Source organism: Pelobates fuscus, chromosome 1 (assembly GCF_036172605.1).
Source record: "Pelobates fuscus isolate aPelFus1 chromosome 1, aPelFus1.pri, whole genome shotgun sequence".
NCBI classification, from domain to species: Eukaryota; Metazoa; Chordata; class Amphibia; order Anura; family Pelobatidae; genus Pelobates; species Pelobates fuscus.
The window spans coordinates 257695883-257840061 of NC_086317.1; the positions used below are offsets into that span (position 1 = coordinate 257695883).

General features: G+C 42.2%; 2 protein-coding genes across 2 annotated transcripts; both read left to right on the forward strand.

The window, feature by feature from the left end:
* Nucleotides 1-11698: 11698 nt before the first annotated feature.
* MDH2 (malate dehydrogenase 2) lies at nt 11699-27039 on the forward strand. The gene is made up of 9 exons (XM_063456721.1): nt 11699-11872; nt 19810-19978; nt 20286-20369; nt 22521-22630; nt 23187-23312; nt 24358-24435; nt 24974-25073; nt 25831-25982; nt 26643-27039. The coding sequence occupies exons 1-9, from the start codon at nt 11807-11809 to the stop codon at nt 26772-26774; spliced, it is 1017 nt and encodes a 338-aa protein (XP_063312791.1). The 5' UTR covers nt 11699-11806; the 3' UTR covers nt 26775-27039.
* A 21023-nt stretch (nt 27040-48062) lies between these two features.
* ACY3 (aminoacylase 3) lies at nt 48063-109622 on the forward strand. The gene is made up of 8 exons (XM_063444573.1): nt 48063-48151; nt 82979-83049; nt 86892-87132; nt 91889-92075; nt 93682-93781; nt 101545-101652; nt 104939-105048; nt 109284-109622. The coding sequence occupies exons 3-8, from the start codon at nt 86900-86902 to the stop codon at nt 109476-109478; spliced, it is 933 nt and encodes a 310-aa protein (XP_063300643.1). The 5' UTR covers nt 48063-48151; nt 82979-83049; nt 86892-86899; the 3' UTR covers nt 109479-109622.
* The last annotated feature ends 34557 nt before the right edge of the window (nt 109623-144179 follow it).

Genomic DNA, 144179 nt, shown 5'->3' on the forward strand with positions numbered 1-144179 from the left:
ATGCTCAGTAGATCACGCCATGCGGCGGAATAAGTCTTTTGAATTTGAACTATCCCTCGGTAGAAGGGCATAGGCTGTTTTTCTGGGTCAGGGAGTGATTTCATTAGAGCACTAGCTTGAGTGGGATTGAAAGCAACATATTTAGGAGGGGCCTGTTCTCCCCGACCCTTGTGGCCAAAGGGGTCATCGATAGAACGATGAGTTGGGGCTCCCGCGGCAAGCTCCGATGAGACATGGGACACCCTGTCCATCTCGTCATCATCGAATTCTATGATATTGGCTCTTTTGCGCGGTGCAGGGCCCGCATGAGGTGAAAGGATCGGTGGTTGGGAACGAGCCCCAGATGCAGGGGTGGCTAGCGAGTCATAACCTGGGGATAGGTAGTCACCGGGGATTACCGGCATCAGGGCCGAACTGGGGGCCGCCATATTGGTGGCCGGAAAAGGTACTATATTAGGGTTAAGGGAAGAAGTGGCGGCCATGTTAGATGTGGGCACACCCGGAGCAACCTGTGCCGGACTGGGCATAACCGGAACCTGGGGAGTGGCTTGGGGAAGGGGTAGTGGATATCCGGGATAGGGCAGGGCCATGGGATATGGGAAGGGGTAGGGCCAGGCTGGGGAGGGAAAGGAGGTGGGGTATTGGACTGGGGCGGAGATGGGAGGGGACGGAGAGGGATTGGTAGGGGTGGGCGTAGAGGGAGGAGCCGGGGTGAGGGTGGAAGAGGTGGTTAGCTGGGCGGATGAAGAGGGGAGGGGATCATTAATGGAGAGGGAGTGTAGGGAAGGAATGGCAGATGAAATGTCAGGGGGAGGTACTGCAGGTAGTGTAGGGATGGATGAGGATGATGGGAATGTTAAAGACGGGGAAGGGGAAAAGAAAGATCCATCAGAATTCAGGACCGGGCAGACAGGGGAGGTGATGGGATGGGTGTTAAGAGGGTTGGGAGTAGGGAACATAGTCAGCTGGCTATCACCTACTGCTGACTGAACCTTGGGGATAGATGTCCCCTGGGCGCCACTTTGGGGCGCTGGCTGAGGGTAGACCCCAGCAACACAATTCTGATGATACACAAACAATTTCACACCTTTGTGATTAATCTCTTCCTCAACCCAACCTTCTAACTGAATAGCCTTCGCTACTCTATACCATGCTTCAGCAGTCTTTAATAAACCATTATCTGTAAGCTTGCCTTTCTTTTCTGTCAGTAACCTACGCCAACTTTCTGGTTGCAATCTTCCACATGTCGGTACAGCAATTCTACATACTTTCGCAATCTTTTCAACACCTTTAACCATTTCCTCACCCTCTCTGTCTTCAACTAAATCACATGCTAACCAGCCCTTACTGGGCTTGCTTAAATCCTGTCCCATAATCCCTTTACCCCTATACCAGCGTCCTAGATATAGGGAGAGAGAAGGAAAAACTGAACAGGAACGTCTACAATGCTCGACTGCCACCCGAGAACCGTGGGACTTTCTCAGGTGCGTCTTCCCAAAACGTAGACCAGTCACTGAATCCGCCTACCCGGGGTGGTAGACACGGATTGGAGCGAGGTGAGAAGTGTGTGACCAATCACTTCTCTTTCAAGAGAAATGGGAGTGGATAGTATAATAATATAGGAAGTTTAGAAAAGATGAAAGGCAAGGAAAAATCCTTAGAGACAGACACAGGAGTTCATGAGACTCCTAATTAAACAGACAAGACAACAATACAATTGAAATACAGTGCATGCATTACAGCTCAAAATAAAATCAACAATAATCCCTTTCCTTCTACATGTGCTTACTCCAAAGTCACCTTTCTCAACCTCGTAGTGTCCCCGCTCGGAGAATGACTTCCTCAAGTCTCACTACCAGCGGCCAAGGATAACAGCTAACACCGGTCCGAAATCCTTTCCAGCCTCCCTCGTTACAGCAGTCCACAAGAATGTGGCCACCTCTATCCTCACTCCCGTAGTGCCCCTATAAAACCCACTTATAAGTCTCACTACCGCGTGATGCGGAAAACAAGCAATACCTGCCTGAATCCCCCCCGGAAACTGAGTCCCCTGCCACAAGGCTTAGTCTCCTACCACAATTAAATAACCAGTGGATCTTCAGCTCAACTAGAGCCGAAGGGTCCGGGCCAGGACGTCCCCAACTCAACTAGAGCTGGATGGTCCGAAAGTGCACAGTGAAGCTAGCTAGGCTATCAAAGTGACACACCATTGGATCACAGGAAAATATGATTCTACACAGATCCCACAGTTCCACCAACTTCTTTTTCCTTACAGCCACAGCCACGAGGCTCCTAAAAGAAGTAAACAGGCAACAGAAGACCCCCAGGAACACATCCACAGGTCAACCCCCCTTTTTCCTTACAACCACAGCACCGTGGTTCCTAAAAGAGGTAAAACAGGCAACAGAAGACCCCCAGGAACGAATCCACAGGTCCACCCCCCTTTATCTCAAAAGGGGTAAAATACAAACAGATAGACAGACACACTGAAGACCCAGGCAAATCCCCTCAGGTCCACCCCCCTTTATCCCAAAAAGGGGAAAACAAGCAAGACAGAACCCCAGGCAAATCCCCTGCAGGTCCACCCCCCCTTTATCTCAAAATGGGGAAACAAGCAAACAATTCAAACACAATTCAAACACACCCAGGCAACAGATAGACTAAAATGCAGGTAAACAAGTGAGTAACGAGACACCGGGCAAGATATTACCTGTCTTTGATGTCCTCCCGGGAAGCAGTCACAGACACGTGGACGGGTCAATCAAAGGGGCCGGAACATACCGGTGGCTCTGCAGAAGTCTCTACCGTGTACCTGGAGGTGATCAATCTCCTTTCCTTCCCCCCGGATTCCTCCGTCCACCCTTGTCTTCCTTAGGACGGCTCACCGGCCGGACATAGCCCGATGCCCCACGTTGGGCGCCAAGTTGTTATGGTACTTTTTGAAAGTAAACCAAAATGTTCAAATGTCTATCTGTTCCTGTCCAAATCAATAAAATTAAATTGCGTATATACGCTGAAGTAATTAAGTCTGACACACAAGGTTCAGGTTAAAATAACTTCGAGAAAGTTTATTGGCAAGTGCAGTAAAGCGGGCGCGCAGGCCCTTTTAAGAGGCATTTTGCGTCATCATTGATTATTAGAATATCAGCAAATAAACATCATCAATTGGATTAATTGTTAAGTGACGGGGTTAGTGTCTTACCTATTGGTTCGTAAAATTAAGAGGTTAGTCCCGTGCCCACCCATCAGAGGTGGGATTATTCTGGACACGGGTGGGGATGAGGGGGTCCTGAGCGTCATTTTACACGGTCAATGATATCAGGCTTCATGTCCAGGTGCAAGGTCTCTTATGAATAGAACATTTCATTACTACTGTGTTCTCGTGGCCTTCAAACTATACTATCTTACAAGTCCTAAGGAGTAGCCGACAAGTCTTAAGGAGTAGCCAGCCCCTCCTGGTACTTGTCCTTGCAGGAAAACACAGTCTTTGTCTACTGTACTAATTGGGTTGAGAAGTTCAGTCACGTAATGTAGTTTTAAAATGAACAAGTTAAGTCATGAGGACAAGATGGAGGATTGAAGAAGTCAGGTTAGGAGGACAAAATGGAGGAAGAAGTCACAGTATAAAGTTAAAATGGAGTTAGTACAATAATTCAATACAAGTACAATAATAATTTTTAATAATTCCACATCACATGCTCCCCGTCTCCGCAGGGCGTTTCACTCTCGATTTCCTTCTCGCCCTGGTGTATTCCGCCCGGTGGGCGTATCTGAGAGGGGGGGTACTGTCAGGGTACCTGTGGTCTCTACCTCCGAAAGAGGTAGAGACTTAGCTGTTCCTTCATCCAGACAGCCTGATGGCTCCCTTCCCCACGGTCTATCCGGTCATGCAAGGCCGGCCGCGAGGGAGTGACTGCCTTTTACAGCATCTAGGCAGGAAGTTGTCATCAGGACACTCCTCCGGAACGACCTGTCACTCAATTGCTGCAGGACCAATCAGGACGCCTCGGAGGCGTGGTTACTGCTGTGAACAGGGTATTTAACAGAGCTTCTTTCATTAGCTCATTGCCCTGTCGTGGTTCTAGCTTGTTCTAGTCACTCAGTGCTTGTGTATTCTATTATCCCTTTTGGTTTTGACCCGGCTTGTTTACCTTACTCTGCTTATCTCTGTTACCCTTGATTCGGCTTGTCTCTCGCTTACCTGTCTTCTGTTACCCTCGACCTCGGCTTGTCTTTGACCATTCTATACTGTACTACTTACGTTAGTCCGGCCATTCTAAGGTCCGGTATACGTATCTGGCTGCTGTTTGTACTCTACGTGTTGGATCCCTGTCCCGATCCTGACACTGAAAACTTCAAAATAAAAACAAGAAATTGAACAACCCATGAGAAGGCACATGTTGAAGAAAAATCACCCTGAAACTGACACCCCAACAGATGAAAACAATCTGGGTGAACTGGCAGCAACCGAAAAGCCGACTGGATATCAGACGTCGCCAATAGGGCCCCGGGTCCTGCTCCGTGAACCAAGTCCAAAGCCTGATCGAAAGAAGCGTATCGCAATGGACAGTCCTCCTTTGAAATCTCATTGTGAACCGAGGACCCTGACGGGTAAGACGCCCCAGCTCCACCTGCTTCCCTAGCTCGGCTGCCAGAACCCCCTCGTTACCCCAAACCGAGTATAGGTTAGGCGCAATGCACCTCCCCCGATGGAGTAAACAGGAACACTTGAGATAGAGTGCGAGCCACGGCACCAGTCTTTACACCCCCACTGGCATCCTCTCCCCGAGTAACGTAATTCTTGGATGCCGAGGAGGGGTTTTCACCTCTAAAACCAATGGATGGCTGGGTGAGCCCTACCACAGTAGGAGCACTCATGCTTAAACCTACACTTGCTGTACTCTCTGCAGTGTAGAGTGTAGTAGAGTAGGTCCACATGCTCACCCTTAAGTATCTTTTCTCCTAGCTCCAAAGACACATGTAACCCCAGGGGGGCAATGTCACAGACAGGTCCCCCTGAAGTACTCACCTCACCTGTACCTGAAGGCGGAGCCCCAACGGTCCCAGCAGGCGCCAACCGGCCAAGCACTAAACGTACACACCACCCGAGTTCCGGCGAGCGGCGCTGTGCCTTTTCCTGCGTGCTGCCGCATGTGCCGACGTCACTTCCACAGCCACCGGAAGAGAAGGGTGAGGACTTCAGGACCTCACCTCGCCTCCGGAGCCATCTTGGGGACCACCATCTTGCCGCCCAAGCCCAGCCCGGCCACCTCGACTTCTGCAGCACTTGCTGCCATTCCTCCACCTCGCGTTGCCCGCATCCTGCCGCCTGGAGCCAGCCTCACTCGGCCCCGGACCCTCTGGGGATACTCCGACCCTGTACCTCCGCACCAGACTGGGGGACAGTCTGAAATGCAGTCTGGAATCGTGGGCCCGATGTCCACTTCTTGTCTGTACCTCCTGCACCGGCCCCTCCTAAGCAGCCTGCTTACTCTGGACACTGTGGAGCAGCGAGTTGAAGGATTCAGCCCCATGGGTCCTCTGGAAGGCCTGCAGGGATGTGGGCCATCCTGTACTCTCAGTAGAAGGTAAAAGTAATTTCTGTCTTTATTTATTTTTAGGAGAAACAGCACTGCCAGGGAGTGAAACTCAATGTAATAAAGGAATTTTTACAGGGACTACCAGAGGAAAGACACTGACAGGCTCCCTCAGCATTGTTCACCAGTAGTCTGGCAATTTTTCCCAGAATTCCATGCTTTCAACTGTAAAACCAACTGTATCCTTTTGGTTGCTATGCCAACCCCTCAGGGCAGCAGTTATGCTCCCCCCTCCCTATTCGCTCCGGGTTTTGGCCTTCACTGCTAAACATTAGAAAGCCAGTTCTTTACAACCCTCTCCAATGCTACTCACTACTACATTACTTGCTTTCAACTTCATGAAACTTTGTGGAGTTGGCGCACAAATTTCACGACTCAAGCTCCCACTTACAACAAGTTTGGGCATCTTGGGATGATTACAGCCAAGCATCTCCACAGGCATCACACCATCTGTGGGCCTCACCACCTCAAACAATCCCCCTCTCCCCTTCCCACCTACTCTCCTAGTTTGTTTTGTCCTTCGAAATACATATAATGCTACAAATGGTATGTGCACTTTAAACTTATCCTATGATGATAAGGTTTGGTTGCCAACTGCCCCTTCTGGGCTCCATAAGGAATAACAAAAAAACTGGATGAATTTCTCAACAACCTAGTCCTTTGCAAATAAATTGAGAGGCACCATACCACATCCATATTATAACATCGTGCTTGTTCTTCTATTTGTTGGTTTGGGTAAAAGGTAGATAAGACAATCTCCTGATTCATATGAAAATTTGATTCATATGAAAATCTAAGACAACTTTAGGTTTGGAGTCATGACTTTATCTTGATAAAAGAGAGTGTACTGCTCTAGGCTCGAGAGAGACTGATATTCAGGGCCGGTGCTAGGATTTTTAGTTACACAGGCGAAGATGCATTTTGGCGCCCCCAACCCTCATTTAAAAAAAAAAAAAAAAATGCATCTTCACCTGTGTGTCTTTCCTCCTAAGCCACAGGCACACAGGCATCATTTTTCAGTCACACAGTCAAAGTCATACAGGTACACTGTCATACAAAGACAGCAATAATCATACATGGACATACAGACACATACAGTCAGAGACATACATGCATACATGCATACCGTCATACAGACACATACATACAGACAGGCATACAGAAATATACATACAAAGACATTCAGGCACATGCATACAGACATACAGGCATAAAGAAACATACATACAGAGACATACAGGCATGCAGACACATACATACATACATACATACAGGCATACAAAGACATACACACATACAGATACATGCATGCATACAGAGACATAACGTCATACAGACACATTCATATAGACAGGCATACAGACACATACATACATACATACATACATACATACAGAGGCATACCGTCATACAGACACATACATACATACAGAGGCATACCGTCATACAGACACATACATACATACAGAGGCATACCGTCATACAGACACATACATACATACAGAGGCATACCGTCATACAGACACATACATACATACAGAGGCATACCGTCATACAGACACATACATACATACAGAAACATGCATACAAAGACATACAGGCATACAGAGACACACAGACACACACATACGTACATACAGAGACATAAAGGCATACAGTTACATACATGCATACAGAGACATATATACAGACATTCAGAGACAAACATACATCCGGTTACATACATGCATACAGAGACATACAGAAACATACGTACAAGACATACAGGCATACAGACACATACATACATACAGAGGCATACCATCATACAGATACATACATACATACAGACAGGCATACAGAAAAATACATACTCACACACACACACACACAAACTCACAGACACATACTCACATGCGCACACACACACCAACAGACACACTCACTCACACACAAACTCATAGACACACTTACACACACACTGACAGACACACATACTGACAGACACACACACACACAATCTCACAGACACACATACACACTGACATACACACTCACACACACCGACAGACACACTCACACACAAACTCATAGACACACTTACACACACTGACAGACACACACACACTGACAGACACACACACACTCACTCACACACATACACACTGACATACACACTCACACACAAACTCATAGACACACTTACACACACACTGACAGACACTCACACTCACATGCACACACACAGTAATTAATAAAGTAATTACTAATAAATTACATTTAAATGTCCCACCCAGCCTCCCTACCTGGAGTGCTGGCGTGGGTCTCTCATTGGTGGTCCAGTGAGGCTGCTGCGCGGCGTGCGGCTGAAGTTGATTAGGAGGCAGCGAGGGAGCTCTCTGATCTCTCTGACCGGCTCCCTCGCAGGCTGTTTTCTGATGCCGCGGGAGCCGGAATATGACGTCATATTCCGGCTCCCGCGGCATCAGAAAACAGCCTGCGAGGGAGCCGGTCAGAGAGATCAGAGAGCTCCCTCGCTGCCTCCTAATCAACTTCAGCCGCACGCCGCGCATCAGCTCCGGGGATCCAGGAGGTGACCAGGCAGGAGGGAGCACTTCCCTCCTGCCGGTCACTGGAATTTTGCGCCCCCAGAGCCGGTGCGCCCTAAGGCGGCCGCCTGTGCCGCCTTATGGACGCGCCGGCCCTGCTGATATTCTAAAACCCTTCTGGCTGAGGTATGATCAACCAATAAAATTGTTTTCAATGTAAGCAAATAATAAAATATGTCTTGAATGGGCTCAAATGGCGATGATGATGATGATGATAAGGCCCTTAGGACTAAAGGAAGCTCCCATGGAGGTGAGCAAGCCCTTGATGGAGGCCTAACTTTCATGAGTACAGTCATAAATCATGCAACTAGAGGTTCAAAAGCCCTGTAATGGGATACCTGTAATGGTGGACACAGCTGAAATCTGTAAACAAAGTGGTGTAAGACACAAACCCTTATCTAAGCCACTCTGGAGAAATTCCAAAATATCAGAACGAGAAAAGGCTAGGACTTGACAATTTCTGTATTGGACCTATCTGCAACTTTGATAAGTAGCTGATGCAGATTTCTTCTGAATTTTAAGACCAATAGATCTTACTGCCTTTGAAAGTGTCACGACACGCCTCACTCGTTCACCGGTTGCCACCAGTGTTAATTTTGGCAGCAAATTTCAATTTAGCTTTAGTCATAGTCGTTTGACTAAAAAGCCATTTTAGTTTTAGTCATATTTTAGTTATTTGAATTGTTTTAGTTTTAGTCAACTAAGTCTCAAAAATTTTAGTCGACTTGAGTCTCGGCATCCCAGGGGTGGAGGAATCTCCAAGTACTCTCCCCGGCAAGTTCCACTATTCTTTAGCGAAATGCCACAAGTACAAGGCTTGCCACACTTGTTCCTCACCAGCCAGCCCCTGCCACCACTCTAGCCCATTTGCCCTCCCGCAGGCATTCTATGGAGTTTTTCTTGGCGCATACCCCATGCTTCTCTAGAATCCCCTCGGGGGGAGGGTGGGACCCATCCTAATATATCTAGGAGCATTGTGGGGAACAACTGGATGAATGGACAAATCAATATAGCGTTCCACCCACAATGGGGGCATGGATGCATACTCACCTAAAGGGGGCCATCTATTTATATGGAAGGGCTTCAATTCCCTTTTACCTATTAAAAGGGACACTGTAGGCAGCCAGACCACTTCAGCTAATTGAAGTGGTCTGGGTGCTGTGTCCCTTTTGCACATAGTGCTGCAATGTTAAACATTGCAGTTCCAGACAACAGCCAATGGGGGCGCTTCCGGAATCGAAGCTGACTTTTGGTCTATCTGATGCTGGATGTCCCAACGCTCTGCATGAGGACCTCCAGCGTCAGATTTTTCCCCATAGGAAAGCATTTGCTGCGCATATGCATTAGACCCCGCTTGCCGGACGTCGGCGCTGGGATAAGATAAGTAAATAAAGGTTTTCTAACACTTTATTTACCAGGTAGGGGGGGCGCGAGGGAGGAGGCAAAGGAATTGGTAGTGCCAAGAATTCAGCTTTGTATTCCTGGCACTACAGTATCCCTTTAAACAGACCACCCTGACTTCTCAATTGTCTTGTGAACTTCAAGAGGTTACAAGCCTTTTTTAGCCTGGTTACCTGAATTAACCCTTGCTGCCTTGGTTAATCCTTGCCTGCCTTATCCTGCCTTGGTTAACCTCTACCTGCCTGATCCTATCCTAGATTGCATGGTTAACCTTTGCCTGCCTGATCCTGTCTTTGATTAACTTGCTAAATACTATATGTGTACTGGTCCTGTTTGAGTAATCCTGTTAAAAGACTTTCCCTTTGCCTCCTGGCCCTGTGCTGCATGGCTTTTTCCTGGACTTAGCAACTTGCAGTGACTTATTTTTAAGAGACTTTCTATGAAGTGACTTTGCTTTGTTCACCCTAAACCATTACAGAAAGCCCTAAATCTCTGGAAGATTGCTGTTCAACTTCCATACCATCAAACGAAGCCTGCTTGTAGATTGGTGCAATATTGGACCCTGTGACAGAAAAGACTAGCTTTTGGGAAGTTCCCAATGAGATTCCTTCTCACCTGCAGAAGCAACATCAAATTTGACGATCTAAGCCAATCCAATGCATTCCCATAGGAAAGTATTGGGAAGCTATTGCACATGCATGGCCAAACAGCATCTCCTCATAGAGATGCACTGAATCAACGCACCTCTATGAGGACTGTTCAGGGCCTCTATGCAGAGTGCAGATCTAGTGGCTGTCTGAATGACTGTAACTAGACCCAGGAAGCACCTCTAGTGACTGTCTGAATGACTGTAACTAGAAGTGTTATTAGGCAAAAATGTAAACACTTTTATCTGAAATGGCAGTGTTTACATTGAAAAGCCTGCAGGGCAGGTTCCATTATACACATGTACCTTATTGGAGGAACGTTGCATCTATCATTGCAAATTTTTCAGATAATCTGCCACCTTTTCTGCTGGCCCCATATCTTCTTCTTCATACCACTTTACCTATTCATAGATATAAGTGCTTCCTGACAATACGCACTTGAACGTAGGTAAATAATTGATCTCCCTATATTGGAAATGGGACGTGGCCACACCAATATTACTCTGATTTACCAAGATGAGAAGCTGAAGGTCCTTGAGAAGTTGTGGCAATTTCCAGAGGGGAGGGTATAGGCACACACTGATAACTGGGCCCTGTGTCTACTGACAGCATTCTCTATTGCATTTCAAAGCCACTATCTTGGGGATATGGACATGTTTAGGGTGGGATCAGGGGAGCCTTGCCCGCGTTGGCTGGGAGGGGCAGCTCAGTTCTTCACCCTCCTCTGCTTGTGTTTTTTTTCTCCTCTTTCTCTCTGGCTTCTCTACCTTCGTCCTCCTAATTTTGATTATCTCTCTTTCTTCCACATCATTAGTTACCGAAACCGGTCTCTCGGTACTAATGTAAAGATCCATCCCCAATATTCAGGAGAGCATAGATAACCTGCTGCATGGCGAGAGACCTTAACCTTGGTCCAATGGTTATTGTTATTATCTCTAAAGCTCTACTGCAGATTTAGGTTTCCATGTTTTGAGGGAAACACAATGTCAACTATCAGATTTTGGGACCTGCACATCCACTATTGTGAATACTTATGTATTGACAATAAACATCGATAATAATAAAAACATATTAAAAAACAAAAAACAAAGGCCTGCTGGGACAGGCTATTGCCACCAGAATAATTACATTCATCTGTAGTTGTACTGGTGATTATAGTGGCCCTTTAAGCATAGCTGACTAAGAAAATGTTTCAATCTGAACTATTTCGACATATATTTGAAATGTCATACTTTAGTAAACTACCGAGCGTGTAAATCAATAATATACAGGTATCGATTGGCCAATTAACTGATACCTAGCCCTGCTGGCTGCACTCTGACCCTATCCTGGATCCCTGGCCGTGTTCCATTTATAGACAATAGAACGCGTCCATCATTTCTCAATGTCAAAGTGAAAGGCTTCGCTAGCCACGCCCACCCCTGTCATTAGTACCCGACGTGACAGGTGGGCGGTTCCTACTGACGTCAGACGCAGCAGGTAGTGACGTTCTCCCGTTCCGCCGCTCACTCCTGCTGCTGGAGGTCGTTGGAGTCACTCGAGGCTGCCCGTCTAGCGTGTTATCCCCGCCGTCATGTTGTCCCGTATTGCCAGACCCACAGCCCGCGGGCTCATCCGGGGCCTCGCCACCACCGCGCAGGTACACCCCTGGGGGCGAGCGGCCAGCGGCAATGGGCTACTAACCGGCAGCCTGTCTGTGAGCTGGGTGCACTGATTGTAATGGGCTCCTTCATAACCCCTTCCTGTCCACGGAGTTTATGTACTCATAGCATGGGGCTAGCATGGGCACTGTTACATGGAGCCTGGGGGATTATAATCCATCTTCTACCATGGGCACTGTGACATGGAGACTGGGGGTTATCATCTCCTACCATGGGCACTGTGACATGGGGGGGGGAGGGATTCTATAATCCATCTCATAGCATGGGCACTGTTACATGGAGTCTGGGGGAGTGTTATAATTCTGTATTTAGTCATTGACCGCAGCTTCATGATAAACACGGTGATCCCATCAGATAAGTGTGCTGGGATCTGTGTGTGACATTGAATTTATGGAGAGCAAGGCCATAATTTGACACTGCAGTTCCTGTACTCAGGCCTCCTGAATTGGAGGTGAGGCAAGGAACTTGCATTCTGTTGCCTTCTAGCTGCTGTGGTTTGACAAAATTACTGCACTTTTATACCATTTGTAAAAATTATTTCAGATATTCACACCTTGCAGGTCGTAAGTCACTAGCAAGGGCATGTGTAATGAAATAATTAATTAAGTCATCTTGTTATCTTTACCACTATATCCATCTCCACTTTTATTTTTATTGGCTATTTTTTTGTTTATAAAAAATAAATAAAAATAGGGTCATCTGTCATGTAAATTTCCTCTGGTTGGCCTAATGATTATTGCTAATTCTCAAGGTTAGGTGACTTGACTTCTAAACAATGTAATGCACAAACTTTAAAATTTAAACATGTTCAAAAACCAAAATACTGTCTTAAACATTTAGTGTAGTTGCACTAGCTGAACTTAAAATGGAGACTTATAAAGGTAAAAAGGTGACTATTCTGAGGCAACATGTTACAAGAAACAATCCTGATAGAAACAAATAGTATGTTTCTCAGCATCTGTTTTGCTTTGATACATCCATTCCTTGGTTTCCTATTTCCATTGTCCCTTTTTGTATGGAAGCAATAATTACTTTTTTTAAATAGATTATCTGTGTGCAACACTGGAAACTGCCTCTGACCCCAATACGAGTTATTGCATCTATTGCGTGAGCAATTGATTTAAACTTATCACATGAGCAAAGGGTAATTGTGTTTTTTTTTTTTTTTTTGCCATGACATAATTTACAACCGATCATCTTGCTGTGCCACAACAGCATAAGCAAGCATGAAGAAAGTATGTATCATGGCATCAGAGGAAAAAAAGGCAACTTTTTTTATTTTTATATATGCAAATTCAGGCTAGGCATGCATGAATGAGTTTCTTTGAGGTGAACAAGCTAGAAATACATGAGTAAACTGAGTTTTTAGGCTAATCAACATGAAGAAAACACTAGGATGATATACAACCCCAGGGACGTCCAGGGCCATAACATTTAGGCTATTTTAACTTGGCAAGAGGGCTTCAGACATGGGAGCACTAAATAAATAGATATACTATAAAGACGGGATGGCTTCTAGAGCAATATCTATGCTGTGTATAAACATGCTAGTCTCAGCCATGCTATCAGCCAACTCCCGTCATGGGTACGTTACAATGCCAGTCTCTTCTATTCCCTGCGTCCTCCCCACTCGGTACAGGTATGTGTAGGCCTGGAGCATTTGTGGTCCTGCGGTTCTGCCCAACCGGCAGTACATGAGAGGACTCCTGGATGCGCCTGGTAGTGCTGAGGTTGAGGCGGCCAGGTGCTCCGCATTCGCGGCGAACAGTGGCTCATGCGTGGGTGTATTAGATGGAGTCCAGCTAACCTCCGCTTTGGCTTCTTGTGCCTTTTTCCTCCTAATGCCGTTCTGGGCTTCTTGGTGCGTTGAAGCTGCTGCTTGGGTAAGTGGTAGGGTAATTGTTTTAATGTTCAATTACATATAGCATGAGTGAATCGGCTTTAAAGTCAGCCATCACCTTACAAACATGAAACAATGGAGAATTCTTAATTCCACTTTTACACTCATTAGTATACATGCTACATGAGAAATTTAAAAGGAACAAGAAACACATTTCCTACCCACCTCCATATGTCCTTCTTGGCTGCCCATATGACTGAGTGGCTAGCACTCAATGTTGCACTTTTCCCTTCTGATCATCCTCAGCGCCCAGAGAAACTGGCCACAGTATCACTGTACAGGAATTTCTTGTTATGTCTGGCCCCCTACTCACAGAATGGCTTCCAGTTGCGTAGTGCTGAGAGTGAGCAGGAGGGGAAGAAACCGCATTGAGCTCTAGCAACTCAACCATGTCACTGGAAGTTAGAGGAATGGAAGGCAATTTAATTAAAGCACCAGTATAGGCACCCAGACCACTTCAGTTCAATGAAGTGGTCTGGGTGCCAAGTCTCCCATGTTTTAACCCTGCAGCTGAAAACATAGCAGTTTCAGAGTTTTACACTGCAGGGTTAATCCATCCTCTAGTGGCTGTCTCCCTGACACGGAGTAAATCACTTATTTGATACTGGATGTCCTCACGGAGTCCCATAGGAAAGCATTGAGTAATGCTTTCCTATGGGCAGGTTTGAATGCAAGCTGATGTCAATGGAGGAGAGGTCACTAGTGCCAAGGAAGCCCGGCACTGGATTAATGTAACCAAATAAATGGTTAACCATTTATTTCATGCGGAACGGGGCCCTAGTCACCTAAACGGTGACTAGGGCTCTATAGCTTTGGGCATACATATTTGTATTCCTAACACTATAGTGTTCCTTTTAAGAGTTGGGGTGATAGCCAAACATTTTGACTGGCCCTGCAGACATCATTATGACTAAAAGCGGGATGATATGAGTTGCATAGTGTCACCTTCTGGAACTTTGCATAGTTTGGGTGCAGAATGTGAGTTATACTTGCCTAATGTTTTGCTTCTGGCACTTCACCTGCCAGATCCCATCTCACTGCTATAAATATTATGCATGAGCAAGATTATAACGATTTATGGAGGTCGCTCCATAGACATTTTCTTGTGATGTGCAGATAATGCATTATTCCCACAACCTTGGTAACGGCTGAGTTAATTCAGAGAACTTGGTGGCAGCTCTGCCTTTTTTTTTTTTTTTTTTCTCTGTCCTAGTTTTGTCACCTTGACAATGTGAGGCGTTTACCATAAAACAGTTTGGATATTGTTTCTGCTACATTAAAAAAATAAAAATGTATATCTATGTTCAAGTTAAAGAACATTTTTGTCTTTTTCCAGTGACCTCTTGCTGTCTTTTCATGAGTCTTGACTTATGCGTGACCTCTTGTAGTCTTTACTACTGTGGCATGAGGCATAATGGTAAAGAATGTGCAGTGGGTTAAAGTGCAGGCATCTTGGTTCTGCTTATGCTAGTAATTTGGCTAACATGATGTATAGATGACATTTTATACAATAATAATTAATAATACACTGTAGTTGCTCAGACCACTTCAGCTGATTGAAGTTGTCTGGGTGCAATGACCCTTAGCCCTACAGTTGTAATTTATTGCAGTTTCTGAGAAACTGCATTAACTACATCTGACTGGGTTAACTCCACTTCTAGTGGTTGTCTACTAGACAGCCAATAGAGGGACTTCCTAAATTGAAACAGATCTTTGGTCCAATATCTGACACTGGACGTCCTCGCACTCTGCATGAGGACTTCCAGCGTCAGATTTGTCCCTATAGGAAAGCATTGAATAATTACCTATGGGGAAATCCTAATGCGAGTTCCGCCATTACCTCGCATGCGGTTTCCCTGCCGGCTGATAGAATATAACCCCTCACCAGGACACACTATGCGCGCAAATTATACAGTCAGCACACAATACACGCACAAATTACATACAGCCAGCACACTGTGGAGGACAACGACCAAGGGTTAGACCCTAAAATACAATTGGTTTTGCAAATCCAAATGACAAAGCTGATGCAAAATGAGCCTAACACAGTGAGGGAGTTAAGGCATGCGTGGGATAGGCATAAGGCTATCCTAGACGTAAGATAAGGCCAGGGACTAATGAAAGTATCTTGAAATATTGGGCAGACTAAATGGGCCAAATGGTTCTTATCTGCCGTCACATTCTAATTTTCTATGTTGTGAACATAGTTGGAGAATCCGAATCCACTTTTTTTTTTTTTTTGCCTCAGTTTTTCCATTCGGAGCTAATTTTGGAAAACTCCGCGTGTAGTAAATAAACCCTGGCAATGCTCAGGTCTAAGCAGGGTACCCAAGGGCACATAGATTGACATTGAAATTAATGTGGTGGGGGTGAGGGGGGGGAATCTTCAACACCCCTTTTTAGATATTTGCTGTCTTGACACTGTTATAATTGAACATCCACTCCAATTGCAGAATGATTCTAAGACTTGAAGGCTAGAAGGGAAAGAGCTGCTTTATACATGCTTGCTTTGATTTCTATTTAGGTTTTTCTTTTGTGTAAATTTTTTTTATTAACCTGCATATTTGTATATCAAAAACAAATGTCACCTTGCAGGAGGTCCTGTCTTGTCAGGCGAGATTTTATAAATAGCTTTGCCCTTTAGGCTACAAGTTATGCACTCTTGTTATAGATCCTAAATCAGCCATGGTTGGGCCTATCTGCAACTAGTTGACATATGATCAAATAGCCTTTTTTTTTTTTTTTTATATATCTCTTTCCCCAACAGCTTGACCACATTTTTTTCACGATACACCAATATTGTGTAGTTACTAACCATATATTCCATGCTCCCATAAGTAGTGCTTAATGGGCATAGTACTGTTTTGTGGGAGTTGTAGTGTTGAGTTTCGTGATACTATACTCCTACCTAACTAAAGTCATGGCTTCTCATAAACCTGTTTTTATGGGAGCAGAAAATGAAACATTGGAGGATGAGTGGGAAGAGCCAAATGCATATTTTTTATTGCTAATGCATAGATCTCTCCGCTCCCCCATCAGTAGGCTATATAGATGGGCACATTGGTTAAAACAAGAATTTAAGAAAACATGTTTTGTAGAATCTAAGGTAAAATATTGAAATTATGCATGATGTGGCAGAGGTGGTTGTACATGTACTTCTCAGGATAAATCCTATAACCATCCTACTTTCCTCAACGGGCCAAGTTATTGGGTTTACCTGTACTTGTTCAACTTGTAGCTATTGTTCTGACTTCAGTTCTTTGTATAATTATTATAGTACAGCAAAAGTTCCAGCACATGTATAACTAACTGTACCTTTCAATACTCTTCCCACTGCTGGGTTGGATCTTGCGATGTTATTGTGCCAAGCTTTGTATTGTAACTGGAAGAAACATTCAGTGGTAGTATACATATGTCAGAGTGTAGGTCTTAGGGGGGAAGTTTTATTAAAAGTTTAGAAAACTGAGCTATAACCTTATCTTTGCATTACACTGAAAGCATTTGGAGCTCGATCGACTAATTTATTTTTAACTTTTGTAGTGTCTGCTTCTGGGTTTATCAGAATAACATTTGGAAGCATAACTATTACATCTTTGTTAAAAGCAGCAGTTTCAGAAAATATCTCACACAAAATGTTAGCTCTGAAACTGGTTTAGCTAAACTTGCCTGTCTCTTGCTATCATTCATAGTAGGGCTGTGCAAAAGAGAGAAGATCCTGCACTTTATAGCTGGATCCTCTTTATTCATTTAAAATAAGTAAAATACAGCAACAGAAAAAATGAGCATTTTTCATAAATGGACTGTTTCTCAGCAGCCTTTATATTTATTTAATGTCCTCTTATTGAAGGAACACTATAGTGTCAGGGAAAAACATGTTTTTGTGACACTATAGTTCTAACAGCGATATTTAGGTGGCCAGCCCTCTGTCAAAAGAGTAAAAGGTGATTTTATTCACGTTTCTTGCAGTGCCGTGTGGGTTTTGTTGCGGCTGGCCCTGCCCTTTGCCGCTTCTCCATGGCTGACTTTAAACTTGATGACCCTGGCCAATCTAATGATTTCCTCATAGAGATGCATTGAATAAGTGCATCTCTGAGGAACCTTTAGCACCTCCATGTAGTAATAGCGTGTAGACGCTGAACGTCTGTGCTGTACATTGTACAGCACTCACCAAGGAAGCACCTCTACTGGCCATCTGAGTGATTGCCACTAGTGGAGTTAATGGGCAGCAATGTGAACACAGCACAGCATATTCAATATGTGGTCTTACCAGTGATTTATAAAGGGGCAAAATGATATTCTCATCCTGAGAATGAATGCCCTTTCTCATGCATGACAATACCTTACTGGCCTTAGCCACTGCTGATTGACATTGCACATTGTTGCATAGTTTGTTGTCTATAACAATTCCCAAGTCCTTTTCGTGTGTTATCCCTAATTCACTTCCATTAAGGTTATACATTGCTTGTGCATAACTTTGCATTTTTCAACATTAAATTTAATCTGCCATTTGAGTGCCCAGTCTATCTAAATCCCTCTGCAGCAAAGTAATATCTTACTCACATTGTATTATTTTAGAGTTCTGTTTAATCTGAAAACACTGAAACATGACTTTCAATGTTTTGTTTTTTTCATTAAGCTGTAGTTCTGGTGACTTGTGTCCCTTTAAACAATTTTCTAAGCTCCACAGTCAGGTCCTCTTACACTGGAAGTGAAACTAGTGCAAAGCTTCAACCAACTGCTCATGCCATGTGATAAACATTAATGCAAATGAGACTAAATGGGGATAATGTGGATGACGACAACCAGTTGGATAGTGCAGCTGTAGGCAATGAAAACAATTCTGATCAAAAAACGATCTGTAACTTACCAAGCCTTATAAGAAACAGCACCATCATGTGGACTAAAGACAAAACATGCTGCTCCCGTGTCCTCTCAAAATAGCGGAAAAGAAAGTTTTAAAAAAAAAAACAAAAAAACTTTGATCCAGCTCAAAGGCCATGTTCTCTCTGCAGCCTGCAAGCCGCCAGCATGTTTTGTGTCCTGACAAAATGCCAAATTAACACAGGTTTAATATTTACCTGCCCAGAACTCTCAAGGCTGGTAAATGACCCCCTCCAGCAGCTATGTGCTTTACCTCTTTATGTGCAGTATTTAAAACTGAATTGCTTCATGACAACTTCAAATTACTGAAGTGATCCTGATGCTTGCAGGAATCCTTTAAATATCCTTTAAATTTGATGGAAACTTGCATTACAAATACTCTTCCTTATAGTGTATCATGGGAACAGGGTAGACTAGTCCTCAGCTTGTGATCCGATCCTGTCCTGCTACGTCGTTCATCCCATCAATTTCGCTAAGACTCTCTCTGCCACTCTTCTTGTAGACCGGAATCAGTCCCTCTGCCTTGCGCTCCTCCTTCCAGGCAGATATTGAACCCTCTGCTTCTGTTGCCTCCAAATACTGCCTTTAAAAAGGCATGTGTGGCTTGCAGGCCTTGCTCTGTTTACAGGTCTCATAGTGCAGCCACAAAGCCGGTCCTAAAAAGAACCGGACACGATACAGTTTCTAAGCGAACGATCATACAGTGCTTGCATGACGCTCTGTTAAATTTTCAACCTCTAGAATATACCTACATAAAAGTGTTACTAACTATTTTGTTAATTACATACTATACTGATTATTATATTGATGAAAACTCAATAAAAAAGATAAATAATAAAAAGTTACTAGAGTAATTTTATATTGCTCTGTAACATTAATGACAGAACGATATTAACGGTCTGAGAAACAAAATGCACATTGCCATCTGGTTAGCAGATTAATTATGGTAATTCAAGGCGGTGTACAATGGAGAGATTTTAACCCTTTTCTGTGTACATAATGAATTTACTACATGTGGGCCTTTTGGAAATGAATCATGTTGTACCTAATCCTAAATCCTGTTCTAAAACCTCTTTCATTTATTATGAAAATTGGTTGTTTCTATTCCTGTAACTAATGTTCTTCTTTCTTCAGAACAATTCCAGTGTATCTGTCCTTGGAGCATCGGGAGGCATTGGGCAGCCACTATCCCTCCTGCTAAAAAATAGTCCTCTGATAAGCGAACTTGCTCTATATGATATTGCTCACACACCGGGTGTAGCTGCAGATCTCAGTCACATCGAAACCAGAGCAAAAGTCACAGGTAAATTGTCCTAAAATGTATTCAAGTTTTGTGAACTTAACAATAATATCTGCAAGGTATTGTGGAAATGTGTATTACATTCTATCAGCGGTACATGGAAAAACTAGTAAGAAAACCGAATGGCCAGCTTTTAGCTTCTCTCAAGAAGGATGACTCACTCTGCATATAAAATTAAGAATGTGTATTTATTAATTTGGAAAAAAAAATCATAAACGGGGGCGAAATTCCATTGTGTTTCATGTTTGGATTAGGGTTTCATCAGAGACAAATAGTCAATGTAATATTTATTTTTTTTTCTCTCCTTTAGGTTACCTTGGACCAGATCAGCTTGCAGATTGCCTTAAAGGCTCTGATGTTGTTGTCATCCCTGCTGGTGTACCTAGAAAACCTGGTATGACTTCAGCTATGATTTGAATTGTGCATTTCTTTACTGTCACACAGCTTTTTGTTAAATCTAAAGTTTAAAGGACCACAAGGGATAGATAGATATAATCTCTGTGGCAGTTGGTCATTGTTATGGCCAAGGATTAATGATTCAAACATAATGAGTCCCCAGGCTGTTCTAGAGCCTGCAGCAGCTTCCTGTTTGTGATCTAAAGTTCACTTAACAAGTAAGGAAAGAAGACATTCTAAAGAAAACCTGGTGTGCTGTAAAACCAGATTTTAAAATAATACTCCCTCCCACACCCCTCCATCAGGGGAGGTGTAACTAGGGCTGCTTAAACGCAAACAATATTGATTTTTTTTTTTTTTACAATTCTTTATTTTTGGTATCGTAGTAGGCGGTATCATAAACAATGAAAACAGTAAGGCTTACGCAGAAGCCGTCTTGGAAGGCATAACATGTCCTTTGGGTGCCTGGCTTGTGCAAAAGCCACCTTAGTCATTGAGTCTATGGGTGAGAAAGAAACCTGGCTTGCGCAGAAGCCTTCTTAGATGTTACTATCCGTAAGCGACAAACAGGGCCTGTGCCGAGGCCAACTTAAGAGACATAATAATACATTTTAAACGGTGCTTGTGCAATCGTTGTCCTAAGAGGCTTGGTCTGATTGTAGTTTGTAGTGTGTATGAGATGCATCATTGATTGGGTCATTGCATGCTGTGTGTTTGTGGGAAGTGTGGAGTCTCGTGGTAGTCTGTCCTGGTTTCCCACTTCTAGGTGGTGTTGGTGCTGGGAATGGGGATTGTTATGGTGTCATTGTGGTGATGCTGGTGTTCCAGTGGGTGTTCCGGTCGGGATCCCAGTCCTGCAAACCCAATGTAGGTGAGGTGGTCGAGGGGAGGGAGGGGGGTCGGGGAGAAAGGAAGAAGGGAGGAAAGAAAAAAGAAAAACTTAAATAAATAAATAAATACATTTTACAGAGCCCCCTTGCTCTCCCCTGCTCACCCTTAAGAAAGGGGGTGGGCTGGGTTGGTGGGGAGGTGTGAGGGTGTGTGGCTTGGGAGGAGGGGGAAATGCTTTGGGGAGGTCTTCCGAGACTGGGGCAAGTTGGTTTCTTTTGAGTTTATGGTGCCATTGCCGATCTGATGAGCCACGGGTCCCATATCTTGTGAAAAGACTTGGAGGTGTCATGGATCAGAGCGGATAGTTTGTCCATTTCGATTGTTTCGTCTATTTTCTGTAGCACTTCTGTTGGGGTGGGGGTAGTGTTGCTGCCCCAATGCCTGGCTATTGTTCTCTGGGTGGCTAGTGCCACTCGGGCTGTGAGTTTATTTTGGGCCCTAGTTAAGGATTCGTGTGATTTGGAGAGGAGCCAGATCCACGGATCTAATGGAAGATCACTGTGTAGAGTCCTGTTGACTGTTTGGGCCATTTCACGCCACAGTGGGGTGATGTGCGGGCATTCCCACCATAGGTGGATGTACGTGCCTTGGCAAACAATATTGATTTAACTCCTAAATGATAGAGAATTGAGCGGAGAGACTGCATGATGTATACACCAAAACCACTTAAGCTAAAGTTATTTTGACGCTTGGTTTCCTTTTACTGGTTTATGACTTCTTGTATCAGTGGTCCTTAATGGATTAATTTAAAAAAAAGTGTAAAACTGTCCGCTTCTGTACACATGCTACTTAAATTGATGCACATGTTGCACCCATATATGAAGCCCCACTGTGGTTACTAGCTCTGTTTAAAAAGTTGCATACCTCTTTTGCTGGCAGAAATTTTAGTCACGTTGCAAAACATGACAGTCCTTGAAGAGATAGCAGCCACAGTTCAGGCATTCTTCTTGTCTGAACAGTACTATTGCCAAGTACGGTCTTTCATATCCCTTAAATCCCAGCCTGGCAGTTATAGGATATGCTTGGCAATCCCATAGTCAATTCGCTGATTTTCTAATAGTCAGGAAAGGGGCACTTAATGCTAATTTTAAGATCCTCTATTTTTTTTTCCACATTCAATACCCAATAATAAAACCTTCTGAACAGTGCTGTTGGAAACTAGACCTATTCATTATTTTTGTAAATTAACTGCATTGGCTCACATTTATATTTATACACTTTGGATTATAATTTCATTCTTTTCCTTCCCACATATTAGGTATGACACGTGACGATCTATTTAACACAAATGCCTCCATTGTGGCCACCCTTGCTGAAGCATGTGCAAAACATTGCCCTGAAGCCATGATCTGTATCATTGCCAACCCGGTGAGTGGGCCTAGACATATTCTGTTGGGACATTAAAGTGACACTATAGTCATCAATTATCTTTGATTTAGAAGTTAAATCACTTTGTTTATGTGGCCTTTTGCACACCTCCCTGCATGTGACTTTTACAGATTTCGTAAATACTTCCTGTAAAGTGTCATCTAATGTTTACACTTCCTTTACTGCAAATTCTGTGTAATTTAAAAATTCTTATCTCCTGCTATATTAATAGTTTGCTAGACCCTAAAGGAGCCTATTGTATGTAATTACAGAGCAGGAGATAAAAACTTTTAAAGTAAGTCACATCTGATGGAAAATAAAACAATGCTTTCATGCAGGCTGTGTCTCACAGCCAGGGGATGTATGGCTTGGGCGGCATAAACAGCAGTAGATAGGTTTGAAGTGTTGTTTTTTTTTTTTTTTAGTTTTTTTTTTATTTGACATTTTAAAATCCATGCCCCTTACATCCTCAAACACCCCAGAAGGGGCCATATTGCTATAATAATGTGGGTGTGTGGTTATCTCCTCTTTAACTTGTGTGTGTATATATTTGCAGGTAAATTCAACAATTCCCATCACATCTGAAATATTCAAGAAGCATGGAGTTTACAACCCCAACAGAATTTTTGGTGTAACTACACTGGATATTGTACGAGCAAACACGTTTGTTGCTGAACTGAAGGTATGTAATGCATTACTGGTGGTGTATATTTTATATTAAAGCATAGATTGTGACAGCAGATAAGAACAGTTTGGCCCCTATAGTCTGCTTAATTTTCTAAATACTTCCATTAGTCCCTGGCCTTGTCTTAAGTCTAGGATAGCCTTATGCCTATCCCAAGCATTCTTAAACTCCCTTACTGTGTTAACCTCTACCACTTCAGCTGGAAGGCCATTCCATGCGTCCACTACCCACTCTGTAAAGTAATACTTCCTGATATTATTTTTAAACCTTTGCCCTTTTAATTTGAGACTGTCCCCTTGTGGTAGTTTTTCATAGAAACCTATATGACCAGTTTATCCTACTGGGTTAACTTAAATTCTGAACTACAAGTGTTTGTAGTTTGGGACTGAGGTTTTGGCTAACACTAATTTTGTAAATGTGAATGTAGTTTATAAAAAAAAAACACTTCTGAGACATAAATACCAGATGGGGGGTCATTTAATGCATACTATTTCAGTAGAAATTGGTTCCCTACATTTGTGTTTGTTAACCCCTGGTTTTCCTCTGTAAACGAATCCCCAGGATGTTTCTTTTGTGTTCTAAAACGGATTTCATGTCTTGCTTTTTTTTTGTGCCAGTTAAATTGTCACTTATGGATATATTGTAAATGGTGAATATATTCATGCAAAAAAAAACTCACTGAAAATTCTACCTTCACCCTCTTTCACATGGAATATAAACCTGTCACCTTTAAGGAATATTTGCAATAATTAAGGAGTCTCCGCAAATGGCATTTCTACTTAATTTGTTCTTATGTTTGGTCTATTATACAGTTTCACTTGTAAAAGTATTGAGACAAAAATGTTGTGAAATGTTACTTTTTATATAGCTTTGTTATATGGCTGAACATAGCTTTCGATAAAAACTTTGTAAAAGTATTTAGGAAGCGGATAACGTGTGTTCTTCCACCTCTTCTGTTGAACTGCTGGTTATATTCAATCTGGAGTTCAGGCATTTGAATTTGGGCATAGTGTGATTTAATTATTTATCCATCTGTTTGTAGGGGCTGGATCCAGCACGTGTTAACATCCCTGTGATTGGTGGTCATGCTGGCAAAACCATCATCCCTCTGATTTCACAGGCAAGTTCTAAAATTATGAACTGTATGGATTTTCTTTCAAGGGACTAAAATACCAGTTAGGAAAGTTCCCCTTGTATTCTAAACACAAACGGCAAACTCTGCTGTGAAAACTTAAATTTGTATTGCTTGGATTACAGCATACTGATAGAGGTCCACATATTTATATACACAGATGACCGGAGCAGCGCCTAGGAGGATCCTCAAGTGTGTTGAATATGCACAAGGAGACTTTATTGTGTAATATATAATATGTATGGAGAATCTCAGGCTTTCACTTGAACCTTTATTTTAATATATATATAATTATTTATTTTTTCCCCCCAAGACACCATGTCCACGTCAAATCTAGTGTCTTCATTTCGTCTGTCTCAAGGATACCTTCACCAGTATGTGTCCCTCTACTTTGCCCAATACACAGTGCACTTCTAGTAGCCAAAAAGCCATCTGAGAATGACCTCAAAAAATGGTTTCAGTGTTCAGGGGAGAGAAGACATCTCCTCATACGTTGTTTTTAAATGCAGATGTAACTTCTTTACAGAGCACCCCAAAAGTAGAGTTTCCCCAAGATCAGCTGGAAGCTCTCGTTGGAAGAATTCAAGAGGCTGGTACTGAAGTTGTCAAAGCTAAGGCAGGATCAGGTTTGTCATTTTACAGTGGATTTATGTTTTTCATATGTGGGACACCACTGTTTCACAATGGGGCGTTGTCCTAAACCACCAGTCTATTGTGCTTAATAGAACAACATAGAACATAAAATGCATTATATTGGTAAAAAAAAAAAATTGTGTGGTTAGATATTCATTAAGCATCTACTGTCTGGCTTAAAAGCTGTGCTTTTACTTCTGAATTCTATACAAAATATAGGATTCAGAACTTTTGTTAAGCACCTGTTTTAATTAAATTCAGGACTAATGCATCTGGCAGGTTGTGAATTCGCAAATTCATTAATTTGCCAATGGACTGCTAACTAGTATTGAGTAGTGCTGGAGTGACATCACATATTGGGCCAATGCCTATATCTGTTATGTTGATTAGATCCAGTCCGTTGTAGGCATACATATTTCCTGCTAAATTCTATTTTTATAGGACTATCATTTTATATTTTCTGAAGTCCTTACATTTGGGTTAAGCCCACTTTAGGTATTGAGGACATGGTAATTTTCTCCTTCACAAAACCCCTCCTTGATCTTAGGAGAAGGGATTACTGAAATTTGTTTTTGCACTTTAGTGAATAACCCAATCAGTTAACTACTTGTATATGTTTTTCAGGGTTTTTTTTTTTCTTATTATTTTCAGATTTTACTTTACTTCTCTTCTCGATATAACCTTGCATTATAGAGCTTTAAATCAATGGGCAGGAAAGTGACACTAACTTGTACAAATGTCATTATGCAGGTTCCGCCACTCTGTCAATGGCCTATGCTGGTGCTCGCTTCGTCTTCTCTCTTCTGGATGCTATAAATGGAAAGGAGGGTGTTATTGAATGCGCTTTTGTCAGGTCTGAAGAAACTGAGAGCCCATATTTCTCCACTCCTCTTCTGTTGGGGGTAAGTTCAACATCTGGCTCCTAACTGTACTTTTATCTCTTTGTAAATCAATTAAGATAGGTGCATGCATAAGACTAAACGCGTTGTTCCCAAGCAACAAACGTGGGCTACAAAGTAAACTTGATAGATCCGCGTTGAGCTGGGGTGGTAGCAATCTTTCCTAGTGTAAGGAACGGTGTGCTTATTTATGGGTTTTAATATCCATTATACACCCTTACTTGCAGACTTTTACACGAAGTCCTCACTTTCCAGCAGATTTGACAGGTATTACAATGTAGTGTAATTTATACACTTCTGAAAAATTGTATGCTTAGAAAAGCGATGTTGAAATCCTTATTGGAAATACAATAGAAATACTTTCATCAGTCTTTAGAACATTAAAAGTTCAAAGTGTCCTGCCAGTTGCTCCATTGTTCCAGAAACATTCTGCCATGCTTAGACCTTATTTCCATGTATATTTTAAGAGTTACGTGTAGTGCTTTATATATTGCAGGGGGAAATATGAAACAATTTGCTTTTTACTTAGTCTTATTTTAACCTCTCGAAGGAAAGCAGGATATTGGATTTATTTTCCAAATGTGTATCTACAGTAGGTCCAATGAGTGCTAATGTTTGCTTTGAATGCTCCACTGTACCAATTTTCACTTGAATTTGTTTTAGAAAAGTGGCATTGAGAAGAACCTCGGCTTGGGGAAGCTTTCTCCTTTTGAGGAGAAGTTGATTAGTGAGGCCATGTCAGAACTGAAGGGATCCATTAAGAAGGGTGAAGAATTTGTCAAGAGCCGCAAGTGAGCGAAATTCCATCCAGAGCTGGCTTCCTTAATTTATTGAAGCATCTTGACACTTTAGGAAACGCAAACCATGGTCAATATTTTGCCCAGATGTCTGCCCGGTGTTGAAGATGAGAGCAGATTTGCTTTAATTACTGAACTTTCTCCATCATAGGGGGGACTTCCTATGTGCATACATCATGGAAACCTGAAGCTGCATTTCCATCTAATGTTGCAACCATGTGAGATTTAGTTGAAAAATTAAAACTATTTTTCTTTCTAATGTCTTCAGGCCTATTTTCAGTTTTTTCTTTTAGATGTCTTGGTTGTGTTAATATTACTGCTGATGTAATTGATATATAAAAAAAAAAAAAACCTGTAACCTTCCAGTCCCCACCCCTCACTACCAATATGTAATGTTTGTGATGGTTATTGAGGGAGCAGGACTTTTGGAGTGATGATAGGAAGAGATGGGTAGAACTGATGGATGGGACGATGGGTTCCATCAAGTGGAGTAAATCACTTGTTAAATCAGTGAAGAACTTACTGATGCAGGAGGATGACCTTCCATGAGCAGATATTAGTTTAAGGTTGTTGAAACCTTCTCTAGAAATAAAATCTCAGGCTTTCAATTGAACTTTTATTTTATTACTCATATACATTTATTTTGTTCCAAGACACAATGCCCACGTCAAATCTAGTGTTTTAATTTCGTCTGGATACCTTTCCCAGTATGTGTCACTCTAATTTGCCCAATACAGTGCACTTCTAGTAGCGAACACTACTTAATGTATTTAAACTTTGTCCTGTATGAAATCATAACCGTAACATCCAATATAACTATTTAAATCCCCAAAGCAAAATAATTTTGTTCAAACTGTCATGTGGTGTGAATGTTCTGATGTGCTGTGCTTAAGGGATAGGAAGAGATTTTCAGGAAAGACTACTGAGCACCATTGTACGATCTGTAAGTCAATCTGAGTGCACTGAAGAAGCTGAGAGAAGGTAAGGAACACACCATGGAATTGATGTGGCTGCAAGCCAGACATGTTAGTGTATTTTTTATTTATTTTTTTTTGCCTCTAAAAAAAATTCAACCGTACACATTCCCAATATGTCACCTGTAGTTTATCTATGTAATTCAGTCACAAGATATGAATATTCCCATCAAAGCTGTCGGACAGCTGGGATTCTTAGTTCTGTACAGCTTGTGTCAATTGTCACTAGTTAATGTGTTGTGCACATGCACAGTAGGGATGGCAGGACTGTGCATGCATGAAAGCCTGTTACTTTTCTGATTGTAAAACAGTTTGCATAAAGTGATGGTAGCATGGCTAAAATTGTATTATAATATAGTTCTAATACTATGATTTACTGAAACTTTCATTTGCACTACTTATCCATTAAACTCTTGCTGAGCAGCGGTTTATGGGATAAAATTCAGTCCCCATAGACTAGAATGAAACATTCCTGATTAAATTGTGTTCTGGAACTCTGAACAGATGTAAGAAGTGCACCAAGAAATGTTTGAAAGGTAATTAACTTTTTTTTTCTCTATTTTTTTTCCTTGCAATTTTATCCTGGTACAGCAAGGAAACGCAAGCTGTAAAAAAATTTTCATTTTATTACTCCTATCGTACAGCTGACAATAACGGTGTCAAAGTGGGAGAGTACTCAATAGATGAGAAGTTTTACAGGATTTACTAAAGTGTGATTTTATTTTTTTTATTTTATTTTTTTTTGTGGAATGCAAGTGGTTTTTAAAGTTTAAGGCCAAGGTAGCCAAAAAAGTAGAACATTCTCCAAATCGACTATTCTTCCAGTTTGGCTACTTATTTACAATTAATACTTTAGTAAATAAAATCCAAATAAAACTTCTCTTAATCTATACTGGGGGGGGAATAATACAGTTCCAAATGGAACTCACCTGTAGACTCTACATGTCAAACTGCTAGTTAACCAATGTGTCCAAATTTCCTCGTAATCTAACAAAGTGCTTGAAACAAACTTTTGAACATGTCTGCTAAAAAAAAAATCAAACATCAAAGGTGACAGTTTGAGGTACAATAATAAATAGTAATATCACTACTATGAGTGGATGGTGAGAGTGGTAGTGGTAAAATGTTTGAGAATGGAAATACATCTGGCCTGGGTAGACAGATCAGACATGCAATGCAGGTATTGGGTGCTTGGGAATATCGCCAAGGCATTAGATATAACTTACCACTTTCATTATTCTCAGCATCATCAGAGTGCAGGTTAAAGAGCAAATGGTACATTAAAAAAAATAGCTGCATGGTGCTGAAGCTCCTCCGGGATATTTGTTTATAGCAACAAACTGGAATTTGCTGTTCTTTTAGTTGGATTAATCTGGTTCACACACCAGTGGTGTATACTTCTGATGTTTCAACACCGCTAAGCATGTAGTTTGTAGACACAGTCCAAAGTGTTGCATCTTCTTGCAGTCTGCTGCTTTGGTCGAGGCTGGTTAGGTGGCTTATCCTCAGACTTGTCTAGGACCCTGCAAATAGTCTGCCCTCTGGGCTGGTGGACAAAAGCCCGGTCCCCAGTGGGGCACTGAAGTGGCCACCCCACTACATCCTCCTGATAAGTGATGTGTAGAGTATGGGCCTACCATACTAAATGGCCACACACTAAGTCATGCAGCTGCAGGCACCTTACCTCAAGCCTATATATGCGAAGATCCACCACTGAAGGCATTTGTTGTGAGAATCTATGATCAAAGACTTCACTCCTCTTGGCCGTGTTGTGGTTCCACAGAGCCGATTTGTTCAGTGACCTCTCATATAGATCTCTTTTACCCCAGAATGGAGATGAGAAGACATAGGAAACTGTTACAAAGGACAGCTGGCCTCATTGCTCGGGCTCACATGACTGCCACAACTAACCATGCATATGGAGAGATAAAAAAAATAGGAATAAGGGCTGCGCCTAGTAAAAACTAGATAAAATAGTCCAAATAAAATAAATGGGTAAAAAGGTAAAGTCTTATCTAGAGACGTCTGCAGTGGTCGTATGGCAGTGTTCAGTCGGGAGCAATTATCCTTATTATGTTCTTCCTTGTCGGTCAGCTCATATGTAAGAGACAAAAAATATCGGAAGCCAAATAGTGTAGTATGTTGGTAATAGTTGAGATAAATATATAAAGAATCTTGAATGCAAACTCACATTTTTAAGAGCTAAGACCCGCTCTGGTGTGAAGGGCGTACAGCGGTTTGATCCCCGCTTATGGGATATAAGGTGAGTTTCCTTCGTCTGCGTTTCTTCCGTCCGTGGTATTATAAACACTCAGATAGAAACAGCCAATAGTGTTCACTGTGTAAAAACTATTAAATAAAATAATAAAATAGAATGGATACTCACAAGAAAGGAGCAGAACAACTGCTCCTTGTTTATAGCGCTGGTGGTATAATCCCCACCTAGGATTGCTTGGAGTCCGACGTAATAAAACAATGCCAGGTAAGAAGTAGGTAAATGTGTATTAAAAGATAAATAGTACAATTAAAAGTAACCAAATATACTTTAATATTAAAAATACACAATTGTAAAACCATAAACGCGTTTCGCCACAAGGCGTTATCAATATGGGGAAAGAACCTGATACCTGGCAAGAAAATTAATAAATAGCAAACCCAAAAAAAAAAATTAAGTAACAATCACAAAACGGGTTGGTATTAATATAATAAAAACTGTATAGAAACGGAGAAAGTACTGAGTGATAAAATAGAGGTGCTAAATAACAATTAGAATTTATAAATATACATTTAAAACGAGCAAAATATAAATATAATTAGTTAAAATATAGCATGGTCACATGACCGGCATGAACACAGCGGGGGTTGATGGGAAGTGTAGTTGGACGCCGGCGAGCACTGCGCAGCCGCCGGCGTCTGTGTGGTAGCTTTGAAGGGCGTCAGCACGCACAGGAGGTGCGGCTAACGCCTGAAGGGGGGGCGTGCACACAAGGAGAGACGAGGGCTCGCACTGGGCTGCGGCCGTCATCAGACTAGGGGCGTGGAGAGTATGACGCGGCGGCTCGCACAAGGCTGCAGCAGTCGTCATGGAGATCTCACAGCAAAAATGTCGGCTTGCACAGAGCTGCAGCCGACTATAGGGAGAAAAAATGAATGGACATAGACATCATGTCTGATACACTGAATCAGTGTAATCAGGCATGATGGCTAAAAAATAATAAACAACAGCAAATATAAATATGGTGAATGTAAACAACTAATATAAGACATTAATACATGTATATGCAAACAACCTATATAAGACACAAATACATGTATATACAGCATATATAAACAGCATATAAAAACATCAATGGGAATTTAAAATACAAAGACGAAGAAAAAATCTAATTAAAATGAAATTAACCCCTTAAGGACCGGCCTGTTTTTGCGATGTTTGTACGTTAAGGACCAGAGCAGTTTTAACACTTTTGTGGTGTTTGTGTTTAGCTGTAATTTTCCGCTCTCTCATTTACGGTTCCCATACAAGTTATATATTGTTTTTTTCACGACAAGAAGGGCTTTCTTTACATACCAGTATTTATATTATGTCATATATTGTATTTAAAAAAAATAATAAAATATGGTGAAAAATAAAAAAAAAACATGTTTTTGGACTTTTACTTGAAAAATCTTTTACTTATCTACAAAAGCTAATGAAAAAAACTGCTAAATAGATTAAAAATGTTGTCCCGAGTTTAAAAACACCCAGTGTTTACATGCTTTATTGCTTTTTTTTTGCAAGTTATAGGCCTATAAATACAAGTAGGAAATTGCGGTTTCAATATATATATATATTTTAAATGTATCAATAGTGACATTGTTACACCGTTATCTGTCATAAATCCCCGAAACACGCCTAACATGTACATATTTTTTAAAGTAGACAACCCAGGGTATTCAAAATGGGGTATGTCCAGTCTTTTTTAGTAGCCACCTAGTCACAAACACTGGCCAAAGTTAGCATTTATATTTGTTTGTGTGTTAAAACTTTGGCCGGTGTTTGTGACTAAGTGGCTACTAAAAAAGGCTGAACATACCCCATTTGCAATACCTTGGGTTGTCTTCTTTTGCAAATGGTATGTCATCATGGGGCTAATTCTCATTCCTTGGCTACCATACGCTCTCAAAGGCAACCTAACCAATCTGATAAATTTCAATAAAAAAAAAAGTAAAATCAAGCCTTATATTTGACCCTGTAACTTTCACAAACACTATAAAACCTCTACATGTGGGGTACTGTTATACTCAGGAGACTTCGCTGAACACAAATATTAGTGTATCAGAACAGTAAAATATATCACAGCAATAATATCCTCAGTGAAAGAGCTGTTTGTGTGTGAAAAATGCAAAAAACTTCACTTTCACTGACAAGATCATCGCTGTGATATGTTTCACTGTTTTGAAACACTAATATTTGTGTTCAGCGATGTCTCCCGAGTAAAACAGTACCCCCATGTACAGGATTTAGGGTGTCATAGAAAGTTACAGGGTTAAACACAGTGCTAGCAAATTAAATTATCTGGACTTTTGGCCTGGGTTGGCAGGCAGGTCCCTCAAATTGCAATCATTAAAATTACTTAATTAGGTAAAAATATTACATAAATATGCACGTAGAATTTTAATATATATACATATTTATATATTTGACGTCTACGTGTATATTTATGAAATTATTTATGTAATTATGTATGTGGACATATGTATATTTCGTATTATTTTTATTTATTTATACATAGATATATATATATCATTACATTCTAAGTGTATTTTGATATAAATATATACACATAAGAAAAGAGTGCACTCCAGAGGACTTCTTTGAAAAAATACATTTCTTTTATTCACATCTGTGTGAAGATACAGTCAAGTCGACGTTTCAGTCCCAGAAGGACTTTTTTCAAGACCTTGAAAAAAGTCCTTCTGGGACTGAAACGTCGACTTGACTGTATCTTCACACAGATGTGAATAAAAGAAATATATTTTTTCAAAGAAGTCCTCTGGAGTGCACTCTTTTCTTATGTGTATATTATTCGGCTGAGGCAGCACCGAGGCAGGCACAAGACCGGCAAATTGAGTGCGGGAGTATCAAGACTACATTGATATAAATATATATATATATATCAATATCAAAATACTGTTAGAATAAAATTGCATATATATATATATAATTTTTTTTTAATTATTAAAAATTATTTTTATTTTTTGTTATTTATTTTTATTAACATATTTGTATTTTATAATAATATATATACCATATATATATAGTTATTATATATATTGTATATATTCGTGTGTAATTTAAATATAAGTGTATTTTTATATTAATATACGTGTATATATAAATATAAAAATACTTAGTATGACATTATATATATGATATTATATATATATATATATATATATATATATATATATATATATATATATATATATATACAAATAGAAAAACCCTTGCACTCCAACTTTTACTAATAATACTGCCAGGTGCCAAGTCCCAAATTCATAAAAAATCAAAAAATTACCGGCACTCATGGGCTTCTTTCATCCAGTTTATTTATAGGTGAAGATAGTCAGGTCAACGTTTCAGCTCCCGATCGGAGCTTTCATCAGGACACCAAAGGCATATTACATGGTATAAGACAAACATATATAGGACAAATAAATCACATTAACCAATAAACACTGACCTTATCAGCTGTGCTCCATTAGCTCAGATGCTCGGCGTTCACTCAATCCCATTGCGCATGTCTAGCGTCGGTGTGGACTTCCGCATCACATGATCGGGAGGCCGGATCTCTGATCCGATAGCGTCATAGTAACCAAGCAACCGCTGGTTTAACCAGCAAGGATGCTACTATGTTTCCAGCTATCGTGAGGAATATTCTCCCTACTAATACAGAGCCAGTCTCTCGGTGATTACGGACAATTTAAATCCAACCTTGGTGCTCGCCGAGCATCCCAATGGGTTCACACTGTCATTATTACTGTTCATCTTTAAATGTTCACTATTCGTCTTCAAGGGGTGAATTATGTTACTCACTAATAACTACTAATTAAAACTAAAACAGAAGAAAATATGTGTATGCTCAAAAAAGAAAATTATCTATACAAGTGATAAACATGTGTCAATTCATTTATATGTAAATCCAGGACAAGAGGCCACGTTTTTCAACCTACCTGGGGACACTCCGTTAACCACTCACAAAGTTGAAACCCTAGACCAGACCCCCCTTCGCCAAACCGCCTATCGCATACCCGAAGCAGTTAAAGATAATATGCGGAAAGAAATTGAGGAAATTATGCAGTTAGGGGTGATAGAACACTCTGACAGCCCCTGGGCCTCCCCGGTAGTACTAGTACCGAAACGGGATGGCACGACCCGTTTCTGTGTAGACTACCGGAGGCTAAACGATAAAACAACCTCAGACGCCTACCCTATGCCCCGGATAGACAAGCTCCTAGACAAAATGGTCAGAGGCCAGTACCTCACCACAATAGATCTGTGCAAGGGGTACTGGCAAATTCCATTAGCCGAGGACGCCATCCACAAGTCGGCATTTGTCACCCTGTTTGGCCTGTATCAGTTTAAGGTCATGCCATTCGGGATGAAGAATGCCCCAGCTAACTTTCAGAGGATGGTAGATCGGCTACTGGATGGGTTTCAGGAGTATGCCTGCGCCTACTTGGATGATATAGCCATTTTTAGCTGCTCCTGGCCTGAACACCTGACCCACTAGACCGGATTAGGGAGGTCGAACTGACCCTAAAGCCCAGTAAGTGCCATATTGGAATGGCAGAAGTTCAATACTTAGGGCACAGAGTCGGGAGCCTGCTACAGAAACCAGAACCCGCTAAAATAGAGCCAAGTGGCCAACCCCCCGCACTAAAACCCAGGTCCTCGCATTCCTGGGTACCGCAGGGTACTACAGGAAATTCGTAGCTAATTACAGCACCCTAGCTAAACCTCTCACGGATCTAACACATAAAAACCTCCCCAAGATAGTAGTATGGGCCCCAGAGTGTGAACAGGCCTTCCAATAGCTCAAGACGGTGCTCATTAAATCACCTGTACTTTCTGCTCCTGATCCAACTAAACGCTTTCTCGTCCATACAGACGCTTCTATGTTTGGATTGGGAGCAGTACTGAGCCAAGTCGGAGCACATGGCGGCGAGCAACCCGGGGCTTATCTAAGCCGGAAACTTTTGCCCAGGGAAGTAGATACACTGTCATTGAAAAGGAGTGCCTGGCGGTGGTGTGGGCCCTCAAAAAGCTGCAACTTTACTTGTATGGACAACCGTTTACCTTACTCACAGATCACAACCCGTTGGTGTGGCTGAACAGGGTGTCAGGAGACAATGCCAGGCTGTTGCGCTAGAGTTTGGCGCTACAGCCTTTTGACTTTACAATTCACTATCGCCCTGGGAAGCAAAATGGCAATGCTGACGGGTTATCCAGACAAACAGACCTTGAACAGTGATCTGTGAGTACTCCTCCGGACATCCCCAAGCCGATCCTGGCCTGCTTCAGGACGTCCTGTAAGCCTGGGTACTTATGCACAAAGCATTGTACGATCAGATTACACACATGTGCCATGCATGGCACATGTGTCAACTTGCCCAAATTCAATGCTGTCAACAAATTTCTTACATTGTCACAAACCACTTTGCCGATCTCCAGTTGGTGCGGAGTCAGCCACTTTTCCACCTGTGCGTTCAGGGCGGACAGGAGTGCTGGTCCGGTGTGACTCTGCTTTCAAGCAAGTCAAACCCAAGATGGCGTGACACTGCCGTATCCGGGATGTGGAATAGTACCTGGGGAGCTGGGGGGGTGCCGTTGATGTGGAGCAAGATGCAGCAGCAGAAGAGGACTCAGCCGAGGAGGTTATGGAAGAGGATGGAGTAGGAGGAGTAGAGGAGGTGGCAGCAGGCCTGCCTGCAAGTCGTGGCGGTGCCACCAACTCCTCTGCAGAGCCACGCATTCCATGCTTGGCAGCCGTCAGCAGGTTTATCCAATGCGCAGTGTAGGTGATATACCTGCCCTGACCATGCTTTGCAGACCAGGTATCAGTTGTCAGATGGACCCTTGCCCCAACACTGTGTGCCAGACATGCCATTACTTCCTTTTGCACAATCGAGTACAGGTTGGGGATTGCCTTTTGTGCAAAGAAATTTCGTCCGGGTACCTTCCACTGCGGTGTCTGTGGGGATATTTATGGGATAATAATAGTAAACAGATGAGAATTGCCCACGATTTTCAATTCTCAGATCCCAAAGATCGTTATCGTTATAAGTGAAATGTATATCATATAATAAATCACAAATTGTTATAAAAATAGATAATTTATTTTTAACAACTTAAATAATAATGATGAGTAACATGCATGATAATAATCAATGGAAATTCAGTATAACATGAATATGCAATACAAAGTGGCAATACATTTCCTGGTTAATACAGTCTTATCTATAGCATTAGCTGTCAAGAGATTTATGACCCTTTCACAGAGAGATGAAGTGAAACTCACACACAGAGCATAGAGCAATAAAAACTTTCAGCTGGCAGTTAGAAATAACCCTTGCAATGCTGGCTAGACCTCTTATAGGGATTTAAGATCTACTCCTATGTAATTTTAAATAAAATAATATTTAAACAGTCAGTAATCACTTCCTTGATCCATCCAATGAGAAATCTTACTATGTTATATAAGCTGATATTTTAATTAATTTGTCTAACAGATATTTTATCTTATTTTAGAGCAAATCAATACAGCTGGATAAATGTCACGATATGCTAATGTGATATTAATCACATAAATACAATGTTATCGTTTTTACCTGCAGAGTAAAAAGTTTAAAATGTATTCCTTATTACTAAGATTTCTAAATATGAAATCTAATCATGATTTATCCAGTCATATATCATGCTATTAATTTTAATTAATTTTAATTAATTAATTAAATGCCAGTATATTTACCAGTTAAGTAGATATTTTCTCATCAGATATTCTCAGGTAGCTAAGTGTCAAGGAATGTTTCTCTCTTGCTCTGCATGGAGTGTCTTGCCCCCGACTGCTTCAATCTTTGAATCCTCCTCTTAGCATTTTTTTTTTTATTACTCTGATCGCCCGATTCTGCCTCTCTCTTCCCTTGTCTTAACTTTTTAAAGGGAAAATTCCTTAGGTGATAACCAATAGCAACCCTGTGGGTGTGGTTCCTTTCTAGGTAACCATTTTAGTATTTGGACTCTAGATGGCAGTCTTGTCCCACTAAACATACCTATCCAGGAAAGAGTTAACTTTTCCTGGTGGCTATTTTGACGTCATTTTGGCTTATCTTTACAGTGCCATAATTTTAAGTATCCTTTCAGATCAAAGGGTCTTTCTCAGACTATGTGACTGCATTTTCTGTAGTAATTCCTAATATGACATTTTGTAATACTACAAATACAATGGGATCTTGTACAAGATCCCAATACAATGGGATCTTGTACATATAGAAAGTAAAAATAAGATTATTTAATCTTCTCTGTCACCTATGTCCGGGTTTAGAATTTATTCTATTCCATTAGCATTTTAGACAGTCTGTCCATCCCCCGTTCTCAATGTCTTATCTCTTTGTTGTTTATACTACACATTCCATTCAGCTCGGGCAAAGCGGTCAGTTTTAGAGAAAGGATAGAAATTCTGTGTCTCTTTTGTTAGCTTGAAACTAACAAAATGGAGTCTGGTATGTTCAGATTACTTCAGAATATAAACTTTGTATTTCTATCATAGCACAAAATGTCTGCTGATATAAATACCATGACGTGTCCCAATAGCTACAAATTTTTTGAAAGCCTCATACTCCACCAGCTTGTATGGTAAAAGCTGGCGGGCTAATAGTTCAGACAAGCCAGCTGTCAGACGCTGGGCAAGGGGGTGACTTTCTGACATTGGCTTCTTACGCTCAAACATGTCCTTGACAGACACCTGACTGTGGGCAGATGAGCGGGAACTGCTCAAGGCGAGAGACGGAGTGGCGGATGGTTGAGAGGGGGCAAGGAGGACAGCAGTGGTTGACGTGGCTGAAGATGCTGGACCAGGAGGAGGATGGCGGCTTTGAGTTTGTGTGCTGCTTGTACTCATGTGTTGATCCCATAGGCGTTTGTGATGTGCAATCATGTGCCTACGCAAAGCAGTTGTACCTATGTGGGTGTTGGACTTCCCACGACTAAGTTTCTTTTGGCACAGGTTGCAAATGGCATCGCTGTTGTCAGAGGCAGACACACCAAAAAAATGCCACACTGCTGAGCTCTGCAATGACGGCATTCTGGTGGTGGACACAGCATGCATTGATTGGCGTGCTGTCGGGCTGACCCCGGGTGCCGATGCATGCTGTCTGACTGTGCCACTAGCTCCTTGCGACGACCTCCCCCTGCTTCCAACTCGTCTCCTCCTCCTCCTCCTCCTATCTGTCTCCCCATCTGAACTTTCGCCCTGTTCTTCTTGCCGAGCGGGCACCCACGTGACATCCATGGATGCATCGTCATCATCAACCGCTTCACTTGTATCTGACAACTCAGCAAAGGAAGCAGCAGCGGGTACAACATCATCATCATCACACCGTACGTCCATGTGTGTAATGCTGCCTGCCTGAGACATATCCCTGTTATCTACATCCTCTGGCAATAATGGTTGGGCATCACTCATTTCTTCAAACGGATGTGTAAATAACTCCTCTGACATACCAAGTGAAGCGGCTGTGGTGCTAGTGTTGGTGGTGGCGGCAGGCGGGTGAGTGGTATCTTGAGAGGTGCCTGAAGCTAAGCTGGAGGAGGATGGTGCGTCAAGGTTCCGAGCGGAAGCTGTAGAAGATTGGGTGTCCTGTGTTAACCAGTCAACTATGTCCTCAGAACTTTTCAAGTTCATGGTACGTGGCCTCTGAAAACTGGGCATTATTATAGGGCAAAAGGGAATCACAGCACCACGACCACGATGGCCCCTGCGGGGTGGCCTGCCTCTGCCTGTCATTTTTTGGGGGGATTAGTGGTACTATGCATGCAAGCTACTGTGAGACCAGATATGAGTGGCAATGTGCACTGGCAGAGGTTGGCAGAGTACACGCTGAAGGCCTGACACCCGCTTTAAGGACACTGACTGCTATTAGCTTACAGTGAAAAACTTTTTTCTTTTTAAAGGCACGCTATAGAGACACCAGATATGAGTGGCAAAGTACACTGACAGAGGTTGGCAGAGTATACGCTGAAGGCCTGACACCCAGACGCTTGCAGACAACTAACTGCTATTCAATCTATTACAGTGAAAAAAATGTTTTTGTTTTTAAATGCAAGCTTAAGCTATTATGACACCAGATATGAGTGGCACTGGGCAGGTGGGCACAGTATCCACTGTGAGCCTGACACAGAAGCTGGCAGGCAGGCAACTGCAATTACATTACACAGAAAAAAAAAGCAGACTGATGTTCTAGCACTAAAAAGTTTTTTTTGGGGTGCTGCCTTACAGCAGAGATCAGATGAGTCCTTCAGGACTGTAGTGAACACTGAATACCCTAACCTAGCTATCAATTTCCCTATCAAATGAGCAGCAGCTACACTTTCCCTCCTCTATCTAAGAATGCAGCTTCAGAATTAATCTAAAATGGATGCTGTACAGGAGGTGGGAGGGTCTGGAAGGGAGGGTCTGCTGCTAATTTGCTGGAATGTGTCTGCTGACCGTGAGGCACAGGGTCAAAGTTTACTCAATGATGACGAATAGGGGGCGGATCGAACTGCGCATGTGTTCGCCCGTCGCGGCGAACGCGAACACGCTATGTTCGCCAGGAACTATTCGCCAGCGAACAGTTCGGTACATCACTAATTATATGCACCCCATGCACTTAAAAAATAAAGAATGTCAAATCCTTTTTTTTTTTTTTTCGCAAGAATCTGTTTTAAAACTGGATTCAAATGGCCAAATGCTCTTCTCTGCCTCCCACGTCTATTATTATTATTGTTATTTATATAGCGCCATCAAATTCCGCAGCGCTTTACAGTGGTTGTCTATGAGAAGCACCCATGCCAGAAAACGTTACTTGTCCCGCTGTGAAATTGTGATGGGTAGCTCAATAACTACAGGAATCTTTTCAGAATTATTAGTGAAAGATCATGTGATACGGGATGAAACTGAATCCAAATATGTTATGTCCCTAACAAGATTACTTCAGTCTCGTCACTCACAGGTTAAAGCTGCACAGCCAACAGAGAACAACAAAAAGATGCACCACTTGGAACCTGGGGCCTGTGTGATGACAAGGTTTTTTTTTTAATAAAGAAAGAAATGTCTAATGCCAAGGTGGAAGGATCCTCACCAGATTTTGCACTGCACTAACAGTGCTGTTAAAGTACCTAACATTTCATTGTGGATTCACATATACATTGCAAGCTGATTCCACCTCCTGCTGAGCACTTATCAAGTTAATACCAGGGCAGTAAAACTCAAATAATTAAAAATGGTAGTGTTTATTAGTATATTTTTCACGCTTTATGTCTGTAATTAAGCTGAGAAACATTCTGTAGTATTATCCGCTCACCAGGCTGCTCCGCTATATACAAATGGCTCCTGTTATGTTTGTATTAATACGCCACAAAGTGCTTTTAATGGTATAAATTTTAAATCTATTTCTGCCATTCGCTTGGATCACATGAACCTTTGGTGTACTACATCTAAATATAAAAAAGATGTAATGCATTTGGGTACATATTCTATTTCAAGCAGCCCATTTGTGTTTAGTGAAATTCATCATTCATCATTTCTTAAAGGTGGTGGTGATTTTGGGTATCCTGAGTTTGCCAGGGTCTCCACTTTCCATGTGCTTAGCAGTGGTTAATTCATACCGACTCATAATAACAGCAAAGTAATACATAACATAGTAAGGCACAGAAATATAATAATAAAAACACAGACTCAGTTTACAAATTATTACAAATGTAACTTATTTACTTTAAAACATGTAATTTGTAACCAAACATCTCATGTCTTTAACCCTTTAAGGACTGAGCCAAATGTACACTTTGTGATCAAAACTAAAAAATGTTTTGTTCTACGTGACATTCTAACTGTGAGTGTCATGATATGGTTACTTTTACTCCAATAAAATACACATATTTGTATTCAGCGATGTCTCACGTGAAAAACAGTACCCCCTATGTACAGGTTTTATGGTGTTTTGGGAAGTTACAGGGTCAAATATAGCATGTTACATTTTTCAGTTTTTTTCATATTGAAATTCACCAGATTGGTTACGTTGCCATTGAGACCGTATGGTAGCCCAGGAATAAGAATTACCCCCATGATGGCATACCATTTGCAAAAGTAGACAACCCAAGGTATTGCCAATGAGGTATATCCAGTCTTTTGTAGTAGCCACTTGGTCACAAACACTGGCTATAGTTAGTTTTAATATTTTGTGTGAAAAATGCAAAAAACTTATTTGAACTCCAATTTTGGCCCGTGTTTGTGACTAAGTGTAAGAAATTATGACCCTCTTACAAGGATATTCTTTTAGGGAATGTGTGACAAATAAGACACAAACACAAGTGTATAATAAAATGTATTGTTAATATTAATTTAAGGATACTGTTATATTTTAAAAGGATATACACTTTACACATTATAACCATAGTCAGTCCAAAACCAAAAGATACATAATAAAAGGGCAATACTTAAACATTTCAATGGAGGTCTTCCCCTTGCGCCTTCATCTTGGGTAATCTGGGACAGACTATCAGTTCACCATGGCCCTGCTTGCTGTGCTGTCCTCTCCAAAGAGACAAAGAAAAAGAGCCTTCCTTGGATGTTGTCCTTTTAAAGACTGATTCTTGGAGTAATAAACTACAAGTCCCAGAATTCCTTTTCCCTCCCAAAAGTGGTTTATCCCGCCCTCTTTCTCCAGAGAGTTCCTTCTTTACACAAGTCTTTCCCTTTGATCTCTTCCCTCCAGCCATAGTGTAACATTGTGAAAGAAGTAACCAGTTAGGGTTGGTTTCTGGGTAGGTTAGACAGCTTGGGAAAAACACACACAACTCCATTGTTACACCTAGATGTCAATTACTCTGATCTCCTGATAACATACATGGAATACTGGAGGGATGTAAGCTTTTGTTTTAGCTGGATGTTGTAAAATGCAACTGAAAGCCTTGATCCCTATCACACTGTCATCAAGGACATGACCCCAACTTGTGAAACCAGTCACACACACAGAAAGTTAGATACAATATTGCAGTTTGGCATATCAATTTCTTACATAAGTGGCTACTAAAAAAAAGACTGAACATACCCCATTTGCAATACCTTTGGTTGTCTACTATTGCAAATGGTATGCCATCATGGGGATAATTTTTATTCCTGGGCTACCATATGGTCTCAAAGGCAACATAACCAACCTGGCGAATTTCAATGTGAAAAAACTGAAATGCAACCCTTATATTTGACTCTGTAACTTTTAAAAACACCATAAAACCTGTACATGAGGGGTACCGTAGTACCTGGGAGACTTCGCTGAACACAAATATTAGTGTTTCAAAACAGTAAAACGTATCACAACAATTATATCGTCAGTGTAAGTGCCATTTGTGTGTGAAAAATGCAAAAAAATTCACTTTCACTGACCACATCATCGTTGTAATACATTTTACTGTTTTGAAACACTAATATTTGTGTTCAGCGAAGTCTTCCGAGTAAAACATTACCCCCCATTTACAGGTTTTATGGTGTCTTTGAAAGTTACAGGGTTAAATATAGTGTTAGCAAATTAAATTTCCTGGACTTTTGGCCTTGGTTGTCTTACAGGTCCCGCAAATTGTAATTAATAAAATGACCTAATTATGTAAAATCATTACATAAATACATACGTAGAATTATTTATATATATGTGTGTGTGTGTGTGTATATATCACTATATACCTATATATAAATAATAACTTTTTAAAAATTATATATATATGTGTGTGTGTATATATGTATATAATTTTTTTCAATTATTGTTATTTATATATAGGTATATAGTGATATATACGTATATACTTATGTATATAGATATATATTTAATTCTACATGTATTTTGATATCAATATATATATATATTAATTTTAAAATACAATTAGAACGAATTTACGCATATATATTTATTTATTTTTTAACGTATTTACATATTTATTTATTATATATATATATATAATGAAAATTACATTTATATTTAATTTAATATAATTGTACGTGTATTTTGATATTAATATATTTATAATTATATATTAAAACACACTTAGACAGTGTATGTGTATGTGCGTGGCAGCAGGGGGAGTACCTGTCATTACAGGCACTCCCCCTGCTGGCACTGACATAGACGCAAGGACCTTGTGATCACATGGTCCAGGGGGGGCGAAGAGGAAGGAGGGGGGCTCCCAGGTAAGTCCCCATACTGCGATCGCCGGCGACTGGGTAAGTAGAAAAGACGGCTTGGGCGTTCTATGCCGCCCGCCGGTGTTAGAGCCGGTTCCCTAAGGACAGCATAGAGCGCCCACCATCCTTAAGGAGTTAAACCCCCAGAGATTTAAGACATAACTCACCAGAGTTCTGCCCTATTAGCCAGAACTGAACCAAAATGATAATGAAGGGAGGAGGGTGGGGAAAAACAGCTCTCCAGTTAACTTATTTTCTTTCTTCTGGTGCCAAACATAACCTCTGGGCACCTTATATATCGCGTTTTTCCCTGCTCCAGAGCGCCTTCTCTGTCACCCTCTATGAAAAAAAATAGTATTTCATGATAGAATCTTATGAAATACTCATTTGGTCTGTGATGGAATTTCACTAAAATCTAACCCAGCCAAGAGATACATTGAGACAAAGCAGGGGTTACTGAAGTGCCAGGAGCTAAAGAGGATCTGCCGAAGGAAGATGACTGCGTCTGCGAGGGACAGGTTCCGGTAAGGACCACCCTCAGTGGCGATGTCACTTCTGCAAAGTCCCAGACAGTAACCGTGCCGCTTTGAGATTGGTGGCACTACAGAACCTCATGGCATTAGATTATCTTCCTGCTGGAATAGGGGTTACTTGTGTGATTTTAAATGAACAGTGCTGCATTTATGTATCAGATGTCAAAGGTCGGGTAACATTTTCAATAAATAAGGTTAAAGGAATTGCGAGATCCTGTGATTATTGCTCATGAGGCCTGGGATTTTGGACTAAGTAACTGATTTGGCTCCATTGGGTCAAAATCATTGCATGGACTGGGGTTGACCTTTAGGTCACTCCTCACTCAATGCCTTACTGCCATCCCGCCTTCCCCAACATGATACAGCAAGAAACCAATGCTATTGAGCTACAAAGTTTATATACTAATTTTTACAGACCTGAATCTGAGACTTTGGAAGAAGAATTGGCAAGATTTCATTTAATTCTTTAAGACTAAGGCTAAGAGTCAGGTCTGGTTGTACTTTCTCCCCTGTGCTACAAAGTACAAAACTGGGGAGGTGTGAGCAACATTTTGACTCCATCTTGTTTCATCCAATGCAGGTAAACTTGTGAACTGTACCAAGAGAAACACTAAGCTTTCTGCATTCCAGGGAGGTGGCTTCGAGGATTGGCTATGAGTGAGCAAAGGGCCTTGGGGTATGGTAGTAGTGTGGAATAGTGATGTCCCGAACGGTTCGCTGGCGAATAGTTCCTGGCGAACATAGCTTGTTCGCGTTCGCCACGGATGGCGAACACATGTGATGTTCGGTCCGCCCCTATGTGTCATCATTGAGTAAACTTTGACCCTGTACCTCACAGTCAGCAGACACATTCCAGCCAATCAGCAGCAGACCCTCCCTCCCTCCCAGACCCTCCCACCTCCTGGACAGCATCCATTTTAGATTCATTCTGAAGCTGCATTCTTTTTTTTTTTTTTAGACAGAAGTGTGTTATATTTGAGCATGCTAGGCTGAATGTGCGTATATCATGGCTAGTTGCACTGAGGGTATGAGTATATAGCAATACATTGTTGTGAAAGATGGCTGTCATGTTTAGGGTGTAGCTTGCACGTTATCAACTGTGTATTGCAGCTCCACCACTAGTTATAAATCAAGTGTGAGTCGCCCCATGAGATGAGACTAGTGAATAACATAATACATGAACGGTTAAGGTAAAGGCATGTAAGGAACTACAACAATAAACTCTTTAGGAGGTGAAATAATGACATCTTTAAACGCTTGCTACTTTACGATTAGTTAATGTGCAGAGAGCAGTTCATGTGATCAAAGGCATGGTGTGGTGGATCGGCTATAGTGGGACATGCTTGGCAGGCTGCTGTTTACTGCTTGTGTTCATCCGATCCCTTCTGGGCACCAGGTGCAGACCCTGGGAGTCCCTGATACCTGGAACAACAAAGGCAAGTCTCTGGCTGAGTGCCGGGTTCGCGGCTTGAGGTGGTGGAAGCTTGTTTTGTCGGGTGGTCGGATCTGTCCAGGTGGTGCTTCATGTCCGGTGCGGGATTGTGGTGGCTTAAGGTGGAGGTGAGTGCTTGACGTGGGGTAGGCTCTGCATTTCTGTTTGTGACTCCGGTCCCGTCTTTGACGCCTTTTGCGTTGGTGGATTTTAATGGGGACTGCTTCGCTTAGCTGTGGTGGAGCTTGTTCGGGCTTCCTGCTTGTTATTTGATTCCAAAATTGTCCAGCTTAGACTCAATATCCTGCCATGCTTTGCTGGTACCAGGAGGACACGCGGCTGCCGCCATATTGGGAGAGTCGCAGATGGTATGTCAGCCTGGGCGGCTGTGCTCTGTGCTTCCATTAGCTCCAGACAGCCTCTCAGGGGTGGACCGGGATAACCCCCACCGGTCCGAGGGGGGTAACGGAGCTCCTGCCGGGAAGTAGCTTCTCCTGGGCATCCCAGGATCGGGAGATCGGCCGCCTCTCCCACCCGGTCAGCAACAGGCCACACTTGCCACGCGGAGATATGTAAGACTCTGTCGAGTTGCTGACCGCTATTAAGCATGTCGGGTTGCTCAGGTAGGAGCAACATTGCTGGGTCATCCTCTTCTGGGGTGAAATTCGCTTGTTGATAGCTGCTTAAAGTGAGATATTGAAGGAGCTCACACGAAGTGCGTCTTTCCTCCATGACAGCTAGGCCCCGCCCCCCGGAAGCTGCATTCTTAGTGAGAGGAGGGACAGTGTAGCTGCTGCTGATTTAATAGGGAAATCGATAGCTAGGCTAGTGTATTCAGTGTCCACTACAGTCCTGAAGGACTCATCTGATCTCTGCTGTAAGGACAGCACCCCAAAAAGCCCTTTTTAGGGCTAGAACATCAGTCTGCTTTTGTTTTGTTTTTTTCTGTGTAATCTAATTGCAGTTGCCTGCCTGCCAGCGTGTGTGTCAGGCTCACAGCGTATACTGTGCCCACTTGCCCAGTGCCACCACTCATATCTGGTGTCACAATAGCTTGCATTTAAAAAAAAACAAAAAACTTTTTTGACTGTAATATAATAGCAGTCAGTTTCCTTCACACGTGTGCATTTCAGGGCCTGCCAGGGCACAGTGTCACACCAGTGCAACTCATATCTGGTGTAATAGTAGTGTACATTAAAAGAAAAACTAGAGATTTGACTGTGAAATAATAGCAGTCAGTTTCCTTCACACCTGTGCGTTTCAGGGCCTGCCAGGGCCCAGTGTCACACCAGTGCAACTCATATCTGGTGTAATAGTAGTGCACATTTAAAAAAACGAAATACAGGGGGCTTGTTGTCACCTTTCGGGGACCCTAGGTGTTGTACATGGCTGGGTGGAGGAAGAGACCTTCAATGACATCAGTGAGGACAAGGAACGGGACATGGCTAGCTTGGTATCCAACCTTGTGCAAATGGGAAGTTTGCGGTTGTGCAAATGGACTGTTTGCGGTGCGTTAAACTGGGAGTTTGGTCTGTCACTGTGAAGCGGGCGTAACCCTTACACTACCTGATCGATACAACATCATACCTGATGTTTTAAAGCACGTTATTCCAAACAATTTAGGGATGTTAGGTGATTTATGCCCTTTATGGATTAAAACCAGACTCTGCATCAACTATGTAATTTTCCATGGGAGTTTTGCCATGGATCCCCCTCCGGCATGCCACAGTCCAGGTGTTAGTCCCCTTGAAACAACTTTTCCATCACTATTGTGGCCAGAAAGAGTCCCTGTGGGTTCTAAAATTTGCCTGCCTATTGAAGTCTATGGCGGTTCGCCCGTTCGCAAACATTTGCGGAAGTTCGCGTTCGCCTTTCGCGAACGGAAAATTTTATGTTCGCGACATCACTAGTGTGGAATAGTGGAAGTCTTGTTTCTCTCGTACACCTTGTTGTGTATGTTGCTAAAGGGTATGTCCTGCTGGGGTTTTGTCCAAAACAATGTCTACCTTGCCTTAAGTATGACTTTACCTTGTTAGAGAGGAAAATTTGTGGTTTCAAAATACTAATTTAAGACACACAAGCACATGTTATTAATTAGAAACCTCCAAGACCTTAGTTAAGACATAAATAAAACTTTCCTCTAGCCTTGTAGACTGTTGAACACTATACATTGTATGTGTAAGACGAATTCAATAGAGAAACTGTGTATCTCTCCAATATTGCTATATGGTTAAAAATAAATAAATAAATCTATTAATCAACAGAACTCCGGGTCATTTCCAGGGTCAACAACCACATGTCCTTACTCCACATGTTGTGAGTGCTAGCATATCGACTAAGCAATATACTGTATAATAAACCCATCCCCTGCCTATGCTCCCCTTATTGTTAGTAAGCAGAGCACATATATCATTCTTCTCTGTCAATCAATGCTATAAAATAAAAGCCTTTGCACCAGTCAGGAGACAGAAAAAAAAATACTTGTTCTCCTCCAGTGCAGTGTGTCCTGGATGGGATGCACTGATCTCGATTATAAGTGCATTTGTTAAAGAAAAACAGCATTACATGAAAAAAGAAACAGTTATCACAAGTTCCGGATGATTGTCAATGTTGGATCCAGTGATTTTATTTTCCAATTTGCCTTATACTAGAGACTCCAATATATGTATCCAGCTTTATGTACTTGTCCCCCCTGCATATATGGAGCCCTGGTATAGTAAAACCTCTGCACATTGTGTGAATGAGCACTGACCTCTGTTAGCTATTACATTAGGCAGGCTACAGGCTATAGGGTAACTGATTCAGCACTTTCCAAGCTGATGTGAAACTACTTGAGGATTCAAGTGGAAGGGAGGGGCAGAGAGCTGTACTAGGAAGCTATCCCATTCCTAGTACTCCAAGCACACAAACACAGGAAGATCATTTAGCTCCCATCCTGACTGAGCGCCGGACACAAGCTGAATGTGAGTATGGTGTATGAGAACATTGCCAAGTGACTAACGACACATGGGCAGAACATGGGGACATAGTACTTACATGTCATGTATCCAGTCTGTGTGCTCATCAGTCATCCTAAATAATAGAGCTATATTAATACTGCTACAGTTTGTTTATGGACTTGTGTTAACCCTTGAATGGCCTTGTGCTCTATACTAATATATTGTGTTATGAAAGGTTCCATGCCCTCATGTCCTGCCTAGTATATATATATATATTCTGTTTATGAATAAAGGTTAAACCTTTGCATATCTTATGCTAGATATATATGTGAACAGTATATGCTATATGTATGATATAGATGACGGGTCATATATAAAGGCTGTATATGATACTGTATCTCTGATAAATATAAGGCCATATATAATGCAATTGTGACATGTATGAAGGTTGTATATGACATATTTTCATTGTGACATGTATACAGGTTCTATATGATATATTGTATATGTGACAGATATAAGGCTACATATATACTATATATACTATAGCTGTCACAGGTATAAAGCTGGATATAATATTATGTAATATATCAGTGGCAGGTACAATGGTTGTATATTTAATTTATTCAGGCCAACATGCTACTCTGTTAATTTTAGAAAAAGCCGTATTGACCTACTGTAAAACTAGCATTGAATGTCCCTCTAACTATAAGGGTGTTCATTAATTTTTACAGGAGAAATGGTTGAAAATCTGATGTTAACCTTTGCAACTCGGTTACTTTTAAATGTAAACCCAAAGTTAACATCAAGTTGAATATTTCTTTAGCTTAGTCGGTCTGTTAAACTGAGCATGCATTTTGAACTTTGTACCTTAGCACATTATTCTATAGCTGATATTAACCATTTCATCTGCAGTGATGTAACAGGCAGGTATATGGTTGCCAGATCTACCACATCTTCTGGCTACAAATCACTTCTTGCTTTGGGTCAGAACATTAAAAGTGATGTTGAATCACTTACTGATACCGGAGAAACTGACGGAAGCCAAGCACAGAGAAGTGGACACAGGTTTCTTCAGGAAGGAAGAGATTCTTTATTCGATTCACCGACCGGGGCTCAGAGGGACTTATGTCACCAAAATACAACAAGATCTGAGCCCAGAACTGACTGTGTAAATGCATGATATAGACATATAGCTCCTCCTATAGTTAACTCTACCCACATATACTCTTTACACAATCAGCTGAACAAAGCCTAACTTCCCTTACCTGTTAGACCACATGGCTCACCCAGAACAATGGAGGAGGGGAAGTGTTTTCAGTTTCTGCATTCCTGCATTTGCTCAATACGGTGTTGATTGTATCTTAGCTACGTGTAACTAACTAACTGATACAACATTTACACATATGCCACATCGCAATCTTGTCCTAGTAAATTTATTTTTACTGAGATTCCACCACATTCCCCCCTTTGATGCTTCTGATATTTCACAATTCCAGATGCATCACTTAACCATAGTTTGCTTACACCTCAGGTTGCCATGAATCAGAACAGACCTCGTAAGCATCTTAGCATCATTACAAATTCCTTCAGCACTCCTCATTCTGAATATATTCTCTCTGGGCTAAGGGTTCATACTTGCAAACAGCCATTACATGCGCAGCTGGTTTCCTTTCTGTCGTGCTCTCTATGACACTCTGTATGGACCTAATTACCAATGGAACCAAACATGGTAGAAAGAGACACACTATAATCAACATGACTCCTCCTACCAATGTCTTGATCCCTCCAAGCTGCTCGTACCTACTTCCAAACCAACTACTAGAATTGTACCCGTTCCAGGCTTAAGTCGGTACATGCGTCAGTTTAGCCATGTGGCTTGTGAGATCAGCCACTGCCTGCCCTTCATCATCTATGTGCAGACAACAGTTGCTGAGATTGAACTTTCCACATACACCTCCTTCTATTTGCACTGGAAGTGAATGGAGGACTTTATCAACAGCCCAACTGGTTTACCTGGTAAGAAGGCTATGTGCTTTACAGAGGAATCCATAATTGCCTAATGGTAGAATGAGGCTTGAATCCCTGTATTAGAATACAATAACACTTCATGGGCATACAGTTTGGCTGTTAACCAGTTCCCTCACATATTACATCCCTCCTATTGGCAATGAAGCGCGCTAAGGTAGCCAGTGCCACTCATTATCTTCCCAGCTACCTACATTCAAGGATGCTATCTTCTTTTTATGATTCACATCATAAACTTTAACTCTCAAGGTCTCTCCTGTTTCAATTGGCAACAAGAAGAAGGATGGTTTGAGCATACCTAACACACATGCCCCTTCCCAGTCCTGTGGCAACTCCGAATAGGCTTTCTTACCACAGATCCAGTACAAATTTGCTGGGGCTTTCCAACTAGATGTAGCAGATAGGTCAAACCACACATCCTTTAAATTGGCATAACTTGCAAACGGGTTAGATGGTTCTGAGACATTTGAAGCTGACCACCAGGTTTGTATTCTTTTGTACTATCATTATAAGCTTTTTGCCCTAGACAAGTTAGTTCTCCTACAGATGTGTTAAACATTATTCCTTATCTTGCTATGCAAACATAACCTATAATGGAGGTCTTTAATCGCCACTCAGATTTACCTCTAACACTCATTTGATAATCGGCTTGAGAAGATATTAACTGTTCAACTGTCTCAGAACCAGAATACATTACCTCCTTTGCTTCCCATGGCCATTGGTCTCCCATGTTAGTACCTCCACACACATAGCAGTTGGTTACATTAAGACTACCAGCAATACTCTCAGCTAAATCTATAAACAAGTTCTTAGCATTATGGGGGGATCTTATTTTCTACACTCATCTCTTCATAAAAAGAATGGAAAACCTGCTGAGTTTGGGATGCTACGGTATCGGTCTCTATTCATATAAATAATATTGTCCCAGGATCCAAACCTGTTCCATATATCTGGAACCCAAATAAGTTCCCAAACCTATCTATGAATCGTTCTAGGTCATTGATAAGTATATGGACTGGGTTACACTCCCTAGACTTACAATATGGCTTGGTAGGCAACTTAGTAACAATCATATCCTTATCTGCTGTCTGTCCCCAAGTTGCCCACCCCACACAAGACCAATATGGACAATAATTATAATCCCTATCTGGGCATTTTGGACTTACGTACTTATTTTTACTACTGGGACAAATATACTTATCGTTAGACCCATACGTTCTCTCCCACTTAAGATCCCCGCATACATTCCACGGTTTTCTACCACTTGATATCGCCTTACATGCATCAAATAGCAGAACACCTGAAGAATGTACTGAGGGTCAACCAAATTGTACGGGGTTGATACTCCGGATTGAAGCACTTAGGTTCTCCTACTCCTAAATGGCATACACTATATTCTAGACCTAGGTATCTACACCTAGACACATATCCCTTACACTCATATTGTGAATGCCAAATTAGGGTCTGGGAAATATGATTACCTGTTATAGTAGTCTTAATGCAAACCTCACAGCTAGGTGTGTCGGTACCTCTACCTTCCTGAATATAAAAAGACACAAAAATATACATTATCAAAAGCACTTCGACGTCTTCATCCTCAGTCTTCGTCCGTGCGATGGCACCTCAGCTTCCAGGATGTAAGGGCTGCAGGGAATGGAGTTCTGCTCTTCTTCACAGAGGTCCCTTCGAGACACCCTGGCTATAATACGTGGGTGAGTGGTCAGGCTTTATTATGGCCGTCAAAAACACTCACTTGTAGATCTTTGTTGATGTTCCCTTTTAACAATATTATCTTCGCAAAAACCACTTTTAATCCAACTCGGTCACACGCTTCAACTGGATCTTGCAAGGATTCTCTGGATCTATGGTAGCTTGTCAGGAATCTGCCGCTGGTTTTTTACCCTAGAGTGATGAATCCACGGAGTCACTTCTACAACCTTTACAACTGTTGGGGTAGATAAAAGAACAACATAGGGACCTCTCCACTTGGAACCTAATGGAACAGTGTTCCATTTTTTTATCCACACTTGATCCCCTGGATGGTAAGAATGAACAGGTGGATAAATATTCACAGGTAATCTATCTTGTACCCATTTCTGTACCTCTTCCATAGTTTTACCCAACTCTACAACCTGCTGCCGGGTAATTCCTTCTCCCAACTGACTCAAATCCCCCGTTAAGTTACCAAGTATGGAAGGTGGATGCCCATACATAATTTTTCATCAGTACCCCAGAAACAAAAGAAAGCATCTTTGAGGTCTAGGAAGGTATAGTAGGTTGCCCCACCTGGTATTAAAGCAAGCAGATTATAGGGGATGGGTACCACTGGGTGTATATTGACTACTGCATTATTAACTGCGTTTAGATCTTGTACAGGATGATACTCATCTGATCCCGGCTTCTGAACAGGTAATAATGGAGTGTTCCAAGGGGAGGTACAGAATTTTAGGATGTCATACTTTACACACTTATCCACATAGGTTTGTATATTTTCCTTAGCCCTCTATAATATATGGTACTAACTAAGGCTAACAGGATACGCTCCAAGCTTTGATTCAATGTGTATTGGTGGAATATTGCGAGCAAGTCCTGGAGGATTATTCTCTGTCCATATTCTTGAAATGTCAAATAAGGATTCATCACTCTTAGGGTCTGTATTTGTTATTATAGAGTAGAAGTTCCATTTTTCTTCCCTTTGCACCGATACTGATATTATGCCTGGTGATCTATTAAACTTCAGAGACGTTGATCCGTTGGGTTTAAAAGTTATCTGGGCTTGAAGCTTTGATAATAGATCTCGTCCTAGAAGCTGAACTGGACACTCCAGCATATATAGGAACTGGTGCTTAACAAAATGGCCTCCTAGAATACAAGTATGACTCCTGAGAATTGGTCTAGCAGCGCTTTTCCCAGTAGCTCCTATCATAATTATAGTCTTCCTGAAGGAGGAGCAACTAGGTTAGTTACCACAGAGTACTCAGCACCAGTGTCAATCATGAAAAAGCTCCTCTTTCCCTCTATTGATACATCGACCATAGGCTGCACTCGGCTAAAGGGGGATGGAGCCCAGTCGGTATCAATAGTCGTCCATGACAGCGTCAGCCAGACCGACAAAATCTCTATCTTCTCTATCCCTTAATCTCTGGGTAGGGGAATAGTATCTACTTCCCTGAACACCTCCTCTGTTACTACTGTCATTCCCTCCAAGACTTTCTCTATAGCCACCTCTGTAACCATCTCGTAACCTTCTCTCTTGTCTTATCTATAACTTGCTTTATATTCCCTCTGTGGGCAGTCACTTTTCCAATATCCTTCCTCTCTACAATACGCACAGTGATTCCTACTTCCTCCCTTACTCAGGCTATTCTCAACTCCTCTATTCACCTCCCTTCCCTGTCTCTCTACACTTATGATAGCTACAGCTAGCATATCTGCCTTCATCCTCATTTTACGTTCTTCCTCCTCCTTTGTTTCAATCTCCCTGTTCATATACACCTGACTTGCAATTTCCATTAACTGTGATATGGACATTCCTACAAATCCCTTTAACTTTAGCAATTTTCTTTTGATATCACCTTGGGTCTGGCTGACAAATGCTGAGTTGTTCATTCGAGAGTTCTCAGGGGCCTCTGGATTAAAAGGAGTATATAATCTATATGACTCCAGCAATCTCTCATAGAAAGCACTAGGTGACTCGTCTGCTTTCGTAAAGGAATTATGGGTCTTCCAATTAAACAGATCAGTCATGGTGAACGGGACATAAACAAATACACGGTCTGCCAACTGTAATTGACCATTAATATCAATGTGTGGGGGACCAGGGGTAAGATGCAGTGGCATTTGTAAATGTCAAAGTTGGAGGGCACCGGTCATTTGTCAGGTTAGGGTGGGACTTAGATAGGGTTGTTTAGTCATAGGTTCCGGTCGGGGAGTGGTGAGGTAGGTGGAAATGGATAAATTAATTTTACTGGTCAGTAACTTGGTTAACAAAATGTTTCGGACAGGGTTAGGAGGAGCCTGACCAGTAACCAAAAATGGTAAAAGTGTATTCCAGCGTCCTATACCATTGACCATTTCATCCAGTTGTATTTCAAAACTAATTTACTGTTACTAAAGGCACACAAGGCTCAGTAATTATAGTGTTATGTCAGTGGTTATGGTGTTTTCAGTGATTATGGTATTATCAGTGGTTATGGTGTTTTCAGTGGTTATGGTATTATCAGTGGTTATGGTATTATCAGTGGTTATGGTGTTTTCAGTAGTTATGGTGTTTTCAGTGGTTATGGTGTTTTCAGTGGTTATGGTATTATCAGTGGTTATGGTATTATCAGTGGTTATGGTGTTTTCAGTGATTATGGTATTATCAGTGGTTATGGTGTTTTCAGTGGTTATGGTATTATCAGTGGTTATGGTGTTTTCAGTGGTTATGGTATTATCAGTGGTTATGGTATTATCAGTGGTTATGGTATTTTCAGTGGTTATGGTGTTTTCAGTGGTTATGGTGTTTTCAGTGGTTATGGTATTATCAGTGGTTATGGTGTTTTCAGTGGTTATGGTATTATCAGTGGTTATGGTGTTTTCAGTGGTTATGGTGTTTTCAGTGGTTATGGTATTATCAGTGGTTATGGTGTTTTCAGTGATTATGGTATTATCAGTGGTTATGGTATTATCAGTGGTTATGGTGTTTTCAGTGGTTATGGTATTATCAGTGGTTATGGTGTTTTCAGTGGTTATGGTGTTTTCAGTGGTTATGGTGTTTTCAGTGGTTATGGTGTTTTCAGTGATTATGGTATTATCAGTGGTTATGGTGTTTTGTAATTGCTGAGAATTATCTGATTTCAGTGGATTCAGTTACTGTTATTAAGAATTCTCCTCACAATTTTGACTGCTAATAATAAAACTGAATACAAAGAACCAGTTGGGGGGTAGGTAGGCACAGAAAAAGGAGGGGACAGGCATCTGAGAGCCAGAGACAATTAGAGCACAGGGGGACATACCAGCTGCACCAGTTTTTGCTAAAGAATTTAGTTGAGGGATGGTCAGATGGGTCAGATTCCATTGGGGATGGACAGACCAGTTTTGATAACCATCTAGTAACACAAACTGTGTTAACAGTCAAAAACTGGTCATTCTCTACTACATAAGGTAGTCCCCAAAATCACACACATTATATCCCTTTTTAAAGTTATTTAGCATACATTCTAAGGGATCAACAATCTTTAAATCGGCGCTGCCATACTTAGCAACGGAGCGTCTAATTCAAAGAAACACAACAAACACACCTACAACAGTCACATTTGTTTCCCTGGCAACAGCACCACGTGGCACAGTTACTAGGTCAAACTCATACAACAAAACATACAGGGAATTCCCGTACACACACAGCTGTTACACCAGTCACTAAGTAACTAATACTGTGCCCTTTGGCGAAACTATACAGTCACCGACGCTATAATTCCCTATATCTGAATTACCCGTCTATAACATACCCCAGTAACATCGTCTTTACAAACAGTAGTTATAGTACGGTTAGCATTGGTTAGAGTACAATTTAAAGTCACAGTTCAATTAGTAGTGGTTATGGTGTTAAACATACAACATAGACAACAGTTATTAGTAGTTATTTACAATATCAGTAGTTATTATACATGGTTATGGTACCGTGCGCTATAATACAGTTACACACTATTCACACTCTCGCTAGACGGCAGAGCTCACGCTATCTGGCAAGATATACACTCTACTACAACAATCTTTAACACATTTACAATTCCCAACTAATCTATTGGCCAGTACCTTGATGGACTACCTAAAACTATATACACCCATTTTGGTTAGCCACACTGCCCAAGCACCACATATAGCGAACTAGAGGACCGAATTTAGACAGACGCCTCTTAGTCTATTACTCTATCAAAAATCTAGTGGGTTCCAAATTTACACGCCTTCCCACTTAGCCAAGATAGGTTGAGAGCTAGCGAACCGAATTTACACAGGCGCCGCTTAGTCTCCCGGTCCCTCCGACCTAGCGAACGTAATATACACCCTAGAACGCTAGTCTAGACAAGACACCGGTGTCCGGCTAGGGCTATTTACACAGGACCCCGCCTGACTCCAAACCAAATCAAACGGTCTTACTAAAGAGCGTTCGATTGAGCGGTGCGCCTTCGCTCCTTCCCTCCGACAGAGGGGGCAGACTCCACACACAGATTTAAACCCCTTTTGGGCCTACCGCACAATCGGTATACCCCTAGTGGGTCTGCCGTCTAAAACAGCAGTCGTCTTACCTCATCGTTCCTGAACCTGGGTTCACACTCATCGACGGGGACACCCCAGCACTTACTACGTAGAGGCCGATGATCTCCTGGATAAAAGACCAGTGGCGCCGAGACGAAGGGAGGTCCACGCAGAAGTTCAGGGGTGCAGCCGTAGAGAACGTGGGCAAAGATAGACCGTCTCACGCCTCTGCTTCTCAGCTACCGTTGAACGATGAGCTTCCCGGCCCAATGCACCAAATGATACCGGAGAAACTGACGGAAGCCAAGCACAGAGAAGTGGACACAGGTTTCTTCAGGAAGGAAGAGATTCTTTATTCGATTCACCGACCGGGGCTCAAGGGACTTATGTCACCAAAATACAACAAGATCTGAGCCCAGAACTGACTGTGTAAATGCATGATATAGACATATAGCTCCTCCTATAGTTAACTCTACCCACATATACTCTTTACACAATCAGCTGAACAAAGCCTAACTTCCCTTACCTGTTAGACCACATGGCTCACCCAGAACAATGGAGGAGGGGAAGTGTTTTCAGTTTCTGCATTCCTGCATTTGCTCAATACGGTGTTGATTGTATCTTAGCTACGTGTAACTAACTAACTGATACAACATTTACACATATGCCACATCGCAATCTTGTCCTAGTAAATTTATTTTTACTGAGATTCCACCACATTACAATATGTAGAATTCATTTGGTGCAGGAAAGAAAATAATCAAATATGGAGGGACCCTCAATGAGCTGCCTACATTAATTGGTCGCCGACCATAAACACTACAGCAGTGAACAGCATCCGATGGATGTCGAGTTAAGTTGTCAAACAGTCCGCTCACATACACTGTAGCAAGCATGTCAAACTCAAAGGCTAGCACGGCCAAATAAACAAGGTTTAAGTTTACGTGAGACCCTACCCCACCCTCCCCCCCTCCCACCCACAGATTTTCATAGAAACGTATGTTTATTTTGAAAAGCACAGTATAAAAAAAATAAAAACAGCATCCCCCTCTTCTAAACCCCAACACCCTCTGCTACTAAACCCCGGCCCCTGTTTTGAAAAAAAAAAACCAAACAATATTAGCCAACAAGCAGACTCCACTCACATTAATGCTGCTATTATGCGACTCCGGAGTCCAGCCTCTGGTATACCCCCAATGGCGCCGTCTGCACCCTGTGCCAAAGCAGATGCTCCCACTACTCCTTGAAACCCTGTGAAGGTGGAGCACGTTGACGTCACGTCTGAATGTGACGTGGCATTGCGTGCCTCAGTGCACCTCCAGGTCTTCCACTGTCTAGATGCGGCCATGGCAATACTGACCAACACACACTCACTAACAGACACAAAATCACTGACAGACACACAAACTGACTGACAGGCACACACACACACATTGACAGACACACACACACACACACACACACACTCACAGACAGACAGACACACACTCACTCACTGACACACACACAACTGACAGACACACAGACTCACTCACTGACAAACATACACACACTGACAGACACACACTCATTGACTCACACACACACTCACTGACTGACAGCCACACACTCACTGACAGACACACACTCACTGACAGACACACACTCACTGACAGACACAAACACACACACACCCACACATTTAGACATTCTTGCACACACTCACAAATCATTTGATGTATTGCTCCCTACCTTTGGGAGCTGGTATGGGGCCTCTCCCTGGGGTCTCTCTTCCTGCTCCTCACAGCTCCCTCATGCGCGCAGTGAATGACATCATATTCTGGCACCCGGCAGCACTACAGAGGGCGCGCACGAACAGACTGAACTCCCTTGCTGCCGCCAGCATACTCTCCTCCTGGCTGGATACATTTTAGTACAGTAGGCACCTGAGTAGAGTAGGTACCTAGTCTGCCTTAACATGTCAAACTCGCGGCTCACTAGGCCGCAAAGATATTCATAGTGTGCCGCGAGTTTGAGATGCTTGATCTAGAGCCAGGACAATTGACGGTATTTTTTCTTTACATTTTTTTTATTTATTTAAGGTGTTTTTTTTTACATTTTCACACAAAATGGATGCGTATACAAGATAAAGTGTTAACATTATAGGAATTAACAGTACCCGATATTACATTAAATTTTGAGGCCGATCCATAGCAGGATTAGCTATTTGGGCCATGCATTATTATACATTATGCATTAGTATCATAACATGTAAACAATACTGAGCCCAACAGTATCTTAGGACGTTGGTGTAAGAAAAGAGACAAGAGAGTAACCAAAGAAGAAAGAAAAAAAAAAATTACAAACAAAGTCGGGTACATGAGTATAGTATAATTTTGAGTAGCGTATATGCTCGTCTATAAGTCGAATGCAGTTTTTTGACCCACAATTGTGAAATATGCTATTCACAGTCGACATTGCCCCCATGAGGGTCCCCCATGTTGCTTCTTAGCCATTTGAGCTTATTGCCTTTGTAAAAGGTCGTCTAGTGGGGCAGGCATGCTTAATGGTGTCAGGCATATTTTCTGGATGCACTGGGTGAGTCACTTGGCAGGGGAGCAAACTGGGGTAGATTCCCTCTAAAGGTGTATAGGTCTCTGTGAGGGCAAAATGTGAGTCAGAATTGAGTTCCATCATCGTACATTGAGGTTCAGGCTAAAGGTGAGACAGTGTCTTCTGTAAAGGAATTGGTATGAATGTTGTGTCTTAGCATGGCCTTGGGTTAGAGAAGATGTGCTTATTAGCCTGGCGGGGAAAGGAAGTGTTGGCTGGTGTTTGCTCAGTGGATGGCCGGAGTTGTAGTAAACAGGAGCAATGTAAGAGAATGGGGGAGAGGTAGATGGAGAGATAGGAGGAAGAAGAAGAGAGAAGGGGTGTTAAGAGAGTGAGAGAAAAGAGAGAGAAATTGAAAGGAAAAAGAGGATAGAGAAAGAAAGAAAGTAGAAAAAGAGGGGTGGGGGAAGGTATGGGGGCAGGAAGGGTTTGTAAGGGTGTGTGGGAGAGGATCATGTCATGTCATGAATTAGGGCGGAGAGTTTATTCTTTTTTTTGCTTCTTGCATTTTGCGGATCACATTCCCCATTGTTGGTACTTTCGAGGCACCCAAACATTCTGCTATCGCTCTCCTGGTTGCAAGCGCAATTTTGGCTATTAGTTGTTTTGTGCCCTGGGAACCTCATGATATGCTTTGGAGAGCAACCATATCCAGGGGTCCTTTGGAATCTCCATGTGTAGTATCTTAGAGGTCAGCTGTGTGGTTTTTGTCCATAATTGGGTAACTTGAAGCCATTCCCACCATACATTGTAGTAAGTATCCCTGTTTCCACATCCCTTCCAGCAAAGGTCAGAGTCAGAGCTGCCCGTCTGTTTTAACCTGAGAGAAGCAAGATACCATCCCATGAACATTTTGTAGGCCTGTTCCTTGTGGTTCACGCATATCGTGACCGTGGCGGTGGCCTCCCGGTACTTTTGTAAAATAAGTAAGACTCCAGGTCCAGGAACAGCCCCCTCTGGACCTGGTGGGATACAGGGACAATACAAACAGTTGACCAATGGCATTACAATGTATCATTTGAAATTGTTTAACATGTAAAACAGTATAAAAATATATAACTGGATAATTTGCCAATAACACCTCCGCTGGCAAATTATCCATGATTCCCACGTTCACAGTCCCTTTTCCCGCTCCCCAATCAAGATGTATCTTGGCGGTAGGTATTTTGTATACATCCCCTCCATCCACTCGAACTGCCACAGTCTGTCCTGAACGCTTGTGCTCCGGGACAAGTGGCTTTGGACCAAGGTTATTGTAGCTCCAGTATCCCGCAGCCCCTCGGTGGGGTGACCCTCGAGCCATACCTTCTGCCTGTGGTGTTGGCGGTTGTCGGAGGCGACATATACCGGGTCTGCCTCATGGAGGGGTCCCAAGTATTCCTCCATGGGACCCTCCTGGTTAACACACAGGGCTCTAGCGGGCCGGGAAGGTCCCACTGTTGATGTAAGCCGTTATAAAAATGTTCCAAAAGAAATAATTGTAACACCTCCTCACCCGTTACTGCTTAGCACCCTTTCATCCAGTGGTCGGTTTCCCTCCGCATCCTATGAGCCCATTCGGTATGCATATCGTTCGGCTTTTTCTTAGTGTTCCTGAATTGCCTGCGATAAGTATCTGGAGTTACTGCAAAGTGTCTTTAACCCATATTGAGTCACCTCCTCGGAAGATAGTGTCCGGAATGCATCCAGGGCTTGGCCAGACAGTTTCCCAGATAATATGGTGGGCCAGTCCTCGCTGGGTATTTGATGGTGCGCACACTGCCGCTCAAAGTCAGCCAGATATTCGTTGATCCCCATCTCATTCTCTAGGAATGATCGGAAAGCTGCATGAGGAATCTTCCGTTTCCCAGTCATTTCTGCAGGGGTAGTTGTCGGCACTGTAGCGGGGCTTTGCTGGGCGGTGACCAGGTTGAGCTTGTGTGCTCTGGCTTCTCGTATCTCCACTTCCACTTGTGCCATGCTTTGTTGAATTAATTCCACAGACGGGTTCGGGCCGAACAAGGAGAGCCTTTCCCGGACAATCCTGTTCTTTTCGTCGCTAGCGGTCATCGGAGCCTCCGTCATTGTCAGGCTTTGATCCAGTTCCATCAGCGCTGCGATCAGCTCCCTCCTCGGTCGGTTGCTAGCGATCCCACCTCGGCTTTCTAGCAGGTCCTTTAACGTGGTGCACTTCAGCTTGTCATAAGCGCTCTCCATCTGCTCTGTACCTCTCCTAGGACTTCTAGGACGATCCCGCCGCTGCCACCAATTGTTACGGTTACCTTCAAGCTAGATGAATGCTGGACCGCTTGGATATCCTGGTTCCCAAGTGTGGAGAGAGAGAAGAGCCATTCCGATCAGCATACTACGAGAATCCTGTGATTATAAAGCAATCCCACTAGCTATGGTACAGCTAGGATACCCTGTTCCCCACAAAACAAGTCGAAGCTGCGATTTGAGGGTCAAAACGAGTTTAATGCCACACAGGCATGGCAATTTATGCAAGACCCCAGGTCCAGGGACAGCCCCCTCTGGACCTGATGGGACACAGGGACAATACAAACAGTTGACCAATGGCATTACAATGTATCATTTGAAATTGTTACCGCCCAGCTTGGAGATAATGAATCCAACGGTTATGACAATTTAATTATCTCCAAGCGCCCAAAATCCCACGTTTTATTTTAACATGTAAAACAGTATAAAAATATATAACTTTGGGGGGCGGGGCCTGACAGCCGAGCTAGCAAGACGTGTATACAGTGAGCTCTGACACAAACAAGCTCAATATTGGCTATTACTGGCCAAAATCTGGAATTTAGCAGTCCTGCTCACAGATAACTCACTGCTGGATCGCTTGGGGGCATGTGGAAACCTGTTTTGTGAACCTCAGCCGAGAAACACCACGTTCCATAAATGCGGCCTAGCAAGGAACGCGGCCTAGAGATTGGGAGAGGCGGCCGATCTCCCGCCCTAGGGTCCGCTACAAGCAGCAGCTCTTCTGGTATCCCGCGTCCCCCCCCTCTGGACCGGTGGGGGTCATCCCGATCCCCACTGGGGAATTCCACAAACTCACCACAAAAGGATGGTCTGTCGAAGTGGAGGCTGCAGTTTGGGCCCAAAATGGCTGCCGAGCAACAACTACTACAGCCTCATGCATGCCCCACGGCCCAGATCTGGAGAGAGCACGAATATGCCAGGAATTCTGGCAGCGTATGGAGCACAAAGCCACCCACCCTGATCTACCTGCTATGAAGGGGAAGGAGGCCAAAACGGCAACTTACCGACCCAGCACCCACAAGGAGTCGCGCCCATCTTGTTGACGAGCCCGCCGGCGGACTCTCCCGACGCCAAGCCGTACAGCTGCACGCCAACACCGACCACCCACATCACAACCTTGCCGCAGCCTTTCTGCACATCGCTCAGTTGGGAGCAAATCACCAACGCGCAAACCACTCAGTTGGAGAAAGGACACATGGCAACGCAAACCCAGAGCACTGAGGGGGCCCAGAGGACAAGACACGGTTACAAGGCTGGATGGCATGTCAGACAGCGCAGAACAAGAGCACAAGGGCGCTTGGAACCGATGCGGACCTCACTTGCATAGTGGTGGATTTACGCTCCCTGGGGGTAACAACCTGCCATCAGCAGGCATCGGTTAAGCAGTCCCAGGCAGTGTCATCTAACCCCCCAATGTTAAGCTTACCCCCAATTGCTGCATGGGGACAGGCAATAATCCCCAATGGCTCATTCTTTCTCTATATGCTCCCTGATGGACATGTTACCCCAGGGTTATTTTTCTGGTAGTATTTTTATTCTTGTTTAACTTTCAGCTTGCAGCAGCCACACCGTTAATGCAACCAGCTCAGGACTGCATCTAGTGGCAGTGGACACTGTGCTTTAATTATTATTTTATTTTCATATTGTATTTAACTACAATATGCGTACACGCCAGTCAACTAAATTAGCATGTCACCTACTGCTCATAACCAGCTAACACCATGCCTAGCATTTACTCCTGTGTGAAAATATGTTACCTCGACATAGTATGAAAATAAGTACCCAGTGGCTCCCACACGCAAACGTTAATCAGAGTTTAGCATGTTATACCATTTGTTTTCATATGACAAAGTTAATGTCAGCCTACACTACTGTTCATCAAGCCTAAAGCCATACCATTCTCTGACACAACCTGTATTAATCTGTTAGTTACATAAAAATGTGCAGTTCCTTTGTATGCCACAGTATAATGCCATGTGAAAAGCCTGTACTTGTTGCCATGGCAAAATGTGCATGTCTGTCAAGCTTTTGCACAATAAAAATAAAGAATTAAAAAAAACAAATATATAACTTTAATATTTTAATAGACACATCTTCCATTCAACCATTCGTTAGGTAGCCCAAATCTGAGCACAACAGATAGGCGAATAGTGCTCAGATCTCACGAACGGTATAGCCAGTTTCTTCATTACAAGTTCCGTTCGTGCCTTTTGTCCTGGACACGAGATGTCGGCCATGTTTTCAGGTAGGCAGATAGAGAGCGGGACCTGGACTTAAAACCCATGGAGCAAGTAGAGGCTGAGCAGTTGTGCGAACCCCGCTCAGAGGATGGTGTAACGTTTACATAGGTTGATATGGAGCACAACTGCAGATTTCTTAGGACTTAGATTGTTGATTAGGATACTTAGAGAATAGAATAGGAACTGTGTATTCAATAATGGAAAATACAGGTACTGTATCTTTAATTACTTCGCTGTTGGTTTAATTGGAGTAAGCAGCTTCCGATATACATGCAATCTAGCACATTGGTGTTTGCAAGTTTTAAGGAAATGGAGGAAGTTAGAAATAAAGTTGTAACAGTAGTGATTCGTTTTGGAGTTAGAGATAGCAGGCCTGGGAGCAGCTGTAGCCTGAATGCTTAACGGACTTGAGAGCAGGCTGTAGCAGAAATGCTTAGCGGTTTTGAGAGAAGGTAAGCTCTTATCACAGATAGAACAAAGGGTGAAAAATCAGGTTCCCGGTGTTCTCCTCCGGGGAGGGTTGTTTCTCGGGCAGGATGAGGAAAGTCCAGATACTAGCCGTGGTCGAGGAGAGGAGAAGGGGGGTAAGTAGAATTCCGGTTCGGTACACAAGTAGAGGTCGCAGAGAAACTTTTAGCCGGGTTGATATCGCGGTAACGCTGTTCAATAATCCAGCGTCTTGTATCTGGCGCGGTCGCATTATGTAGCGTGGGAAGACCGCGTCAGAGAAGGGGTGTGGCTAAACTCAAGGAATTACCGGTAGTTGAGGCATGACAGATGGTTGTCTCTGCTTAACTTGCGGTTAACCGCAGACCCAACGTTCTAATTGGGGCCACACGCCAGGATGCAGGTGGTCCTCGTTCGGGAGTCTTTCGTGAGTTCCACTTCGGTGAATTGTCACACGAACGAGGCTGCCCTGAGACAGTCAATTAGGCTGCAGTTAACCGCAGACCGCAGCTTCCCGGTGGTCAATTAGAGGCACACTCCGCTCGTTGGGTGGTCGGTTGTTTGGTTATTTCAGGGGTGACAAAGGTTAAGTGGCGGCACACGCCAAGAGCCGGGTGGTCCGTCGTTCGTATGTATGAATGCATAGTCCTGACGGTTCGTGAAATGGGTTTACACAGTCTAAATACTGAAACAGGGTATATGGTGAAACAAGCAAGGGTAATTCCATAACAGTCTGTAAAGCTCCTGTAACATCTACGTTCCAGCCAGCGTGCCAAGAGAGAATCAGCTTTGTTTGATTTCCTATGTAATAATTGTTTAGACCATTAGAGTGCCCATGCTGAGTCCTGTGCCATAAATTATTTTGTTGATTTTTTTCACATTCAGCGATTTGTGTTTGCAGTGCAGAGGAAGGACCAATCTTATAGCGTGCTTCTATTGTTCGTTGTTCAGGAAGTGTCTGCGCAAGTGAGGCCAATCGTTGCTTTTTGTGTGCCGAAGCTATGAGGATTATTTTCACCTTGACGACCGTCTTATGCGCCACCCACAAGGTGCTTTGGAGGTCACAGAGTTTTTGTTTAATGTGAAATATTATTTAATCTCTTTGTGGATATCTCTTTGTGTCTTTAAGGAGAGGGCTAGGCAGAAGTGTCGGGTTGTGGCGCCATGTCCATGAACGTGTAGTTTGGTTATGCTCATGGTGATCTCTGCATGGTCCAACCATGATATAGAGCTGATGGTAGTGGACCTTACCATTGGCATAAGGGAGGGTGAGATTAGAAAGAGATCAATTCATGAATAAGAGTGGTGTGGGTGGGAATAGAATGTATAAACCCTCGTTGTTGGGTGTTGTGCTCTCCATATGTCTATCAACTTTAGATTAGTAGAGAAGGCGGAGAGAAGTCTGTCTGATCTTGCAGTTGGAAGTTGGTTGCGTGTCGAGGTTTTTATGCGATGTCTGTCCACCACGGGTGACATGGTCTCGTTATAATCACCCCCTATTATCATGTGATTAAAAGGGAAGAGGGCGAGGTGCGCCTTGAATACGTCGCAGAACGAGGTGTCCAGTGGTATTCGGTGCATAAATAGAGATGAAGGCGTATTTGTCGATTTGGCCTGTGATCATGATGTACCTGCCTTGCAGGTCTGGAACTCTCTGTTTAATGGTTAGAGGAGATGTTCTGCAGACTATAATAGCCACGCCATTTTGTTTGCCCGAGGGTGAATTCTTTAGGTAGCAGTCTCGATAGTGTTGACTCAGGAAAGGGAACGGTTTAGACTAGGTGAAATGGGTTTCCTGTAATAGTAACATGTCAGCTCCAGTTCTATTTTCCCATCTCATGAACTGGTGTCATTTGGACGGGACCTTTACCATTAAATGAGACACATGGGAAATTGGAAGGCATGACCTTTGGCTCGAGGAGGCTGGTATGGTGTGGAAGATGCTGTGAGTGTGCAGTTATGGTCTTTGTTGGCTGTTGTCACTTTCTGGAGCTGTGAAGGGGTGGTTGCTTGGACAGGGTGTAGGGAGAAGTGAGGAAGGAGTCTCAAGTGAGTTGAAGTTGGAGGGGTGTAAGAGGGAAGCAGATGGGAGAGACAGGAGAGGAATATAGGAGGGTGTATGGGAGTTACGGAGAGTGTGGAGAAAGTGAGTGAGAGAGGTGTGTGATGCCTGGTCTTATACTGTGGATGCCACAGGAGTCGTGTGGGTGGAGGAGTGTTGAACTGGCACGTGTAGAGAAAGTGAGGTCCAGTCCTGCAGTACGGTTTTGTGTGCGAATGATATCGTGGTTTGTGTTTTTTGTGGTGAGAGTTCAAGAGGAATGTCAGTGGGTGTGAAACCTAGATATCTCCTGTGTCCATCTCCCTGAGCGTTTATAATTTTACAGTTTGCTCGGCACCAACCCGACCCATGTGGTCCACCATTGGATCGTTCCGGCTCACTTTGTGTGATACAAAGTTGCGTGTATGAAGGAGTTGCCTATACAAATGTGATTCACATCTTTGGTATGTACATTGTTTACCTAATATACTGCTAAGGGAGAGAGAAAAAAGACCCCTAGTTTGGGAAGATAAAGGGGCAAGCAGATTAATGCAACATTTTGAAAGTTATGCTTTCATCCTGACCTCTGTTTAGGTGGAGTGCCAATACGTTCTCAATACATGTACAATTTATCAACTTTACATCCCTCATAGCTTAGTATAAGTAACTTGGGCATGAACGCATTCTACTCCTTAGCAAATTACATTTAGATGCAGAACAGACAAATGCAATATTTGCATAATCATGTACGTTTGTGAATTGCCAAAAATACAGCCCCTGAGCCTCATTGTAGACGGCACGAGCGATAGTATGGAAGTATGTCCCGTTCATTGGCAGATAACAGAGATAAAAGGGAAACAGAACAAAAAAGGGGGGGGGGGCCCAAGGCCTGGGCGGAAAAGGGGAAGACAGATTAATGTGAATGGTCCCCATGTTCCTGTTTAGGAGGGGCGCCATTGCATTTATAGTACATGCACAATTTAATACAACACCCCAAACTCAATATAGCTGAGGTGTGTACTCGTTCCACTCATTAGCAAATTGCAGTTAGCTGGAACACCTATGATTCCGGTCGTTCCACAGATTTGCATTAATCTGGTTGTCTCATACATTTATACACATACAAAATGGTGCATTTATTACATTGTTTTCCTTTCATCCTACCTGTGTCCTTGATTAGATGTAGTTAAGCGGCATTTACAGTACATGTACAGTTCTACAATTTTATCACCTCCAAGCCCCAACACAATGACATGACCATGTTCTGCTCATTAGCAGTCAGCAAGTTAGCATAGGGTTCCAGTCTTATCACATATATAATATATAATGCCAGCTGTATGACATATATCTGTATAAATAGATAGATACATGAACACACACAAAGATGCACACAAACAACAATAAGAAAACAAACAACATGTATGTTTGGGAGGAAAAAGGTAAGATTCATGCAATATTTCCAAAGTTAATCTATCATACTGAAATCTTCCCTTGTTTAGGTTGTGTTCCATTGCATCAACCTTACATGAACATTTTATCAAGTTTACAATCCTCTAACTTTAGTATGGGTAGCTTAGACGTGGACATGTTCTACTCATCAGTGTATTGTATGTGGATGGAGAGCAGACAAACAATATTTGGTATAATTATCCCCCCACCCTGTTATTTCCCCACCAGAGTTGTGCAATATTTTTACGATGTGCCAAATTTACAACCCCTAAACCTCGGCATAGCTAGTTAGGATGGTAGCCTATCCTGTAAACTAGCTTGTAACAAGGAGGAAAAAAATAAAATGAAAAAATTATAGATAGTTTTGGGCATAGTCAACCAGTGGGGTCACGTGTGCGTTGATGTGTCCGAGTCGTTGTGGGGTTACAAAGATGAAAAATTGGAAAAAAATGAAAAGAATGGTACAGAGTCCGTGTAGTTAGTGTCTGTTAGAGCAGTGAAAGCTATAAACTATAGATAATGGTGATTAACATGGAGAGTATAGAAAGTGAAATATAACCTGGGTTCACTGGAAGAGGCCTCTCAAGTCGATGTCTGGGGCAATCCCTTGTTAGTCGGTGGGGGTCATTTGCGCTGTTGTTGTCTAGGTGGTAGAGGAGTGTTGGCCCGCTTGTTGTCAGCACCTAGTCGACTATCTGTCTGTGTGGGAGCTGGAAGGCTTTGTAAAGTGAGGCCTAGGGTGGAAGCCAGGCCCTTTATCTTGGACATGTTGTGAAAAACGTGGGTTTGGTTGTCGTGAAGAATGATCAATTTGAAGGGGTGTCCCCACATATAGCTGATCCCTTGTTGCGATAGGACAGTGGTGAGGGGTTTTAGATCCCTAAGGTTTTGCAAGGTGATTGGTGCTAAATTTTGATAGAATGAGAGGGCATGTCCGTTGACATACAGTGGTGTTTCCCTGGCGAGCCGCATGAGTTTTTTCTTGATAGGGTAATGTAGGAGTTTTACAATAGTGTCCCTGGGGGCTGTGAGATTAAAGGGCAAAGGCGCTGGGCCCGATGGGCTCTCTATATGGACCTGTCTTTGTCTGAAGACTCTAGTAGCATGGAGCACAATAATTCTTGGAGGGTAGGAAGGATAGCTTCATTGCTTACCGATTCCGGTAGCACTGGATGCGGACGTTGTTCCTGCTGGAACATTTGTTCAAATCTCCCATGCCGTCCTCCAGAAAGTGGAGCCTGTCCCTCATGTGAGTTAGGTCCTTGTCCTGCTGCTTGCTTCCGTTTGGCTTGTGCGAGCTGTTAGGGCCTCCAGACCTTCTTTAAAGCCTGAAATATGTTTTTCGTGCTCTCTCGCAGTGTGCGTTTTGATTTCTACTGTTGCCTCTTGCAGCAACCGTTGGAGGTCTCTTTTGGTAAGGGGGTCTCGGGTTCCTTCCAAGGCCTCGCTGCAGTCGAATTCAGAGCTGGACTCGAGCAGGCCCTGGCTCAAAGATGGCGACTCATGCTCCTTAGGGGTCTGGAACATTGAGGCAACTCATGGGGTTGTGTCCCTCTTTTTCTTATTGCCCCCCATGTGTTATCCTATCCGTGGTCATTCCAGGTATTTATTTGGGTGGATGGTTTGTTATTTTTGCTGATGAAGGCAGATTTTATGCTCAGGGAGAGGGAGCTTCAGATTCATGCATCCGTCTGCATTGGTGGTCAGGCTCCGCACCCCAATTGATGGAGTTTTATAGATCTATCACTTTGGAGTTATTCCCACCTGCTTGCCTTCCTTTAATGAAACCCGTCTGATCTTGGTGTATGATGAAGGAGATTGCAGACTTCATTCTTTATGCAAATACAGAAGAGTATATTTTATCGTCTATATTAATTAGAGAGATCAGTCAGTGGTTTGGAACCCTGGACTTATCCTTATCCTGCTTAAGGATTGGTGCTATTGCTGCCTGCAGCATCCCTGCTGGAAAACTTCTGCTAGATTTAATTATATTGAATGTGTTTGTTAGGTGGGGAATTATCAAATGTTTACATTTTTTTATAAAACAAATTTGAATATCCATCTGGACCTGGGGCCTTTTTAGACTGGAATCTATCTATATGACCTTCCTAATTTCATTTCCCTCATAGGGGCATCCAGCATCTCCCTTTGTTCCTTCGAAATTTGGGTGAGTTTAGACTGCCTTATATAATCCTTCGTTTCAAAGTTGTCTGGCCCTTTAGGTAAGTTGTAAATAGTTGAATAAAACCTCTTAAAAGTTTTCCCGATGTCTAAAGGGCTTATATGGGTTCCAACTTCATCAATGATCTTAAAATTCTAGATTTCAAGTTTTTCTTTTAAGTTGGTTGGAAATAAACTTATCTGCTCGGTTACCCAGATAATACCATTTTTGTCTCATTGTAGTAAAAATTATATTGGCTTTCAAAATTGAAAGCTCTCAATTAAAGGACCACTCTAGTGCCAGGAAAACATACTCGTTTTCCTGGCACTAGAGTACCCTGAGGGTGCCCCCACCCTCAGGGACCCCCTCCCGCCGGGCTCTGGAGAGAGGAAGGGGTTAAACTTACCTCTTTTTCCAGCGCCGGGCGGGGAGCTTTCCTCCTCCTCTCCATCTTGATCGCGACGTCATCGGCTGAATGCGCATGCGCGGCAGGAGCCGCGCTCGCATTCAGCCGGTCGCATAGGAAAGCATTTACAATGCTTTCCTATGGACGCTTGCGTGCTCTCACTGTGATTTTCACAGTGAGAAGCACGCAAGCGCCTCTAGCGGCTGTCAATGAGACAGCCACTAGAGGATTTGGAGGCTGGATTGACCCTCATTATAAACATAGCAGTTTCTCTGAAACTGCTATGTTTATAAAAAAAAGGGTTAATCCTAGAGGTACCTGGCACCCAGACCACTTCATTAAGCTGAAGTCGTCTGGGTGCCTAGAGTGGTCCTTTAACTTTCCTGATTTGATTTATTTCTTTTGTACTCCCTTCAACAACGTTTGTCTTATTTAAACAAACACAAAAAGAATTCAGCGCTAGTAATCACAAAATTAGTCAAGGTAGTCAGCAACCCAAATGAAGGAAAACCCCTCAGGTCCTTCGGTGGATAGATACAAAAAGATATGGAAGGGCTGCGCCAAATAAGGGTAGATAGTCCAGTAAAGTATTGCTGGGGTGCCAATAGATGGTCTAGGATACTTGATAGAGTTCCTCTGTGGATGCGTCTAGTGTAGACCGTTCCGTATATGTAAATACAAGAGAGGTAGAGGCGAATAATGGTATAGTATGAAAGTTCAGGGTGTGATAGGTAACAAAATGTAGAGAACTCACATTCAAGAGAGCTATGGCCAGCTCTGGTGTGGATTGCGTACAGCGGTATAATCCCCGCTTATGGGATATGTAGGGAGGGGGTCTCCGTCAACACCGTCTGGTAGTCCAGAACTCGGAAAAGATAGACAGAAAGCGACAATAGTGCTCTCAATTTTGATGTGGTTCAGTGTGCAGATAAGAAGAGGTAAAAAACTCACATTTGAGGGAGCTATGGCCAGCTCTGGTGTGGAGAGCGTACAGCGGTATAATCCCCGCTTATAGGATTTGTAGCGGCGATACGTCCGTCAGCACCGTCTGGTGATCCAAGGCTCCAATATAGAAAAATAAAAAGCAGCAATAGTGCTCTCAATTGTGATAGGTTAAGAGAGTAGTAGAGGAAATAAAATAATACTCACAAAGATAGAGCAGAGGTACTGCTCTATGGATAGGTGCTGGTGGTATGATCCCCACCTAGGATTTCTTGGAGAACTGGAACTTTAAAATTGCCAGTGGAAGTAAAAGTAACCAGGAAAGGTTAAAATACCAGGAATAGGTAAAAAAAGTTTAAAGTGCATAGAGAGTGCAATAAAAAGAGGATTGGTACAATAAAGTAGACAAAAAACTTTTATTGATCTAAAATACACAATAAAATACAGAATTATTAATCAAGTATCCTAGACCATCTATTGGCACCCCAGCAATACTTTACTGGACTATCTACCCTTATTTGGCGCAGCCCTTCCATATCTGTTTGTCTTATTTAGCCTATTCAGTTCAGCCAATTTTGCATATAGAATTGCCATGTTTTCATTCCCTTTCTTTTTACTCTGGGATTCTAGCTTGATGAAGTGGCCCCTCATCACCCTTTTAAACGCTCACCAAACTGCTGGTAGACTGACATCCCCTGTTAGGTTTTCTTCATAAAACTCTTTTTCCACTTTTAACAGTTTGTCTAAATTTTCTTTCTTTTGCAGCAGGGAATCGTTTGCTTTCCAGGTTCTTACACATTTCTTTTTTTTTTTTTTAATTTCTTTATTTTTGTTTCAGCATCCGTTACGGCATGGAAAACATTAGGTGGCCCACGCAGGGGCCTCATATCAACGAACTGTATAGTGCATTAAACGGAACATAAATGGTGGTGTCACATACATATTCTTGATAGTGTGCCGTTCGGTGCTGATTTTCACTTATCCGGGCGTTGTTAGCCCAAGTATTAAACATAAACAGAAACGTGAACATCGGTTAGGTCTTAACATTTCAGTACTTGGTTATATGACATACGGATCAGTTAACGTTGTGCGGGTCTGAGTTTTGTTCGGTGGGTGAAGCGTCCCTGTGTTCGTCAGTGTGGTGCTCAGAGCAGTTCTGGTTGTCATTTCACAGTGAGCTCGCACCGCCTCAGTCTTTACGTCTGTTTCGACCCAGTCTAGGTGGATTTGTTAGTCTGGTTTGTTAACAAAGCTGGTGTACTGAGTGATCGGTCATGTAGGAAATGGGGGAGGGGGGTATTGGATGGGGTTGCGGGATGAGGGGGGGGTCTAGAGGGGGAGGAGTGCAGTGCTCGTCGGGGCGCCCAAGCCGCAGCTCTTCCTTTTCTGGTTACCGGGAGTTATTCATTGGTATAAGTTTCCCAGGGTTGCCAGGTTTTTTGGAATGATTTTTCCGTATTTCTTATTTGGGCTGTAAGTTTGTCCATCAAGTATGTGTCTTTGATTTTAACTATAACGTCGTTGTCGGTGGGGACCGTGGGCTTCAGCCACGACTGTGCTATTGCTCTTCTAGCGGCCAGTGTGAGTTTATTCAGAAGTTGTTGTTCTTTTCTAGAAAGGCCGTCAGTTGGCCGGGACAGGAGGATCGCCCAGGGATCTAGGTCTATGTGTCGTGTGAGGACCTCCTGTAGTAGTGATTGGATTCTCTTCCAGAATTTGGCTACCTCAGGGCATTCCCATCACATGTGGACAAAGGTGCCCTTGCCGCCGCATCCCTTCCAACATGTGTCTGTCGTTGTTTTCCCCATTTTATGGAGTTGAACAGGTGTGGTGTACCACCTCATGAGCATTTTGTAGGATTGCTCCTGATGTAGTACACAGATCAATGTTTTTGCCGTCGCTTCCCATATGTCTACCCAGTCTTCTCCCTCTAGTGCTCCCCCTAGGTCTGCCTCCCACTGGTGTATGTATCTTGGGTCTGTAGCTCCCTTTTCTGGGGCGCTGAGCTGTGCGTAAATTGTCGTGATCATCCCTTTTTGGATTGTTTCGGCATTACACAACCGTTCATAGAATGTCATTGGGGTCTGGGCTGCTTTCTTTATGTTTGGGTGTTTGGCAAAGTCTCGCAACTGTACGTATCGGAAGACGTCTTTGGTTGTTAGGGGTGCTGTGGTTTTTAGGGTTTCGAAGGTTTTAACCCCTTAAGGACACACGACATGTGTGACATGTCATGATTCCCTTTTATTCTAGAAGTTTGGTCCTTAAGGGGTTAAAGGAATCCCCGTTATACATGTGCTTGTATCTTTGCATTCCTGTGCTTTCTATCCCCCTAAAGTCGCGCGCGCTCAGCCCGGGCTCAAACGCTTTATTCCGTAGGTACGGAGTCAGCGGCGAGGGTGTGTGTTTCAGGGCGTACTTGGTAGCTGTCAGGTCCCAGATCCTTATGGAGTTAAGGATCGCTGGGCAAGATGTACGCAGGGATGGTCGGTCTTGTTTAGGTACCCATATCCAAAATTGTGGGAGGTCAGTGCTCATTAGTTTTGTCTCTAGATCTACCCACCTGTGTGCGCCCTCCGGTGTATGCCACGCTATTATTTGGGCCAGTTGGGCTACCAGGTAATATTGATACAGGTTCGGGAGTCCCAACCCTCCCCTCGCTTTAGGTCGGTACAATGTCTGTCGAGCTATCCTGTGCCTTTTCTGTGCCCAGATAAAGTTGTCTATGTGTGTCTGGAGTGTCTGTAGGTCTTGTTTAGTCACTTTAATTGGGAGGGCCTGAAACAGGAACAGTATGCGTGGGAGCAGAGTCATTTTGATTGCATCCACGATATGGGTTTCTCATGCCATTTTTCTAGGTCCCTACAGAGCGCTTGGATGGTGGCGTGTAGTTGGCACTGTATAGCTTCTCCGGGGCAGCAGTGAGTTTGATACCAAGGTATTTAATATCAGATTGTGTAAGTTTGAGGGGGTAGGTGTGTTTAATGTTGTCTATCCCTTCCGCGTCCATTTCTATTGGCATGGCTACCGATTTGTCTAGGTTAATTTTGTAGCCTGAGACGCGTCCATATTCCTCCAGTAGGGTCACTAGTCGGGGCAGAGACTGATTTGGGTTGGTAAGTGTGACCAGGACGTCGTCCGCATATGCGGAGACTTTGAATTCCTCACCTCCTGCTTGTATGCCTGAGATGTTCTTGTCTTCCCTTATCCTCTGTAGGAGAGGCTCCAACGAGAGGACGAACAGCAGGGGGGACAGGGGGCAGCCCTGTCTAGTGCCGTTTGTTGGCGTGAATGGGGTCGGGATCGTTCCCGGTACGTTAGTCTGTGCCCTCGGTTGGGTGTATAGGGCCTTTATGACTTTTACAAAAGCGTCTGGCATGTGCAGTCGGTCTAGTAGTGCGAAGAGGTACTGCCATTGCACTCTGTCAAATGCCTTCTCTGCATCCAGGGAAAGGATCAGAGAAGGCGTCCGAGTCTTCACCGCCCACCATATGATGTCCGCCCCCCTCCTGGTGTTCTCGTACAGTTGCCGTGATGGTACAAAACCGACCTGGTCCGGATGGACCAGCGTGCCCAGGAGTTGGTTTAGTCGTGTAGCTAATATTTTTGCGAAGATCTTTACGTCAAAGTTAATCAGGGAGATGGGTCTGTAGTTAGCAGCTTCCGTTGGGTCTCTTCCTGGTTTAGGTATGAGTGCTATGTCGGCAGTGAGCATATCTGGGTTAGGGTGCCCGCCGTCCATCCATTCGGCGTACACCTTCGCCAGGCTTGGCGTCAATACGTCCCTAAATACTTTGTAGTAAGTGCCGTCGTAACCGTCCGGTCCCGGGTCTTTATTGCCCTTAAGGGCCGTGATCGCCTTGTTTATTTCCTCATCTCCAATAGGCTCCCCCAAGGTGTGTAGGACCTCCGGGGTCATTCTCGGCATGTTCTTCTTCGCTACATAGTCAGCTACTTCCTGTGTATATTCCCTATTGTCGCTGCTGAGTGTTGGGGAATGGTTATAAATGTGTGCGAGGAATTCCGTGAAGATCTGATTGATCTCCATTGGGTGTAAGGGTTATCTGGCCCTTTTTGTCTTTAATAGCCGAAATAGTTTGGTAGTGGGGCTTGGGGTTTAGTGCCCTAGCCAATAAGGTGTCCATCTTATTGGAGCGTTCGTAGTAGAGGCGTTTTTTACGGACTAGGTCTCTCCCCAGGTCCTCTACTGCTATAGATCTAATTTTGTGTCGGAGGTCCCGAAGGTCCTGGAGTCCCTGAGTTGTAGGGCTGTGTTTGTGTTTGGCTTCTGCCCTCCTCAGCGCCTTTTGGAGCTCGAAGAGGGTTTCAGCTCTCTGCTTTTTCCGTCGGGTAGCGAGTTTAATGAGGGTACCTCTCAGTACCGCCTTATGAGCGGCCCATATCGTGGACTGGGTTAGGTCCGGGTGGTCGTTATCGTCAAAGTAGTTCAGGATTTCGTCTCGGATGAGTTTCTCTGTCTCCGGGTCTTTTATAAGTGTGCTGTTAAGTCGCCATTTCCAAGGTGGTTTGGGTCCCGGGATTCTGAGAGTGATTTCTACGTCGGCATGGTCCGACCATGTAATAAGGTTGATGCGTGCAGTTTGTACCCACGGGATCCCGGTTTGGTTCACTAGGAACATGTCTATACGAGAGTATGTGGAGTGTGCAGCCGAGAAGAACGTGTAATCTTTTAATCCCGGGTTCCGCAACCTCCAGGAATCAAATAATTTTGTCTTCTGTATGAATTGGGTCAGGAGTTTGTCTTGGCCCCTCGTGTTCTGTGCCCTCTGTCTTCTGTGCCAGTCGGGGTGCTACGGTCCACCGTGGGGCAGTGAGTAGCGTTCATTTCGACCCCCAAAATTATGATTCCGTGCAACAGGGTCTGGATTAGTGTGTGTAGGTGCTCCCAAAAGCCCGGGTCTGGTTGGTTAGGTGCATAGACATTGATAAGGTGGTATGTGGTGGCGTGTATTGTCCCTGTGATGATGACATACCTGCCTGATGTGTCCGCACTTGTCGACTGCACGACAAAGGGGCACTTTTTATGTAGGAGTATTTCTACCCCGTTTTTCTTGACTAGGGCCCTGGAGGAGTGAGCCCTGGTGTATATATGGTCCGTTAATTGAATCCGGGCTGAGCGCAGGAGGTGTGTTTCTTGTACGAAAGCTACGTCGTTTTTTTGTCGTTTCAGTTCCCTCAGTAACAGGCGTCGTTTGGTCGGTGTGTTTAACCCATTAACATTAAGGGAGGTGATTTTTAGCGTTGTCATAATGTGAACCTTTTGTAGTTACTGTCTTTCCCGAGTGCCGCAAGTCTAAGCACCGCCCGCCGTGCGCCCCTTCAAGACCTGTTGTTAGGGTGTTAGGGTGGTTCCCTTGGGGTCCACGGGTCCCGGGCCTAATACTGGGCCGGGCCGGTGTGTGGGGGGTGGGTGAGGAGGGGGAATTAGGGGAGGGTACCGTAGGGGGGGGGGGGGAGTAGTTGGTGAAACTACCTTTTTCGGGGACTATAGAGGGAGTGCCCCGGTCTTATCAAGTTGTGCCGCGTGTCTCGGGGGGTGACTACCTGCCCCGCGGTACCTTGTGTTAGCGCGGAGGGGGCAATCAATCACCGAGCACCCTGATGTCAGTCCGTGTAGCAAAGTTATTCGTTACCCATGTTTTAAGTCGCGTCGGCGTTTGTGAGTCAGGTCGTCCGTGTGTGTCACGTCACATACAATGTTCATCAACAACATTATTTACAAGAGGTATTAAAACATGAAGTTTAACAGAAGCATATTAATAGCCAAAAAAAACATTTCTATTCTCTTTAGTTGTGTCTACCTAATCTACCATTCCTTGGCTGTCCCCACTATGTTATTTATGTGGAGGGTTCGGTTTGTGGTACAGCTCTTCCATTGGCTACCCAGTAGGCCCCTAGTCCCAAGCGGTCTCGAGTTCCCGGGCTAATGAGGGGGTGGATCCTCTAATCTCTATGTGGTCTGCTTAGTTCGAACCCAGCCGTTTCCTATTCCCCTATGTGGTGGAGGCCTATTGTTAGTATTGTGTGGAAGTGTCTGATTCCCTTTGTGGGTTGGGTATGAGGTAGGAGGTGTGTGTCTGGTTGCTCTTCTCCTTGGGACTTGTAACCCTGCCGTTAAACTAAGCTGCCCCCCCCCCTCCCTACTTTAGCATAGGCATAAATGTACAACATGAGGTGTAAACGTGCGTGTCTGGTTGGATACAAGACGGATACTGCATTCAGTTTTGTGCCCTGGGAGTGACGGTGCATGCCGAGGAGCACATGTTTAGGAAGTCCTCTTGGCAAGTGCTGCCTGTGCCTTCTTGTTAGTCGGCAAAGTCCATCAACTTATAAAGTTTTTAAAGCGGTGGAATTTTCATGCATGCTTTTTTGTGTCAGTGGCTCCCTTGTCCTTCTTTTCTGTCTGTTGTGGTCTAAGCGGTTGATTGTCTTTATCTTCTTCTGGTTTGCAGTTTCCTTTGCAGTTGTCTGGTTTCCAAGTATCCTCTACTTCCGTCTGTTTCCACGCCTGAGTGCGTCAGTTTGGGTTGGTCATAGTTACAACACTACCACTTTGGTTAGTCGTATTGTGGTAGTTGGCTTTTTGCTTATGTTTTTATCTATTTATTTATTTATTTATTTTTTATGCTTTCTTGTATCAGTCTTTCATTCTATTTGTAGTCTTGTAATTATTGACCTTCCTTCTCTTCTTGGTTTTTATATTGTGACGTCTACATCTTTTGGTAGATTGTCTGGTGTGTTTTGTGTTTCTTTGTTTTTTCTTCTTGGTCCCCTTTATTGTTCTTGTCTTTTTTATTGCTTTCTCCGTGTTTTCTACCCCTGTTTTCCATTTCCCCCCCCTCTTTTTTGTTGGATCTTGCTTTTGTCTGGTCTTGGGGACGTCAGGTTCCTCGTATTACTTTTTTGGTTCATGGTGAGATTGTTTGGGTTGCTGGTGGTCGTCGATGAGTCTCCCTTTTTTTTGTTTATTTGTGTGGTTTCATTTTTGAAGGTTATTTCTTGTATTTGGGGTGTGCTGTGGGATGTTATAGTCCGCTATTTGTAGAGTGAGGACTCTGCGATGGGAAGGGGGTCATTGTGCTTCCGTTAAGGTGCGTTACCGTCCATCGCTGCGCCGTCTCTGGGTATCAGGCCTAGCGCTTGGGTGCCCCTCTGGGGGAGGTGGAAGTCTGCCGGGACCTCGATGCCTATATCCCGCAGGAAGGCCTTGGGGTCTGCAGTGGGCAGTAGTACGACCGGCCTAGGCCCGTTAAACACTAGCATTTTAAAAGGATGTCCCCAGGCGAAGTTCAGGCCCTTGGCTCTGACGAGATCTGCAATGGGCTTCCACTCTCTGCGCCTGGCTAGTGTGGTCGGTGCTATGTCCTGATATAAGTGGAGTGCGGCACCGTCGATGGTGTATGTGTGGTGTCTGGTACTTTTGATGATGGCTTCCTTGGTGGAGAAGAAGTGCCACCTCATGATCACATCCCTATGTGGGCTGTGTGCCCTGTCTATTGCCCACATGTGGTCAGGGACAGCTGGCAGTTGTGTTTTAAACATTTATGTGAGTACCTTCTGGATGTCTGTATCTTTAACTCGTTCTGACAAACCTTTGATTCTTAGGTTATTTCTTCGTGACCTGTTTGAAGCGTCCTCTATTTCTGCCTCTAATTCGGCTACTTTGGATATTAGGGTGTTAGTGGCAGATGCGGTTTCGTTGTGGGCCGCCACCACGTGGTCCATCCTCCATTCCAGAGCCTCTGTGCGTTGCCCCACTGCTTGGATTTCGGCCTTCACCTCCCTTGCCGATCGTTCAATCTCGCCGGCCAATCTCACCTCTACAAGTGAGTGCATTATGTCCGAGGTGGTAGCCTGTTGTGGCAGGACATTCCGTTACCTGGTGCCCGATGAGCCCGGGGAATCCGCGCTCGCGTGGCCGCCGCCATCTTTGAGCGCTTGCGGCCTGGGCGTTGTGGTCGGCTACGGATGGGGTGCTGTCCCTTTGTTTTTTGCCGGGTTTCTTTTGGTGTGCCATCTCCGGACCCTTCCATCCTGCACTGCGAGTAAGTTTGGGTGTTTGTGAGCGGGTATGCTGCGTCTGGCGTGGCGTTTCGGACCGTTCAGGGTGCAGAGCTCTCTGCCTAAGCGGCCATTACTCTCGGCGGTCAAGCCACGCCCCCCTTACACATTTCTTATAGCGATCTCTAATTTCTTGAAAAAACTGGATCTTGATCGGACCAGACCACCATGTGGATGTTTTTACATTGTAAGATTGAGTGCTGTTCTGTCAGGATCAGGTCTATTCGGGAATATGAATGGTGGCGACATGAAAAGGTGTAATCTCTATCATCCTTTCTAAGTGTCCTCCATGTATCAAAGAGTTTATATTTCCCCAGCAGGCTCTGAAATGCAGGAGCCAATCCGTGAACTGCAGGGTTATGAAGCCTATTTGTTGGGCCGTGTCTATCCAAAGCGAGGTCAACCACACAATTGAAATCCCATAATTACTATGAATGTCCCATAAATCAGATTCTGGATCTGGTTCAGGACCCTGTTTACAAAATGGATTTGTTGCATATTAGGGGCATAGATTCAGGATGGAAAACATCTTGCTGTTAAAGCACCGCAGCGCTGACCGGGCCCTGGTAATTCATTGCCATCGGGCGGCTTAACAGCATGGGCCGCCCGATGGGCCTCTTAACGTGCAGCCCCGGCGGTTACACCGCGTGGGCCAGGCCGCAACACATGGCTGGCAGGCACCCGGTCACAGGGATCCATGGGGTGGCCGGGCCCCCTGGAGTGACGGGACTGTAGGCGGTAGTTCATGGCCATACCTCCCAACATCACCAGTCCCAGAGAGGGGATGAAGGTGGGAGGGTAGTAAAGGGAGGAGTACCGGAGCTCCCATAATCCAACTGAGTACCCTCACCAGGTCAGCTTCCTCTTTGGTACTGGAGACTCTGGAGCACTTCAGACCCAGTCACTGAAGCTTGACTGGAGTCTCTGAGGACCTCTTCCATCAGGCAGGTATCATCCCCTCTGCCTCTTCTGTTCCCCTCTCTGGCAGGTATCAACACTTCTGCCTCAAGTGTCTACAACTTCTGCCTTTACAAAGGCAATTGTGACTCTGAGACCTAGCTCTTTCCTTACTTGTCCCAGTAATCAGGGAGAGTCATTACAAGTCTGAGAAAAATCCCCTTTTAAAACAAGGGTACCTCAACCTTGCAAGAGTGGCAAACCAAATAAGGGGGAAAAGCAGTCCTTATTTCCCCCGTGTACTTGCCTCCGCAAAACATAACGCTCTTCCAGGCCCGGGACCATAGTCGGTGGGGAGAGGAGGCTGATCTGTTTTGGGGGTGGATTTTGGGGAGAGGCTCCATATGTGTTGTTAATATAGTGACCAATGGCTTGAATTGTTGTTTAACATTTGGACAGCCACTGTTGGTTGGCCTAGCTGTACAAATTCAGATTCACCACCTTTAGATATTCTTTGTATTCACACAAATGGGTTACCAATCAGTGCATTCAATTGAAAACATGTAGGCAATGTTTGTTCAACAGACATAGCTCTTAATGGTTAATAGATCAGCAGAATATGTAACATTTCAAGTAGTCACTTTTTTTCTAGGGTTTGTAGCCAGCAACATGTCTATTCACAGCATATTGGGTATCTTCATGACCTATTAACATTTGTGACTATGTTATAGCTATGGACATCAATCTTTGCTACACTTCTATATATGAAAACATTTAAATCTTTTGAGAAAAAGAGTAAGAACAAAAGGGTAGAAAATAAGAGACCTAAGACTTTGAAGGGATACTATAGGATTACAAACCTGCATTCCTAGCACTATACCTCCCTCTGGCCCCTTCTTCCTCGTGCCCCCCTGGCAGTGTAAAGGTTAATAAACTTTGGGTTACCATACATCTGGATTCTCCCGGACATGTCCTCTTTTTGAGGGCAATGTTTATTTCTGGGGGGATTTCTGGCTTTTTGCACTGGCATCTCTTAGCAACCTGAGCGCCGACACAGAGTTCCCGATGTCACCAACATGTCATGCAGCCATCATGATGATGCACAGGATGCGCAGAGGGAAGATGGAGGGCGAAGCTGGAAAGAGGCTAGCTAGAGCAGGGCCAGACTCAGGCATACGCACTATCTGCAACATAAATAATTTGGTTAAATGGAACAAACAATAGAGACCCTTAGACCCTTAAGTGAAGTCACATAAATGCTGTATGATGTTATGCTAAAGGCACACTCACACTTTTTTGAGCTACTAAGAGCTCTGCTATATTTAGCATGGACAGAATAATCTCCATCTAAGGATATATGATCTTAGCAGCAGCGATGGTATGTTCCCCAGGAATAATTAGGTGTCTTACAGTGGTGCAAGCATTATTTAGTTGCCATCTGCTGGAAAGAGAAATAATTTGATGCCTGACAATGGCACTGGTACAAGCAAATTCAAAGTTTTTCAGGGTTTAACAGTCTAAAAAAAAACGGGTAAAACTGGCAGTAAATGCAAATAATATTTTTGTTTCTGACTTTGACAGTGTGATACAAGCACTATCGGCAGTTAAAATTAATTTTTGTTTTGGTGTCTGGCAGTGGTACAACTGTCAGTAAATTCAAATATATATATATATATTTTTTTTTCTGATAGTGTGGTAGTGCATAGTGCAGTAAAAAAATCCTTTTTCGGTGCTCTGTGTTCTTCATGGATGTTGCACATCATCCCAGTGAAGAAACTATCCCGTATAGGCAGTCCAAACCCAGGGGATGGCACCTCGGAATTAATTTCACTACCGTGACTACATTCCAGCCTGTGAGAATGTGTTCCTGGGGGTCTCCTATGTTTTATTTTCCAGAATATGGAAACATTAATAAACCCTTACTATACTTACCCGATTCCAGCACAGATCTTCCTTGGTGCTGGGTCAATGCTCTACCTCCTCCTATGTTACCCGATGGAGGGATCTAATGTGCATGCGTAGCAAATGCCGTGAGCGCATTAAAGGGATACTGTAGTGCCAGGAATACAAAGCTGTATTCCTGGCACTACCGATCCCTCTGCCTCCCCCCTCCCTTGCGCCCCTCCCGGGTAAATAAAGAGTTAAAAACTCTTTATTTACTTACCTTATCCCAACGCCAATGTCGCTTAGGTGCTGCGTCAAAGCTCCGCCCCCTCCGATGTCCCACAAGGAGCGGGGTCCAATGCGCATGTGTGGCGAATGGAGCGTGCACATTAGACCTCACCATAGGAAAGCATTGAATCAATGCTATCCTATGGGGAAAAATCTGACGCTGGAGGTCCTCATGCAGAGCGTGAGGATGTCCAGCATCAGATAACGGACCAAACGTCCATTACGATTCTGAAAGCGCCCCCCAGGGGCAGACTTAGTGCTGCAATGTAAACATTGCAGTTCTCTGAAACTGCAATGTTTAACATTGCAGCACTAGGTACAAAAGGGACACAGCACCCAGACCACCTCAATGAGCTGAAGTGGTCTAGGTGACTACAGTGTCCCTTTAAGCCCTCCCCATAAGAAAGCATTGCTGCAATAAGCTTTCTAAATGCTTTAATATATCTGAATAAATGTTTAAAATAATTGAATATTATGAAAAATCTTTTAATTTTATAATATATCGACATTTTGATATATTCATATATTTTTTCTATATATGTTATATTTTTTATTATTTAATATGTTGAAAAAATCCGGACATTGGCACTGGAATCAGGTAAGTGACTGAAGAGGAGGGAGGGGGGCAAAACAAAACAGTTTTTTTTTCCTGGCACTAGAGAATCCCTTTAACCCCTTAAGGACCAAACTTCAAGAATAAAAGGGAATCATGACATGTCACACATGTCATGTGTCCTTAAGGGGTTAAACTTTAAGCACATGGTGTAATATTGGTTAATAATTATCTATTGGGGATATTTAAACTAATACAATCCTTAAGCTTTGCAGTCTTGGCTGGAAAAGCACTATATATTTTCCACACATTTGGCTTTATACGTTTTTTTATACGTTTTTTTTGTAGATTGTGGAGCTGATTATTGATGCTGGTAGCATTACATTGGGAATATTCACAGAGATAAAGTGCCTGCATAGGTGAGTGCATCCAACTTTCTGATAACATAACGGTCAATTTTGCATTATTCATTATTGCTTCCAAAACAATGCTTATTGTTTGTTTGTTTGTTAACTGTATTTTGAAGGATTGCATATGTTCTAAGCCATTTAGCATTTTACATTACTTCATTCATAATGCAGAAGACAAGTTGCATTATGACCTCTAGCCTAGCTTCTATAATGGTCAGATATATGTATATTGTACTCATTTATATGTATACAGAGTAGTCTATAAGTATTTATGTATAAATATAAGAGAGAGATAGATGGATAGACTGAGATAGAGAGATAAAGAGAGAGTGATAGAGAGAGAGATAGATTAGATAGATAGACAAAAAAGATAATACAAATACACAAAATAAGTCCTGCGCTCAGTCTCCCACTACTCCTAATGAACATAGTACACATCGGCCCCAATATGTACAATAAAAACCAAAGAAAAGAGTTACTTGCGCACTATTCCAAACCCCTATGCATATTTAGATGGATATTATTATTACTCCAATGGCCATTATTATTATTATTGTTGTTATTATTTATAAAGCGCCAACAAGTTCCGTAGCGCTCTACAATGGGTGGACTAACAGGCACGTATTTGTAATGACAAGTTGGACGCACAGGAACAGAGGGATAGAGGGCCCTGCTCAATGAGCTTACATGCTAGAGAGAGTGGGGTATAGCCATTAGATTGTAAGCTCACCTGCCATGTCAAGGCAAACCTCTTAGGTGAGCCCCACACTAACAATCCAACTTGCTTCTTTAAAGCACACTCTCACTGCCTGGAGACTTTGCAGGTTTTGCAAAGATCTCCGACGGTGACTGCCGCTAGTGGTCCAGTGACCGGGAGTGTAGGGGGGGTGGGGGTAGATAACAATAATGAAATTTATCAAAATCTGTCCCTCACAGGCTCAGCCATCTTCCTCCAGCTGGTGAAATGACATGTTAAACGCAGGGGTGTACTGTAGGGATGGCGAAACCAGTGCCTGCCAGGAGTGCAAGCCGAGGGGGAGGCGCAAAAATCACAGGTTACTTTTGCGCCCCCGCTCAGCCTGCGCCCTTGGCATCCCAGGGAAGCGTGCAGCTCCATAAGGGAACCACACGCACAGTACACACTAGGAGGGGGAGCTCCTCCCCCTCCCTTCCATTCTGCGTAGGAGCGCCGGGTGTCATGTGATTACCCGACGCTCAGTTTGCAAGCGTGCCGACCAGCATGAGGCCACCCCCTTTCCTGCTCTAACAGGTAAAATGGCAGGGAGGGCGGCCATCAGTGAGAGCAGAGCCGGCGCTCCCTACACCTAGCCGCCGTTCTGTGATGCTCGGGAAGGAAAGAGGGGGACACATGGATAGGGGGTGAGTGCAATGGAGGGCAGGGGGGCATTGGGGGAAAGACACATGGGAAGGGGGCATGGGGGAGAGAGAGAGATATGGGAGGGGGCATGGGGGAGAGAGAGAGATATGGGAGGGGGCATGGGGGAGAGGGAGAGAGACATGGGAGGGGGCATAAGTGAGCGACAGACATGGGGGAGAGAGACATGGGAGGAGGGCATGGGGAGAGTGACAAGAATGAGTGGGGAACATGAGGGGGAGAGAGACATGGATCGGTGGGGGATATGAGGGGGAGAGAGACATGGATGGGTGTGGGACATGAGGGGCAGAGCGAAATGGATGTGTGGGGGACATGATGGGGAGAGAGAAATGGATGGGTGGGGGACATGAGAGGGAGAGAGACATGGATGGGTGAGGGACTTGAGTGCGAGAGAGACATGGATGGGAGGGGGACATGGGGGGAGAGTAGAAACAGCAAACCTTGCACACTAGTTCCGCATGAATGCTCCGGCCTTCCACTAGGGAGGCGCCCCGTGCAAGGGATGGACACCGCTGAATCCACCAATGCAGTCTCAAAAGTAGAAAGAAACAGGCAGCACTCCAAGATAATGAAGGAAAGTTTTTTTTGTGGGTTCACCACGTTTCAGCTCAACAGAGCTTTAATCATGCATGGGGGGAGAGTGACATGGATGGTAGGGGGACGAGAGGGGGACATGGATAGGAGGCAAGAGACATGGGAGCATAGGCGTGCGCAGCCTATTGCATAAGATTGTGCACACTAAAGCACAAACACATACGCCGCGTATATATATATATATATATATATATATATATATACACATACACACACACACAGACACGCACACTGCTGTGTGTGTGAGGGTGCTGTGTGTGTGGGCGTTGTGTGTGTGGGTGCTGTGTGTGTGTGTGAGGGTGCTGTGTATGTGTGAGGGCGCTGTGTGAGTGTAATGGTGCTGTGTGTGTGAGGGTGCGGTGTGAGTGTGTTAGGGTGCTGTATTTCTGTGAGAGGGTGCTGTGTGTGTGTGAGGGTGCTGTTAGTGTGTGTGTGTAAGGGTGCTGTGTGTGAGAGTGCAGCAACACCTTACCCTGCCTGGAGATTGTAGAGGTACTAGGGAGCGAGTGGAGCAGATAGTGCGGCTACACCTAAGGTGTGACACATGACCTACGTGGCTGAGACTGCAGTTTTCAGAGGGACTGAGGGAGCGAGCGGACACTCTAGACAGTGGCATTACTACTGAGACAGTAAGTAACTTGAAGTGAAGCTTTTAGGTAGATGATATGTATGTCCCCAGATTACATATTGTATGAGAATTAAACATAATTTTAGTTTGTTTTGTCTAGGATTCACCAACTTTCATACAGGTCACAGGCAGTACAGATAACCAGTTACATTATTCATCTTCGTATACATCTATTCATCAGGTTATTACTAAGATGTACACAGCCAGCCCCAAACCATCACAAACACAAGTAGTCCCCATCAAACAGTGACAGCACAAAATGATCACACACATGCTCATCACACAGAGCCAGCCCAGTGCTAACTCTGTTTCCATCACATGTACACAGCCCAATATCATCACACACAAACTATTCCTATCACACACAGACAACCCAATACATCACGTGCAGTCCCCATTACACTCAGACAGCCAAATATATCAAACACAAACTGTAACCATTACTCAGTCAGCCCAATAACCCGTCGTAAGCTTACTGTATAATTAAACGTTTTACTCTGAAAGGACCAATATTATATATTAGAAAAAGCAATATATATTCAATATATGTATATATATATATATATATATATAAATATATATATATATATTACTCAGCCATCTGGGGTGGCAAGATTTTGCCTTACATATATTACATACGGCAATATATGGCACAATGACTTATGGGGCTGGCATAGATTTTTTTTCCAGGGCTGCTTTGTATCCCCAATCCGGCCCTGATCAAAATGTATGGTAGGTAGGTATATATTCATTGTTTAGCTCATTTATGTTAAGGCTTAGTAATATATGTTTTATTCTGAAATATGTGAAAAGCTCCTTTGAAGGGAGTGAGAATTCTACCTGCAGATCTGGGAACGGCTTTATTTGTTTTGTGTCTAATAGTTGCCTTATCTCCGCCACCCCTGCTCTATTCCGGTTACTTTTGTTTATGTTGTTAGTGTACAGGTCCAGGGATTTCAACTGAGTCATTTGTAATGGATGATATGGGTGCCATATTTTGATTACCCATTGATCCCACATGGTATTCATGAATTTTTCCTTGAGGTACCCACATCAGTTGTTGGATAGAAAATTGAGCAATGTTATCATTTTCTATTTTCATTCTAATTAAAAAAATAAGCTTGTATTTTAAATTGTTTCTTTCATGTTTTAGTATTATATTCTTTAGTGACTGACGGGTCTATAGTGAAATTTAAATCAATGTTAAATATCTTTTGTGCATCTTATTCTTAGATTAAAGCATGAACTCATCCAGCCAGTACACATCCATTAACCGTGCATTGATCGTTGGTGGAACACATGGAGATGAGATGTCTGGAGTTGTGCTGGCCAAGCACTGGCTCAAGGATCCTTCTGAGCTTCACAGGAAAACGTTCACCACTAAGGCTGTAATAGGCAACCCTCTTGCAGTGGAACGTTGTACGCGTTACATTGACATGGACCTCAATCGCTCGTTCGCCCAAGAAAACCTAAGGTTTGACTTACAATTATTGTTCTCCTAGTACAAGATGTATAAAAGTTATGATGAGAGTGACTGGTGCCTGGAATTCCTGATGAGTCATTTTAGGGTGAAACATGGACTTAAAGAGTATAAGTAAAGAGCTTTGCTGACAGCTTGTTGGTCTCTAAGCTGACTTAGAGATTTTGGATATAGTTTTGGTCTAACTTAGAGATCAAGTCACAGCCCATTCAATCACCTTTTCAGTTTTAGAGAGTTCTACTTATTGATGGCGTGCAGTCTCTTGTGAGGGAATTTAGTACATGTACACCCAAAGAAAATATATAATTTGTTTTACATGTTTTCTTTAGGGCAGGGGTTCCCAATTAATTTTTGCTGTGGAACCCTTTGACATAATGTACTAATAACGTGGAACCCCAAAAAACATTTTGGCGCAGATAGTAAACAGATAGTAGTACTTAGGAGCAGGTGTGCTTTTGTGTGTACAGTTGGTTTTTTTTATATATTGTTAGCATTTTGATACAGGGGTGTGTTTGTATGTAATGTTTGCATTTGCGTGCAGGGGTGTTTTTGTATGTTCTGTTTGCATTTGTGCGCAGGGGTGTGTTTGGATGTAGTATTGACTTTTAAAAGCGGATGTACATTTGTGTGTAGTATTGGTGTTTGAGTGAAGGGTGTGTTTTAGTGTTTGTATATAAATTTGAAATCCGGGGTGTTTTTGTATGTAATGTTTGTGTTTGCAGGGGTGTATTTGCATGTTGTGTTGGTGTTTGATTACTGGGATGTATACACACATACTGCCGCGTACCATATACTGCCACCAGTTTTGTTTTTGTTTTTGTTAAATGGTGTAATGTCATGTGAGGTTGTATTTACCTGATTTTAAGACCAGCTAAGAAACAAATTATTGTTATTATGTTCCGATATGTAGTGTTGCTGTGGTGGGGGCCTGTATGCTACATAGAGCAGTGTGTTTGTCTGTATATGCATCTGTGGGTCAACAAAGGGGGGGGGGAGGGCAGCAGCTCTACAGACTGAAATGTATTGCTTGTCTATGCCTCTACCCCTCCTCCTTCCTTTTCCTGTCCTAGCAGGGCGTGTCCGAGGGACAATGCCAGCCCAATTTAAACCAGCTGCTTTGTCCCCCATCAGCTTCTTGGGATTGAAACCCTTGTTGTTTTGTGTTGGAGACCCCATGTAGGGGTCTGTGCCTGTAAAACCATGTGTGACAAAATAAACGGCAGTCATTCCTGTTGTACCCTTCATCAAGTCTTGGCTTATGTTTGTGTAACTGAGTGCTTTGATCACTGTTTCACTTGGGATTTGGGAGACTTACAACAGATGTACTCAGTCAGAGTATAGGGGATCCGTTACATTGGTGGTAGTGGTGGTATCCCAAATGGATATGTCAAACCAGGAAGTGCAGTAAAGAGTCCAGCAGCATCCCTGTCTGAAGAGGAACTCGGGAGATGGAGCGAGCTTGCCCCCGGGCAGCACTCACATACGAGGAGGAGTTTCTTCATGGGATGCGATTGCGACTGTCCTTTTTTGGCCCTGATGTTTCAGTGGAGATTGTCAGGACACTTGAGACCCAAGTGACAAATGTTTTACAAGCCAGTAGAGGATGCAAGCTTCAGTTGGCCAAGGTAAGGTCAGAGACTGTGGGTGGAGGACTCCAGCGAACGGAATGTTGCAGGGGCCCATCAGCAGAGATAGTTGTAGTTGGTTTCACTCCCCAGCGGAAGTGTTCCAGGCAGCGAAAGGAGACAACCGGTCTCTCTCCCCAGCGTCAGACAGAGTTACAGGGAGAGGACATTTTTGGTCCCTCTCCCCAGCGGCAGCAAGCATCACTGGGAGTGGAGATGGTCGGTCCCACTGCCCAGCACCAGGCAAAGTTACAGGGAGTAAAGATGGGCAGTCTCTGTCCCCAGCGGCAGCAGGAGTTAACGGGAGAGGAGATTTTGGGTCCCTCTCCTCAGCGGCAGACGGAATCGCTGGGAGTGGAGATGGTCGGTCGCACTACCCAGCACCAGGCAGCGGTACAGGGAATAGAGATGGTCTGTCTCGTTCCCCAGCGGCAGTGTGAGGTCCAGGCAGTGGTACAGGGTGTAGAAATAGTCTATCTCGTTCCACAGCGGCAGTGTGAGTTATTTGGAGTGGAGACAACCGGTCTCACTCCCCAGCAGCAGAGTGCAGACCATTGGGAGAAGTGTTCAGTCCTTCCTCCCAGCAACAGTGTGAGGTCCAGGGAATGGATGCAACCGGCCTCGTTCCCCAGCGGGAGTATGAGGGCTGGGGGGGGGGGACAACTGGTCTTGCCCCGCAGCAGCTGAGTGAGATCCAGGGGAGAGCACAGCTGGCTCTCCTTCCCAGAGGCCAGCCACGGTCCCAGCGATTCACGGGAAGCAGAGCCGCAACGGGCTTAGCAGACAACTCCTATCATCCTCAGGCAGCCAGAAAAACATTAGAGACACAGTTGATGGAATGGCCAGGAGGGCACGCTTGTTTGGGTGGGGGGGTGGAAGGGTTTACAGGCTCAGAGGCCCCTGTGTACCGGAGCCTGGACGGAAGGGCCTCCCTGACTCGAGGCGCCTTATGTCTAAGTCATCCTGTATGTAGGATGGTACAGGGTGCAAAGCCGGCCAGACCACAGGACTGTAGGGGCTGGCCGGGGACAAGTGCTGTTGCGGGCATGGCATTCAGTATGTGTCCACTCTAGACAGCAGCGAGCTGACCCGTGTTGATCATGCTGTGGCTTTCAGAGGTGGACAAGGGGGAGATATGTGATGAACTTCCATCACTGTGTGCCATACCCACATGTACCCACTCACTTGTCTAGTCACAATGGACCCCAAGGACTTGGACTGTGGACTCAGTGGGGGGGGGGGGTCTAACCGACCTGTTGCAGGTCTGTCGTGGGTCTGGCCACAGGTATGTCTATTTCTATGGGGGAGATAAGTGATGGATGGCCTGATTTGTTTGGCGCGGGCCACAAGCTTACGGCGCCATTTTTGTGAGTTTTACATGTGTCTAGATGTCAACCCTTGTTGTTTGGTGTTGGAGACCCCATGTAGGGGTCTGTGCCTGTAAAACAATGTGTGACAAAATAAACAGCAGTCATTCCTGTTGTACCCTTCATCAAGTGAAATAGTGATCACAATATGGTAATTTTTTAAATAAACTCAAAAAAGCAAAAGCATGTGGGGTATACTAAAACGTATAATTTTTAAAAAGCCAATTTCAATAAGATTAGGGCAGCTCTACAACATATCGACTGGCATAAACTCCTTAGTGATAAAAACACTGAGGATAAATGGAAACTATTCAAACAAATATTAAAAAGGTAAATTTCTCAGTATATACTGCTGGGTAATAAATATAAAAGAAACAAATTAAAACCAATGTGGCTTAGTAGGGAAGTAAAACAAGAGATTAAAAATAGGAAAAGGGCATTTAAAGCATTTAAATCGGACAAAGCAGAGGCATCCTATATAAGATATAAGGAAGCCAATAATGCTTGCAAAAAGGCAATTAATGTGGCTAAACTAGAAAATGAGAAATTGATAGCGAAAGAAAGCAAAACCAACCCCAAATTTTTTTTCAAGTACATCAATTCTAAAAAAAACAAAAAATGAAAGTGTAGGTATACTGGAAACAGAGATGGGTTTGTTAGCTAATGAAGACCAGGAAAAAGCAGACATTTTAAATAACTATTTTTCTTCAGTATATATTAATGAGGAACCTATGGCAAGAGATACGCAAATGATTGCTGCAGCAAAAAAACTTGCAGATAACTTGTGATTGATAACTCGAGACAAGGTGCTACAGTTATTAAAGAAAATTTATGTAAATAAAGCGCTGGGGCCTGATGGTATTCACCCACGAGTACTTAAGGAGCTAAGTGGGGAAATAAGTGAACCTCTGTATTTAATTTTCCAAGATTCTTTTGTTTCAGATATTTAAAAAGGGTTCAAAATCCTTGCCTGGAAATTATAGACCTGTGAGCTTAACTTCTGTGACTGGGAAAATATTTGAAGGGCTATTAAGGGATAATATTCAGGAATTAATTGGGAAGAACAAAAACACAACATACAGGGATATAATTTCTAATTAGTGGGGTAATAGCTGCTTGATCCAAGGAGACATCTGACTGCTATTTTGGGGTCAAGAAGGATTTTTTTCCTAGTTTGTTGCAAAATTGGAAGCGCTTCAGACTGGGTTTTTTGCCTTCTTTTGGATCAACAGCAAAAACATATGTGAGGAAGGCTGAACTTGATGGACGCAAGTCTCTTTTCCACTATGTAACAATGATAATGTGAATAGGTTCCTGAGAAAAAAAAAACATTTTATTTTTTTACTAAACCATTTGTACACCGTTTGATATTAAACTGTGGGAATGGTGCCAGGACATTCTACGTAATCACCTTAGCTTTTTTTTTTTTTTTTTTTTTTAAATGATTCCTTGTTTTCTTTTAAATCTGTTTTTAAAGATTTAGAAGTTGACATCACAATCCACTTCAGTCCATGCTCAACCAAGGCACAGAATTCAAATGAGGAGAAGGAACATGAACTTCTCTCTATGCTGTCTGACAGGGGAACCAAACTGGAGGAGCTCAATTCCAGGATAGAAAAAAAAAAATAGCTGTTTGTATTTCTATGTTTTCATTTATTTTAATATATATTAATATAAAATACATAGATCATGGGAAATACAAGATAAAGTTAACAAACAGCACTTCTTGAAATGACCAATTGTCTTTTTCTTTCAAAGTGCCTCAGAATCTGAGAGTGATCCATATGAGGTTAAACGTGCAAGAGAAATTTATCAGAACCACGTAAAAAAAGAACCTGTTGATTTCATTTGTGATCTTCACAATACAACTTCTAACATGGGTGCTACTATACTGCTCTGCAAAGCAGGCGATCCCTTCTCACTGCACATGGCAAATTACTTACGGGTGAGCATGTGTACACTGTATAGAAATGAAATATTATATGATTATTATGCATTATGTAGTAATAGCTGGTGAGATAGCTCAGTGGGCTAATGTATCATCAGAGAAATTTATCAGAACCACGTAACAAATTAGCTGTTGATTTCATTTGTGATCTTCACAATACAACTTCTAACATGGGTGCTACTATACTGCTCTGCAAAGCAGGCGATCCCTTCTCACTGCACATGGCAAATTACTTACGGGTGAGCATGTGTACACTGTATAGAAATGAAATATTATATGATTATTATGCATTATGTAGTAATAGCTGGTGAGATAGCTCAGTGGTCTAATGTATCATCACCCCTTGGGTCGCAGGTTCGAATCCCAGGGTTGACTCAGCCCTTCATCCTTCCGAGGTAGATAAAATGAGTACTATTAAATTGGGTAATAGTAACAAGCCCTGGATGTTGGGCTAAGGTAGCATCCCCAGGAAGTACTTGAAAACCAGAGTAATCTGAATGTACATTTCCTGGTTAAATACTTTGTTATTATTATTATCTAAAGGTTTCAACCAAACCTTGTGTTCCCTTAGCATTGCTGGCGTTTCGTTAGCTTTTTGTAAGGCTATTTGTCTGTTTCTCTAAATCCACGCTAAATCAGAGAGTGCTCAAAAGCAACATAACCGCTGACCATATAACCACCAAACCTCCCTGTTGCCCACCAATAAGCAGACAGGACACATCTTAGTGGATAAGGGCAATGGCCACACCTTTATTTAACCATATATAACGTTGTAAAACCTGTCACCTGTTGGGTGATTAGCCCGATATATAGTTCCGCTCCACCTCGTTGCCATGAGCCCTAACAGTCAGCACTTGCCATCAGCCTCGTCCAGACTGTAGTCTCCCCAAACAGTTTCAGCGTCTTACTCATCCTGCAACTGCACTGACCAGGAATCACGCAAGCTGTAACAAAACAAAACACAAGAGACAACCACACCACATCCACCAAAACGGGGAGGGTGGGTAAATCAGTCAGAATCCCTCAACTTCTCCTGCTGACTGGTAAGTCCCCACCATCCTCCTCTTCCTTTTGAAAGCTCCATTTTCCTTTCAACTTTGTATCCCCATAATTCCATCCCACAATCCATGGGGAGCGATCATGTTCCCCTTTTCTCCAGTTGTCCGGTAGATCACTTGAATAAAACTAACTGCACCATCTGGTAGGAGCTGGTGCAAATAGCTTTATTTATGGTTTTTATGAATGTGGCTGATTTAACCTGGGTCTAGAACACAGTAAATGAACAAAGATAAGGTCATGGCATGCCATGTTTTCCCATTAATGAATTTATAGGAGTCATGCAGCTGTGTGGAGACTCTGAGCTTGAATTACATAAGCTTTTATTGCAGTATGTAGGAATTTCTGAAATTTAAAGCTGAGCTGGTAAATCCACTAATCTTATCCTTGAAACTTTTTACCCAGTCCTATTAACCTATGATGTACCTATTAATTTATATGTACAGGCTTATATACTAAAGTGAGAATTCAAAGTAATTTGAAAGTTAAGACCAGGGTAACTGAACTGACAGCATAGCTAACTTTTTCACCTTTGTTTCCACTTCAGAAAAACTGTTTGGATTATGCCCTGCCAAGCTATGTTTACCTCATCGACACAAAAGAGGGTGAAAATATTTACCTGCAGAATATTGCAAGGCATTCTCTGGGTATGAAACCTATTTAAACTATATTTCTATTTCACATAAGCATTCATAGCTCTAATTTACTGTATGATTGTTCTTGAGCATATGTTCCTCGATGTTTAAGGTAGTCATGTTGCATTAGCCAGGTGGCCCAATCAACGTCATTATTATGGTTAGCAACCATGTCCAATAATAATATGATATTTAAATGTGGAAAGTAATCGAGGCACTCCCAAAGTCTTCCAAACATAGGCAATTTTATTGGACCCAAGAACCAAAATACAAAGTTTCGACCCCTTGAGGTCTTTGCCAAGCTTGACAAAGACCTCAAGGGGTCGAAACGTTGTATTTTGGTTCTTGGGTCCAATAAAATTTCCTATGTTTGAAAGACTTTGGGAGTGCCTGGATTACTTTTCACATTTAAATTCTACATTTGGTCTTTTTTGGTACTGGGACGAGTCCGGTCAGCACCCAAGGATTCCTGAGAGGGTTTGAGTGCAGTTCCACTACCTATATATCAATAATAATATGATAGACAGAACTGTCACATCTGGGCATAACTGAGGACTTGGACAATAGAAAAAAAAGAGAGAAAATAGGAAGCAAAAGGGATGCACTCATATAGGGGTTAACTCTTGGGAAGCTACAGCCGTGGCGAAAGCGGAGAGAGAGAGAAAGCGAGTGCCCTTAAGTATAAAATATAGCTTTTAATAGTAAATTAAAATAAAACGTTGCTGGCTATATATATATATATATCAAAAAAATAATAAGTGACAATAGTACTAAAATATATACTCTATGTGGTAATAAATTGCCCATAAAAGTGAGTGGTGCTAAAGGGACATCTAATTTCCTATGAATAAATAACAATCTGGTTCATAGAAAGGAGGTCCTGTTCAAAAGTTTTCAGGATCAATCTCCAAGTAATATGCAAAAAAACATGCAGGTTTTGAGGCATTAAAGTTGCTAAAAGGTAAAGTAGAAATATAAGGAAAGTTAGGTCCCTAAAGTAGGTATTGGCTACATATAATGAAAATAAAATCTGTAAACCATGCTTATTGTAAAATATCTGGTAAACAAGTAGCAGGAGAGTGCCTAAAAGGAACACATAGTAACATGTTACAATATTTGGTCATAATAGTCCTGTGTTGTAAGAAAGCATATAAACATCAGTAGCTTTTGCAGACAAAGATGTGTCTGCACAATAAATTAACCACATTCATAGAGCTTATTAGGTCCAAAATTAGCACTAGAAAGGGTATAGTGCAAAAAGACAAATTGATCAGCACTAAAAGAGTAACTCCTGTGGGATTGGGGACTACTGCCTAAAAAAATATAAATATATACAGGGAGTGCAGAATTATTAGGCAAATGAGTATTTTGACCACATCATCCTCTTTATGCATGTTGTCTTACTCCAAGCTGTATAGGCTCGAAAGCCTACTACCAATTAAGCATATTAGGTGATGTGCATCTCTGTAATGAGAAGGGGTGTGGTCTAATGACATCAACACCCTATATCAGGTGTGCATAATTATTAGGCAACTTCCTTTCCTTTGGCAAAATGGGTCAAAAGAAGGACTTGACAGGCTCAGAAAAGTCAAAAATAGTGAGCTATCTTGCAGAGGGATGCAGCACTCTTAAAATTGCAAAGCTTCTGAAGCGTGATCATCGAACAATCAAGTGTTTCATTCAAAATAGTCAACAGGGTCGCAAGAAGCGTGTGGAGAAACCAAGGCGCAAAATAACTGCCCATGAACTGAGAAAAGTCAAGCGTGCAGCTGCCAAGATGCCACTTGCCACCAGTTTGGCCATATTTCAGAGCTGCAACATCACTGGAGTGCCCAAAAGCACAAGGTGTGCAATTCTCAGAGACATGGCCAAGGTAAGAAAGGCTGAAAGATGACCACCACTGAACAAGACACACAAGCTGAAACATCAAGACTGGGCCAAGAAATATCTCAAGACTGATTTTTCTAAGGTTTTATGGACTGATGAAATGAGAGTGAGTCTTGATGGGCCAGATGGATGGATTGGTAAAGGGCAGAGAGCTCCAGTCCGACTCAGACGCCAGCAAGGTGGAGGTGGAGTACTGGTTTGGGCTGGTATCATCAAAGATGAGCTTGTGGGGCCTTTTCGGGTTGAGGATGGAGTCAAGCTCAACTCCCAGTTTCTGGAAGACACCTTCTTCAAGCAGTGGTACAGGAAGAAGTCTGCATCCTTCAAGAAAAACATGATTTTCATGCAGGACAATGCTCCATCACACGCGTCCAAGTACTCCACAGCGTGGCTGGCAAGAAAGGGTATAAAAGAAGAAAATCTAATGACATGGCCTCCTTGTTCAACTGATCTGAACCCCATTGAGAACCTGTGGTCCATCATCAAATGTGAGATTTACAAGGAGGGAAAACAGTACACCTCTCTGAACAGTGTCTAGGAGGCTGTGGTTGCTGCTGCACGCAATGTTGATGGTGAACAGATCAAAACACTGATACAATCCATGGATGGCAGGCTTTTGAGTGTCCTTGCAAAGAAAGGTGGCTATATTGGTCACTGATTTGTTTTTGTTATGTTTTTGAATGTCAGAAATGTATATTTGTGAATGTTGAGATGTTATATTGGTTTCACTGGTAAAAATAAATAATTGAAATGGGTATATATTTGTTTTTTGTTAAGTTGCCTAATAATTATGCACAGTAATAGTCACCTGCACACACAGATATCCCCCTAAAATAGCTATAACTAAAAACAAACTAAAAACTACTTCCAAAAATATTCAGCTTTGATATTAATGAGTTTTTTGGGTTCATTGAGAACATGGTTGTTGTTCAATAATAAAATTAATCCTCAAAAATACAACTTGCCTAATAATTATGCACTCCCTGTATGTACTCAATAGACCCCCCACATGTTACCGGAGTCGGGCTCAGTATCCTTCGGTGTGTGAAACAAAGTTTCCAGTCTAAACACACACCGGTACTGTTGCCAATAAGGATATGACTGTGAGCCCCTTGCCCCTAACTGAGGACTTACTCTGAGAACCTCTGCTATGTACGGTAAACCTCTGTTATAATAGATATCAGATAGTTTCTGCCAAGTTGAGGTCCTTCCAAAGTGCTTTGCTGACAACTCTTAGCAAATGTATGAATGTGTCACACTCTGATTACACCAATTTCCAATATATATCCCCATCATCTCCCAATGAATCCATATATCACAGTATATTCTCAGATTCTTTTTTTCCCACAGTGATACCCTTGAATATCTGATTGTATATTCTGATTATATCTACTCAGAGGACTTTCAAAAGAATCTTTACTAATACAGTGAGGGAAAAAAAGTATTTGATCCCTTGCTGATTTTGAACGTTTGTCCACTGACAAAGAAATGATCAGTCTATAATTTTAATGGTAGGTGTATTTTAATAGTGAGAGGCAGAATAACAAAAAAAAATCCAGAAAAACGCATGTCAAAAAAGTTATAAATTGATTTGCATGTCAATTAATTAAATACATATTTGATCCCATATCAATCAGCAAGATTTCGGGCTCCCGCGTGTCTTTTATACAGGTAACGAGCTCGTTACCTGTATAAAAGACACCTGTCCACAGAAGCAATCCATCAATCAGATTCCAAACTCTCCACCATGGCCAAGACCAAAGAGCTGTCCAAGGATGTCAGGGCCAAGATTGTAGACCTATACAAGGCTGGAATGAGCTACAAGACCATCGCCAAGCAGCTTGGTGAGAAGGTGACAACAGTTGATGCGATTATTTGCAAATGGAAGAAACACAAAATAACTGTCAGTCTCCCTTGGTCTGGTGTTCCATGCAAGATCTCACCTCGTGGGGTTTCAATGATCATGAGAACAGTGAGGAATCAGCCCAGAACTACATGGGAGGATCTGCAAGCCAACTGGGACCATAGTCACCAAGAAAATAATTGGTAACACACTACGCCGTGAAGTACTGAAATCCTGCAGCGCCTGCAAGGTCCCCCTGCTCACGAAAGCACATGTACAGGCCCATCTGCAGTTTGCCAATGAACATCTGAATGGGTGAAAGTGTTGTGGTCAGATGAGACCAAAATCGAGCTCTTTGTCATCAACTCAACTTGCCGTGTTTGGAGGAGGAGGAATGCTGCCTATGACCCCAAGAACACCATCCCCACCGTCAAACATGGAGGTGGAAACATTATGCTTTGGTGGTGTTTTTCTGCTAAGGGGACAGGACAACTGCACCGCATCAAAGGGACGATGGACGGGGCCATGTAGCGTCAAATCTTGGGTGAGAACCTCCTTCTCTCAGCCACGGCATGGAAAATGGGTCGTGGATGGGTATCCCAGCATGTCAATGGCCCAAAACACAAAGCCAAGGCAACAAAGTAGGGGCTCAAGAAGAAGCACAGTAAGGTCCTGGAGTGACCTAGCCAGTCTCCAGACCTTAATCCCATAGAAAATCTGTGGAGGGAGCTGAAGGTTCGAGTTGCCTGGAAACCGCAATGACTTGGAGAGGATCTGCAAAGAGGAGTGGGACAAAATCTCTCCTGATATGTATGCGAACCTGGTGGCCAACTACAAGAAACATCTGACCTCTGTGATTGCCAACAAGAGTTTTGCCACCAAGTACTAAGTCGAAGGGGTCAAATACTTACTTCACTCATTGACATGCAAATCAATTTAGAACATTTTTGACTTGCGTTTTTCTGGAATTTTTTTTTGTTATTCTGTCTGTCACTGTTAAAATACACCTACCAGGGGGCGGGGCCGGGCCGCCGAGCAGAGCGGTCGCAGGATGGCTGAGCTCCTGCAAATGCAGACATTTTAAAGCTTATGGAACATACCTTTAAGCACCCAACTCACCCACTACTGCGGCCCTCGATGGACACAGGTTACCGGAACCAGGGAGAGGCTTGCTCCCCGAGTTTTAGTCCCCTGGAGGGGAGATATCTGCAGCAACGAGCGGATCCTTCCCTGGCGGTGAGCGGACGGCCGCCGCTCCACTATCCCGCCTAACGGAGCCTGACAGCAACTCTACACCTGTGCGGCCCCGGTCCCGTTTCCCCCCCCTCTGGACCGGGGGGGTGATCCCGGTCCGCACACGGTGACCGCGAGCGTGAGGCAGAGGGGCTCGATTGCTGCCTCCAAAATGGCGGGCGCCATGAGGTATATCATCTCCCTCCCAAGATTCCAGCTAAAATGGCTCCTACCTCCTGATCCCAGCCATCGCGGCCACTTAAGCCAGCAAGGAGAGGCACAGATGACCCGAACCAGCCGGAAACAGCGGCTGCATGGGAGAGACGGAGTGGTGGGCAGCAACCTTCCCTACCAGGAGCGAGTATGCCAGCTGCCGGTGCGACAACTGTACTGGAGGACCGATCGGGCGCTCCCACAACACCCAGCCTGCAACAAGTCTGCCCGACCTGCGGACTCTCACGGTCTGTACTCCACGACACACCAGATGACAGTCTGAAAAGCCACCGACTAAAAGAATCCATCACCTGTCTCACATATAGCGACAGCAGTTCAACAGAGCAGACACCGGGAAAGCACTGACGAATCCACATGCAGAGGTCTAGACTCCACTTCCGAGCACCGGAGGGGTCTCCTGAGCAACGGAACAATGCGGACTCCTGGGGAACCGAGCTGTATTCTCCACAGAACTCTCATTATACGTATGGTTCTAATGTCTTAGCTAATTGCATGTACCTCTACTCTATGCCTGATATAAATATGTGTCCACATACCCATTGGCTTGCCCCTTGACAGCATGCACCCGGCGGGGACTCTTACTCATAAAGTAGCCTGCTCATATGCTTTTTACACACTACCACTGAACCATAGCCTGCTACTCTGCTGACCACATCTTGCAATAGGATGTTTTCACGTTTAGTAAAAACTCATAGTAAACGTGATTTTCTGCCTACATGTAGCTCAATATTCAGAACCAACATATCTATACATTAAGCCTACAAGTCCTATATACCAACATATCTTTTCAAGCTTGCCCAGCCTGCAACTTACACTGTGTTGGTTTCTGTTGGAATTATTACCTTGGCCTCCCAGCTACTAACCATGTAGACTTAGCTTAATGCAACACGCAGTCACGTATACTATGCCTAGGCAGACTAGACGCATGTCTCACCACATTGCTAAACCGTGTACCTACTCGAACAGCTTTGTTCACACTATGTTACTATCTGCCTTGTTGCACCATTTTGTCGATCCTTGACTAATCTTACTTAACAAGACCATATGTCATACCACCAAGATCAATCTGATGTTATTCTAATGTTAAACTATACCTTTTATAAAAACAAAAAAGTGCTGTTCATCTGACATGTAATATATGCTGCTGGATAATCTTTACTGTTGCCAATTACAATGTCTATGTAAACCTGTAAGTTAATGCAAAGCACTACAAAAATAAAGAATAAAAAAAAAAAAAAAATACACCTACCAGTGAAATTAGACTGATAATTTATTTGTCAGTGGGCAAACGTTCAAAATCAGCAAGGGATCAAATACTTTTTTCCCTTACTGTATATGTCCAAAATATATATATCATATGCACATTATTTCTGGGATATATATATATATAAATATATATATATATATATATATATATATATATATATATATATATATATATATATATATATATATATATATATATATAAATATATACAGTTGCAAGAAAAAGTATGTAAACCCTTTGTAATGATATGGATTTCTGCACAAATTGGTCATAAAATGTGATCTTATCATCATCTAAGTCACAACAATAGATAATCACAGTCTGCTTAAACTAATAACACACAGAGAATGAAATGTTGCCATGTTTTTATTGAACACACCATGTAAACATTCACATGCCTATCCCACTCATATTTAAACTCCCTCACTGTGTTAACCTCTACACTTCAGCTGGAAGGCTATTACATCTGGTAGTGAATTTACTAAACAGCTTTTGAAAGAATGGCAATGGGAGTCTTTTGTTTTGTTTGCCCCTGAGAAAGCATTTGACCAACTTAATTCAATTTTTTTTTTGAGGCAGTACTGCCCAAATATGGCTTCTCGGCCAAGTTGTGCATACTTTGTACAGAAACCCCTCTGCCCATATTTTGAATACAGGTTTTGTTTTTGTTCCTTTTTTCATCACCAACAGTTCCAGACAGGGATTATTCTTGTCTGCACTCCTTTATATTCTAGCCTGGAGCCCATAGTGGCTTCGATCTGAGCTGATCAATCTATCAATGGGCTGCAGTTGGGTGACCAGGAATACAAGCTGAATCTATTGCAGATGATGTTCTTCTCACCCTCAAATATCTCGTCCATTAGATTAATCAACTACACCAGTATAGTAAACACTCATATTACAAGCAAAATAAGTCCATATAGCAGTCTTTGGGGTAGGAATTGCAGGCTGTATTGACACACCTTAAACAGGCATTTACTTTTGACTGGAGTTCGTATTACTTGACATTTCTTGGGAGGTATGCCTCTTAAGAGCAATGAATTACCCCTTTTTTCCCCTTTACTCTCCTGATATAGGAGTCTTGTTTACAGGTAACTTAAACGTTTCCAGGTACTTACAAGTCTGCTGAATGTGTCATTATATATTCCGCTCATTACAATAAGCATTGATTTAATATAAGTATTTAATCTGAAAGTTATGGAAAAACTAATAAAGGAATTCCCATTTCTAGTTACACTTTTAATATCACTGTTACCTGCTGTAATAGCATATATTTTATACAACCAGTTTTTGTCATTTTTTTTTTCTTAGCCCTAGAGCTTGGCCCACAGCCTCAAGGAGTGATCAGGGCAGATATTCTTTCAAGAATGAGAAATCTTGTAAACTGCTGCTTGGATTTCATTGACCTTTTCAACCAGGGTAAGAAAGGATTTATAGTCATATGACATATTGGCTAAAAACGGATTTTTCAACTTGGCATTTGTGAATTGGCATTTTTTTTTACTCAGCAAAAATTGAGAAATAAAACATGTGGATGTTCAATGGAAATAAAAAAAAAACTATTATACCACATTATACATCAAAATTTTAGCTTTAATGCAAAGTTCTACACTTGTGAGTGCACCTTCTATTTTGTTTTTAGCTCTTTATGTACCTTGTAGTTATAATATTGCACTATTGGAGTTTGCTCTGTCATTTCATGTTCTACTGGGATCTACACAATTGATTCTGCCTACACCTAATGATAATACTAGAACTTGTATGAAAGCTCTATAAAATGTGAGTGGACACTTATGCACTTTGTTGTTTGTCTTTAACCCAGTACACCAAATACTACACTATTAGTATTCCCCCTCTCTTTCTATCTCTCATGAGGATGGAGTAAATTGCATAAGAACTCAGGCCATTAGAAGAAATTCTGGACTATATTTTACTACTTACTGTATCTACTTTTTTCCATTGTACTATTTGTTAATTACTTGTTTGGGCATAGAGGGATCCCCATATATTTAGTGTTTGTTGCCTTCGGTTTGCTTGCACTATAACATCCAGCTAATGACCCTTTTCTTGCTAATCTTGTGTATAGTGGTATATATTCCCCTGCTACATTTATTTCAGGTCTGAAGGTTGCTCAGATCCGGTAACTGAGCATTTTCTTCTGTTAACGGAAAAACATCAACCACCATTATTATTATTATTATTATTAATATTATTATTGCCATTTATATAGCCCCAACAGATTCCGTATCGCTTTACAATATTATGAGAGGGGGGATTTAGCTATAAATAGGACAATTACAAGAAAACTTACAGGAACGATAGGTTGAAGAGGACCCTGCTCAAACAAGCTTACAGTCTATAGGATGCGGGGTGTAAAACACAATAGGACAGGAAATAGCAACCAAATAAGGTGGGAGTGAAGCAGAACTGGAGGAGAGAGTAAAGTGCTGCCCTTTAGAAGAGAGCAAGGGAAAGGTAAGGCCCTGGGGCGATTGCGCAGCTAAGCGGACAAGGGCACATTTTTGAGTGTGGGGATAGATGCATGTGATTGGTTGTGTAGGAATGTGTGGGTGGGATTATGTGGTGTGTGTTTGGTGGGGGTGGTCTTACCTCAGTGCCACTTGGGTTTTTGGGCAGCAAACAGCTTCGCTCCCACCCGCCCCATTGGGATATTTAGTCGCAGCTAGCCGGGGGTATGTCCTTGCCAATTAAGTTTGAGGCGGTTATGTCAATATGTGGAATGAGGTGGTCAAGTTTCAGGTCTCAACCTCCCCTGCTCTAAAGGGTTAACCTTAGGTTATCTGTTATGACATGCCCACCAAGCGAGGAAAAGGTCGACTGGTGGTAAGCATTGGAAGGAAAAAGAATTTATGCCGAGAGGGGAGGTGAGAAGAAGTGGTGCATAGGCTCATGGTCAGTATATTGGCAAGGACGGTTGGGTTATACTGTATGACACTATGTTTTAACTTATTTGTTCAGTTATTTATGTTTGATGTTTGGTTTATATCAAGTAAAGCTAAAAATTTAAATAAATTATGGATGTGTTATACAGTATTTGTCATATGTTATAATAAATGCTGTGGCCTGTTTCATCCATACTATGTTGTCTGTCATTATTGGGTGGTAATTGGGTTGGTTCTATGTTGGTATTCTGCATCACGATCCCCCACTACGTACATACATGTGAGGTAGAGGTTACTCTGGGAGGCCATAAGCTTTCCTAAAGAAATGTGTTTTAAGGCACTTCTTAAATGATTGAAGACTAGGGGAGAGTCTGATGGCGGTAGGCAGGCTATTCCATAGGAAGGGAGCTGCCGGCGAGAAGTCCTGGAAGCGTGAGTTGGCTGTACGTGTGCGAGCAGCGGACAAGAGAAGCTCACGGGCAGAGTGGAGAGACCAAGAACGGGCATACCTATGGATTTGTGAAGAGATAAAGAGGGGCTAGAATTGTTCAGTGCTTTATATGTATGGGTTAGCACTTTGAATTGACTCCTATAGTATACAGGAAGCCAATGTAAGGACTGACAGAGGGGGTGAGGTGTGAGAGGACCGACTAGAGATGAAAAAATCAGTCTGGCGGCAGCATTCGTTACAGACTGTAGCGGGCAATACGGCTTTTAGGAAGCCCAATTAGGAGAAGGTTACAATAATCCATGTGAGAAATTACTAGAGCATGGACAAGCTCCATAACCTCTACAGCGTACTGTAGTGCTTACAGAGCTTGGGATGTCCCTTTAAATGAACTCATTGCAACCTAATATAGGCAAGGACCATAGATTGTGAATATTGGTTATTGTGCTATAACCATGACGTTTTCAGTAGATTTTAAGTTGTGTGAGCCTGTATTTTCAATTCATTTCAGTATTTTGGCTCCTAAATTACATTGGGAAGACCAGCCAAACTGAATCATATTCTCAATGTGGCAGATGTTCTGACGCTGGACGCTTAATACGTGTGTCCTTTATCGACTCAGAACCTGCCAATTAGGCATGCAAGTGGAAAGGCTTTAAAAAGCCAGCCTTCCCTCACTGTCCGTTTGTGTTTTAGACCTTTTAGGAGTTTTCTGGGTGTTGTGGCTTGATTTTGTCTGTTTCCTGTGTTTGGCCCTGGCTTCTTATTTGACTATTCTCTGTCTGCTCCCTGTCCCAACTCCTGGATTGTTATTGGCTATTCCAATTTTTGGTGTCCTGGACATTAGCTTATTTTTGTTTTTGTTATACTTGTTAGAGGTGCCTTTCTTTTCAAATGAAACCAGACCATTCTAAAGTCTGGTAATACTTATTTATTTCCCTCTGTCTTTATCTGCTTTTAGGGATTCACTTTGGTTTATCAGCATTATTCCGACACAGTAATACTAATAATAGTACCTTTAAATAATTCAAGCAGCATGCCATGTTTCAAGCACAGCATTTATAGATAATATAATACAGATTATTACAGATAATTTAATAAAAATAATAAAATAATTTGGCTGGAATTCTCATCTAAATTAGGTACTTACCTATCTAATGGTCACGACGACAGAAAAGTGAATTTTTGTAAGGTAAACATTTTTGTAAGGTAACTTAATTTATAAAATAAAAAAAAGTCTCTTGCCAAATGTTTCGACATAACAGGCCTGCATACAATTGTCCTTGTTCATCCATAAAATAAAAAAATAGGTTTCTAGAGATAATTTATGACAAAAATATATATTTTTATCTAGGTACAGAGTTTCCATGTTTTGAATTGGAGATGTACAAAGTAGCATCCAAAGTGGATTACCCTCGAGATGCTGATGGTGAAATTGAAGGCATTATTCACAAGGAGTTGCAGGTAAGACCAAACTGATTAACATTGCCATAGAAGATACAGTTATCCCAAGGCCCTTTTGTGTTAGGCTGTGTGTTCCACTATTTTTTTCAACAGTTGGTACAGATGTAAGGTTGCCACATTTTTTGGAAAATAATACCGCCATTCTAATTTGCATAATTAATTATATATGCGTGACATCACAAGGCACGACATACATAAAAGAATGAGAACATTTGGAAGCAGAAAATTCTAAAATTTACTAATAAACTACTTACAATGTTTGTACTTTTTCTGACTGTGTGTATAGCATTGTAAATGTAAGGCAGTGTGTGTGTATGTACTGTCTGTATGAGTGTGTGTGTGTGTGTGTGTGTCAGGATTACAAGTTGATCCAGCACGCAGTACTGTGTCACACCTAGGACTAAGGATAACGTATAGCTGGACCTTAGAATGGACGGACTTAACATCTCCAAGAATAGTCAAAATACTTGCCGAGGTCAGGGACACAGACTCAGACACAAAGATGAGGGAAAGCCAAAAGTCAAGGATAACAGATATCAGGGAAGTCAAAACAAAGCCAAATTCAAATTCCAGAAAATCAAGATCAGGAACGCATTGAGTTAAAATAACCCTCTTGTGGATCCGATTGGCTGTAACCGGCCTTTGACCCCAAAGGCAATTACCAGGTTTCCATATGCATGATTGCTGCTGAGCACAAACCCTCCTGTGGATTTGATTGGCCATGACCGACCTTTGACCCCAAAAGCAATTACCAGGTTTCCATGTGCATGATTGCTGCTCAGCATAACTTTTCCTGTCAGGACGGTAATGTTGCTCGGCACAACTTTTCCTGTCAGGACAGTAAATGCCATTAACCACATTTTTATGTGCGGATGAATACGTGACAGTGTGTAGTAGTGTGTCATTGTCTTAATGTGTATGACGGTGTAATCATACTATTGTCTGAGTGTGTGTCATTGTCTGTATACTTTGAGTGTGTGTCTACAATGTCTGTATGTTATTTTGTGTGTGTATATAGTATATATCAATGTTTGTACATACCATTTATAACAGAGATGGATATTCTACACAGACTGCTGAATACACACACACAGACTGCTGAGTACATGCAGAGACTGGTAAATACACTCAGAGACTGCTGTGTCCACGCACACAGACTGCTGAATACTTACAGAGACTGCTGTACACACACACATACAGACTGCTGAATACACACACACACAGACTGACTGCTGAATACATACACAAAGACTGCTTAGTACACACAGACTGCTGTATACAGACGCACACTGCTGAATATAGACACACACAGACTGCTAAGTACACACACACAGATTGTTGAGTAAACACACACACACACACATTGCTGAGTACACATACACACAGATTGCTGAGTACATACACACACACACTGCTGAGTACACACACACACAGACTGCCGAGTACACACACACAGATTGCTGAGCACGCACGCACACACACAGATTGCTGAGAGCACACACACACACACAGATTGCTGAGTGCACACACACAAACTTCTGCATATACACACACAAGTACCTGCTCTTTAGACACAGCTCCTGCTGCCATGCTTCCATCTCCTTGACCTGCAGCTCCTGCTCCTCCTACTTTTCCCATGCGGACTCTATCAATGGAGAGGGCAGGGACAAGCTCATCTCAGACCTCGCCACACAGCCAACCACCGCCGAGTTTTCTTATTACGGCCTGAGAGCACTGCACACCCTGGTGGCTAAAGCTGATATTGCAGGACATTCTCTTCAAAGAAAAATACCAGCAATTGTATTGCCGGTATTTTTGCAATACCGGCACCAGCCACAGTGCATCAAATACCGGCCAGATGGCAGTTGGTTTGTGCTTCCATTGGATTGTACAAAGCACTATCAGGGTTCTAATCAGTGGGCAGATCATCTTTTCAAACCCTGTACTGCACAGAGGATCTCATTTGCTTGTCAATATCTATAATGCACAATTTGATCAACAGGCTCCCAATCGCAGGACAGCACGAGTACTTGCAAGAACTTATTATTGTAATTTGAGGGAAAAACTGGGGAGACAGGAACTGTGCGATACCGTCACCTCAGTTCTGCTGTTTGTAAATCACTATTATTAGAGGATCTGAATTAATGTGGCAGCTGCCGTCTTAGAATGAACTCCCATTATTTTCAACAGACAGGGACAAGTATGTTCTGTTGATGCACTGATAAACAATTTCTGTCTTCAGAACACACACAGGGTTATTTGCTAAAGTGAATTTCACTTTACGGCCAGAGTAGCTGAACTGAAAGCATAGGTGACTTTTAGCTGAATTACTCCAGTTTGGCTATTTTGACGTTATTTAACTGTGAATTTTCGCTTTAGAGAATGACCCTGGCTTTGTCTTCCCTGGCTTTGCACATGGTTATCCAAAACATCTTTGTTTACAGCTATCCTGATTAACAGAGCCATGTTGCTGCCACTTCTAACTCAGACTAATTAAATTCTTCTCTACAACTTATACTTGCTTATAACAATATTACCTGCAGGGACGGACTGACAACTCACAGGGCCCCTGAGCAATGGTGGGCCAATGGGCTCCTTCCTCCTAATGCAAGAATATTTGGTTACATGGAAGATTTATTTTGCTGCACCATTCACACCTCCTTCACACTCTTTTTGATTGTGCAGCTGTCAAACACATATCATGAGTGCCCTGCCCTGCACACAATATTACTGTGTCAGAAGCTTCACAGGCATGATTCCCATTGTGTTTGTTGGAGTACCACATGCTTCAACAACCCCCACCCTCTATCCCCCATTAAAATTAAGAAATAGTGCAACTTTATAACATGGTTGCAATGCATTTGATGGTTGGCAGGTATAGAATGTTGTCCATGTATGGGGAGGTGCATATATTTAACAAATTGTTTTGGGGGCAGTTGTTTGATATCGATGAGAATATTTTTGTGTATTTTTTTTAACAAAAGATGAAACAGTTAAACAATAAAGACACCTTTTCACAGCCTTCTTTGCTTATATTTACCAAAGGGGCAATATCAGTGGAGGGCATTGTATATGTGTATAGGGGTTACATTGTGTGTATTAAAGAGACACTATTGTCACTTTTAAAGTAAGCTACATCTGATTAAAAATGAAAAGTTTTCTGTATGGACAGAAATAAAAGTGATTTAACTCCTAAATGGCAGTGAATTTCGCAGTGATACTTCAGTTCTATGCACAAAAGCTACTTCATTAGGCTAAAGTTGTTTTGGTGACTATAGAGCCCCTTTAACAGCTGTAGAGTGTACATGTTTATAGGGATTTATATGGTTTGTGTGTGTATAGGGACTGTAGAGTTTGTTTAACCCCTTAAGGACCCCTTAAGGACACAACTTCTGGAATAAAAGGGAATCATGACGGAATATATCCGTCATGTGTCCTTAATGGGGTTAAAGGGGGTATAGTGTGTGTATGGGTTATAAAATATGTGTGTGTGCGTGTGTACAAGGGGTTGTAGTGCGTGGGTATATGGTATATAGTGTGTGAATGAAGGATGAGAAGCGTGTATAGAGGGTTATAGTACGAGTGTGTATATGGTTACACTGTGTATATAAAGGGTACTGTAAGTGTGCATAGGGGGTGTTGTGTATGTGTAAAGTAAGTATAGTGACTGTTTATAGAGGTGTAGACTGCATGTGTACATTAGATGTGGTGAGTGTGTTTATATGGGTATAGTGTATAATAGTGCAGTGTGTGTATAGGCAGTATAGTATGTGTGTATGGAAGTATAGTGTATTTATAGCATGGTTTAGTGTAATTATAGGAGTGGGATAGGGACTATTAATTAATTTGCTATTAATGTAATAATTAAAAAACAAAAAAACACCTTTAATTTAGGGGGACCTTCCAACCCCTGGTGGTCCAATGTGTTGGATAATGTCAGTGGGAGGAAGCTGGTAGCCTCCACTTGTCTTGCGTGCTCTAGGATGTAAAGTCAGAGCGTTGCAGTATTAACATTAGGCAGTGCTCTGATTGGCCAGAGTATGGGGCACAGTTATTAATGCACTGCACACTGAGTGTGGGAGGAAGGGGTTCACACACCCAGAGGTACACTTGCCAAGCTGCTGGTGCCCCCTCTTGGGCATGACCTAGCACCGGATGTCTTCCAAGATCTATGTAAATATACCACAAGTCTTGTAATCTTTACCTTTCATCTCCTTTACTTTATTTTTATTCAGGACAAAGACTACCTTCCTTTGAAGCCAGGAGATCCCACCTTCCAGACACTTAAAGGAACGGAGCTATTCTATGATGGCAAGGAAGAAATCTACCCCACGTTCATCAATGAGGCAGCTTATTATGAGAAGAAAGTTGCATTTATAGCTATGCAAAAGATCCACCAAGTAGTGCCAGCTCTTAAAGTTCAAGGATAGCTTCCATGGATAAAACACTGGAGAGACAAATAACTATTTTATTTCGGATTGAGCCAAAGCTGGATTAAGATTGCCTAGGGCTCTAGTTAGGATGACAGATATGGCCCCCTGCTAGAGCCCTGGGCACTGTTGCATGAATGGGGGGTGGGTTGAGTATTGTGTGTAGGGGGTGAATTTAAATTGTCTGGAGTGGTGGTGTGTGCCAGACTGTTCTATGTAGTGTCTGAGTGTTGTGTGTATCAGTGTTGGGGTAGGGGGTTGGGGGTCTGGGAAAGACTCTCCAAATATCTTTCTTTCTTTTTTTGTTTTCTTTTTTTTTTGTTTGTTTAACCCCTAAAGGACATTCCCTTTTAATCCAGACGTTTGGTCCTTAAGGGGTTAAATTTGACCTCCTCCTGCTTACCTGTTTGCAGATGGGGGGTATAATCACTAGTGGGTTAATGGCTAGGCAGCTGGATCCCTGGTGGTCTGATGGGGGAGCATTGTGGTTTGCACCTCTGTCAGGTGCAGACAGAGCCGAATATCCAGCCCACTGCCTAAGCCGCTTTACGGGTAATGCGTGTGTGCAATAAAATATATACACAAAGTGTCTTAAAAGCTTAGCAAATAGATTGTTTTATTTAAAAGTAGAGTAATGCAAAGTGTTGTAAAACTCTTGTTTATTACACAATCAGGTGCCAGCTAAAGGAATAACACTGTGAATTCTCCAATCACAGTAGTTTTAAAATTATTTATATGCATGAACACAATGACTAGAAAGTATCAAGTTATGGTATTTCTGAGTTTTGTTTTTTTAAGTCTTGCCTTCCACATATAACAGTGAAATATACCATACCTGAGGAGCAAGAAATATTATCTTTGCCTTTTCGTAGTATGCCAGCAACAGAAACTACAATCACTCATTTGTTGGGGCTTGGGGCTTCACAACAGCTACACACCTTTGACCTCAGTTGCTATACTTATGTATGGAAAGCAAGAAAGGAAATTAACTTATTGTTATGTTTTAATATATATATATATATATATATATATATATATATATATATATATATACAAACAGAACTTTAAGATCTTTAAGCTAGATATATCCAAATAGTATTTTTAAAAATGTTTGCTAAATGTGTAATTACATTTTTTGGTCAATTGTAAGATATTTGAATGCAAAAATATTTGTGCTCTCTTGGATTGCTTCTAGTTTGTTTAACCCAGTAATGTTCTGTAATTTTTTACCGTTTCCATAACAACCTGTTCTTTAACTACCTAGCTCAAAAATGCTGTATTCTATATAAATAAGATATCCCTTACCTGTAGAGAGTCTTTACATACCGTATTTTAATCATAGTTTGGCTATCGTTTATCCTCATGGTGTTATATAAATCAAAATGCCTGGACAGACTGCTCTAGAACCTTTGTTGAATAAATTAAGTTTGTTTAGGTATAACATATTGGGGGGCTGATATATCTGAGGTGTATATTAAAAGCGTCAATCTAGGCACCAGAACCACTTCAGCATAATGTAGTGGTTCTAGTGAAAGATATTGTCCCGGCAGTCTCAGCAATGTAAATTGTTCCTTTTCTGAGAAAAGTCAGTGTTTACTACACTTCTGCAAAAAAAGTGAATCAAATTCCTGTTAATATTTGCACAAATTAATTTATCCATCCAGGATGTAGGGGATGAATCGATTTGTTTTGTCATAGATTAACAGGAATTTGATTAGTTCATACCAGGTGAAAAAGATTTATGCACAAGTCTAGTGTTTACAATGCTAACACGACCTTTAGTGGCTGTCACTGAGATAGCCACTAGACGGGCTTCCTGGTTGCAACCCTGCAAAGATTGTCGGACTGACATTCTCCTCTCTAAAGAATGCTCCCTAAAAAAGTGCATCTCAATGCCTCTCTATGACAAGATGCTGATTGGTGCAGTGTGGCCAATACCCTATGGGGGAGCATTGTATTGGCTGAGATCATCAGTATTGATCATCTCAACCAGCAGAAGAGTGGCCGTGTGGGGAGACTGTTTACCAGGGTTAGTAATGTAAGTAAAACTCTTTATTTCATAACTTTTTTGGGGGGTGGAGGGCAAAACAAGACTGTTGCACTGCATCTAAATGCAGATAGGATGCAGTGAGTACTATTTTGCACACTAGTAAGTACTGTGCCTGTGAATATTTTTGATGCAAATATAGTTTTAGTTTGTGTCATGTGTTATACGATTGAATAGTTAAGAAATGTTCACCAAAAATATACTATGGTGCTTATTTTATTATGAATTTAAGACAATAAGCTCCTTAAGGAATTTGAGTGACTTAATACCTAAAATCACTAATAAGCGACAGTGTTGGCTCTATTCCCCAATATCAATTATCATTATCTGGACACAGAAGAGTGGTCGTTTAGGCAGTGCCTGACAGATGCAGTTGAACTGATACTATCACGACCATCTGTTTCCCATTTCAAGGCCGTTGTTGAGAAGTAAATAAATACAACCATTTAATCTAGTGTATTGTAGACATAATAATAGTTATTTGGTTATAAATCACCATGCCGTGTTTACTGCTAAATTAGAGATTGTGTAGTTAGGTCAGAAATATTTTATATACTTTGTTTCCGAATGACTCAGTATTTTATATAATGGTTAACACAAGCCGTAGCTAATTTATGAGCTTTATTCAATTTAACGATGGTTTAAGTAGGTGATAAATTGTTTTTTAATTGAGCTAGAATTGTATTAAAATATTGCACTGGAATTTTCTCAACATTCCAACTTATTTGTCTTGCACATAACAATTAAAAAAGTAAAGGAAGCCTTAATCAGTGTCATTAAAGGGTTACTCCAACCACAAACAGTGTTTCATTAAAAACTGTTTTTAGTTAGAGTAACCTTTGCTGGCATATCTCCCATACAGGCTGATTGCATCCAGAGAGGCAGTCCCCCTGCACAGGGATAGAGCAACTCAGATGATTGTTTTAGCTTTTATTGGGCCTCATCAGTGAGCTGTTGTCTTCTTAGGCACAGCGAGCAAGGGGTCCTCATCTGTATTACAGATTTGACCTAGAGCCGCTCTTCACATATTCAAATGAGCCAAAAAACAAGGTTTATGACAGCAAAAATGAGCAAAAACTTATAGCCACCCCTACTGTAAATCTCTGCTCAGATTTAATACACGTTTGAGCTTACTTTTGCCATTACACTCTCAGTCCAGATCTGAAATGTTAACAAGCTTGCTCTGCATGACATTGACAACCCACATCAATATTTTTCTTAATTATAGAAATGATACCGGTTCAGTTAATCGGTCCAAACTAGGGCACAGGTATTGGCTCAGTTCATGTTTTGACTATTTTTATTTTCATATACCTAACAATTTTGTTAGATATTTTACATATAATTTGTTGACAGTTGTTAGATCATCTTATTGGCTGTCAATTCTTTTCTGCTCTTTTCTGTACAGTGTACAAATAGTCACATTGCAAGAATAAAAATGTAAAAAAAAATTCTCTCTAAACTTGTATTTAACCTATTTGGACATCTTTACACATAGCATACAGTACAGAACCAAAGTATTAGACCAAAGATATGACACACGTTAATTCCCAGATTTTACTATTAACATGATGTAAAGTCATGATTTTATTAAAGACACAGAGGCCCCTATTATGCTTTCTCTTCCCTTTCATTTCCCTCAGCAGCGAAAAGACATGAATACAAATAAGAAACAAATAAACATAACATTGCATAGTAACTGTGCAACCAATCAGCACCCGGCATGTGGTATATCAGGGGTTGCACTCCTAAACTCTTCCTCTTTCAGTAGTGATCCGAAGACCAGCAGAAACTGTAAACATAGAACAGAACTGAACACCATATAGACGATATACGTCCTTCTGTGGGATAACTTGAACTCTAACCACATCCCAAGACCTCATGATGGTGAAGGAAGCTAAAAAAAGAAGCAAACAATGGTAATTTTAAAAGTTCATGATTCGACTTCTGCGAATGTGTGCAGTAGTGTAAGATATGCAATCAACAATATTTATCAAAACTCTTCTAATATGCTCAACAAGTCGACACCTACTTGTGACTTCATGAAGCAGACATCTCATGAGTACTTCCCATAAAAGATTGTAAATGCCTGTTAGCTAGAAAAAAATCTCAAAGTCCCATCCCAAAGGGAAGAGTGGATGGGAATAATATTCGCCTCCGTGCCATTAATAAAATCATTAAAGTAATAGAGGTCCAGGCACTCCTTGGTTCAAGACAGGTACTTTATTAGGAACCACAACAGCAACGTTTCGACCCCAAAAGGTCTTTGTCAAGCTTTGGGGTCGAAACGTTGCTGTTGTGGTTCCTAATAAAGTACCTGTCTTATTATTATTATTAGGATATTTTGAACCAAGGAGTGCCTGGACCTCTATTACTTTATTCATTTTTGGAAATCTGGTGTTTGATTCCGGTTCAGCAAGCACCCTAGCTCAGATTTATGGGAGTGAGTGCAGTTCCACACACACTACTAAAGGTTAATAAAATCATGACTTTATGTCATGTTAATAGTAAAATAAGGGAATTTTATTAAAGACACAGAGGCTCCTATTATGCTATTTTAAAGCTGAGCCAAAGCTAACTCCGAGAAATGCTGTATTGGTCTGAAGTAGAAATTGCGGAAAGTAGATTCTGTAGACCAATCCGCAGCTCTCAGGATATCTTCAAGTCTGCAACCAACTGTGGTAATGTTTGAAGCCATCTCAACTGACTGAATGTGAGGAGAAAATTGTGGCATCGATACCAGCCGAGGATAGCAGCCATCTAGCCCAGCAAGCCAGACTAGGTGTAGACATTGGTAGATGAGGTCTTGTAAACGAGATGAAGAGAGGGCAGTCGTGTGATGTGCGCAACGAAGATGCGGAAAAATTCTTCCACTTTTCTGTCAGAAAAAGTCTATAAATCCTTCTAGCTAGAAAAAATGTCCGACTCTAAAAATTTATGTAACGAATCACCTGGCACCCCGACTGGGTACCTCCGCCAAAGGACCTCTTCCTAGCTGGAACAGGGGACAAACCGCAGCACTTCTTGCCCTCAGTCGCCATAGCTTGACTGGGGCCCTGGAACCGCCACCTCCCTCCAGGAGTCGAAGGGGAAATTAGCTCTGACACCTCCAGGCACTGGACGACACTCAGTCCTGGGAACTCTGGAACCAAATGGTGAATTAGCTCTAGTCCTTACAAGGACTTTCCCCGTTGAATCTCCTGCAAGCTGGTACAGCAGACACAGGAGCAAATCTTCTTTCTCTCCAATAACTGGACGACACACAGTTTTGGAGTGTGAGCAGGAATCTCAAGTTTAATGGGACACACTGGCCTTTTATACAATTTTCCAGGCCAGAGGAACACCCCCTGGACCTGATGGGGCACAGGAACACAAAGGACATAAACCAATCAGAACAAACATACAGTCTGTGACACGCCCATGTACAGCACACAATCCCTCTCCTCCGCTTAGGAGATAATTGAGTAAAGTCCTGTAAGTAACTCAATTATCTCCAGGCAGAAAAAACACATTTTCACAAAGTTCAGAAAGTACCCCAAAATCCAACATATCCCCATAAATAGCCCGATCTGGGTGAACAACATATCCAAAAATCACCCAGATCGGTTCACGGGTTCAGGAATTTCCTGGAAGTCATAGTTTTGACCAACCTCAAGCATGGCCCCATGCCCAAAACAGTTCCAGGGAAATCAGTGCTAACATTCAGTCAAGCTTGGTAGTCTTTTACAGGTTTCCCTGCTGGGCCCGTAGTCTGTGGGCAGGAGGCGGGCAAGCAGGCTCCTCCAGGAGCTCGTGGCAAACTCACTTGAAAAGGGGAGTTTGTCACAATGTATTTTAATCTAAACTTTGGAGGTTTTGCCAGCAAACCGACTCACTGTTTATCTAATGGACTTCTTCATAAATGCTTAATTGGGATTTTTTTTTCTGTCAGAATAAAAAAAAAAAACAGTATTATTACCTCTTAAAGATACATTAATATGCTCTCACATGGGAGTGTTACCCTCCGCACATAGTCACACTTTTAAAACTGAGAAAACAGGCCATTATTAACCTTGGAATCTTACAATCAGCTAGGTGCGAAAATGCTATTAGTATTCGTGTATTCCTGAAAAAAATATTATATAGATATTGTTTGGTCTCTTGGCATCCAATCCAAGCCAAAATTAGGTCTTAACCTCTCTGGGACCAAAGGCACATAAGAACTGTCAAAATAACCAGGGATTTGTGAGATAATTTCTATAATGGAATTAAATAATGGCATTAAAACTTTTGTTGACTTTACAGTATAAAATTAGTGATGTTATATTGCAATGCCACACATGTATCCTAACATGTATTTTGAATTGCCTGCTATAGCTGTTGGGGCATTGCTGGCTTGTCTGTACGCATCTTTATGCACTGCAAAAATAAAGAAGAAAAAAAATATATATATAAAAATAAAAACTTTTGTTGTTTGCAGTCCTGCAGTTATTCTTCAAAACAGATCTAATAGTCTGTTGCCGTTCCATCTCTGTTTATTTTGATTCCATGTGCTATTTTTCTTTAGAATGGTATATATGGATAAAAAGAAGACAAAATGATCATAGTGTATGAGTATGTGCTACGTATACCTTCTTCTTGAATACACGCATTATTTAAATGGACACTCTAAGCAACAAAACAACTTATGCTTAATGAAGCAGTTTTGGTGCATAGATCAGGCCCCTGCAGTCTCACTGCTCAATTCTCTGTCATTTAGGAGTTAAATCACTTTTGTTTCTTTTTATGCAGCCCTAGCCACACCTAGTGCATTTCATTGATTTTACTTCATTTAATAAAGCATCTTTTTGGGAATTGAGCTGTCCAATTTGCTTTTACTCCAGAAGTCCTAAAGATTGTACAAGAATAACTGAAAGAAGGATGGGGACATCCTACTAATGCTACGTTTCCACTGAGCGGATCGGTTCGGGTTGGTACAGTTTGGAAGGTTTAGAATGGACCAGCCCATTCTGGTGAGCGTTTCCACTGCAAGTCAGACCTTCAGGGCCATGCAGGGTTTAGAAAAAATGCTCTTCCTGTCCACCAATCAATGGATTGTATAGTAGTTCCGCCCTAACCGAACCGTTCCATTTTCTATGGCCCTACATCTGAAGCAGGACCCTGAATGGATTGGTACGGTTCGCTTGTATGGACCACTTTCATAATGGAAACACCCAAAATAGCGAACCGTACCGAACTGAACCGAACCGATCCGCTCAGTGGAAACGAGGCATTAGAGTCCTTCTGTGCTACCCATGAGAGCCATATGCTTATATTTGGCTCCAGGCTTGTGAGTATTTGATACCCTATACAGCCATACATTGTTTGTACTGGCAATACTGTACTATATTATTTTGTCTTATTTTAGAGACATCAGACATGTGCTCCACCTATTGTATGTATTTTATGTTAATTCTTTAGAGTGGTATAAAGGGTTCCCACTCTGGTGGTTACGCTACCACACATATCAATTCACTGTGTATATTACTTTGCTCTAGCTAAAATATTTAAATGATTAATATCAAAATGCTGTATGTAAATATATTCAAATCATAAATTTAGGTGTCGAAAAATTCACTATATAACTGAGTTGAACATTTTAACCAATCATACCACTATAGTGTAAATTTTGTTACTGTGTTGTTCATTTATTGCAGCTCACTGGTTAGCTACAAAAGTCCCCTTTTTTGAATGAATCGATAGAATGCATTTATAACTTTTCCATCGCACAGGACACGTCGATTAAGAGGAAAGTAATCCTAAAATCTTAAAATTGCAAAGACTTGGCTTAAAAGTAGCAGCAAGCAACACATTTTCATTCACTGAGGAGAGACCATAAATTACATGCCAGTTGGCTTGTCACCATATCAGTAAATCACAAATGCATCATTTCCCAGCACCAATTTGTCCACACATTTCATAAGAAATAGACAGCAGGAGATTGCAGTGTCTTCCTGTGTGCCTGGTAGCTGTGACAACTGATAACCCTTATAGCAGTTAATATTGTGGCTCCTTCCAATATACCTCCTAGCTCCATGCTTCACTTAAATGGTCAAAACTATAATAAGGGTACATTGTATGGTTCTACATACATGCACTTATCCATATATTAAACTATCAGTACTAGCTGTTCCCATATGAAAAAGCAATACATGTTTGTTAAGGCTTAAAATGGTTGGAGAGAAATAAAATGCTTGCAATTTAGTTGTTAGCTATATTTATTCCAGTCAGTTATTCCAGTCAGTTTGTTTGTTCTTCAGAGGCTTGAATTTGTGTTGTCACTGACTGTATCTCTGTCCGAGCCAGGTTTATATCAGCATCGGACATTGGCTTCATCTCTTGCATTAGTTGCCATATATCCTGTTTTGTGGCCGGGGCTAAGTCATCGTCTTCAGCTTGCGGCAAGTGTGGGCCTGGTGGCATTCCTCTTGTCCCTCCAGGTTTAGCTCAGAGCAGGTGGAGCTGGTATCTGGGTTTGGCTCAGCTGCCAGCTTGTGGCTCGTGGGATGCTGCAGCAGAGACCCAATATCCTGGGTATCTTTAAAAAAAAAAGAAGAACATTTTTATTGTGAATGTTAAATACAACATAGATGTCAAGCACAATCTCAGCCACAGGAAATTTGTCATGGAATAGATACAGAGTCAAGAGTGTACATGAAGTACTTTTTTGCATTTAACAAAAAAGCATTGTGATGTAATTCCAGTAAAATACAAGTTTAGCAGGCTAAGATTGCCACAAGGCATATGTATGTATATGTGTTTGTAGTATCAGTTAGTTAATAACACGTAGCTAAGATACTGTCATCACTGTACTGACCAGGTGCAGGAATGTAAGAACTGGAATTACGCGTCCCTCTCCTTTGTATCAGATGAGCCACGTGGTTAGACCGGATGGATGAGTTTAGACTCTATTTATTAAATAGGTTAAGGGTATGTGTGGGTGTAGTTAATTGTGGGAGGAGCTACAGTGCTATATAAGGAATGTACTCTATGTATTCAGTACTCAGACTTTGCTGTATTTTGGTGACGCTAGTCCCTCTGAGTCCCGATCGGTGATCCAATAAAGAATCTCTTCCTTCCTGAAGAAACCTGTGTCCATCTCTCTGTGCTTGGCTTCCGTCAGTTTCTCCGGTATCATTTGGTGCATTGGCCGGGAAGCTCATCGTTCAACGGTAGCTGAGAGGCAGAGGCGTGAGACGGTCTATCTTTGCCCACGTTCTCTACGGCTGCACCCCTGAACTTCTGCGTGGACCTCCCTTCGTCTCGGCGCCACTGGTCTGTTGTCCAGGAGATCATCGGCCTCTACGTGAGAAGTGCTGGGGTGTCCCCGTCGATGAGTGTGAACTCAGGTTCAGGAACGAGGAGGTAAGATAACTGCTGTTTTAGACGGCAGGACCCGCTAGGGGTATACCGATTGTGCGGTAGGCCCAAAGGGGTTTTTGAATCTGTATCTGCCCCCTCTGTCGGAGGGAAGGAGCGAAGGCGCACCGCTCGATCGAACGCTCTTTAGTCAGACCGTTTGATTTGGTTAGTCAGGCGGGGTCCTGGTGTAAATAGCCCTAGCCGGACACCGGTGTCTTGTCTAGACTAGCGTTCTAGGGTGTATATTACGTTCGCTAGGTCGGAGGGACCGGGAGACTAAGCGGCGCCTGTGTAAATTCGGTTCGCTAGTTCTCATCCTATCTGGGCTAAGTGGGAAGGCGTGTAAATTTGGAACCCACTAGACTTTTGATAGTGCGACTAAGAGGCGCCTGTGTAAATTCGGTTCTCTAGCTCGCTATATATGTGGTGATTGGGCAGTGTGGCTAACCAAAACGGGTGTATATAGTTTTAGGTAGTCCATTCAAGGTACTGGCCAATAGTTTAGTTGGGAATTGTAAATGTGTTAACGATTGTTTAGTAAAGTGTATATCTTGTTAGATAGCGCGAGCTCAGCCGTCTAGCGAGAGTGTTAATAGTGTGTTGCTGTATTATAGTGCACGGTACCATAACCCTGTATATTTACTGACATTATATAATAAGTACTAATCATTGTCGTCCATTGCATGTTTAACACCATAACCACTAATAATTGTATTGTGACCTTAACTTGTGCTTTGAACCAAGCTAATCCAGCAGCATGGGCCGCAACACATTATCCCAACACTGATCCCGATTGGAACGTAAATGGTGCTGATATGGTTCAACTCAGAGCCTATAGAGACGCTATAATTGCTGGCATGAAAGCCGGAGGAAAGAAAGCCATTAACATGTCGAAGACAGTTGAGGTGATCCAGAAAAGCGATGAAGCGCCCAGTGTCTTTTATGACCGATTATTGGAGGCGTACCGCTTGTACACCCCCTTTAATCCGGAAGACGCAGACAATTCCCGAATGGTGAACTCCGCCTTTGTCAGCCAAGCTTACGGAGATATTAAGCGCAAGCTACAAAAGCTAGAAGGGTTTGCAGGTATGTCAATCACCCAACTAATGGAGGTAGCTAATAAGGTGTATATGAATAGGGAAACAGAAAGCAAGAAAGAGGAGGAGCGCAAGATGCGTAAAAAGGCTGATATGCTAGCGGTAGCGATCGCAGGCGTAGATAAACGGGGCCCAGATAGAGGCAATAATAGATGGAGTAGGGAGCCTTTGAGTAGGGATCAGTGTGCGTATTGCAAGGAAGAAGGGCATTGGAGGAACGAATGTCCGCAAAGAGAGCAGTACGAGAGGGTCCTACCCAGGGCAGGCTACGGAAACTTTAGAGGCAGAGCGAGAGGTAGAGGAGGCCCCGGAGGGAGTAATGGTTATAGAGGGAGTAATGGGAACAGAGGAAGTGTTAGGGAAGACAGATATATTCCAGCAGCGCAAAGGTCCCGCGATAGAGAAGGTAGGGACTTCGTAGGATTGGCTGACACGGTCATGGAGGACTATTGATACCGACCGGGCTCCATCCCCCTTGGTCGAGCGGAGCCTATGGTCGATGTATCAATAGGGGGGAAAAGGAGTGCGTTCATGATCGACACTGGTGCTGAACATTCAGTGGTGACTAATCTAGTTGCTCCTCCATCTGGAAGGACTATTACTGTGATAGGAGCAACTGGAAGAAGTGCTGAAAGACCGGTTCTTAAAAGTCGACTCTGTACATTGGGAGGCCACGTAGTAAAACACCAATTCCTTTATATGCCTGAATGTCCAGTCCAATTGCTGGGACGTGATATGCTATCCAAATTACAAGCGCAGATTACGTTCCTACCAGATGGAACAACATCTTTAAAGTTTAATGGACCTTCAGGTATTATGACTTTATCCGTACCAAAGGAAGAAGAGTGGCGACTTTATACAGTGTTGACTAGCCAAAACCCTAGGAGTGATGAGACATTGTTTAACATACCAGGAGTTTGGGCAGAGAACAACCCACCAGGACTGGCCCGCAATATTCCACCAATAAAAATTGAACTGAAACATGGGGTTTATCCAGTGAGCCTAAGACAATATCACATTCCGCAGAAGGCTAAGAAGAACATCCAATCCTATCTGGATAAGTTCATACGGTATGGTATCCTAAAATTCTGTACTTCCCCCTGGAACACCCCATTGCTGCCTGTTCAAAAGCCCGGCACAGATGAGTATCGACCTGTGCAGGACTTAAGAGCAGTCAATGATGCGGTTGTTAGCATACATCCAGTTGTACCCAATCCATATAACCTGCTTGCTTTAATTCCGGGCGGGGCTACTTACTTCACAGTCTTAGATCTCAAAGATGCCTTCTTTTGCCTCCGAATTGCCGCAGAAAGTCAATGTATTTTCGCTTTCCAGTGGGAGAACGCTGTAACGGGCTCAAAACGCCAAATGACTTGGACAAGACTGCCCCAAGGGTTTAAAAATTCACCTACCCTATTTGGTTCAGCCCTAAGTCAAGATCTATTGGATTTCGAGTCCATCCCAGGAGAGTGTGTATTGTTACAATATGTAGATGACTTGTTGATAGCAGCAGTTACAAAAGAAATCTGTCAGCAAGCAACGCACGATCTACTACACATTCTCTGGAAGGCAGGATACAAGGTGTCTAGAAAGAAGGCTCAGTTGTGTTTGCCAACTGTCAAGTATCTAGGATTCCATATCTCTGAAGGTCAAAGAATTATGGGGCCAGAGAGAAAAGAAGCTGTCTGCCAAATACCAATACCCAAGAATAGAAGACAAGTGCGAGAATTCTTGGGGGCAGCAGGCTTCTGTAGGATATGGATTCCCAGCTATGCGATACTAGCAAAACCTCTGTACGCAGCTATCAAAGGTACAGAGCACGACCCCTTCTTATGGACCCAAGAACAGCAAACGGCATTTGAAGATGTGAAGAAGGCTTTGATGAGTGCCCCAGCATTAGGTCTACCTGATCACACACGACCATTCTACTTATATGTACACGAGCAAAGAAGAATGGCTGTGGGAGTATTGACACAGTACTTGGGATCATGGCAAAGACCTGTTGCCTACATGTCTAAGCAACTGGATGCAGTGGCCAGCGGACTTCCACCTTGTCTAAGAGCCGTAGCTGCAGCCGCCCTGCTAGTAGCTGAAGCCGATAAACTCACTCTGGGTCAAGAACTTTATGTACGAGTCCCACATGCAGTACAGACGTTGTTGGATTACAAAGGAAATCATTGGTTTAGTAACAGCCGTATGACCAAGTATCAAGCAATGTTGTGTGAAAACCCAAGAGTGCATTTAGAGACTGTAAACACCTTAAATCCAGCTACCCTTTTGCCGCAACCTACTGAAAGTCAACATGATTGTTTGGAAGTAATGGATGAAGTATTTTCAAGTAGACCAGATCTTCGTGATTTTCCCATCCAGAACCCCGATGTTCAATATTACACCGACGGCAGTAGTTATGTGAAAGAAGGGATCCGCTATGCAGGATATGCAGTGACAACAATAGACAAGGTGATAGAAGCTCGGCCACTGGCGAAAGGAACATCAGCACAAAAGGCAGAATTAATAGCACTAACACGAGCGTTACAATTGGCTGAAGGTTTAAGAGTAAATATCTATACGGACTCTAAGTATGCGTTTTTAACCACTCATGCCCACGGAGCTTTGTATAAAGAAAGAGGACTACTGAATTCAGAAGGCAAAGAAATCAAGTACGCAGCTGAAATCCTACAACTATTGGAAGCAGTGTGGGAGCCGAAAGAAGTCGGTATCATACATTGTCGAGCGCATCTGAGAGGAGATGGTGATGTAACCAAGGGAAATCGGATGGCAGATAGTGCAGCTAAGCGTGCTGCTGAATCAGGAAGACAGGAGTATGTGGGGCATATAGCTGCTCTTATACCAACTCCACTGTCCCAATGGACTCCAGTTTATACAGCTCAAGAAGAGGAGTGGTTAAAGACTGAACCGGGAAAGTATCTGGAGAACAAGTGGTATCAGCTAGAAGATGGAAGAATAGTTATACCAGCATCGCTAGCGGTAGAAATTGTCCAAAATTATCACAACGGGACACATTCTGGGAGAGACAGTACTGAAGAATCTCTCAGGAAACATTTCTACATACCAAGATTGTCCAACTTGACTCAGGCCATTGTACGCAGATGTGTAACGTGTGCTAAGAATAATGCAAGACAAGGACCAGTAAAGCCACCAGGAGTCCAGTTTATGGGGGGACTCCCCATGTCCGATCTACAAATAGACTTTACAGTGATGCCTAAATCGGGTGGACATCGTTACCTGCTGGTAATTGTGTGCACCTATTCAGGCTGGGTAGAAGCATGTCCTACTCGTACAGAGAAAGCAGGAGAAGTTGTGAGATTCCTGCTACGAGAAATAATACCCCGATATGGACTACCCTGTTCTATAGGATCGGACAATGGTCCAGCTTTTGTTCATCAGTGCCTACAACAACTGACTCATATGCTTGGTATAAAGTGGAGGCTTCATACTGCATATAGACCCCAGAGTTCTGGTAAGGTAGAGAGAATGAATAGAACTATAAAGAACCAGTTGGCTAAAATGTGTCAGGAAACCCAACTTAAGTGGAACGTTCTCTTACCCATAGCTTTATTGCGAATCCGCAGTACCCCTACCAGAAGGATGGGCCTCTCTCCTTTTGAAATCATGTATGGGCGACCACCTCCCGTACTTGGTAACTTAAGGGGGGACTTGAGTCAGTTGGGAGAAGGAATTACCCGGCAGCAGGTTGTAGAGTTGGGTAAGACTATGGAGGAGGTACAGAAATGGGTACAAGATAGATTACCTGTGAATATTTATCCCCCTGTTCATAGTTATCATCCAGGAGATCAAGTGTGGATTAAAGAGTGGAATAATGTACCGTTAGGGCCCAAGTGGAGAGGTCCTTATGTTGTTCTTTTGTCTACCCCTACAGCAATAAAAGTAGCAGAAGTGACTCCGTGGATACATCACTCCAGGGTTAAACCAGCAGCAGTCGATTCTTGGCAAGTTACAGTAGATCCAGAGAATCCCTGCAAGATCCGGTTAAAACGCACTACTCAGTCGGAGTAACGAGGAATTATTGTGGATTACAAATTTTATTGTTACAGGTGTGAGTGAGAAGGCCATAATAAAGCCTGTCCGCTTACCAACACATAGTGTATAAGCCAGGAAAGTCTCGAAGGGACACCTGTGAAGACGAGCAGAACTCCATTCCCTGCAGCCCTCACATCCTGGAAGCTGAGGTTCCATCGCACGGACGAAGACTGAGGATGACGGCGAAAGATGTGCTTTTGATTGTGTTTATTTACATGTGTTTTTATATTCAGGAAGGTAGAGGTACCGACACTCCTAGCTGTGAGGTATGCATTAAGACTACGAGAACAGGTAACCATATTTCCCAAACCCTAATTTGGCATTCACAATACGAATGTAAAGGAGATGTATCGAGATGTAGATACTTAAATATAGATTATAGTGTGTGCCATTTAGGAGTAGGAGAACCTAAGTGCTTCAGTCCGGAGTATCAACCTCGTACAATCTGGTTGACTCTCAGGAATGGAGATCCTCAGGGGACCCTAATTAATAAAACGGTGTTAGAATCCGTACATTCTTCGGGTGTTCTGCTATTTGATGCGTGTAAAGCGATATCGAGTGGTAGAAAGCCGTGGAATGTATGTGGGGATCTTAGATGGGAGAGGACGTATGGGTCTAATGATAAATATATTTGTCCCAGTAGTAAAAATAAATATGTAAGTCCTAGATGCCCAAATAGAGATTATAACTTTTGCCCATATTGGTCTTGTGTGGGGTGGGCAACTTGGGGACAGACAGTAGACAAAGACATGATAGTGACTAAGTTGCCGACTAGCCCTTATTGTAAGTCTATGGAATGCAACCCAGTCCATATACTCATTAATAACCCCGACAAGTTCTTAGATAAGTATGGAAATTTATTTGGGTTTCAAATATACGGGACGGGTTTAGATCCTGGGACATTATTGTTTATAGGAATAGAGACTGATACGGTATCCTCCCAGACTCATCAAGTATACCATTCCTTTTATGAAGAGATGAGTATAGATAATAAGATCCCCCATAATGCTAAAAACCTGTTCATCGATTTAGCTGAAAGTATTGCCGGTAGTCTTAATGTTACCAACTGCTATGTGTGTGGAGGTACTAACATGGGAGACCAATGGCCTTGGGAAGCAAAGGAAGTAATGTCCGGTTCTGAGGCAGTTGACCAACTAATATCTACACAAGCCGATTATCATTTGAGTGTTAGAGGTAAATCTGAGTGGAGATTAAAGACCTCCATCATAGGTTATGTTTGCATAGCAAGGAAAGGAATAATGTATAATACTTCTGTAGGAGAATTAACTTGTCTAGGGCAAAAAGCTTATGATGATGATACAAAGAATACAACTTGGTGGTCGGCTTCAAATGTCTCAGAACCATCTAACCCGTTTGCTAGATATGCCAATTTAAAGGATGTGTGGTTTGATCTATCCATCACATCTACCTGGAGAGCCCCAGCAAATTTGTACTGGATCTGTGGTAAGAAAGCCTATTCGGAGTTGCCACAGGACTGGGAAGGGGCATGTGTGTTGGGTATGCTCAAACCATCCTTCTTCTTGTTACCGATTGAAACAGGTGAGACTTTAGGTGTTAAAGTGTATGATGTGAATCATAGGAAGAAAAGGGGACCCATAGAGATAGGCGCCTGGGAAGATAATGAATGGCCTCCCCAGCGTATCATAGATTATTATGGGCCAGCCACGTGGGCAGAAGATGGTACCTTTGGTTATAGAACCCCAATTTATATGCTCAACCGTATTATAAGATTACAGGCGGTGGTTGAGATTATTACTAATGAGACCTCACAAGCACTCAATCTTCTAGCGAAGCATAATACCAGGATGAGGACAGCAGTGTACCAAAATAGATTAGCCTTGGATTACCTTTTGGCAGTAGAGGGAGGTGTATGTGGGAAGTTTAACCTGAGCAATTGCTGTCTTCAAATAGATGACGAAGGGCAAGCAATAGCTGAGCTTACTAGCCATATGGTTAAACTAGCGCATGTGCCTACTCAGGTATGGAAAGGGTACAATCCAAGTAGTTGGTTTGGTAGCTGGTATGAGTGGTTTGGAGGGCTTAAGGCAGTGGTAGGTGGAGTCCTACTGATTTTACTGTTGTGTCTACTCCTACCGTGTCTTATACCCTTAGTAGTTAGGTCTGTGCAAAGCCTGATAGGAAGTATAGCAGAGAGGAAGGCTGCTGCACAGATAATGGCGATATATAAGTATAAGGCTCTAGATCAGGGAGAACCAATGCAAGAAGATGAATGTTGAAGATTCACATCATAAGATAAGTCTGGTCTGGTTCATGGTAACCTGAGGTATATGCAAACCAAGGTTAAGTGATGCCTCAAGTAATTGTGAAATATCAGAGGCATCAAAGGGGGGAATGTGATGTAATTCCAGTAAAATACAAGTTTAGCAGGCTAAGATTGCCACAAGGCATATGTATGTATATGTGTTTGTAGTATCAGTTAGTTAATAACACGTAGCTAAGATACTGTCATCACTGTACTGACCAGGTGCAGGAATGTAAGAACTGGAATTACGCGTCCCTCTCCTTTGTATCAGATGAGCCACGTGGTTAGACCGGATGGATGAGTTTAGACTCTATTTATTAAATAGGTTAAGGGTATGTGTGGGTGTAGTTAATTGTGGGAGGAGCTACAGTGCTATATAAGGAATGTACTCTATGTATTCAGTACTCAGACTTTGCTGTATTTTGGTGACGCTAGTCCCTCTGAGTCCCGATCGGTGATCCAATAAAGAATCTCTTCCTTCCTGAAGAAACCTGTGTCCATCTCTCTGTGCTTGGCTTCCGTCAGTTTCTCCGGTATCAGCATTAGTAAAACAAAACAAAACTACAATTTTTCAAGTATAAAATATCTATGGGGATTTTTTAGACAGTGTAGGTGTAGTGAAGGTCGGCAGGATATCAAAAAATCAAAACATCCTCGTTAGCAAAAACATCTGCATCCGACCTTGGTCATTTGATCACCTGGCCAATTATTATTAATTTTAAAAAAATCAACAATAAGGAGAAGGATATCTCCATTGCTCTTGAACCGTAAATTTAAAGTGCCAGTCACTATGATAAGAAGGAATACCTTTTATTGACCAGATATGTTGCCAACTGACATCCAAAGGGTGAGTTACAATTCCTTGTGCTGGGAAAAGGTTGGGCACTTAGTATTGAGAAACAATTCATAGACTTTGTAAGATCCAGCTTTAGCTCCATTACAAAATCAATGTATGTTTAACCTGAAACTTTTTCAGAGTCGATAAATATGATATTCTCATCCTGAGAATTAATGCTTGATTGTTGCATAGTTTGTTGTCTATAACAATTCCCAAGTCCTTCTCGTATGTTGTTATCCCTAATTTGCTACCATTAAGGGTGTAAGTTGCTTGTGTATTCTTTACGTTGAAGTGCATAACTGCATTTTTCAACATTAAATTTCATCTGCCATTTGAGTGCCCAGTCCCCTAGTCTATCTAAATCCCTCTGCAGCAAAGTAATATCTTGCTCACATTGTATTACTTTACAGAGTTTTGTGTCATCTGCAAACACTGAAACATGACTTACAAAGGGCCCACTAAGGGGGTTCCTCCTGGCTGATAAGTAATCTACTTGAATCTCACAAACGCATTTTAAATCCTTAACCACATCACATAGGTAAATTAAGAGAGTTCCATTATCTAGATACCCAGGATAAAATGAAATCTAGACTTGTGTATAGTGATTAAGGCAAATTTGGCCAGATTGGAATTCCATCTCTCTTGAGCATCATATGGACTTATGACTGAGCAAATGATGGCTGAACATGATCATTTGATTCAATATCAACGTTCTGTTAATAATTAACACCAGTTAATGTTAGTTTTACTCACTGATCAAATATGAAGTGACCAACAAAGGTGAAAAAAGAGACAAACCTGTGTTCCTGACCCTATAGTATTAAAACTACCATTTAGGTGGCTTGAACCCCCCCCACCCTTTAAAAGGCAATCTGTTATTCTAATTTAAGGCCCGTGGTGGGGTGGGGGCCAGGGGGGAGGACAATAGTTCCACCCCTTATGCTAATTTAGGGGCCCCACCCGCTGCTTAGGGGTGTGGGCCGGGGGAGGGGAGGGGGAAAGGGGGAGGACAATAGGTAAATTTTAAATTTGGCTGAAAGACCAATTTAGGTCTTTCAGCCTTTTAGTAGATAGCTCCCGAATACCGTGGGAACTAGGGAGTTATCTACTTATTCATTCCTGTCATTCCATTCACTGGCTAAGTAACTTACATTTTATATAAATGTGTAACATTCTTCATTCTTCCACTGGGTAGGTATATTAGTACTTTGGCAATACTGTGCTTCAGAACTTCGGCACTTCAACACTTCAGAACTTCACCAACTTCGGAACTTTGGCACTTCGTAACTTCGACACTTCGGAAATTCGCCAATTTTGGAACTTTGGCAATTCAGAACTTCGGCAATTCGGCAATTCAGCAATTCAGCTATTCGGACATTCAGAAGTATCCGAATGTCTGAATTTCCTGAAATTAGTCCGAATTGACATTTGGAATGAAACGAATTTCACATGTCTATTACACCCCCTATACACACACTCTCTCACTCTCTTCAGTCCCTAGCAACACATATTATATCACAAACACATCACAATTGAAACCGACCAATTTACACAAAACACCACACCGAAATCAGCTCAGTACATGGGCTGCCCTGGAAGAGCATTGAACCAACATGCTCACTTTGTTAGAGGGCGTGTTTATCATTGGTGATGAAAAAACGCCACCTCTCTGGCCCTGCACCCTCTGTCTGGGCCAATGTGATTCAAAAATGCCCAGGCTGAATTTTTTTCTCAGTCCGGACCTGGCTGTGCCAGTTTATATACTGCAATGATGAAAAACCATTTTGAACCTGAATGCTCAAAATGCAACTTTAGACCATCATATTTATCTCAAAGTGCCAACACTGTAATTAAACATGAAAACAGAGGTTTAAAAACATAACAACAAAAACAACTTCACAAATCTATCTGGAAAAAAAAACACTTTGTTTTACTTATTAAAAAAGTGTGTGTGTGTTGAAAACTGGTATTGGTTTAACACACAACTAGAAAAAGGATCTACTTAACCCCTTAAGGACCAAACTTCTGGAATAAAAGGGAATCATGACGTGTCAGACACGTCATGTGTCCTTAAGGGGTTAAAGAATCAACACAATAGAGCGGAAGGTTGCCTAAATGGACCTAGAGGCTACACACACCAGAGCCAGGTTTATTAGCTCTGGATCATGTGAGTGTCCCATATTGGATTTCTTGATTTATCATATGTATTAAGGTTTTACACTATTTTGTATCAAGTTTCCTTTTAATGTATACTTGCTGGCACACCATAGACATTTATTTCTGCCAGTTAAGTTATTACCTTTTTTGACATTTTGCACTTAGCACATTTAAGCACATTGGTTGCACTTTACAAGTATATAGCTCTCCACTGTTTTACATTAAAATTTTTACTTATCGACCAGTCTCTGAATGTTCATTTAGCATACAGTATGTATAAATTTAAGTGCAATTGTGGAATTTCAAATAGAATAAGTCAGGCATTTATATTAAAAACAAAAAAACCAATAAACCTTATATGTATATAATATATATTGTATTAAAACCATGATTTGCATATCAATAAGTCTTATCTTATTAATTTTTAAGAGACCTGAATATATTATTGAAACCATGATTTGCTTTTCATTAACCCCTTAAGGACTGAGCCAAATGTACACGTTGTGAACAAAACAAAACGTAAACAAAACCTGGCATTTGCGCTATATGTCTGTCCAACCGTAATTCACCTCTTTCATATTAAATGCACCCACCCTTATTATATATCATTTTATTCAGGCGAAACAGGGCTTTCATTTAATATCAAATATTTAGCAATGAAACATAATTTTATATAAAAATAATGGGTGAAAATAAGAAATTTTGTTATTTTTTTAGTTCTACATGACATTTTAACTGTCAATGTCATAATACTGTTTGCTTTTACTGCAATAAAATACACATATTTGTATTCAGCAAAGTCTCACGTGTAAACCAGTACCCCCTATGTACAGGTTTTATGGTGTTTTTTTTAAAAAAAATTCTTTATTTTTGTTATGTAAAAATTAGGTAACAGGCAGGTTGATTGTGCCACGATAGCACAGATCAGCACATTAGAGGTTACATGTCTTGACATAAACGTGGCATGCATGACAATTACACATTTTTCGTGAAAGTATAAGAGAACAATTCTTTTGGTACAAACAATGAGAAAGTATGGTAACGCTATGCTTAACAACCGTTTAGTTAATAAAAGAAGAGAAACATTACGCGCTAAGTATGTGCATCCAGATTGCTATTTGGGCCCATAAGAGATCGTGCACAAGATTATCATTAGTTGTCAGGTTTATAAGGTACAGACTTTTCTAGTCCTTTGTGACATTAGTTTGCAGTTAAGTCCATGCCTTAATTACATGCTAGACAAATTAACATTAACATTTCTTTTGGTCAGGTCTCTGAATGTCTAATGGAGATGCACGATTTAAAGGATCCAATAATGCTTAAGGGATTCAAGTTAGCCCCATGTGATAGATCACTGAGATGAGAAACACAATTGCTGAATCCTGCCCGTAAGGCTAGTTAGGCAAACCCATGTTCGGCAGTGATTATAACATTTCTTGCTGACCATAAGCATACTAGACCTTGCTAATTAAAACAGTACAGGTATGCTTAATTAAGGTATATATGAGGGGTACAAAATAAAGAAAGGGAGATGCAAGGGTGTTCCACTTAAGGGGTTAATACAGTGAGAACAGTGTTATTTACATTTCCGGAGTGTTAGTGCCTCATTTTTTCTATTGTGTAGGTCGTTCAACAAAAACATATTTTACACATGAGAGATAAACTTAGAGCATGATATCAGTAGGTTTTATGGTGTTTTGGGAAGTTACAGGGTCAAATATAGCATGTTACATTTGAAATTGAAATTCGCCAGATTGGTTACGTTGCCTTTGAGACTGTATAGTAGCCCAGGAATGAAATTTACACCCATAATGGCATACCATTTGCAATAGTAGACAACCCAAGGTATTGCAAATGGGGTATGTCCAGTCTTTTTAATAGCCATTTGGTCACAAACACTGGCCAAAGTTAGCATTAGTATTTGTTTGTGTGTGAAAAATGCAAAAAATGCCAATTTTGGCCAGTATTTGTGACTAAGTGGCTACTAAAAAAGACTGGACATACCCCATTTGCAATACCTTGGGTTGTCTACTATTGCAAATAGTATGCCATCATAGGGATAATTTTCATTCTTGGGCTACCATAGGGTCTCAAAGGCAACGTAACCAATCTGGTGAATTTTAATGTGAAAAAAATGAAACACAAGCCTTATATTTGACGCTGTAACTTTTGAAAACACCATAAAACCTGTACATGAGGGGTACTGTTGTACTCGGGAGACTTCGCTGAACACAAATATTTGTGTTTCAAAACAGTAAAAAGTATCACAGCAATAATATCGTCCGTGTAAGTGCTGTTTGTGTGTGAAAAATGCAAAAAACTTCACTTTTACTGGCGATATCATCGTTGTAATACATTTTACAGTTTTGAAACACTAATATTTGTGTTCAGCGAAGTCTCTTGAGTAAAACAGTACCCCCCATGTATATATATATATAATTTTTTTAAAATATTTGTATTTATATATAAGTATATATATATATATATATATATATATAGTGATATATACGTATATATTTATGTATATAGATATATATATTATTTCGTTCTACATGTATTTTGATATAAATATATATATATATATATATATATATATATATATAAATATCACAATACAGTTAGAACGAAATAACACACATCTGTATATTTTTTTATTATTTATTTTTAATTATTTTTTAATTTTATTTTTTAACGTATTTACATATTTGTTTTATATTATATATAAATATATATATATATATATATGTATATATAACAATAATTATATATATATATTTAATCAGTATCAGTCAACGTGTAATTTGATATTAATACATATATATATATATATATATATATATAATTATACATATATTAATAGTAAAATACACCTAGACAGTGTATGTGTGTGTATGTAGATGTATATATTATATATATATATGATCTAAGTATATATCTGTTTTTTTTACACTGATTTTAATTTAATTTGATTTGATTTCCAGCCAGCAGGGGGACTAACTGTCATTACAGGCAGTCCCCCTGCTGGCAATGCAGTAGCCAGCTATCCCGGCCATGTGATTGTGAGGTCCTCGCAAGGACCTCACTCTCACATGGCCGGGGGGAGGGAGGCCGGAGGAGGCAGGATCCGCCACGGGGGACTCCCTGGGATCCCAGGTGAGTCTCCCCAACCGCGATCACCGGCGTGGGAACGCCGGCAACAGGGTAAGTAAAAAAAAAACGGAGGGCGTACTATTACGCCCTGCGGCGTTTAGAACCGCTTAGAATAGGGCGTAATAGTACGCCCTCCGGTTTTAAGGGGTTAAACCTTATCATGTTATTATTATTATTTAAGAACTCCAAATGTGTTTTTTTTTTTAAATATATACATACTTTGAAAGATAAATACTTTAAAGGGACACTATAGTCACCTGAACAACTTCAGCTTAATGAGGTTGTTCAGGTGAGAACTATAGCACCCTGCAGCCTTTCTCATGTAAACACTGTATTTTCTGAGAAAATAAAGTGTTTACATTGGAAGCTAGGAACACCTCCAGTTGCAGGCACTCAGAGTGAATATGCCTCCATCCACTCAGATCTGCTGTGCACGAGCATCCTGTGATTCAGTATCTCCTCCCACTGCATGCAGACACTGAACTTTCCTCATAGAGATTCATTGATTTAATTCATCTCTATGAGGAGATGCTGATTGGCCAGGGCTGTGTTTGAATCATGCTGGCTCTGCCCCTGATCTGCCTCCTTGTCAGTCTCAGCCAATCCTATGGGAAAGCACTGTGATTGGATCAGGCTATCACATGTCAGCAGAATGCTTGTTTTTCCTGAGTCTAACAGCATGCAGATTTACAGCTTCTGGATTGAATACAGTATGATTTTTACTATATTTATGGAGGCATGAAGGGCCCAGGGGGGCTAGATGTGGTGTTAACACTATAGGGTCAGGAATACATGTAGTTGCACTGGTGACTATAGTGTCCCTTTAACCCCTTAAGACCGGAGGGCGTACTATTACGTCCTTTTAAAAGCGGCTCCAAATGCTGCAGGACGTAATAGTACGCCCTCCGGTTTTTAGTAACTTACCCGGTTGCCGGCGATCCCACGCCGGCGATCGCGGTTGGGGGGACTCCCAGGGAGCCCCCCGCGGCACGTCTGCTCTCTTCAGCCCCCCCGGCTGTCACAATCACATGGCCGGGATAGCTGGCTGCAGCAATGCCAGCAGGGGGACTAACTGTAATGACAGTTAGTCCCCCTGCTGGCTGAAAATCAAATTAAAATACATTAAAATAAGTGAAAAAAATATATATATACTTAGATCATATATATATATATATATATATATATATTATATATATGATCTAAGTATATATATATACACATATACACACACACACACATACACCGTCTAGGTGTATTTTAATATTAATATATATATATATATAATTATATATATATATATATATATATATATATTAATATCAAATTACACGTAGACTGATACTGATTAAATATATATATAATTATTGTTATATATATATATTTCCAGGCTAATCATGGCAGCATATACACATGGGTTAGCTCCTCCCCTACAGCCGATAGGACAGGAAAACCACCAAGGTTTTAAAAGGAGGCTCCATCCCTAAGGTCCTCAGTCTTTTTCCTGTCCTACAGCCCTTAGGATATGAGCAATTTGCTCCCTTTACTTACGGACATGTATGTTTTTTTTTTATCTTCATTACTTTATTTGCCTGTTTTACTGTAGTACATTATGCAGTTGTGCTTTTATGCTGTGATGCATTTAAGCTTCGATATCTTTAAACTAGTGCATTATACAGCTGTACCTTATTTTTAAGATTGTGGTACATTATGCGGTTGTGCTTTTGGTAGGAAGCATTTAAGCTGTGTGGCATTTAAAACTGTTTCATTTACATTTGCATTTAATACTGTTGCATGTAATACTGCAAGTCATTGGAAACTGCTGTACATTTGAAGACTGATATATTTTAAAACGTTGATACATTTTGAAAACTGTGTTACCTTTTATACCTTGAGGCCTTTAAACTTTGACTTTTTGCACGTGGTTGCCTTTTCAACTCCCTTGCAGGCACTTTTGTTATCTATTTTGCTTCCCCTCAGTCCCAGTGATTTATTCCCGGTACCCTGGGTGTTTAGGGGCCATGTAGGCTTCAGACAGAGTCCTCTTCCTGGTCTCTAAACAGCAAACACACTCGGAATAGGCCCACATGTGTGCAGTTTGTGCCTTATTGGGCCTAATACAGATGACTTGCATTGTGGGAATACAAGTTGTGGCAGCCATCTTGGATAAGGGCAATTGCCAGAAAGTTCCTAAAATAAAGGGAAAATGACAGTAAACATACCACACTTTTTTGGTAAGTATTTGCAGGGTCTCCAGACATGGATAAGTGCTGTCTTCAGCCTGTTTTAAAGCTGTTTCGCTGGTTTCTTATAGAATTTAACAGTGCACATTTTTTCTTAATACTTTACCACAGGTAATATTTAGTTATTATTATTTGTCAGGTGTCTGATTCTTCACCAGGATCTGGTTATGAGGAGAAAACAGTGGAAGGAATCGGTTATGCACTGACTTCCTCCAGAAGGTTGTCGCTTCAGCATGACCTATTACTGTGCAGCCACATGACATGCGGGCAGGGCTTACAAAGTAAGTTCCAGAGGCCTTAGGGGTAAGAAAAGAGGCCAGGCTTTACTCTGTGGAGGAAGTTATTTCCAACCCCAGAACTACACCACCTAAGTTGCACACTTATGGATCATAGGTGGACGCAGACCTGTCCAAAATTTTACGCCTACCATTGCAGGAGGCCAGCCAGCTGTGACTTGCGCTGCTGTTTCTACAAACATGAAATATGTGATTAAAGATCTAAAGGCTACTATGGAGAGAGATATTAAAAGCCAAGATTGAAGAGGCAGTCTGAAGTCTTAAGGTTACAACTGACTTCTTCACAGAAACTTCCCTAGATGTAACTAGGATATTCTCTGGATCAAATGGCTTTATCTATAGCAGCTAAGAAAGCATTATGGTTCTATTTCTGGGATGATGACTCATCCTCCAAGTCTGCCCTCTACACCATTCTATTTGAAGGGGTGGTGCTGTTTGGGAAAACTTTGGATAATTCCATTGAAAAGGCGAATGAGGGCTGCAAGATATTGATACTTTAGGATGGAAGTTCCAAGGATCCCAGCTCCTCATAGTCTGACCGGAGAACCTCCAGTGACCAGTATTTCTGAGATACATGGAGCTACTGGCCCTGCAGGGAATACTCCAGAGGTGACTCATGGCAGTTGGTAAACCTTCCTTTCAAGGTTCTAATGGAGCTATAACGCAGTCGTTTTGCTCTTCAGCAATGAACATATCTCCTCCAGTACTAGGAGCCTCATTTTTCTGATCACACATACCTGGGTTCGTCATACTCTGGAGGCTTGAGTGGTATCCATGGTCCAGATTGATATAGACTGGAGTTTTTTCTTAACGGGCACAGGAGTCTCCATACCAACAGGAGTATTAAGACCAATGAATCAAAAGGTAAAGCACTGAAGGAAGAAGCCTTCTGGACGAAGATGTGATTTTTTTTTTTTTAGGTCCCAGAACAAGAGCATTTCCAGGGACAAGTTTCGCCTCTCTTCTGGTGCTAAGAGGAAAAGAACATGAAAGCCTACACTGGGCATAAGAGGGGCCAACAAGAGGCTGAATGTCAGAGTCTTCAGGATGGAGTCAATCAGATCCATATCTCAAGCAATCTGGAAGGATAATTTCCTTACCTCTATATATCTCAAGGATGCTTACTTTCAGTCCAATCTGCAGAGATCTTCGGCATTAGCTCAGAAGAGAACCTACCATTTGGCCTCAATGTGGCCCCAAGAATCTTTATATGTGCTTATAGTGTTATTGAGAGTCCAGAACTCCACCTGGTTCCATTATCTGGAGGATCTACTTCTGATAGCCTTAGACCCTCAGAAGGCAGGCACACAGAGGTATATAGTTCTTTCATAACTCCTAAAGTTTGACTGCTTGATGAATATCAAGAAAAGCAGTTTCAGACCAGCTCAGTGGTTGACATTCCCAAGAGGAAAATTCTATGCTCTGCTTTTCTGGGAACAGTTCCACAGATTGTAAAGGTTTTCTCTCCCAGTTTCTTCATTTCTGCTTGGTAACAGCAAGAAAATAGATGCAACTACTAGGAATCCTGGCTTCCACTAGCAGACTTGTCAGATGGGCCCAATAGCATCTCTGGATTCCTTACAGATCCTTCCTATCTTGGTCTAACAAGAGAAAGATTATTGGAGCCAGCCACTTACTATGTCCCCATCAGTGGAGTTACACCTTACCCTGGCAGCTGAAAGAGGGATTAGATCTCTGAATTTCCAGTGAACAGAACCTCATTGGTCGATTATTAGCTTGAATTCCAGTTTTTATAAGATTGGTTGCACAGTGTTTGGACCATGTTGTACAATATTTCCATTCATTTGTATGGAACTAAGAGTCATTTTCAAGGTTCTTCTTCACTTCAGAGGCTTGCTGAAGAATGAGTGGGTCCAAATTTGCTCAAATATCAATGCAACTGTATCCTATATCTACCAAGATGGGTCTCACATATACGTATTGATGGAATTCCAGCCCATAATGATCAGGGCACAGAAGAACAACCAGTGGCTCAGAATATAATGGCTGTTTGCTGGAGCCGAATAACTGTGGACTGGACAAGGTGGATTGGCAACCATGTCCTGACGTATCCTCAGGGTTGACGCAGATTGTCTGATACCCTACATAGATCTGATGGCCATTTCTTGGACCTGCCAGGTCCAGAACTATTTTTTACATGCTAAGACCAGAATGCTCAGGTTCAGTATACACTGACTCAAATTTTGAATTTTAGTCTGATGTACATATTTTCCTGTTTTCGACTTTCCTAAAAAGGCAATGCAAAAGGTGACCGTGGAAGACCGTGTTGACTCTAATTCCTATGATGAATAAGATGATTCTGGAACCTCCAAGGGAAAGGCCCCATGACACACCAGGATCCTCAAGTTCTGGTGTTGATGCGGGAGTCCATATTAGTATAGGCATCCCTGAGACGGTCATTGAGATCCTCTTACAATCCTATACAGGCTTTACTAAGCTTGACATGCTTTTGTCTTTTGGAATTACTCCTCGTTCAGGCCTTGAAAGGTTCTGTGTTATAACATTCTAGAGGAGCACTTAGCTGCACTTTGCTTCATATAGGCATTGATTGAAATCATGCCTCCACTGAGTGTGGTGAAGCGAATATGTGACGTACCACTGGTCTCACGGGCCCTGACTGAACCATTATTCGAACCTCTATAAGGAGCTTCCATGGTGGTAGCACAAAAAGTGCTGGTGGCTGGTACCCCAGCAAGGAAAATGGGTGAACTCCAGGCTTGATCCTGTGAACCCCCTTTCACTACTTTTCAACAGATATGGTTGTCTTGCATTTGGCACCTGAAGATCCTGCCTATGGTGAATGCTTATCTATGTCATTCTCTACCTGTACTGAAGGGTACCGATTGAGCGTTGATGCCCCTGGTGCTTTGCTTCATGTAAGCAACAATTGAACTCAAGCCTCCACTGAGAGTGTTGAAACCAATATGTGACGTACCACTGGTCTCACAGACTCTGACTGAACTTCTAGCAGGAGCTTCCATGATGTTAGCCCAGACGTTGCTGTTGCTGGTGACTGGTACCTCAGCAAGGTGAATGTGTGCACTTAGCTGCACTTTGCTTCATATAGGCATTGATTGAAATCATGCCTCCACTGAATGTGGTGAAGCCAATATGTGACGTACCACTGGTCTCACGGGCCCTGACAACCATTATTCGAACCTCTAGAAGGAGCTTCCATGGTGGTAGCACAGAAAGTGCTGGTGGCTGGTACCCCAGCAAGGAAAATGGGTGAACTCCAGGCTTGATCCTGTGTACCCCCATTCACTGAATTTCAACAGGATATGGTTGTCTTGCATGTAGCACCAGAGATCCTGCCTAAAGTGAGAGCCATTCAATGCCATTCTCGACCTGTACCAAAGGATTTGGGGCATTCTCCACTAGTACTGTTACAGCATCTTGTGGGCTTCCATGGCAATGGTCTCTGCTGAAACTTTGTAAAGTTGGCATTTGGACCTCTTTGAACTAGTTTGTCCTGCATTACATATTGGACATTGAAGCAATTAATGAGGCACAATTTGGACGTCATGTCCGTTCTCTACCTGTGCTGTAGGGTATCAGGGCACTCTCCTCTCATGCTGTTGCAGCATCATGGGTTGCCATGGCAATGGTTTCTGCTGACACTTTTTGTAAGCTAGCATATGAACCTCTTTAGACACGTTTGTCTGGCATTTCATACTGTTCGTTAAAACAGTCTATGATGCACAATTTGGTACTCAAGTTCATTCTTCTATCTATGTTGAATTATTCTGATTATTTGATTGGCTATTCTGTCCCTCCCTTTGTAAGCTTGGGTATTCCCCATGTGTATATGCTGCCATGATTAGCCAGGAAAGTGGAAAATTTATTCATACTTACCGTAATTTTCTTTTCCTGGCTATTATTCATGGCAGCATATACTTCCCACCCATTAATGTCTCTATTTATGTACTGTAGAGCTTGTAAACTGACTGAGGACCTTAGGGATGGAGCCTCCTTTTAAAACCTTGGTGGTTTTCCTGTCCTATCGGCTGTAGGGGAGGAGCTAACCCATGTGTATATGCTGCCATGAATAATAGCCAGGAAAAGAAAATTACGGTAAGTATGAATAAATTTTCCACTATATATAATATAAAAAAAATATTATAAAATAAATATATACGTATATATCACTATATATATATACCTATAAAAATATAAAATTATTTTTAAAAAATTATATATATATATATATATATATATATATACGTATATATACACATATGTATATATATACGTATATTAATTTTACAGAATTAGGTATCCTAATGAATTACAATTAGCGGGACCTGCCTGACAACCCATGCCGAAAGTATAGGGAATTTAATTTGCTAGCACTATATTTAACCCTATAACTTTCCAGGACACCATAAAACCTGTACATGGGGGGTACTGTTTTACTCGGGAGACTTCACTGAACACAAATATTAGTGTTTCAAAACAGTAAAATGTATTACAACGATGATATCGCCAGTAAAAGTGAAGTTTTTTGCATTTTTCACGCACAAACAGCACTTACACGGACGATATTATTGCTGCAATACTTTTTACTGTTTTGAAACACAAATATTTGTGTTCAGCGAAGTCTCCCGAGTACAACAGTACCCCTCATGTACAGGTTTTATGGTGTTTTCAAAAATTACAGCATCAAATATAAGGCTTGTGTTTCATTTTTTTCACATTAAAATTCGCCAGATTGCTTACGTTGCCTTTATGACCCTATGGTAGCCCAAGAATGAAAATTACCCCTATGATGGCATACTATTTGCAATAGTAGACAACCCAAGGTATTGCAAAGGGGATATGTCCAGTCTTTTTTAGTAGCCACTTAGTCACAAACACTGGACAAAATTGGCGTCTTTTGCATTTTTCACACACAAACAAATACTACTATTACAACTAAAATAATACGCTAACTTTGGCCAGTGTTTGTGACCAAATGGCTACTAAAAAAGACTGGACATACCCCATTTGCAATACCTTGGGTCGTCTACTATTGCAAATGTTATGCCATTATGGATGTAAATTTATTTCCTGGGCTACTATACAGTCTCAAAGGCAACGTAACCAATCTGGCAAATTTCAATTTCAAATGTAACACGCTATATTTGACCCGGTAACTTCCCAAAACACCATAAAACCTGTACATAGGGGGTACAGTTTTACACGTGAGACTTTGCTGAATACAAATATGTGTATTTTATTGCAGTAAAAGCAAACCGTATTATGACATTGACAGTTAAACTGTCATGTAGAACTAAAAAAAATAAAAAAAAATCTTATTTTCACCCATTTTTTTCATATTAAATTATGTTTCATAGCTAAATATTTGATATTAAATGAAAGCCCTGTTTCCCCTGAATAAAATGATATATAATAAGGGGGGGTGCATTTAATATGAAAGAGGTGAATTACGATTGGACAGACATATAGCGCAAATGCCAGGTTTTGTTTACATTTTGTTTCGTTCACAACTTGTACATTTGACTGCAGTGTTAAGGGGTTAATAATGAGGATCTGTAAAGAAAAAGAGAGGAAAAATCACTAAGTTTTAAAACAGACATGGCCCAAATATATTCAGTTAGGTCAGGAAATATTTGTACACTGACACAATGAACATAATTTTGGCTCCGCTTTAATGAAAGGAATGAACAAAAATATCATATGAAACGTTTAGGAATTGCAACCATTTTCATGCACAGTCCCCTTATTTCAGGGGCTCAACTGGAATTAGACAAATGAACAGAATCATAAATAAAATGTGAAAGGGAAACTCCAGTGCCAGGAAAACAATCCGTTTTCCTGGAACTGCAGGTACCCTCTCCCTCCCACCTCCCATCCCAGGTAGTTGAAGGAGTGAAAACCCCTTCAGGTCACTTACCTGAGACCCTGCCGATGTCCCTCGGCGGCGGCTTGGGGTCGGCGTCGCTCCTCCCAGTAATCGCGTCAGCCGGTGGGCGAGACTGGTCCCGTCCGCCGGCTGAGGAAACCTAATGTGCATGGTGTGTGGAATACTAGTTCTGTAGGAATGAAAATTAACCCCATGATGGCATACCATTTGCAATTGTAGACAACCCAAGGTATTGCAAATGGGGTATGTCCAGTCTTTTTTAGTAGCCACATAGTCACAAACTATCTAATCTAATCTATCTCTGGTAAAAATTAAACACACACCTTTCAGAAAATTTAAAATTAAGTTTTCATTCTCTCCAATCAAAATTGGAAAACTAAAGATTAAAATAAAATAATTTATACATGGTATACATGAAATAGGCACACCCAGGTAGTCATCTTTTGTAAGTGCTGCTACTGGGTCTTTGGGAAAAGAGGCTCAGACCTGACTTAGAAGCTGATGGGAAGGGAGTGGATTGCTACCGTGTATACTCGCCTATAAGTTGATCTTGTCTATAAGTCAAGTGCAGTTTTTTGACCAACAATTGTTAAATATGCTATGACTCGTGGACAGGGCCGGATTTAGATGAAAAGAGGCCCTAGGCTATTCCACTTATGAGGCCCTTTCACCTCCCATTTTTAAGTTTGTAAATTACATGAGAGACAATAAAATACATAATTACTGTGATATATATCAATATGTTAAATGAAACATGTTGTGATTGGTACTAACCTTTATAAAAAATGTGGCACGGATAATAAATAAAAAAAAAAAGTCGAGATGAGGAGAGGGGGGGTGATTGTGAGAGGGAGAGGGGTGATGAGGAGAGGGGGGGTGATTGTGAGAGGGAGGGGGGTGATGAGGAGAGGGGGGTGACTAAAAAAATTACCTTAAATCCCTGGTGGTCCAATGGGGGCTGCCTGGTGGTCCGGTGGCCCTCATTTCCGGTCTGCACGTGAGATCCATGGTCTGCAGCTCTGCACATTGCGGAGCTGCAGACCGCCGGTCTCGGCGATCGTGGCAGGAGGGGCATTGCAGTCTGCCCCGGGCACCCCCCTAGTAAGTGGCACCCGGGGAGGACCGCTCCCCCCATCCCCCGCTTAGTTCGCCACTGGTCATATCATATGCGTAGAATTTCTCCTTATTTTCGGTTCAGTGTTTTAGTGTTCACTGTTTTTAGAATAGTGTAATTTTAATTTTGCTAACAATTTGAATGTAGGTCCCTCTTGATCTTAAGGCCCTAGGCTGAAGCCTAGTTAGCCTATAGGAAAATCCGGCCCTGCTCGTGGATAAGTCAAGGGGACCGCAGTTGAATGGAATTGTTCCCCTTCTGTTCGGTTACCGTACTGCATTCGAATGGAATTGTTCCCCTTCTGTTTGGTTACCGTACTGCATTTGAATGGAATTGTTCCCCTTCTGTTCGGTGTCCGAACAGACTCTGTGTGGTCCCCCTTGTTAACATCTCATAATCACCGACCACCCCTGGCTGTTAACCACAAACAAGCATTCCCTGGGTGGCTGCCATTTGTATATACGTACGAACGTGTTCAAACAATCTTGCCTCCCGAACACAGGGAAACCCGCGAATCCCGCTGAAACCTGTACCCCTGCCCGTTCGACTTCCCGAACAGCTAGGAGAACGGCGTTTGGGAGTCGAAATTCTATCAAAACTAGCATTGACCCGTGGATAAGTCTACTCTGCTTTTAAAAAGAAGTTTACAACTAAAATTTCTCGACTTATACACAAGTATTTACGGTATATGTTTTTAGTTGCATCTTTTGGTTATATAATAATAATGGTAACAAAAGAATTCACCAGGAAAGGTACATTCAGATTACTCTGGTTTCCAAGTACATCCCAGGGAGGTTACATTTGCCCAACATCCAGGGGATATGTTAGCAACAGTCTTCTATGTGCTGATTTCTGTCTGCAAATATAACAGCTTTCTGGTAATTCCTTTGTTGATCAAGATTGCGTATTACACAAAATACTATTTGCACAATTAAGGGTCAAATTAAGGGTAAATTAAGGTCACTCCAAGCATCATTTGCTTTGCTACGACTTTGCAGCTTTGCTTTTGAAACATTAAGATTTTTTTTCGAATATAAGTACAGCAAGACATGCATGTCTGTAGCCCATGCTCTTCTCACAGTGTTCAGTAGGTGGCGATATTGTATCTCATTTGTTTTTACTCACCCACCGCTACTGGCACAAAATCACTATATCTGTATTCCTTCATAGCACTAATCTTTAGTACACAATCCTAGTATTTGTTGGTAGAACACTTTTCTTTTTTGGGTATTGACTGCAGTGGATATCAACCCTGGTGAGGTATATTTTATCTCATTATGACAATACCCCAGGATGCAGTTGAAAGCCAACAAGAACTGAATGTACTATTTCTATTGTATTTCTCCATTTCTTTATTATTTATTAATGGTCCCTTAGTTGTTCTGTGTTTATGTGTGCTTTCACAAACTTCATTGTCTGGGTTTTTACTTTTCATTTGAATCCTTGAAATTCCAGCATTTGCAGTCTTTCTATCCCTTTCTCATTGTCATTGTGTCTTTCCATACTTGCCCCCTTTTCCATCCACGTCATCTTCCTCCAATTTGCGGCTTCCGGTTTTAATTCCCTTTTTCATTTATTCATTTCCCTCTTTCATTTATTCATTTCCCAACTTTACTTCTTACCCTCTTTATGTACTTACTAGTTGTTACCTCTGAGGTCTCTCCTCCTATACCTTATTTTAATATCACCAGTCAATGTTGTATTTCTTCTCTCTCTCACCCTATTACTCCTAGCCCTATAAAATAAAAATAATAATAAATAAAATAAGAACAAAAAAGAGGCTGAAGCTGGCCTGGTGATCTCATATTATTTTGGCAATAAAATCCCTAGTAAATCTCTGCTGGTTTAAAATGGAAATGATGGGCATTGATTACACTTTGAGCCATGGAACAGATGCATCAACTCATCCTCTATTGGAGGTCAATAGAATCAAGGGACTTATGAACCCACTGACAAGATCATATATAGGGAGTAGTGAGCAACGATTGATCCTCATATCTGTGTGCTGAAGGAACTTGAGGACCCACTGGTTTTAGTAATCTACACGATAATGGCAGTTCCCCGTTAACCTATAAATAATATATTGATACATATTTCTAACATAGGTTTTCATTTTCACCAAAATGATCCAACTACATGAAGGATTCCT

Bases quoted from the DNA above. Each gene is read 5' to 3' on its own strand.
- MDH2 (XM_063456721.1), top strand. From the start codon at position 11,807: ATGTTGTCCCGTATTGCCAGACCCACAGCCCGCGGGCTCATCCGGGGC. The intron at 11,873-19,809 runs GTACACCCCTGG...TTCTTTCTTCAG, and splicing joins GCCTCGCCACCACCGCGCAG to AACAATTCCAGTGTATCTGT. The intron at 25,074-25,830 runs GTTTGTCATTTT...GTCATTATGCAG, and splicing joins CAAAGCTAAGGCAGGATCAG to GTTCCGCCACTCTGTCAATG.
- ACY3 (XM_063444573.1), top strand. From the start codon at position 86,900: ATGAACTCATCCAGCCAGTACACATCCATTAACCGTGCATTGATCGTT. The intron at 87,133-91,888 runs GTTTGACTTACA...TTTCTTTCAAAG, and splicing joins TTCGCCCAAGAAAACCTAAG to TGCCTCAGAATCTGAGAGTG. The intron at 105,049-109,283 runs GTAAGACCAAAC...ATTTTTATTCAG, and splicing joins TTATTCACAAGGAGTTGCAG to GACAAAGACTACCTTCCTTT.